Genomic DNA, 144,179 nt, shown 5'->3' with positions numbered 1-144,179 from the left:
AGAACTAGCAGGAAGTGGGGTGGAAGAATGACATGGCTACTGGGAGAAATGAGGAGCCGAAGCCAGAGCATGAGAGATTCTCATCTGCCCTTTAGATCACCCATGTGCTCCTGCTCAAAAACAGCCCTAGAGATTGAGCCAGCAAATTTCAGCGTTAGAACATGCGGGGGGGGGGTATGGAAGACAAGGTGGAGGGAATAGGAGTAGGGAGGACACGTGGGGAGCATAGAAAATAAGGTGGAGGGAATAGGAGTAGGGAGGACATGCGGGGAGCACAGAAAATAAGGTGGAGGGAATAGGAGTAGGGAGGACATGTGGGGAGCACAGAAAATAAGGTGGAGGGAATAGGAGTAGGGAGGACATGGGGGAGCACAGAAAACAAGGTGGAGGGAATAGGAGTAGGGAGGACATGCGGGGAGCACAGAAAATAAGGTGGAGGGAATAGGAGTAGGGAGAACATGTGGGGAGCACGGAAGACAAGATGGTGGGGAATAGAAGTAGGGAGGACACTGGTAGGGCTGGGCAGGATTGGAACGGTAGCTAGCACAGTGTCCATTATAAATGGAGACCAAGAGAAAAGGGCTGAATCATTAAAAAACAGGAGACGCCAGGAAACCCAAAATCACGTGAGTGAACTAAAATCTAAGCGAGTTTAGATCTCGACATGGTGTTAATTTTCTTCACTAAATCTCTCTGAATTTAGAGAATGAATGTTCTGTTTTGGTCAATGATTTTGTTTTTTAGCATTAAGCCTGGGAATGAATATGCATATCCATCACTCAATACAGTAAATGAGGTCTGTTGATGGACCTAATTGTCATCATACCCAGATGTGGGGGCTACTCCACCTACTGAGCATCTTCATTTTAAGTTTGTTTCTGTTTTAATTTTTTTAGTTTGGGCTCTGTATATATTCATTTAATAATTTTATTATTTTAATAAATAATTTTGTTAATTTAAAAAAATATTAATTTAATAAATAATTTTAACATTTGTCATTATAGCTTCGTGCCATTGGTAGGGGCAGCAAATATTTACAGAAATAGAATCACAGAACTAAAGGACATGAAGGTCTTGTGATCTGCTGTGTTCTTGAACAAATAAATAAACAGGCCCTCACAGGTAAGTTCTCTTTGTCGGGGAGCTAGCTATGGCAGGGCAACACCAGAAAACTCAGCATCCAAACTCAGTTACCCAGACATCTAGAAATGCCTGATCTATTTCTTTCTAAGTAGCAGAGCGGTTAAAGTCAAAGTTTTGCAATTAGGCAGATAGAGGCTCAAATCTAGCTGGCCCTTAGGCAAAGGACAATTTCCCACTGATCCTCCATTTCTTCCCCTACACACAGCAATGATGACACTGTAGGTGGGAATCCGAAATGACCAACTATTTTGTTGAACAGCTTGGCAGTTTCTTGAAATGCTGAGCACATCTCTACACGTGATCCGCCATTTCACTTGTAGCATTACACTAGAGACAATGAAACGTACATTCCTACAAAGATGCACACGTGAATGTTCACAGTAGCATTGTCTACGATAATTCCAAACTCAGGGTCACTAGCTGCTCACCAACAGATTGACAGAGAGAGAAATCATGGCAAATCCATACAACGGAAAAGGTGGTGGCCAACTGTGCAGCAGTATGAATGGATCCAGCAACTATGCCGAGTGAAGCAAACTCTACGAAGGATACTTTGTATGATTCTCCCTGCACAAAACTCTAGAAAATACAGTTTAATCCACAGAGACAGAAAGTAGACCATGTCTACCTGGGGATAAGAAACTTTAGAATAAACAAAATTAAAAATGAGGTGATTATATAACATTTATCCTGTTAGGAAAATACACATAAAGTATTTAGCATAATGTTTGGCATATAGTAGCCATCCAGTAAATACAAGGTATTACATGCTGATTACAATATCATCTTACTTTTCTCTTAGAAAAAATATTAGTCATGGAAGATGCTTAATGAAATGTAGTAGAGACGCACGATGCAGGGACCATCAAGCCAAGATGAGCACCTTGATGTAAAGCAAAGAGGCAAAACAGAAAGTGGGGGGAGCTACAGGAAAGAGCGGAAGAAAGAGTGCACAGAGCTGGCAGGGTAAAGGAAAGGAGCATGGGACTAGCAGGGCAAAGCAGCTGTTTTTTCTCCATCTTCACTAAAGATGTGTAGTTTTTACTTTCAAACTACACACTTCATAAATTAATAGATTTTCCTGCAGTTTTACACATAAATTTCCATTTGATTCACAGAAATGGATATTATTGTATCCAATAAAAAGTTGAAACTATCTGAAAACCACAAAGCACTTTAGAGTGTTAAGGGAATCTATTTCTTATGATTGAATAGGAAGAGGTACTCACGACCTCTTTAATATTCCAGAAAGAGAAGAGTCGGGTAACTTGATATATCTAGGTTTAAATATGTATATTTCAGAGTCGCGTAACTTGATATATCTAGGTTTAAATATGTATATTTCAAAGACAAAACAGCAAATGCTTGTACAAGCTGTTAGGGGAAACTCTCTAGTGGGCTGAGAGATCACCGATCTGAATTCCAAGAGAAGACATGCAGGGATGGCTGTGGAGGCTCGCAAATAGCATTGCAGAACACTGGGCAAATTAACTGAACCTGTAATTAAAGGGCAGGGTCACTGAAAAATATGCAAAAAGCCTACAAGGGGAAGGGACCTTAGCAGGTGAGAGAAGTTTATAGAGAAATAGCATGAGTACTTGGAGAAATAATGACCAGCAAAGGAAGAGCCAGTCGATGAATTCATGAATGAAAGACCTTCCCAACCCCGATACTCGGGAAGTGGAAGCAGGAGAGTCAAGATCATCTTTAGCTACATAGTAAATTCAAGGTCAGCCTGGGTTACATGAAACCCTGTATCAAACAAAACAAAACAAGGCCTCATATGTAGAGGTATTTCCTACTGCTAATTACGATATTTTAAAAAATATGTCATCATTGAAGTGACAATATTTAAACAATATGGAGAGGAAACTGGATTAAGAGGAAAGATATAAAGTATACAAATTAAAGAAACTTAATTTGAAGAACTATGGAAAACGGGGTTCAGCGGTCCCTCTCTGCTGGGACATGTGGATTTAAAACTTTTGCATATAATCTGAGAGACAGAAGACCAGGCACGCTGTTTAGTGCTGACTGTCAACATCTGGGTATCCCTGTGAGGACTATCTAGTTTAGGTTAACTGAGGTGGGAGGACCCACCTTAACTGTGGGTGGTGCCACTCTACTGACTGGGGTCCTGGATGAAATAATAAGGACGAAATGAGCTGAACACTGGCGTTCCTCTTCATTGGCTCCTGACTCTGGATGGGATGTGAGCAGCTGCATGCCAGGACTTCCCTGCTAGGATGGGCTACGTCCTTGGACACTGAGCAAAATAAATCCCCCCTTTCTGAACATGATCCTTGGCATGTACTTTGTCTTAGCAACAAGAAATGAAAACTAATTCACCAAGTTTACAAATGATCTTGAGTCCAAATAGAAAATGCCAGCAACAGCAACGAGAAGGGGAAATCATTGGGGCTCAGGAGGGTTGACCTCCTTTTCAGGTGAGAAGACCTCAGGAAGATGCTGTTAGCTATAGGGAAGCCATAGCAGAGTAGAAGGCTCCATGTAGTTGAAGCCTCAGTGTTCGTTCGTTTTAAACTAGGTAGCAGAGGGCTAAGGATAGAAGTGGCCCAGTTTCTCACTGGATCTACACCGGAGGGTGTTTCATCATTCTAAAGAAGCCTTCCTGTAGGAGTCGGGTGGGCAGAACTATGAATATAGACTTTCTCCTTGAGGGTAGCTGTTTTGTGAGGATTGGCTAAACATCTTAGGTGACCTAGTAAACTTAGTTTTGCGTTTTGAGAAAGGGTCTTGCTATGTAGCTCGTACTAACCACAAATTTGATAGACAGCCCAGACTAACTTTAAACTCACCGTCCACCAGCCTTTGCCCAGACTGCTGGGACTACAGGTTACCTCCTAATGTACTCTTAAGCAGCCTCTTAACCCCTGGGCGATCTTTGAAGTTAATTTTGAGTTCTGCAAAGGTCTCTGAAAGATGATACAGCTTGTGAGCGAGGAAGTGAATTCTTAACAGGCCAGGAATTTCCCTCAGCACCTACGTGATAAATAAATACAAGGTCAAGGAAATTCAGCACAGATACAAGAGGCTAGACTGTAGTGGTGTGGAGAATTCAGATTACTACTGAGCGAGAAGTGTAAATGATTTTCCACTGGGATGTTACAGGGCCTTTCGTGCTCTCCTTCTGTGCTCTGTGCAAAGCTCACAAGGCCTGGAGGCCTCAAAGGAAAAGAATGCGTTCTGGAAGCATTTAAAAAGTCTATTTCCTGCCCCTTTAACCATCCCTCTTGCTTTAGAGGTAGTGGAGCTGGAGTCTAGGTCACCTCACATGCTAGGCAAGTTCTAGACCTCTGGGCTACTCTCTCTACCCTGACAATTGTTCTAAATCAGGTGACTGAGGTAAAGCTAATAGGAGTGCATGGAGAGCTGTTTCACGTCAGTAAAAACACAAAACCGCACTGGAAAACAACAGTTAATTTTCAAATACAAAGAGTAAGTGCATAAACACCCTGGGTTTACACTTCACTTAGTGATTACAGTAAGCCCCACAGGTACCATCGTTATTAAGCACATATTAGGATCTGGGGAAGGGAGGGTCACAGATATTAAATAATGTGTTCAATGTTACCTGGCTGTACTATGTGAATCCAAACCCAAAAAATCTGCCAGTCTTCACCTTCCATGTTCAATAGTTTTTTTTCGGGTTTTTTTGTTTCTATGTATATCAGCTCTGGCTAAACTAGAACTTGCTCTGTAGATCAGGCTGGTCTCGAACCCACAGAGAGCCACCTGTCTCCCTCCCAAGTTCTAGGAAAAGGCATGGGTCACCACGGCTCAACCTCCATGCTCTTCCTGTCCCTGTATGGTGAAACCGTTCTCAGAGTTCATGATGGTATTTGATGGTGATGTTACTAACATAACAAAAGGCAGCTTCACTGAAACACCTTCTCATCTTCATCATTAATCTTCATCTCCACTTTAGAAATGCTTTTATGTTATTCTTCACACAGCACACCTTGCCTAGTTAGTACAACATCCACTATTACAGATTATAAGAATTCTTTCCTACAGGGACATGCTGCTCAATGTCGTGACTGCTCATGTGTTGGGGCTGGTGATTTCAAAGAAATTTGCTTGTGGTGCCCACTTGATTGCATTTTTGAGTAGGTTATAAATCTAGTTAAAACCAATAAAAATATAATTTAAGGATGTTTCAAGAGCAATATCTCATGCCACAGAGTCGCAAATCCTTTCTTTTCTTCTCTCTCCTTGCCCAGTACAGAAAAGATTCTGATAAAAAGTACTTTTTACCTTTGAAGATCATCGTCTTACTAATTAGAAAAGTAATATACCATCACTTGAAAAAATTTAAATATAAAGAAAAAAAATTCCAAAATTTCATTATCTCAAGATAAAATATGATGAACACTTTAACTTCCTTCCTTTAAATGTATGTAACAAAAATGTTAACTCTGGGGGCTGGAGAGATGGCTCAGTGGTTAAGAACATTGACTGCTCTTCCAGAGGACCTGAGTTCAATTCTCAGCACCCACATGGCAGCCCACAGTCAGCTCACAGTCATCTGTAACTCCAGCTTCAGGGGACCTGACACCCTCCCCAGGAGTACATCAATACACATAAAATTTAAAAACATAAAAAATGTTGACTGCTTTATTTTAAAGTGTGGTAAAGGAATTTCAATAAATTATAAATACATATTCCTATAAGATACTCATGTTAAAATTTCAAATGTGTTTTTTATTCAATTTAATGCAGTTCTCCACATAGTAATTATGAGAGGTTATGATAACAAGGAAAACTTTATTTATTGAGTTGAAAAATACACTGAGAATTATATATTAAAGTTTTAATGTTTGTATACTTAACTTGATTTTTGTTTACAATAATACTATGTAATGATCAAATTATATATGAAAAATTTAAAAATATGTGACATTCTTTGAATGCCTCCACGTGCTAGACACTATTCTAAGGATTTTGCTGCTACTTACTTACTAACTTCTTCCAACAATGGCACAAGGCAGGGACTATTATTTATCATCCCTTTAACAAATAAGAAAATGTGACCTCAAGAGGCTAATTTAATTGGAGGCTTGGTTTACCAAGGCAAAGAATAATTGTGAACTAAGATGGCTTTGTTTGTTAATTGGGTTATTTTAATGGTTATAATGGTTTAAACAAGAATGGCCCCCACAGGCTCAAATATTTGAATGCTTAGTCATCAGGAAGTGGTGCTATTTGAAAGGATTAGAAGGATTAGGAAGGTGGCCTTGTTGGAGGAAGTGTGTCACTGGAGGTGGACTTTGAGGTTTCAAAAACCCACCCAAGACCAGCATCTTTCCATAACCCCTCCCTGAACATCAGGGTGTAACTCTTGGCTATTGCTCCAGCGCCATGTGTGCCACGATGTTCCCTGTCAAGATTATGAACTAATCCTCTGAAAATGTAAGCAAACCCCTAAATGAAATGCTTTCTTTTTTTTATAAGAGTTGCCCTGGTCATGGTGTGCTTTCACAGAATTAGAACAGTGACTAAAACAGTGGGTAAATGAAGATGACTAATTAGAACTTTGTCCTGGAAAGAAGGTAGAGGGGCAAAGAATGAATAGATGCTGGTATTTCAGGGAAGAGAAGGATAGCCTCAGAAGATGTTCTTGTGGACTGAGAATGAGGACAAGCTCTTGAACTGATGGGCATGTTGGTCAATCTGCACCAGAGACATGCAGTTACGAAACAGATAGCAGAGGTGCTATCTAAGTCCAGGAAGGGTATCACCAGAGCCCACACTTTACCGCCACCTCAATCTACGCCTAGGACATGCAAAGGAAAAAGGCATTGAAAAGAAAGTAAAAGTCTCCTTGCTCTACAACCCAGTGCTAACAACTGCCATTATACTGGTAAACTAATGGAGGAAGGTCATTGGTTAATTAATAAAGAAACTGCTTGGCCCTCAAAGGTTAGAACATAGGTGGGTAGAGTAAACAGAACAGAATGCTGGGATGAAGGGAAGTGAGCTGAGACACCATAGCTCTGCTCCCCAGGGCAGACACTATGAAGCTCTGACCCAGGATGGATGTAGGCTAGAATCTTCCCGGTAAGAGCACCTCAAGGTGCTACACACATTAATAGGAATGGCCAAGCAGTGTTTCAAAGAATGCAATTTGTGTGTTGTTATTTCAGGGCATAAGCTAGCTAGGCAGCTGGGAGCTGGGTGCCAGGAATGCAGCCCGCAGCTCCTACTACAGAATGGCTGCCAAACATGTGGACAACTATATCCACAGAAAGCCTGAGAAAGCTTGGGAAAGAATAAAGTACAGCATGGCTTCTTGGTAGCAGCAATTTCTTGGGTCTGCTCTGCTTGCCAGAGGCAAGCAACTCCTCTCATCTAAGAGAGGCTTCCTAACTCAGCTTTAGTTGCAAAATCCTGCAGCTCTTTTAAGAGGTCCTGCCACGAAACACTTAAAGGGTGTTGATGAAAAGCTGAACGCATGTTTTTCGATTTTCAGCCATAGCAGGAAAAAAACTTCGCCGTTTAAAAATGCCAGCTGGAGGCAGGCCCAGGCAGCAGAGGCACCAGCACGCAGGCAAGTCCCGGCGGCAGAGGCACCGGCGTGCAGGCAGGCCCGGGTGGCGGAGACACCGTCAGTCAGGCCCGGCAGGCAGGCCTAGGCAGCGGAAGCACCGGCGCACAGACAGTTCCGGGTGGCGGAGGCACCGGCAGGCAGGCCTAGGCGGCGGAAGCACCGGCGCGCAGGCAGGCCCGGGTGGCGGAGGCACCAGCATGCAGGCAAGTCCGGGCGGCAGAGGCACCGGCGTGCAGGCAGGCCCGGGTGGCGGAGGCACCGACAGTCAGGCCCGGCAGGCCTAGGCAGCGGAAGCACCGGCGCACAGACAGTTCCGGGTGGCGGAGGCACCGGCAGGCAGGCCTAGGCGGCGGAAGCACCGGCGCGCAGGCAGGCCCGGGCGGCGGAGGCACCAGCACGCAGGCAAGTCCGGGCGGCAGAGGCACCGGCGTGCAGGCAGGCCCGGGTGGGGGAGGCACCGGCAGTCAGGCCCGGCAGGCAGGCCTAGGCGGCGGAGGCACCGGCGCGCAGGCAGGCCCAGGTGGCGGAGGCACCGGCAGGCAGGCCTAGGCGGCGGAAGCAACGGCGCGCAGGCAGGCCCGGGCAGCGGAGGCACCAGCACGCAGGCAAGTCCTGGCGGCAGAGGCACCGGCGTGCAGGCAGGACCGGGTGGCGGAGGCACCGGCAGTCAGGCCCGGCAGGCAGGCCTAGGCAGCGGAAGCACCGCCGCACAGACAGGCCCGGGCGGCGGAGGCACCAGCACGCAGGCAAGTCCGGGCGGCAGAGGCACCGGCGTGCAGGCAGGCCCGGGTGGCGGAGGCACCGACAGTCAGGCCCGGCAGGCAGGCCTAGGCGGCGGAAGCACCGGCGCGCAGGCAGGCCCAGGTGGCGGAGGCACCGGCAGGCAGGCCTGGGCGGCGGAGGCACTGGATACAGGATAGTGCGGGCAAGAAACAGTGAAGCCTGCACTGAGAACAGATTGCCCCGCTACAATTAAATCAAACCCAATAGATAGCATCGGTAAGAGGAGATGGGCAGACGCCAAGGCAAGAATTCACCCAACAATCTGAAAAACAACATGAAAACACCAGAACCCAATGACCTTACAACACAAGGACTTGAACACCCTATCACAGGAGAAGAGGAAAAAACTGACTTTTTGAAAGCAATAGAGTCCCTTAAACAACATGTAAAAAACGCCCTCATAGAAATGGATGAGAAGTATAACAAAAAGTTTGAAGAAATGAGTAAATACGTAAATGATACCCTGGGAAGCCAAGAAAAAACGATCAAACAGGTAATGGAAACAGTCCAAGAATTGAAAACTGAAATGGAAGCAAGGAAGAAAACACAAACTGAGGACCAGCTGGATATGGCAAATACAGGTCAACGAGCAGAGACTACAGAAACAAGCATAATCAACAGAATACAAGAGATAGAAGAAAGAATCTCAGACTCTGAAGACAACATAGAGAAAATAAACGGACTGATCAAAGAAAACACCAAAACCAACAAATTCTCATCACAAAACATTCAGGAAATATGGGACACAATAAAAAGACCAAACCTAAGAATAATAGGGATAGAAGAAGGAGAAGAGGCACAGCTCAAAGGTCCAGAAAACATTTTTAACAAAATTATGGAAGAAAACTTCCCCAACATAAAGAAAGATATTCCTTTGAATATTCAAGAAGCATACAGAACACCAAACAGACTGGATCAAAAAAAAAGTCCCCTCGCCATATAATAATCAAAACACAAAATATACAGATTAAAGAAAGAATATTAAGAGCTGCAAAGGAAAAAGGCCAAGTAACTTATAAAGGTAAACCGATCAGACTTACACCTGACTTCTCTATGGAAACCATGAAAGCCAGAAGGTCCTGGATAGAGGTACTACAGAAACTAAGAGACCATGGATGCAAACCCAAACTACTATACCCAGCCAAGCTATCGTTCACTATCAATGGAGAAAACAAGACATTCCAGGATAAGAACAAATTTAAACAATACGTTGCCACAAATCCAGCCCTACAGAAAGTAATAGAAGGAAAATCACAACCCAAGGAATCCAACATTGCCAACACTGCCTACAATAACCCAGGCATCTAGCGACCCTTCAACAGCACAACTCAAAGAAGGGAGACACACAAACTCTTCTACCAAAAGCAGTAAGAATAACCGGAGTTAACAACCACTGGTCATTAATATCACTTAATATTAATGGTCTCAATTCACCAATAAAAAGGCACAGGCTAAGAGATTGGATACGAAAACAGGATCCAACAGTCTGCTGTTTGCAAGAAACTCATCTCAACCACAAAGACAGGCATCTACTCAGAGTAAAGGGTTGGGAAAAGGTTTTTCAAGCAAATGGTCCTAAGAAAAAAGCAGGTGTGGCCATACTAATTTCTAACAAAACTGACTTCAAACTAAAATCAATCAGAAGAGATCGACAGGGACACTTTATACTCATAACAGGAACGATTCAGCAGGATGAAGTCTCAATCCTGAATATCTATGCCCCTAATATAAAAGCACCCACTTATGTAAAAGAAATATTGCTAAAACTCAAGGCAGACATCAAATCACACACACTAGTAGTAGGAGACTTCAACACACCTCTCTCACCAATGGACAGGTCAATCAGACAGAAAACTAATAGAGAATTAAGAGAATTGTTGGAGGTAATGAATCAAATGGACTTAACAGACATCTATAGAACACTCCACCCAAATAGGAAAGAATACACCTTCTTCTCTGCAGCTCATGGAACCTTCTCGAAAATTGACCACATACTTGGAAACAAAGGAAACCTCCACAGATACAAAAAAAATCAGTGTCCACCTGTGTCTTATCAGATCACCACGGATTAAAGTTAGAAGCCACCAACAAAGCTACCCCCAGAAAGCTGACAAACTCATGGAAACTGAACAGTCAACTACTGAACCACACCTGGGTCAAGGAAGAAATTAAGAAAGAAATTAAAGTCTTCCTTGAATTTAATGAAAACAAAGAGACAACATACTCAAACCTATGGGACACGATGAAAGCAGTGCTAAGAGGAAAGTTCATAGCACTAAGTGCCCACTTAAAGAAAACGGAGAAAGCATACATTGGGGACTTAACAGCACACCTGAAAGCTCTAGAAAAAAAAGAAGCAGACGCGCCCAGGAGGAGTAGAAGACTGGAAATAATCAAACTGAGGGCAGAAATCAACAAAATAGAAACACAGAAAACAGTCCAAAGAATCAATGAAACAAAAAGTTGGTTCTTGGAGAAAATCAACAAGATTGACAAACCCCTATCCAAACTAATTAAACGACAGAGAGAGAACACGCAAATAAATAAGATCAGAAATGAAAAGGGGGACATAACCACAGACACAGAGGAAATTCAGAGAATCATTAGATCTTACTACAAAAGCCTGTATGCCACAAAACTGGAAAATGCAAAAGAAATGGACACTTTTTTAGATAAGTACCATATACCAAACCTAAACCAAGACCAGGTGAACAATCTAAATAGACCTGTTAGTCGCGAAGAATTAGAAACAGTTATCAAAAATCTCCCTTCCAAAAAAAGCCCAGGGCCAGATGGTTTCAATGCAGAATTCTACCAGAACTTCCAAGAAGAGCTAATACCTATACTTCTTAATGTATTTCACAATATAGAGACAGAAGAGTCATTGCCAAATTCCTTTTATGAAGCTACAGTTACCCTGATACCAAAACCACACAAAGACCCAACCAAGAAAGAGAATTACAGGCCTATCTCACTCATGAACATCGACGCAAAAATTCTCAATAAAATACTGGCAAACCGAATCCAAGAACACATTAGAAAAGTTATCCATTATGATCAAGTAGGCTTCATTCCAGAGATGCAGGGCTGGTTCAACATACGCAAATCTATCAATGTAATCAACCATATAAATAAACTGAAAGAAAAAAACCATATGATCATTTCATTAGATGCTGAAAAAGCATTCGACAAAATTCAACACTCCTTTATGATAAAGGTCTTGGAGAGATTAGGGATACAAGGGGCATACCTAAATATAATAAAAGCTATTTACAGCAAGCCGACAGCTAACATTAAATTAAATGGAGAAAAACTCAAAGCCATCCCACTAAAATCAGGAACATGACAAGGATGTCCACTCTCTCCATACCTCTTCAATATAGTGCTTGAAGTTCTAGCAATAGCAATAAGACAACATAAGGGGATCAAGGGGATCCGTATTGGAAAGGAAGAAGTTAAGCTTTCATTATTTGCAGATGATATGATAGTATACATAACTGACCCCAAAAACTCTACCAAAGAACTCCTACAGCTGATAAACACCTTTGGTAATGTGGCAGGATACAAAATCAACTCCAAAAAATCAGTTGCCTTCCTATACACTAAGGATAAGGAAGCAGAGAGGGAAATCAGAGAAGCATCACCTTTCACGATAGCCACAAATAGCATAAAATACCTTGGGGTAACTCTGACCAAGGAAGTGAAAGATCTATTTGGCAAGAACTTTAAGTCTTTGAAGAAAGAAATTGAAGAGGACACCAGAAAATGGAAGGACCTCCCTTGCTCTTGGATTGGGAGGATCAACATAGTAAAAATGGCAATTCTACCAAAAGCAATCTATAGATTCAACGCAATCCCCATCAAAATCCCATCAAAATTCTTCACATATCTGGAGAAGACAATAATCAACTTTATATGGAAAAACAAAAAACCCAGGATAGCCAAAACAATCTTATACAATAAAGGATTGTCTGGAGGCATTACCATCCCTGACTTCAAACTCTATTACAGAGCTACAGTACTGAAAACGGCTTGGTACTGGCATAAAAACAGAGAAGTCGACCAATGGAATAGAATAGAAGACCCTGACTTTAGCCCACAAACCTATGAACACCTGATTTTCGATAAAGGAGCTAAAAGTATACAATGGAAAAAAGAGAGCATCTTCAACAAATTGTGCTGGCAAAACTGGAAGTCAATCTGTAGAAGAATGAAAATAGATCCATATATATCACCATGCACAAAACTCAAGTCCAAATGGATTAAAGACCTCAATATCAGTCCAAACACACTGAATCTGATAGAAGAGAAAGTGGGAAGTACTCTACAACACACGGGCACAGGAGAACACTTCCTACGTACAACCCCAGCAGCACAAACACTAAGGACATCATTGAATAAATGGGACCTCCTAAGACTGAGAAGCTTCTGTAAAGCAAAGGACACTGTCACTAAGACAGAAAGGCAACCCACTGACTGGGAGAAGATCTTCACCAACCCCGCAACTGACAAAGGTCTGATATCCAAAATATACAAAGAACTCAAGAAATTAGACCGTAAAAGGTTAATCAATCCAATTATAAAATGGGGCACTGAGCTGAACAGAGACTTTTCAACAGAAGAAGTTCAAATGGCCAAAAGTCACTTAAGATCATGCTCAACTTCCTTAGCAATCAGGGAAATGCAAATCAAGACAACATTAAGATACCATCTTACACCGGTCAGAATGGCTAAAATCAAAAACACCAATGATAGCCTCTGCTGGAGAGGTTGTGGAGAAAGGGGCACTCTCATCCATTGCTGGTGGGAATGCAAACTTGTGCAACCACTTTGGAAAGCAGTGTGGCGGTTTCTCAGGAAAGTCGGGTTCAACCTACCTCTTGACCCAGCAATACCACTATTGGGAATATACCCAAGAGATGCCCAAACATACAACAAAAGTATATGCTCAACTATGTTCATAGCAGCATTGTTTGTAATTGCCAGAACCTGGAAACAACCTAGATGTCCTTCAATGGAAGAATGGATGAAGAAAGTATGGAATATATACATATTAGAGTACTACTCAGCAGAAAAAAACAATGACTTCTTGAATTTTGCATACAAATGGACGGAAATTGAAAACACTATCCTGAGTGAAGTAAGCCAGACCCAAAAAGAGGAACATGGGATGTACTCACTCATAATTGGTTTCTAGCCATAAATAAAGGACATTGAGACTATAATTCGTGACTCTAGAGAAGCTAAATAAGAAGGTGAACCCAAAGAAAAACATATAAGCATCCCCCTGAATATTAACCTTCATCAGGCGATGAAAGAAGACAGAGACAGAGACCAACATTGGAGCACTGGACTGAAGTCTCACGATCCAAAGGAGGAGCAGAAGGAGAGTGAGCACGAGCAAGGAACTCAGGACGGCGAGGGGTGCACCCACACACTGAGGCAATGGGGATGATCTATCGGGAACTCACCAAGGCCAGCTGGCCGGGGACTGAAAAAGCATGGGACAAAACCGGTCTCGCTGAACATAATGGACAATGAGGACTACTGAGAACTGAAGAACAATGGCAATGGGTTCTTGATCCTATTGCATGTAATGGCTTTGTGGGAGCCCAGGTAGTTTGGATGCTCACCTTAATAGACCTGGATGGAGGTGGGTGGTCCTTGGACCTCCCACAGGGCAGAGAAACCTGCTTGCTCTTTGGGCTGAGGAGGAAGGAAGACTTGATTGGGGGAGGGGGAGGGAACGGGAAGTGGTGGCGGGGAAGAGGCAGAAATCTTTAATAATTAAATTAATTAATTAATAAAAAAATCAGCAAGAAAAAAAAACAAAAAAAGAGAGAGAAATAAAAAAAATAAATAAATAAAAATGCCAGCTTTCTGGTCTGTCCTGCCAGGGCAAACTCTGACTGTTTGAGGCAGGAGGGCCGACTACAGAGAGAGGACTTGAGTGTTGTCTGTGGACATAATGCTGCAGCTTGCTTGTTGGCAGGGACCTTGAAACGCCACAGAGTTGTGGTGATAAACAGGGCTACAACTGGTATCTCCACCATGAGTCTGGAAAGCTAAGGAATGGGCTGGATCCAGTCTTCAGAGCCATGGCTTTAATCCTACCTATATTTCTTGATAAATTAAAGACTCATGTGGTCAGAAAAAGAGAGATATACAGTAAAGAAAGATTCAAAGACAAAAAAAAACTTCTAAATTGTTTACAGTGTGTTAAAAATATATGCAGGCTAAAAGTTAAAGTTCTTAAAGTAAGAAACAAAAAAAAAGGAAGAAAGAGAGTAGTTGGGTGTGATAGTACACACCTTTAATCCCAACACTTGGGAGGCAGAGGGAGATTGACCTCTGTGACTTCAAGGTGTGGTAGCATACACCTTTAATCCCAGTGCCTGGAAGGCAGAGACAAAAGGATCTCTGAGAGTTCAAGGACAGCTTGGTCTACAGAGTTATTGCAGGTCAAAGATATACAGAGAACCTGTCTCAAAAAGCAAAAAATAAAAGTAAAAATAAACAAAATAGAGGTTAAAATAAAGCCGCACAAAGATGGAAAATACAATGAGAATCTTGATACTATATGCTACTATGTTCTGTTTGAATTGTTTGAAAGCTGAGGAAAGAGCAACATCTGCTAAAAGATATTTGTTTATAAATGCTGCTGAACTTATCCAAGATAGATATTTTGAAAATACCTTGACTTTAAAATTTGGATCTAAGGACATGATGCTTTGGAAAGGAGTTTCTTCTTTTGTTTTCACAGAGGATGAAACACTGTGGATTGTTTCTATCCCAGTATGGTATGATAGACCATGCCCTCCTGAAAGGTTGCTGTGAATACCTTCAAAAAATCACTTCACTTAACTGCCAACTGAGACTGAAATGAATCTAGCACACAGGTTATACCATGAAAGACCTAAATAACAGCGCCCCCATACAGCAGGAAGCAGTTTGGAGAGAAATAACTGCGCCCATATTCCCAAATATTGTTTATAAATGTTCTTTTACATTTAAAGGGGGATATGATATAGATATGAATAATTTGCATCGGTATGGATTTGACTTTATTGATATAAATTTAAGGTCAATTTTGTTATATGTATATGTATTTCTGATCTTGATTAAGGTATTGTGATTGTGTAGTTCATGTAAAAATGTAATGTATATAGGTTGTTAATAGATAATCATCTATAATAGTCAAGTTTGTAGTCATGTTAGTTAGATTTTCTAGATGTGCATGGATATATTTCAGATAGGCATTCATCATATCTTTCAAAGGCTAGAGAATATGGCATTTTAAATGCTTTAATAACTTAGGACTTTTCATGACAATGAGACACTCAGCTCCTGGCAGCACCAATCTACTTCAAGAGGAAGATGGGCATCGAAGAGGATTCTTATTGATTTGGTTAGCCATTTGGGCAAGAAACTGCTCTTGCCTGGACTATTGCATAAACTAGACACAGAGAACCTGCAGAGAGAGGACTACTGAACTTGCCTTAAAGGTGAGATGACCTTTTGGGGTTCCTGATTCATGAAGGAGTCTCTGAGACATTCTGCAGGACACAGCAGATAGTGACTGAACTGACTTTGAAATTTCCTGCTTCATGGAAATATCTCTGGATACTATGGGCCTGTAGGCCAAAGATGAAGGCCCCAATAGTACAGAGAAACTTTGGGTGACTGTCCAGGCAGTGAGATGTCTCTGTCATTTCTAGAGTTTGTAAGTTGCTTATTTCTTGTTTGCTTAGGTAACATTGTATCTTTCTGGAGTCTTTGATGGAGTTGAAGAATGGTTAGTTATAGTTATAGTTTTCCTTTGTTATGGTAAAAGATAAAGTAGATATAAATATTGTAACTGTAATTTTTACTTGATAACTGTTTTGTTATATTTAATTTTGCTATGTTAAAGTTAAAGCCTTCCTTTTTTTTTTTGTTTAAACAGAAAAAGGGGAAATGATGGAGGAAGGTCATTGGTTAATTAATAAAGAAACTGCTTGGCCCTCATAAGTTAGAACATAGGTGGGTGGAGTAAACAGAACAGAATGCTGGGAAGAAGAGAAGTGAGCTGAGACGCCATAGCTCTGCTCCCCAGGGCAGACGCTATGAAGCTCTGACCCAGGATGGACATAGGCTAGAATCTTCCCGGTAAGAGCACCTCAAGGTGCTACACACATTAATAGGAATGGGCCAAGCAGTGTTTAAAAGAATGCAATTTGTGTGTTGTTATTTCAGGGCATAAGCTAGCCAGGCGGCTGGGAGCTGGGTGGCAGGAACGCAGCCCGCAGCTCCTACTACAGTAAACACCTTTTATACCCTCTTTTAATGCAGGGTTTCCATGGAGCCAGTAAGCTTGGTGGACTGTCCTGTTATCCTCCTGGAACAGGAAACCACTGAAGACACGTGAAGAACCACCTTGATGGCATCTCTTATTTGCCTCCCAGTGTTTACAGAAAATGTATAAGACCATCTCTTGTCTCCTGGATTCTGAGGAGGTTTACTGAGGGTTTTTCTTTTCACTCTTCAAAACAAGTATTTGAACTATTCAGAATTAGGTCAAATTTCACATACTAAAGGCAGAGTCTTCTACAAGATTTCCCTCATTTCAAGTACTGGCTCCAAGATCAGAGGATCCTAGACAAAAGTCGTTTTTGACTAACTAGCTACAAATTTAAGGAGTCCTCATACTTTACAATTCACTGTAAGGAAACATCTATACTCAAGATTACAGCTTTATCTTAAAAGATACAAGTCAGGGCCAGGGAGATGTTCTACCAAAAGCACCATGTAAAGGTGGAAGGACAAAGCCAACCCAATAAAGTTGTCCCTCTAATCGTCATGTATGTGCTAAGACACACAGGTGCCAACACACACACACTTATGGAATAATAGTGAAGGTGAAAAAAATCAAACAACAGACACAAGTTAGGGTAACTGTGGTATTTCTCCATCCTAGCACATCACTGCCTGTGTTCTCCTCCCAGCACATCAACATCTACATTCTTGCAGTATTTGACACTTCAAGTACATTATTGAATAATGAATGACTAATCAAGGACGTTCACCTGAGTCTCAGTGTCTGGAGTCTTCATTAGGGATACTACATAGGGATTATTGATTGACCATATGACCCAAAAAACATTGTATCAGTTACTCTTCTTGGCACTGTGATCAAAGCAACTTAAAGGGAAATGACTACTTTAGTTCACAGTTTGTGGGGGCATATTCATTACAGCAGGGAAGGTACGGAGGCAGACAGCTCCCCGTCAGTAGGAGCGTGTAGTAGCTGTGCACTCCTATCTGGGTAGACTGTCAGGCAGAGAGAAGGCTGGAGTGCATCTGGGACATAAAACCTTATGTGCCCCTTAGTAATCCACATCCTCAAGCTGGACCTCACCTTCTAAAGTTCCATAACATCACACAACAGTGCCACTGCCTGGAATCCCAGGGTTTAAACATAAAGGACATTTCATATTCAATTAATAAGACTCCATCCTTGACCTCCATAGCCTCATGGCCATTTCACAATGTAAAATTCATTCTGTCTAACTTCAAAAGTATTACAGTCTTTCAGTGCTGATGTTGTTCCAAAGTTCCTTCTTAGACACAAATTATAGCCTTAGTTCAAAGTACCTGTAAAATCAGAGTTACATGCTTTCAATAAAAATTAGCACAGAATATTCAAATTTCAAAAGAAATGTAGATATAGCAAAGGAAAATTAGACCAAAGCAAGACCAACCTCATCAGGACAGTCATCAAACTCTGCAGCTCCAGATGTCTGACTTCTGGAGCTCATTGTGAAATATCTGTGCTCCAACAAGCTTTGGTATCCCCTCTCCAGCTGTGTTGGCTGCAGCACACGTGACCTCTCTCTTGGAATGCCTGGACGTTTTGAAATTCCCAGTGCGCTGGATCTCAGTTACAACTGGGGTTCAACCTCCACAGCTTCACACTCAGGAGCTCCTTATATGGAGTCCAACCCTGCTACATAGTTGTTGGGCTGCAGTGGTTTTCTGGGATCTTGGCAAAGACTCCATCATCTCTCTACTATTGCATCTTGCATGATTGCACAGCCAGCATATTTGGATAGTGCCAAATACCGCTGCTGGGTTATAGCCTAGCTCTACTGGATTGCAGCTATAGAGGCCTCTCTGTGCCTTTTTGCCAAAATTCCTTTCCAGGGGAAGACATAAACAGTGTCTTCCTCTTTTCCTAAGGTCACAACAACAAACCAAGACATGATTCCACCAAAGTTCACTCTGGGCTTTCTAAGTTTATTGGACCTCCCTAGAAAGCATAGTAGAGAGGTTACTTAGGGGTGTGAGTGGTCCTCCCCCTACCAGCCACATCTGAAAAGCTTTATGCAGCAGGGATAAGGAATTCCTTTTATACTGCATAGACAGAGCGTGTCTTCCCTATGCTAGTCTTCCCCAGCCTCTATATGCTCCAGCACCTCCCCCAGGCCACATGCGGAGTTGCCAGGTTGTAGGAGCAGCTGGATACTCAAGTAAAACTTGAGTAGGCCCCTCTCTCTATGTGGTGGTTTAAACTTTCAGCAAGTCCAGCTGGTATGATCTTTTGCAAGGGGCACACAGCTGAATGCTCCAAGATGGCAGTTGTTTAGCTCAGAGGATGGTCACTCATAACAGCCTACAAGGCTGAGTCTGTGAAATTACTTCCCTAGGAGGCCCATATAAATCAGAAAACACTGAGTCTGTTTTCAAATGAAAAATTTCCAAATGGATTTTTACTGTTATGTCTAGGAGTTCTCAAAGGTTAGGGTGTTGCCCTCAGCCATCTTTTCTATGGTCCAAGTGTTCAGTTTGAGGCTTCTTCTTAGTTGCACTACTCCCTTTAATAATTACTTCTGCTTTGTCTGGCCCCGTGTCCATTCTGTCTGTAACTATAACCACATTCAATCTCCTTGCCAAACTATGTTTTTCATATTTTTTCTGTTCTTTCTGCTGTTTCACTGTAAATCTGGGTAAAAGCAGTGAGCAATAACAATGCCACAGCCTGAATGTTATGCTGTTCTGAAATTTCCTCTAATAAACAATGTAGTTCATTACTCTTTAATTCAACATCACTCAGAATTTCAAGGTATCAGTAGAATTCAGCCAGCTTCTTTGCCAGCATACAATGTAAAGAGCCACCAGCTCAATTCCAGACCAAGTCCCTGCTCCTGTTTAAAATCTGAGGAGCCCAACCTTTACTGTCCACATCCCCATCAACATTCTGGTCTTCCATATCAGAATTGCCCATTAAGCTCTGCTTACGGCATGGATGCTGCACCTTCAAACTCACATCCTTCCTGCAAACCAGTTCTGGAGGCATAAAACCCCATGGTCAAGTTTATCATAGCAATGACCCTATTGTTGGCATCACATTTCTATTGTCATTACGTTTCTTTGGAAGGACCAAATACCTGGGAATGGCCAACCTGAAGGAAGAAGGATTTACTGTTGCTCACAGTTTGAAGGGTTACAATTTATGATAGGGAAGGGATGGCAACTCTGTGGCATAGGGTGTAGCAGGCTTTCTTGGACTGTCAGTCCCAAAATCATGACTTATTATTAATTATGAATGCTCAGCCTTAGTTTAGGTTTGCCCCACTAGCTCTTATAACTTAATCTAACCTCTTTCTTTTCATTTATGTTTTTCCTCAGGGTTTTTTTTTTAACCTTTCTTTCCTTCTGTATGTCCTACTTTCCTGCTTCTTCTGTGTCTGTCTGTCTGGCAGTTGTCTGGCCCCATGTGTCTCCCTTTCTTTCTCCTCATTCTCTCTCAAGCCTAGATTCCTCCTCCTACTTATTCTCTCTGCCCTGCCTATCCCTCTTCTGCCTAGCTATTGGCTGGCCATTCAGCTTTTTATTAGACCAATCAGGTGCCTTAGGCAGGCAAGGAAACAGCAACACATCTTTACATAGTTAAGCAAATGCAGCATAAACAAATGCAGCACACCTTTACATAGTTAAAGTAAAATTCCACAACAATAGGAAGCTTAAGACAGCCCCTTGTTCACATCTGGGTAGATTAGGGGTTAAAGGACAGCACATAAAGTTGGGCTACAAAGTGGCTCCATGACCTACTTACTTCAGCTAGGCTTAACTTTCTAAAGGTTCAACAAACTTCCCAAACCAGCAAGGAAATAAATGTTCAAGTAAATGAGCGTATGGGGGACAATTCACATTCAAACCATAACAATCATCAAAAATAATAAAGGCATTTCTACATCTTGGGAATTCTAGAGATTTTGTTTCCCTTACAGGAGCCAGGAACAAAGGCCAGCCAAACTCTATATTAAATGATATTTTCTCTCACTGTTAGCTACAATTGTAGTCTATTAAACTGCTCAGTTGCAGCATGGAATTGGCTCCTTAGCAACAGGGCATTGTCACTGAGTCCCTTTTGTCTCTGTACAGTCCAATAGGACAGGGGACATGACAACTTTGCTGTGCTTTCTTTTGTTAACTCTATAAATAAAAAATTGTGTGAGGCTTTAGAAGGGTTTATCGTTTCTCAATCAGCCAAATACATTGGCCTTTCTTGGCTTGTCATGTATAGAAATAAGAAAATTTCAAAAGGACAAGTGAGGGAAATTAAATCCTTCACTTTGTCTTAGAAATTTGACTTTTAGGGGCATGACAATGGAAGTTGGCATGGTGGCACACGCTTATGAATCCCAGATCTTAGGAGGATGAAACATAAGGATTACAAGTTTGAGGCCAGCTGAGGCTCCTACGGTAAGTTCTAGGCTAGCCTGGGTTACTCTGTCTCAAAAAAAACCTAAAACATAAAGTCAAGGAGATAAATAATAAACAAAAACCATGCAAATGTACTTCTTCAGCAGGCTACATATAAAACACAAACATTGAAAGTGGCAGAAGTAAGTATATTGGCTATGGCGAATAATGCTATTGGAAAGGATGATTTCTTGGAAGGATAAAATACAGAGAAGCTAATAAGAAGGGACTGTTGTGTTAGTTCAGACTTGTCACACATCTCTTAATAAAAATGATTTTAGGGGTGTTATATTCAGCTTCTTCTCTGATGAAAGTATCTCTCCTATGCCATCCCAACAAAGTCTTACTAGTTGCTGCTTCAATGAATCTAGAATGGAAGAGATAGCCAGTCATCCTGAGTCAGCCAATTCTATTAATATAATCATTTTTGCATCCTTTCTCACAATGGGTTGAAACATGCCTTCTAATAATCTTTGCTATTGATCTGTCACCATTTCATGGTGTATGTATTCACACAGCTGTTAGCTATGCTTTGTGACAGACCTTCTGCGAAGTCAACCAGTCAAACACCTGCTTTCGTCCATGCTCACATGACCTCGCCTTGGTACTCGCCACTTCATTTTGCTATCTCATCAGCATCTCTCATAAAACAGAATATACAGCTCCAATTTCATCAGTGAGGAGCACAATGAGATTATTGCTTCTAATAAAATAGGTTATTTCTTCCTTTTATAAATGTATTTTTTAAACTTACAATGTTTTCTTCAAACAATGGTATGAGGGAGAAAGGAAATTGGAATGCATATTAATGTCTCATTCTATTATAGTATAATTGAATTTTGAACATCTATTTGAGTTGGAATCTGGATTTCAGTATTCAGCATGGCCTCAAACTTGTAATCTTTCTGCCTCTCAAGTTCCGTATACGCATTTTTCTTTTTCCTGTGTGTGTGTGTGTGTGACTGTGCACTGTTGCTATTTTTACATGTGTGTAGGTCAGAGTGCATGTGTATATATATATGCATATGGAAGTCAGAAGTTGAATTTTCCCTCAATTACTTCCACCTTATTATTATTTTGTTTGTTTCTTGTTTCTTGAGACAGGGTATCATTATGTAGCCCTGTTTGCCTAGGACTCTCTATGTAGACCATGCTGGCCTTGAACTCACAGAGATCTTCCTGCATCTGCCTTGCAAGTAGTAAGGGCACATACCATCATTCCCAGTTTTCCTCCTTATTCTTTAAGACAGGGTCTTCCACTGTTCCTGGAGACTGCAGAAATCCAAAAGACCCTTCAACCTTTGCCTCCCCAGAACTGGGACCATAAGCGAAGGCCGACTTGCTCCATGTTTGATATGGATGATGGGGATTAAACAAAGGTCCCAAACTATGCACTTTACCCACAGGGCTATCTTTCCAGGCTTATATCACATGTGTCTTTAATAATATTTAAAACAACTTGGTTCCATTTTAGATTACAAAAATAATACATGCTCACTGTAAAAAAAATTCAAGCAATACAAATAGTATTAAGGAAAGAACAGAAAAACAAAACAAGAAACTTAATTTCTAACTCTCAAATCTATATTCACACAACTCAAAGGTAACCATAATTTGCTGTTCCATCCAGAATTTCCTTCTGTATTAGGCATCTTTTCATATCTGCACTCAGGATCTACCTTACTTTTTTGGATAAGTGGCATTATTTATTTTGCTAGTTCTACATAGATAAAGAAACAGTTAATCCTTTTTCATTTTAAAGCAGTACAAGAAAATCTTTGCGCACGTTGCTTTGAACACTGAAGAAAATATATCTGTAAAATAAATTCCATGAAGTAGACCCGCTGTGTCAAGCTTTACCTATCTTCAAAGGCATATCAATTTATGTTCCTACTGTGTGGATGAGCTTGTCTTCCCATGTGCTGAACTAGAAAATAACTGTTTTCTTATGACTGGCAAATGGAATATAATGTGTCTGACTGTCTTCTATCTTTCCCTCCAGATTCACCCTGTACTCTTTCTTACCCAGGATGACAATCACAGTGTTGCCTGTAGCTTCCTGCCTGCCAGCTTTAAGAGGGAACAAAGAGAGGACTGGGTAATGAGGTGGACTGATGACTTACCAGCTCGCCGTGTGATGGCTGTGACCCTTAGACACACACACAGCTGCTCAGGAAGCCTGCTTTGTCCCTGTGTCTCAGGCACTGCTTTCCTTCCCTGACCTTCCGGGCACAGAGAAGGTGGTCTGTCTTGCTGGGCCAGGTCCTGCCCTCTCTGGTTTTTTTTCCCACCTATCCCATCTTTGAAAAGGGCAGTGTTCTTGGCAAGCTGATGTAGGTGGGTCTTCTATGTGTTAATTTCATTGGTTAATAAAGAAACTGCCTTGACTTTCTGATAGGGCAGAACTTAGATAGGCGGAGTAGAGAGAACAGAATGCTGGGAAGAAGGGAAGTGAGGCAGACCCTATAGCTCTCCTCTCCAAGATGGACGCAGGTTAAGATCCTTCCCGATAAGCCACTATCTCGAGGTGCTACACAGATTATTAGAAATGGGTTAATCAAGATGTGAGAATTAGCCAAGAAGAGGCTAGATATAATGGGCCAAGCAATGTTTAAAAGAATACAATTTGTGTGTTGTTATTTCGGGTGTAAAGCTAGCCGTGCGGGAGGCGGGCAGGACGAAAAGCAGGCTTGCCCGCCTCCTCTCTACAACAAGTTCTCCTCAAAGTACCCAATTTTCGTTCTCTGATTCCTGGACTTCCATCTCCTAACTTTCCCTCAGCTATGGATGTCCACTCTTCTAACTCCTGGGCTCTAGCTACTCCAGATTCTGTTGCTTCTCTAAATGGTTGAGAGACCTGTTACAATTATGTTCTTCTTAAGGATAGCAGAAAATCATTCATTCAGCATATAAGAACATACTGAACCCCCACTATGTGCTAGACATTGTCTTGTTATAGGCTCTAAAGAGGAGATGGCAGGGTTCCTCAGAGTTAGCGGTGTGGTTAGGGTGTGTGTGTGTGTTGAATGTGTTTCTGGTGCCCATATATGTGTATGTGGAGGGCAGAGGTTGACATGAGATACCTTCTTCTATCACTCCATATTTAAAAAAATTATTAATTTTACACATATGGGTATTTTGTCTGCTGTATGTCTATGCACCATGTGTGTGCCTGCCTGGTGCCTGCGGAGGTCAGAAGAAAGGTGGATCCCCTAGAATTGGAGTTACAGACAATTATGAGCTACCACAACCAGAGAGTCCTGTGAGAAAGCAGTCAGTGCTCTGAACTCCTGAGTCATCTCTCCAGCCAACCCCATTAGTTTGTTTGTTTATTTTTAAGGCAGGGTCTCTCACTTAATCTGAAACTCAACCAACTGGATGGACTAGCTGGCCGGTGGGTCCCTGACGTATGCCTGTCTCCGCTTCCCCGTGCTAGGATTACAGGGGCACATTGCCAAGCCTGATTTACATCCATGCTGGGTATCCAAACTCAAGCCCTCAAGTTTGTGCAGTAAGCATTTTACTGCCCGAGCCATCTCTTCAGCCATGTTCTCATCTCGAGATGTCTGTTCATTTCATTTGCCAATTTACTGATTGGATCATTAGTTTCTTGGTCTATTTTTCGATGTGTCTTTCCAGATTCTAGCTATTAAGCTATCAGATGTATAGCAGGCTCTCCAGGCTGCCTCTTCGAGCGCATGCTTGTTTCCAAGTTTGTGCGATCCCATTTATCAGTTATTGCTATTGTTTCCTGAGCTGTCAGCTACCTTTGGGAAGCCCTGGCTGTGCCTGCATCCTGAGGATCCTTCCTAGCTGTACTTTCAGGCCTTGCACTAAGTCTTTAACACATCTTGAACTTATTTTTTACAGGTGAGAGATAGGAATATAACTTCATTGTTCTACATGTGGATATCGTTTTTCTAAAACCACTTGTTAAAGAGGCTGTCTTTTCTCCAATCACCGTGTGTTTTTGGCGATTCTGTCCAAAATTGGTTGGCTGTAGTTGTATAGATTTACTTTGGGGCACCCTATTCTATTCCATCAGTCTATGTGCTTTTGTTCCAATACCATGATGTTTTTGTGGCTATGGCTCTGCATTATAATTTAAAATTCATTATTTTGATACCTCCAACATTGATATTTCTCAGAAATCCTTTGACTATTTGGGGTCTTAGTGAGTGCTCTGTCATGAAACTTAGGATTGCTTTTTCTTTTTCTTTTCTTTTTTTTTTGGTTTGTCGAGACAGGGTTTCTCTGTAGCTTTGGAGCCTGTCCTGGAACTAGCTCTTGTAGATCAGGGTGGCCTCTGCTTCCCAAGTGCTGGGATTAAAGGTGTGCACCGCCACTGCCTAATGGGATTGATTCTTCCAGTTCTGTAAAGAATGTCTTTGGAATTTTGATGGGGACTGCATTGGATGTGCATTTTGGTAATAGAGCTACTTTCACAATATTAATTCTGCAACTCCACAAATGAAAGAGGTCTTTCCAGTTTTAGTATCATTTATCCATTTTTTTTCTTCAGTGTTTTGAAGTTTTCATTGTGAGACTGGAGAGGTGACTCAGTGGGTAAGAGCATTTGCTGTGAAAACAAGAAGGCCCAAGTTAAATTTCTAGGCCCCAAGTAAAAGCTGTGGATGCGATTCATGCCTGAAGTCCAGTGGTGGTTAGTAAAGACAATCAGATCCAAATGATGAGCTGCAGGTTCAGTGAGACAGTCTCCTCGCATGCACACATGTGCACTCCCAACACACACGTGTGCATACATCATGCACCTAACAAACTCATAAGAGATAACATTTTTATTCTGCAAGTTTTTCATATCATTAGCTTGCTTTATTCCTAGGTATTTCTTATAAATGTGTGATTGGCTTGTTCAACAGGCACTGACCCTCTACTTCACTGCAAGATGTGTAATTTTGTTCATACGATACACAAATCCAGTGATGAAAGAAACATATCTAACCTAGTCATAAAAATCCTGTTCCAATTTTTCAAAACAGGCAGTTCTGACTAAGAAGACATAAAAGAGAATTTGGCGGCAACACCGTGAAAGGTAATTTTCCCTCCTTTCTTTCTTTTCTTTCTTTCTTCCTCCTCCTTTCTCTCTTTATATGCTCCTTGTCTGGAAAGGAAGTCTGGAAATGCACCAATCTGACAAATATGAGATAACAAGCCAGATTTAGAAGACAGCATGGGAAGACAGCAATGTGAGGGATGGTAAAGATACCAACGACACTGTGGACCTTTCAAATCCACTGCAGGATGATCTACCCCCAGATCTCCCACTATGCAAATAAATAAAACCAAACACAATGTGTTTCTAGTGCATCACCATTATTTGGACTTTGCGTTTCTTGCAGTTGATAAGTCAGTCCACATACTGGGAAGTGGTCTTCAACTTAACAGAGGAAAACAGGGATCACAGTCATGTACTTTCTCTTCAATTAAGACATGAAATCCAGATTTCCTTCTAAGTATTAAGTGATATTAGCAGATATTTGATCAACAGAGGAAATATGCTTTAATTAAATAAAAACATGATAAAAACATAATTTATCATTAAAATAACAGATGTTGTGATGGTCACTGTTAGGTGTAAACTTGATGGGTTAAGGGACACCTAGAGAACTGGTAAATCATTATTTATGGCATATATATTAAGGCATATATATATATATATATATATATAAGGAGACTCATATTTAAATTAGTGGTCTTACTAAAACCACCAGGCACCATCCTTTTAAAAAAAATTCTTTATTGAATTTTTGGAGGTTTCCCATCATGCATCCCAATTATGTTCACCTCCCAATCCCCCATATCTCCCCTCACCCCTGGTGTACCGCCTCCCACAAAATAAAACAAAAAAGGTAACCAAGCAAGCAAACAAAAGCAGCAACAAAAAAAAAACCCAATAAACCAAAACAGAACAAAACCCATACCAGGTACAGAAAATCTCTGCATTCCTCTCCTGCCTCTCCATCACTTCTTCGTTTGTCCTGGTGGCTCTGGAGGCTTCAATGTGTCGTATAGTACACTTTTGTCCCATCAGCTTGACTGAAGGATGCTCACTGCAATGAGCCACTGGTCTGGTTCAAGGCCTCCGGTTTTTGGTACACCATCCTCACTGGGTCCTCACCAGAGCTCCTCTGGGATATCCTGTGGCCACCGGAATCTTGGAGATCTTGCAGGTATCGTTCCACAGGACCAGCCCCTTCATGACCTCCAGCAGGACCCAGATGGGGTAGATGCTAGGGTGGGTCAACCCAAGGACCAGTTGTGAGTCTGGGTGTTAGCCAGGCAGGTCAGGTAGTCACTGGGGTCACCTGCCTTGAGTGTGATGGTGCAGATAGTCACCGGGGTCACCTGTGCAGAGAGTCACTGGTGGTGGCCTCAGCTCCCCTATATGCATACCCTCAGGGTAGGTTCATCCTCTCCTGTGGTGAGGGGTGGGGCCCCACTTTCCCGAGTGTGGGGGTGGGGTGAGGAAGCTCTCTTGCTGTAGTGGCCAGCAAGACACAAGGCCAGCTTTCCCAGGACAGCGAAGGACAGGGCTGGCTCAGCATAGTCCTCTGATTTCACCTGTCATGATTCCTAAGGTCTCCTGAAGTGACATGGGCGGGCCATAGATATTAACATAGACCCCACCTGTGGCTTGACCATGGACCCAGACATGGTCCTTAGCAGCAGCCTGGGCTGGGAGGACATCCTGGCTCTGGGTGGAAGGAATGGGCACTCAGGTGGGAATGGTTCTGACAGTCGTGTGGCTGCCAAACATCACCAAGGCCTCAGCATGCAGCCCCAATCCCCAGGCATCATCCAATATGTGTATGGTCTGAGTAGAAGAAGACAGCGGGAAGAATGCTCTTCTACACTGGAGTCTGGACAATCATCCCCTGCCTGAAGACATCAGGATGACAGTTTCTCAGGAGTTTAAATCTGACCTGAGTGGCGCTATTGGTATCTCTGGTTCTCAGGTCTTTTCGGCTGAAAATGAATCATTGCGTCAGCCGCTTGGTTCTCCAATGTGCAGATTGGGACTTTATGGTTTCGATGAACTATGATCCAAATCCTATAACAAGTGTCTCTGGGTCATCCATCATCGGTCTGTATGTGTGTGTATACCCTATTGATTCCACTTCTCTAGAGAACACTGACTGCACTGTAATATTTAGAGTGATTACTATCTTAACCAGATTAAAATCAATTATTAAGACTTGAAATCTTCAAATGGAGAGAGTTTTTTGGACCATTTGTGAGGAAGAGAGCTTTTTTGTTTTGTTTTGTTTTTGTTTTTTTGAGGCAGGGTTACCTCTGTATATTTGGAGCCTGTCCAGGAACTAGCTCTTGTAGACCCAGGCTAGCCTTGAACTCACAGGGATCCGCCTGCCTCTGCCTCCCAAGTGCTGAGATTAAAGGCCTGTGCCACCACCGCCCAGCTTGAGGGAGAGAGCCTTTAACATAGCTCTAGGTATTGTTTCTGTCAGCTCCAGGCACGTCAGAGTCTTCCCCAATTCCAAGCAGCTTCAGTTTAATTTCTCTGAAAAGAAGGCAATTTCCTTTTACAAGTGTGGCTGTCCCAAATACCTTGGGTGCTGTTTTTATCCTAGCTGGCACCCACCAAGAGTCACGAAATGAGGTAGCTCATTTAGAATATTTTCTTCATGGTTGTTCTGTTTCCCCATTCAGGAAAAAGATTATTGGTTACCATGGCAATCAGCTTCCACAGCATTCCATGCTAAGTAACTACACAGGTGCAGCTTTACTCTACATTCTTTACTGTAGGTCCCTGAAGATCGGTATGGTTTCCCAGCCTGCTCTCTGTGGCTGCTGCTAAAATGTCCAACAAAACAAAGTCAAGCCTGATCATTTTTGAAAGGCACTACATTCCCATGAATGTTAAAAACAAAACAAAACAGACTGCACATCAATTTCCTGTAATTGGGGTTATTATGATCAATTCCCCTATTATAGTCAGGCACCTAACTGAAAACCTTCTGGAACCTTCCTTTTCAAGCCTAGGAATGTATTTCTCTGACCATACTTGGAAATTCAGCAATGAGATTACAATAAAATCAAAGCAAGGGGAATGCCATGAGATTATTTGCCATGCTCTACAACATAGCTTTCCGGTGGGTAATTCTTAACTCTCTCTCCCTCAACAACTCACAAACCACTCTAAAGAACAAAAACCAAGTATGGACACTCTCAGATGAATAACTGTCTGAAGACTTTGCCTTGGAGGAAAAGGGAAACACCTATATTCCCACTCTTGAGCTGCTTTATACTAATTTAATTGAGAGTCCTTTGAAAAGACTTTTCAACTACTCTAGTTCTATTGAGAACGAGACTGGTAACAATAATAAAAGATGGCTTTACACAAGCCAGTTCGGCTTAATGATGGCCTTGGTGTGCTAAATCATGGAGCATGTGGACTGAGACTTTTAGCGTCCACTAGAAAAAAATTTCCAATTTTTTATTCTTTTCTTAACATTACTGTAGCCTTTGCTGGTCACTTAGTTTCTTAATAATCATTTGTCTCGAGCTAGTGGGATTTCTATGTACTGTCTATGTATTATGTCTGCTTATGACTTTATTTGAAGTGCAGTGGTGCTTTGTGATTAAAAATAGGATACTCCAAAGGGATTTGCTATTACCTAATGTTAGTCAATTAAAAATAAATTCTGGCTTTAACTCCTTTTTCTGCAATTTTTTTCTAGCTCATGAATGACTTTTCATTAAAAAAGACCCATTTCATGACACATCTATGAACATCCCATTGGAGGCTACCATCTCCTGCTAAGGGCATGGAAGTAAACTCAGAAACTGAAACAGATGCCTTCGCCCACAGATTCTAAAATCAGAGGGTATTCATAAACCGCCCCACAAATTTGGGAGCAGAGTGGGAAACAGGAACTGTTAAAAACTGAAATGTTACTGAAGTACTTTCTTCCTCTTCCGGTGAGAGAAATGCATTCCTTTCTAGGAAGTTCAGTTCTTACTTAACAAATCCGTAAATTAGAATTGGAATTCATGGCATAACAGCTCATTTAGGGGAAAAGATAGTTAGTTATTAATAGATGAAAAGCCCTATAATGGTTCTCCAATGCCTCTCAAAAGTGTACAGGAATTGTAACAAAGGAGGGGGGAAAAGGCATTTATTTTTCTGAGGACATGTTTCATATCACATGTTTCAAGGTTTTACTTACAGCTTTGGTTACATACTATACACACACACACACACAAGTACTTCTTGGTATGTGAATCACACACAAATGGGAAAGAAAAGAATTGGCCAACTGTAGTTAGAATTGACTAGAAGAAGCTGAAATGATCACATACATTTTGAGTAATTATATCACAGTGAACCCTCAGATTTTACAAAAATGTGCTCTCTGTCAGCTGACAAGAGGCAGCTGTGAGGACTCCCTGCCCCTGTGGGAAACAGACACTGAGGAAGCGTCCCTAAGCTAAAGCACAGAAGCAGCTGACTGCCGTCTCAGCAGGTGGGCAACAATCGGTTTGGTAACGAATACAAACAGGAGGAAGTTGTGCTCATAAGCTTAAATGAGGTGCTGAAAACGGCAAAATAAGAGTTAATTAACACTGAGAGAAAGACCCAGAAAGGGAAAATTAGTTCAGAAGGAAATGGTTTTTAAAGGTTTTTGTTGTTGTTCTTTTAGCATTTTAGAGAGTAATAACAATTTGCATTCTAACTTGCAGGGATCAGTGATGACAGTATTTGAAAAATGGCAGTATCATTGCTTTAGTATTTTATCTTTAAGTAAAAAACTCAATTTGTCTGAAATGTACCAGCTTCTATCAGTATGACGACAATACATATCAGACAAACTGGCAAGCAGATATTTGTTTTTCATTAAGCTTTCATCATAATGTTTAAGAAACGAATAACCCTTTGTCACCACACAAGTGTAGGTTCAGAGTTGAGATCCCCAGCATCCACATAACTGCTGAGGTGGATGGCATCCTACCCGTAATTCCAGTACTGGAAAGGCAGAGACCGGATGCTCAGAGTATGCTGGCTACTTAGATTAGCCCTACTGATGAGCTCTGTGTTCAACTGAGAGAGACCCTCCCTCAATCAGTAAGGTGGACAGCAATTGAGGAAGACCCCTGACATTAAACCTATGGCCTCTACTCTTGTCATGCATACATGTGCTTGCACACACATACATACACTTGCACACACACACACACAACAAATATATACTTGTGTGAAAAAACAGCGTTTTTAATAATTCAAACTTAAAGCAAGATCATAATTTTATAATGTGAAGAGAAATGACCACATAGTCTGATAAGTTACAAATTGGTTCTGTTTTTGCTGGTGTTTTTAAATCTTGGGTTCCAAACTCAAGCAAGAAAATGTCAATTGTCAATGCAGAACAAACAAAACAACAACAACAACAAAAAACAAACCAAAATTGTTCCTTAATTCAGAATCATGTGTAAACATTAAAAACACGTATTAAAAACTAGATGTAGTAGGAAAGCAGTGACACACCTGTAATTGCGTTGCGCAGAGGGGATTGGGAGTTCAAGGTCAGTCTGTGCTAAATACTGAGACCCTGTCTCAATCAAAACAAAAACCCACTACTCCGGGCAGAGTTTATAGAACTTTAGCTGATTTTATTTTGAACTGCATTGGTATTGACTTATAATTTTTCTAAGCACAGCTTCATGGTTTGGAAATACGATTATGTCCTGAATTTTCCAGGTCACTTCAGGTTTTGAATATTCCTTTTAATGTCAAATGACTTTTGTTTGTAAAATATGGTCACTGAATTTATAGAGTCACTGTCATAAAAGTAAAGTAGTAAAGGTCTTTAGCAGTGTGTAGCAATTCTATTTCTGGGCCATGATTGTCGAGTTAAATCAAATAAAAGTTAAGTTTAGCCTGTGAATCTACCTAATCAAAGGGTATCTTAGGATAATGAGGGCATTTTAAAACTTTATGATTTTAAAAAACACGGTTTTCACATATATAGCTATAAAGTTATGGACGGCTAATCATCCTTGCCATATAGAAAAAGAAGACGTACTTGAGAGTTATCGTGCTAATGTATATTTCTGTTAATTAAAAAGGATTGGGTGACAGGTCTTTGTTTCCAGACTGTAATTGATATTCCTGGTAGGTCAGAACTGAAGGGATTCATTGGCATTTGCGAAACTGCAGAACGATAATTATCTGAGGGATCTAACTTGTACTTTAATGAATTGGCAGAACCATGGCTAGGTTGCGAACGGCAACATTTGGAACATTTGGGAGCTCCCCTCAGCTTTAATTACTATCCTTTGTAACAGGAGGTTTGTTCCTAACGCCACTTTTTTTTTTTTTTAGAGAAGTTCATGCCTTCAGGAGGCGGGAAGTTCAGAATGGTTATTTATGATTCCTAAAATTAACGGTGATGTTCCCCAAGTCTACCAGTAGTGATCACTCTCCGTCCCACGTTTCCCTGCAGGTTGGGATGTGAGCAGCCCGGGGATGCTGCGGCGAACCCACTGGGAGAAGGAGACAGGACATTACCGGCGACACTTCGGCACGGTTGCTATGAGTGATTCACTCGCGTTTGGCACATTTGTGCCAAGGAAACCTCCTTCCGCCGCCTTCTCTGAGCTCTCCTCCGACTTTCTCCAGCGCGTTAGCCTTTAAGGAAAAGCTAGAGCAGGTGGGCACACAGCCGCTCGCCCAGCCCTCCACCCGCTGCTCCTTTCCCTAATTTAGCAGTACTTCCGGCCGCGTGACATCATCCCCCGCACAGGGTGACGTGAGCGGAGGGTGACGTGTGTGCGGCGAGGAGCGCGCTGACGTTGCTATTTAAAGGTCCTCCTGCGGGGAGGATGGAGACACAGCGCGAGCACCCGGCGTGCGGAGCGGAAGAGGCCGTGGCGCTCCCGAGCCAGCGCTGGAGCCGAGCGCGCTGCCTGTCCGCCGCTGGCCGCTAGGGGAGGGGAAGGAATAAGGGACGGACCGACGGACCGGCCGGCTAATCCCCTCCGGGCTTGTCCCTCCCAGCCCTGCTCCGAGCCCGGGCCCCGCCTCCGCCGCGCCCCACCTCCTCCGCCGGCCTGCGGCGGCGGCGGCGCTCCGCCCCTCGAGCCGGGAGGGCCGCGCTCCCGGCCCCGCCCCGCCCCGCCCCCTCTCCCGCTCGCCCGCCGTGCTCGCCTCACGCCGGCGGCGCGGACCGGGAAGCAGCGCCCTGGGCTGCGCTCGGTTCGGAGGCGCTCTGTGGAGGCTGTGGCAGCGACGGGCGCCAGGCCGCCCCGGGGCCGGCGGAGGCGGCCGCTGAGGGGAGCGTGAAGAGGCAGCGGCGGCCCGGGGAATGTGAGGCGGCACGGAGCGGGAGAGACGAGCCGGGGTGGGAGCGCGAGCCGCGGCTGCCGTGCCTCGGACGAGCCGCGTGCCTCTCTCGCCTCAGCGCGCGGCCGCCAGGAGCTGGGGGCTGGGTGCCGGGGACCGCGCGGGGCTGGGTTCTCTGATTCATTCATTCTCCGCCGTCTGGAGCCCGAGGCCGCCGGTGCTGCGAGGAGAGGCGGGAAGAGGGGGCGGCCGCGAGCGGGGCTCCATTGTGCTCGGCGGGGGCCGGGAAGCCGAGGGAGGTGGGCTTGGGCCCCCTGCGCTGCTCCCCGGCGGCCGCTGCGCCCCCAGCTAAGCGCCAGCCTGGAAATGGCTCCGCTGATGCTCTTCGAGAGAACGAATCGATCCTTCCCAGCCTTCTCTGCCTGCTCTCCACCTCCTCTCTGCTCCGAGTCTTAGGAGGACGAACAGTGAAAGGACGGATTCCGATGTGGTGTGCCGTGCACATCGCGAGCGGCCGGGCTTTGCACTTCGAGATTTTTTCTATATAATTTTTTTTTTAATGTCAGCGAAGGGAGACAGGGGCATTGCTGCCTGTAGGATTTTTTATTAAAGTGTACGTCGCGTTGGGTTGCACGCTCCACCCCTAGGGACCTGGTGTGGTGAAATTTGAACCCACCGCCTTAGCCCTGAGAAGGCCGAGTTACCTGGCTCCCTGGAGTGGCGAGGGGGACGTGAGCGAAATGACCAGCGAACTCATTTTTTATAAGACTCGGTGAAGCTGGGTTTTGCGTTTTCCTTTATGCACACACGGATTTTGTGGAATAGTTGAGTGCCGTATTCTCCGCGCAACCTTTTCAAATTCCAAATAAGCAAATGTTTGAACGTTTTGGTATCGGCGCGAGTGAAATCTTTTTGCCGACAAGAACTAACTGAACAGCCAGCATCGTTGAGTTACCTCCGGAAAAGATCTCGGGGGTTGAAAAGCAACTGCAAAATAACAGACGGAGAAAATTCCTTGGAAGTTATTTTTGTAGAAACTTCAGAGCAAGTTTTCATTGGGCAAAATGGGGTAAGAATTTTGTGCTTATCACAGCTTTAAATCTGTTTGTGCGTGTGTGCTGCTGAGCGGTGGGGGTGGCTGCTTTTAAATACTCCCCCTTGCTCAACGGGTACTACTTTAAAATGGAGATTATATTTATGTTGTTGTAGAGCGACACCAGAGGTCCTAATTAGAACGTGTAATTTGTTACAGTCTTATTAATGATTTGTATGAAGAGAATGCGCTGGTCTACCCTGTACCTCTTCATTGGTCAAACCGCTGTGTAGGTTACCAAAATCTTGCCATCTTAGGTTTGGTTGACCTGGTATCGTTCGAAGAGAAGAGTTGCATTCCTCCAGGACTTTGTAGAAATGATCAGTTGCACAAAGGGACGATTGTAATGAGTAGTTAGACTACAGTCCTTGAAACGGATCCCTCGTAAGTTGTTGCCCTCGCTGTGCCCGGTGTTTTATCCTTGAACACCCGAAGCTGAGTGTACAGCGTTAGCTTACTGGGCATTTAAACGAAAATCTCCGCGTCTCACTATTGCGGTCTCCACGGTGCGGTCGCTGGAGAGAGCAAGCTTTTGCTTAAAGGGACTTGTTCACTTTTTCTGCTTTTCTCTTTTAAGCTCAGACCTTTAGCTGGTGTCAGCAGTGTCAGATTTACATCCTCAACATAAGCCAGTCGAGAGTGCCTTTTCCAAACTTTCAGTTCTAAATACTGCAGCTTAATAAACTGCGAGGAGCTCCTCTTTATTTAAGCTGGAAACCCGTTTTACGGGAGTGGTGATCTATTCATTTCTTTAGGGAATTGTTAGTGCTGTCTCTGAATTCTTCCCGTGGTCGAATTAATACCGATAAATATGTAGTTGAGGGACAAGGTTTGGAATGATGGATTTTTGGAATGATGGCTTATTAGGAGCACACACTTTAAAGTTCTTGTAGTTTCTTTTTGTTCTGGCAATTGAGATTTGAAGTTTATTAGCTTATACAACTTTGAAAATGTAGAACATGTGTCACAGGAGTCCTTCCTCAGATATTAATTATAGGTTGGTAATTACGTTTAATACTTAAATGACAAGGATAAGAATGTAATTAAAATACCTTACTCTATTTCTGGTGCTGTTAATAGCTTAAATTGCTTAACCTTTATGTACTGTATTCTTATCTGTAAAATAAGGAGTATAAATCAACCTGTAAAAATGATTTTTTTCTCCTTTCCTTATTTAATAGTCAGTTGTTGACTTTTTTCTTCTAAACTGTTGAAGCACTTAAGCTAGAAAATAATGGTGTTTGAAAATGTTTTGAATCATTTGCACCAGTTTTAAATGAGAGAATACTAAAAAGAATATTAATATTGGCTTCCCTTGATTATATGTAGCGCCACGTTTAAAATGTGTTGTAAAGTCATGTTGGAGTGTCACGTGCACTCGCAGCTACACACAAAATCAAGTGGCAGTTTTTCATCCAGAAGACTGAATTCTCCAGACTGGAGTGGCAGCGGTGTGAAGAGAATCAGTTTCCTGTGTCTCTCATATTACGTGAATGTCCACTGTTTTATCAAGTGAAGACTGAGATTAATTTAATACTAAAGGAGATTAGTGTTTGGAATATGAATCTAAGCTACTTACATGAAACACATTTGGACACTTAGCATAATTTGTTTATAAACAACTCACTAGCCTTTTTGTTAGAAGTATTTTAAGGGGCTGGAGGGATGGCTCAGGGGTTAAGAGCACTTGTGCTCTTTCAGAGGACCTGGGTTTAATTCCCAGCACCCACATGGTGGTTCACAACCCTCTGTAACTCCAGTTCCCAGATCTGATACCGTTTTTTGACTACTGCAGGTGCCAGACTTGCAAGTGGTGCACATACATACATACAGGCAGACAAAACACTGAAACACTTGAAGTAAAATTTAAAAAAGGAGTAAAATAAAATTTTAAAAATGACTGTAATAGAGTTCTGATTGGTGAGTAATATAATTTGAGTTTGTGCCTCCAAAATTTTGGTGCCAAAACTTCATGGCCAATGTGATGATAACTAGTATTACGAGGTCTAGAAAGAAGGGATGGAGATACGGCTCAGCAGTTAAGAGCACATACTTTTATTTTCCCAACAACCTGTTTTGGGGATGTGGCCCTTTCTTATTGAGGGTGATTTGGCTTATCTGCACTGTTGAAAGAGAAAGGGTTGATGGCAGTAGACAAGAATGTCCTCCAGCAAAGGCATCTGCCGAAGTGTCTACCCTTTGTAAGCGAATAAGCATAGCCATCTGGGCCTTTTTGAAACAGAAGTTCGTATTATATGACCTTTAAAGTTTTCCCAGGCAGTCCTAAATTACCTTACTAAAACGAATATCCAAAATTTCATGTGGTTAAGGAAGCTTATGTATTGCAGATGGATTTTTGATGAATGTTATAATATGATTTACATAAGCTTTAATTGTGGGTTACAATTAAGGCGTAAAGGAATTATTTTCTTAAACTAAAATAAATGATTAGGCAGGAAAAATGACTCCTGGAATGCTAGTTTATGAACTGTGGAAAAGGAAAAGAACAGCTGAAACCAACAGTTGGCAGAGTCTGTCAAAGTTGCACGCACTGTTTTTAATTGGAGTGAGGTCAGCTCAAGGATGGCTGTGTAAAAATAGGTATGGCAGACACCTTACAAATAAAGACAATTGTATGTGTGAAATGAAGCCCATGAGAAGCTTGAGTCTCAATGAGGAATACCTGTAAGTTTGTGCACCCCAGGAGCATACCATAATGTTCTTGGTGAGTCTGGAACTCTTTCAGAATACTGGAGAAGGCAACCGATAGCAAGCCACTCCAGCCAGTTATTTTGAGCTACCTTTTGTTTTTACTTACTGCAGTAATGCCTGACTTTATTAAGAGATAGTTATGTACAGAATGGGGGTTTCCCATTCCCTACTAATGGGTGAGGAGATTTTTGTTTGTTTTTCCGATATCTACCCTACTTTGCAAACTTTGAGCCTTTTCTTTTTGCCTTGAACTCTTAAAGAAAAAGAATGGAAGTGGGTGCTGCTACATTGTTACCTGGAGTCTTTGCTGAAGGATGAAAAACTGCCTCTTGTTTTACTTAAGGCTCTAGGGGTGGTAGCAGACATGTGGAAATGTTCATCTGCCTGTCACGATCGCAGTGCACTTTGTAAAGACAACCATCTGACCTGTCCTAACAATTTAAGTCCTTAGTTTTTGTTAATTTTTCCAAACGTTCAGCACCAATTATATGGCATGAATCAGCTGAGTACTGTTGAAGAGTCAGTGAAGTGTGCTGAAGCCTGGTTAAAGTAGATGTGAGGTGATGAAGGAGCAGTTAAGCAGTATGTGTGTGAGGGGACATTTGCGCTGTAGGAAGGATAACACGACTTTGGAGCCGGTGATGTTAAATATTAAATACTAAAAGGTGAGTTCAGGTAGGCCTTTAGATAAATGAGAGAGCATTTAGACAGAACAGTGGTGGACAGAACCACTGCATAAAAGCCTTGCTCGCATGGACTCCTTTGGATATAGAGTGAATCTCCAGAACTGTATCCAGAATCAAGTGAGCCAATGAAAGCTGGGCTGTGCAATAGACTGGGCTTGAAAACTCAAGAGATGTGACCCAGCCTGATGTGGCATGCTGTACATATCTAGTCCTTGGAAAGCTGAGGCAGGAGGATCTGGAGTTGGAGGCCAGCCTGGGTTATAGGAAGAACCTGCCTAAAAAACAAATAAACAAAACAAAAAAACAGACAAATGTAAAAATATACCCTGGCAGCATACATTTTTATACTGTGATGTAGTACTCTCACATTTAAAATGATAAAAAACACAAAATAACATTCTTACTTTATTTGATACAGTCTGATAGTTTCTATTCAATTATATTCCATTTAATTTTCAAGAAGTAATAGTGAAGATCAACACTATCAACACAGGATTTAACAAGCCTGTGATAGTGACTGGCAATTTGAAAAAAAAAAAATTGTTCTTGGTGGTCTGATAGGAACCATTTCGGGACTGTAGAAACACTAAGGTAAAACAATGAACTCTGCTGGGTAAAGGAAGTGAATAATGAACAGCCCGGAAAGTTCCAGCGTAGAGAGGGAGTGGTTGAGTAATGTGTCACGGCCGAAAGAATCAGGCTGTGGAACTGGGAGTTTTCAAGAACGGAGGTAGTAATGTGGGAACCTGCATGGTGTGCTCAGAGAGGAGTAGGCACTCATACTCGGGGGAGCTGTGAATGAATGAACTGGAGCGTCAACAAGAGAACTGTCCTTGTTCTTACCTTGCTGGCTGATGTTCCTGCAGTCAAGATTAAAAGGCATTAACTTGTCAAAAGATCAGATCTCTGTTCTGCCATTTGAGTTTTCTCTTTGTCTTGGATATTGCTAATGGAATAGAAGAACAGGAAAATGAATTCCAGATATTTCGAATTATCTGGATTCATCAGTTTAAGTGACGTTTTAAGTAGCCCTCGTATGTTTGGTTAGGACCTGTCTAGTCAGATGTAATGTGCGGGCTTCTGTTTGTGTCGCTTGTTTTTAATATCTTACGATTTGCTCACACACTTTGTGGTGAGAGTGCAATTTACAAGATACATTATGTTGTTGAAGAAACAAGATTTCCTGGAGGTCAGAAAGACTTTTTTTTTTTTAATGAGTGATTTTAAGGTATTGTAAGAGTTCAAGTTAATTACAGAAGAATTTGTATGTAATAAGGTAATTTTAGGTAGGCTTAATCTGTGTACAAGAATTGAGAACGAAACAAAAAAAATGAGATCTGTTTTTCCTTGAGACATAGGACCTTGCTAAGTAGCTGTGATTGGCTATCCCAGGGTATTGGCATTACAGGTGTGTAAAACCACATCCCATAAAGCCTTTAACCCTTCCTGAACGGTATTATAGGAGTATAGATGAAACTCAACAGCAAAAACCCAGTCAACAGTATATGAATAAAATTGTGTATCTAGAATCTTTCTTTTAGGTCAAAAAAATCTTAAAATTTACAGAACATTTTCTCCTTACTTCAACACCCTCCTCCTTTCCTTCCTCTTCCCTCCCTCTCTCTTCTCAAGCCTCCTTCTGTATGAGAGAGGTTTATCACGTGGCCTGGAACTCATGATCCCTACCTTGAGTGTCAGGAGCGTGCTACTGCCCCCACTTGACTTTATGTTCTTAATTTAGCAGTTCATACTTATCGATAGCCTTCCCTGTCCTTGTAAATCACGCGTGGTGGTCGATTCTGTGTTCCCAAGTGTCCAAGGAAGGAGGGGGGAGGGCACGGGACTAACTCTTGTTCCTTGTTTTTGTTTCTTAAATAGTTTTGAGAAAAGAGGATCAAGTAATTGGCATATATATCTTTTTAATACTTTGACTTTTTCTTTTACTTTCATTTTATTTTTTTATCTTGTTTTTAAACTTTCCAGACATCTATAAGAATGGATCTTAAATCCATTATGGCCTTTGTTTAGCAAAAATAATTTTTAACTCATAAAACTGAATTTTATTTATACTTTTCTCTTTAATGTAGGCTGATCAATTTTTTCTCATTGTTTTTTATTAGAGATTAAAATTGTGAAATCTAGAAAATGTCTAATCATTGTTTTATCCTTACAATGTGGTCAACCCTTGCAGTTTTTCCAGCTTTTGAAAAATCATCTTAATCTCTGTGAAAACTAATATTACTATAAAATTAACTCTGCCCAAGGAGTATCTTTTTGTGAATGTGTGTGTGTTTGTATGTATGTATGTTTGCACATATTCAGGAAAGGTGTATGTCTGGGTGCAGGTAGTTGTGTGCTAGTGTGTTTGTGGAGGCCTGAGATTGATATCAGTGTCTTCCTTGATAGCTCTCCACCTTAGACCACAGCAGGGTCTCTTGCTGAACCCGGAGCTTATAGTCTAGTTAGCCCGCTTGCTTTGAGGATTCCCTGTCTACTTGTTCCTTCCCAGGTTCTGGGATTATCCCACCCACCTGGTTTTTACGTGGGTTTTGGGGACTCAACATCACACTGGGCCTTACATTTGCTAGGCAAGCCTTTAACCCCCCGGAGCCATCTTCCTAGCTCTGGATATTTTCTTTTTTTTTTTTTTTTTTTTTTTTTTGGTTTTTCAAGACAGGGTTTCTCTGTGGTTTTGGAGCCTGTCCTGGAACTAGCTCTTGTAGACCAGGCTGGTCTCGAACTCACAGAGATCCGCCTGCCTCTGCCTCCCGAGTGCTGGGATTAAAGGCGTGCGCCACCACCGCCCGGCTGGATATTTTCTTTCAGTATTCTGTAGAACATGAAGAGCTCTCTCACATTCTTTGAAATGAAAGGGTTAGTACCAAGTCCTAAAATAGAAAGGTTGTGAGAATTGACAGCTTTTTGTAAAACTGCCAAACAAGAATTAGAATGGAAGTGAAATCAAAAAGCTGTGTTTTCATTACTGTATAGAAAAAAGCAGATTTCATTACTGTATAGAGTTAAAGTCATTGTTACCATGTCTTCAGTCTAATGGCATATCTGGATCCACGTGGTCACACTGCAGAGTCCAAAAGACCGTGAAAGAGATTGTCCTTGATTTTATCATAGAAGGACTTGTTCCTAGTTCCACATTGTTTTTGGTTGTTGAGTCTTAATAAAGTAGTGCTCAAATGTCCTGGGAGTATAGCTCAGTGTTGGAGCATCTTGCCCGGCAAGCTGAGTCCTGGACTCAGGAGATAGGGCGACGGAAGCCTTAACTCTGACAGGTATTTTCATGACTAAAAGTGCTTTGTGCTTCACAATGAGTTTGTGACACCGCACCATACTGTAAAATCAGCTGAAAGAATTGAGTGAATTAAGTCCCATTTTTAGTATACAGGAAAATCCTGATTTCTAGTAATTTGGTTATGTTAGTTACTTTTTTTAATGTAGGTAGATTGTTAGATTCTGTTTTGTGCTTAAGTATGCCTCAGGTTTACTTGAGAACTTATTATTGCTTTCCTGTTTTTCTTTAATGTTTGTGAGAAGTCTCAGTTATTCTGTAAGGTACCTCTGTGATTTGGAATTTTCATCTCTGGTACTTTCAGTTTTTCCTATTAGGCTCTTAATGATGATCACTAGTAAATTATCTTGAATGGAATTAACTATCAAAGATCTCAATATTTCTACTTAGAAAATGTTACCGTGCCCTCCAATATTCCTAAACTTAGGACAGTTACTTTGACCTACCATTCCTTTAGCTTTTTGTGTGCTGCTTTCTTGTGTGTTCTCTTGTAAAGTGCTGTTGTTTCCTATCTGACTCTGCTGTTTCAAATGTCTGTCTTTTGAATTTTAACATTGAAATGTGTGTGGTTTGCTTAATTGTCCTGCCAGCTTCTATCATACTTAATAAGGACTCTACCTACTCTCGGTATTACCAGGGATCACTGTATAGGTTCAACTGAGAAGAGGTTACACACCTTTAGCCCCAACACTAAAGAGGCAGATCTCTGAGTTCAAGGCCAGCCTGGTCTATAGAGCAAGTTCCAAGAGTACAAAGAGAAACTTTTACTCAAAACAATAACGAAAAACTGAGTGAAAAGACTCTCGTTACTTTTTAACCCAACTTTCTTAAGATGTTTTGTTGATTAAAAAAGCAAAAATAGTTCTAGATCTTGCAGGATGCCCATTTATATTCTCTGCTGATAATAATAATAGATATTATTTTGTTAAATCTCTGACAAGTTCGTGCATGTATGCTATGTATTCTGAATATATTCGCCCCATTGCCCTCTCCTGTATCCTTCCTTCCCAACTAATTTCCTCCTGCTTTCATGTGTTATTTGTGTGTGTGGTGTCCTGCAACCATAAAATTATTTTTGTTGCTATTTCATAATTTTAATTTTGCTGCTGTTATGAATCATAATACCAATAGTTTTGGAGATAAAGGTTTGTCAAAGGTGTCGCGACTCATAGGTTGAGAACCACCTTTCTAGCACTGACCACAGTTTTTGCTTCTCTGTCCTCGATGTCTTCTGAGTCTTGGAGGGGATGATATAGATGTCCAGTTAAGCGTTGAACATTCAACAGTCACTTATTTTCAGCATTTGACCAGTTAAGAGTCTCTGTGTTGAAAGCCAGCCGCTGTAAAAGGAAGCTTCTCTAGCCAAGGCGGATTGCAGTGTTAATCTAAGGCTGTAACTACAAACATTTAGAATGCAGTTTGGTTACGTATCTATTTAGCTTAATCTACAGAATTGTAATTGTGGTTTTTCATTTCTTATTTTGTTAAATATTTGTGTATACATTACTATTTCAATGTTAATGTAGGGTAAAGATATTAATGACAGTGTTACTGTCTAATTTTATTTTGTAACAAATTAGAGTATTCTGAGTAATCAGTATTTAATCTGTAGGTGAAGTTACAGACTTTTAATGTGGCAGGAAGCTAGTCCAAGAATATTTTTAAAGATGGTAGAGTTTGCCATGATGCAAAAGTATATAATGGAGCTGGAGAGGTGACTCAGTGATCAAGAGCATTAACTTTTCTTCCAAGAGGGTCTGGGTTCTATTCCCAGCACCTACATGGCAGCTCATAGCCACCTATAACTCCAGTTCAGGGGATCTGATGTTTTCTTCTGGCCTCTGGGCACCAGGCATGCACGTAGTACACAAACAGGCATGCAGGCAAACACATAACAAAATACAAAATATACAAGTTTATTTTGGGGATCACATACATAAAGTGTGTGTGTGTGTGTGTGTGTGTACAAAAAAAGAAAAAGATGAGAAAGAGACTTTAAAGCGCTGCCATGTTTCTGGGAAGACCAATTGTGAAAGTTGTTGTCTTTCTGAATTGCTTAGTTTCTCTAAAATGAGTACATTTAAGTTTTAATGTTTTCTCTTAAGATTTAAGAATGAAGGTATTTAAACAATGTTAATGGCTATAGTATAATACTACCACACCCAGTAACTGTTCATACATAAAGTTTTATAGGCATTTGTATCAGTTTTAGCTTCTACATATAAAATCTTAGTTCATTATTTTCAAGATTGACTAAAGAAGTAGTTACTATACTTGTCCAGCAAAAACTGTTTTAAATGTAAGGATTATTGGCAGTTATCAGAATCTTAATGCTATCTGCATCTTTATGGGGAAAAGCTCTAAAGGAATATCTGACTAATGAAACGTTCTACAACTGTGAAATGATAAAGCATGTGTTGAACTTGGAGCCGCTGAGAACTCTTAGTTCAGGGAACCTAAGTGGATGCTCAGTGATTACTTGGAAAACTGTTTTTAATCCTTCATAGTTTTTTTTTAAAGCATTCAAATTTAGTACAAGCTTGGTTATTGGTGGATTCCTTATGCATGTCTTTTGTCTTCCTTTAAGATGATGAAAACCCTGCATTTTACTTTAATGTATTTAAATCTGATAAGTTTTGACATCATTACATGTTTGCTATAGTATTTACACTGTTAACTTTTAATTGAAATTTTTATAAGCTAACCCTCCTTTTAGTTATTGGGCACTTCAGTCTCTGGAATACTTAGGCAGAAGATCTGTGTCTCTGAAGATCTCAGTCTGGTGGGGAGAGGAGGGACACTTGTGATGTCATTTTGGAACATTTCCCCTGTGCTTAAAAGTACAGACCTACAGAGAAACCCTGTCTCGAAAAACCAAAAAAAAAAAAAAAAAAAAAAAAAATATATATAGCATATTGCCGCTCCTGAAAGAAGTGGTCTCTGTGTTACTTGATTTTCTAGCTTGTAAGGAAAAGATGGCCTATACTGTACCAGGTTAAAATTTGTCATTATTCTTAAAAAAAAAAAAAAAAAACCTTTTATTTCATGTGTATGAATGCCTGGCTTCATGTATGCATGCACACCACACACTTAACCTGGTGCCTGTGGAGGCCAGAAGAGGGATCCCTTGGTACAGACTGTTGTGAGCTGCTTGTGGGTTTTGGTAAACAAATCCTCAGGTCTTCTAAGAGCAACACATGTTCTTAAGTGCTGAGCCTTCTCTCTAGCCCCCAGGTTTGTTTTGGAATTACCTCCCAAACTCTAATACAGTCATTAGTTCTTCAGAACAACATGTGATGGTGTAACGTAAAAGGAGTAGAGATTAGCAAGGACTGTGAGAAAGTGAAGAGAACATATACTTCCTAAACACATTGTTTTTAAAATCTTCTAGTCAGGGAAAGATATCTATAGCCTGATTTTTAATTTATTCTGCAAGCTCCCCCCCTTTTATTAAAGCAATTGTAATATGTTAGCTAGGTCATACACAGTTTTGAAATGCATTGCCTCTTGGCTACAACAGGAAGAAGACTAGATCATAGTATGATGCTGGGAGGAATTAATAAAGATTAGTTGTTCTCAATTGTAAGCTCTTATCAGCACCACCTAGAGAGCTTGTTAAAAAGAAAACACAGATTGCTGGGTTTCCTTTACCCTCAGAATTTTATTCAGTGGGTCTGAGTGGCTCACTAATTGTTTTAATGAGTTTGCAGTGAGGCTGCTGCTGGTGTAGGGAACCTTACTGAGGGATGCTGCATTGCACCAGTGAAACTCACAAAAGTGAAAACTTTTGTCTATTCAGAAAGCTTACCTGATTCCTAAAGTGCCTCTGTCTCCCAGTCCCTCCCAGGCTCCTTCCTTAGGCATGACCCACACACTTTAAAGTTAGAAAAACCATGATACAAACTGGGGGCAGGAACACCTAGTTTAGCTGCCGACCTATTCTTTATAAGCTAGAAGATCCAGGACAGCCGGAAACTGATCCCTATGAACCTGATTGTTTTTAGCCACCCTAACCAGGTATGACAATTTCCTATTCAAGGTTTCTGCTTTCTGGCATTTTTAATGTATTGTTTTTAAAACTACTTGAGATGGCATTGACTTCTGAAGTTTTCTGCTTTAGGAGGAAATATGATTTCATTATAAATTACTGATTTTGCTTAGTTTTAAGTCATGTGTCATAAATATTAGGCTTATTGTTGTGTGATTAATAGCAAGATTTTACTGGCTTAAAACAACACCTATTTGTTATCTAGAATTTCTGTGGGCCAAGAGTCTAGGCATTGGCAATTAACTGAATCTTCCTCATAAGGCAATCCAGGTGGAAGCTAGGCTTGGGATTATAGACATTTTCTTTGTATTCCTGTAGTTTTCTTTCTTTTTTTTTTTTTTTAAATGAGCCAAAATTTTTATTTATTCATTTCTTGCACTTGAAGTACTCTTCGATGACATCCTTGGCCTGAGATTCTTTGCCATAGTCCTTAACCACTACACAACTGCAGCCAACTACTTTCCGTGGCTTTCCCTCGCGATCAATCTTACAGAGGCCTACCCACTCCCCGAGTTTCTTGTTGTCATCAACCTTAATTAGGTTGATTTGGTGCTCAGCACAAAGGGCCTCCACCAACTTGACATACATAGGCTCATCACAGTTGGATGCAAGCACACAGAGATGGGCTTGGCGCTTGTCTAAGGCTTTGGCAGCTTCGCGGATGCCACGTGCGAGGCCATCGTGGATGAGGGCGGTCTTCAGCACCTCTTGAAGAGCAGTGTTGACGTCCATTACACCTCCAGCAGCAATGCCTTCCTCGGCCATGGCGGTGGATTACGGGTGAGGCCGAATCTTGAACGCACCCGTGGCTCCGCCTCCGCGCAACTCGGCGGCGGCAGGGGAAAAGTATTCCTGTAGTTTTCAACAGAGTTAATTTCTTTGCTTGCTCTGTCTTTCAGACCAGTCAAGGAGAATCTTTTGATTGGCCATTTACCTGCATAGATCTAGACCACTTAGGATAATAATCTTCTTTTTAATTAATTCATGGTCAGCAAATTTGTGTTTATTATTTGTGTGCATCCCCTACTCAGGTTCACCGACTCTCTAAAGCAGTGGTTCTCAACCTTCCCTTTAATACAGTTCTTCGTGTTGTGGAGACCCCCCCCCCCCGCCCCAGGTTTATGGAGAAAGTGTTCATCAGGGAATGGCCTTGGAGACCATCTTAAAATTGGCACATCATACCAAGTACCCATGGTTCCTTTTTTCCAAGTCTTTAACATTTAAGAATAGCCTTCTGTATTTCTACTCCTATATGGACTGGTACTCTATGCATCCCAGATCTTCCCTTACAATTTTATTTCATTTACCGGGTACTATGCCTTTTGTATTTTAACAACACATCCTTCTCCAATATAATTTCCTGTGAAGGGCTAGATAGAATATAATTTTTTTCAGATGCTATATTATATGTGTGAAATTGTTCTCTCCTAGTTGTTGAGGGTTTTGTAGAAAAACAACTTCCTCTTTTCTCAAGTCCCGCACTTAACTCCGTTTTATCCAGTTTTCAGTGCTGTTGAAACTTGATTGTTTCTCTTCTTGTTTCTTGATGTGTGGTGCTGATGCTCGGGGCTTTCGTGATGATATTTCATGGGGCGTTTTTCCTGAATGCTGTTGTTTATTCATCCGTTTTTTTTTGTTTGTTTGTTTTTGTTTTTTGTTTTTTTTTTTAAGTGCTGTGGATTAACCGAGGGCCTCCCACAGGCTAGGCAAGTGCTCTGCCCCTGAGCTGTATGCCCAGCTCTGCTGTTTGGTTTTACTTTTTAATCACCTGTTCTTCAGTATTTTAGTGGGCAACTCACCTCCCTAAATTTGCAGAGTTCCTTATATTTTTAAGGAATAATTTCCCTCCCTTTCTCCCTACTTCCCAAGCCAAGGTCTTACTCTGTAGCCAATGCTTTAAACTATCCTGCCTCAACTTTCTGAGTGCTGGGATTGTAGCTATGTGCTGCCATGCCTGACTAGAAATATTTTCTTGCCCATTTTCTCTCTGCTCTTTATGAACTGCCTGTTTGCTGGATGATAGACTTTATTCTTGCATGCTATTTTAATTTCTTTAAAGAAGATTAATTGCACACACATAACGCTTAGCATTCTGAGATAAGGTAAGTGTATTTCCCTTTACATTCATGGGGAGAGGGTTTTTGTATTGTTTTTAGGGGACCTGGTTCCATGTGTAGCCTTTTTTCTTAATGCACCCGTTTCAAGTACTGCTCCTGTTTGTGGGAAAGGTAGTTGATGTTAGGGCTGATGTAGAGGTCCCATTGCTCTCCATTAAAATTTCAGCCAACCCCCAGTTTTAAGTCCCACGCCTTTCACTCTTTGCATTCACCTTGCTTCTGCTCTGACCAGCGGTTGCACACTTAACTCTCTCTTTGCTGATACTTTCACACTTCCTTGTTTTGCCAACTCATGTACTAAATAATTTGTTTTCCATACTTGAAAAATTTACTTTCTGTTCTTTGATATTATAGACTTATACCTTCTTTTTCCTTCACTTTGACTTGAATGGATTTTTAAAAAAGGAAGATAAATGTGTGTCATTAATTTACCATCTTTGATCAGCCTTTGGGTCTTGAATATATATAAGGCATCTTTCAGAATGTATTGATAGTATTAATTGTCTGGAGTTTGATAGATGACAAAAATACTTCCTAAAAATCTCTGACTAACATTTGAAAACTCAAGCCTAATTTAAGTACATTTTAAAATTAAAAACTTAAAATTGGGGGGTGGAGTGATGGCTTCGTGGTTAAAAGCACTTGTTGATCTTTCAAAGATTCTCTTTCAGTGGACCTGGGTTCAATTCACAGCACCCACATGGTGGCTCACAACCAGCTACAACTCCTCAGCAGATTCAGGGGATCCAGTGCCCTCTTCTGGCCTCCTTGAGTACCAGACACACATGGTGCATGGACATATTTGAAGACAAAACACTCATACATATAAGTAAAATAAAAATAATTTAGAAAGAGAAAGAACATACACCACCATGCTTGACTATTTAAAACAAAACAAAAAACTAAAAACAGCCCTCAGCATACTTGTTCTCCTTACTGTGCTAGACAAACCGAAGTTCAGGTTGCCCTCTACACTGTGCTCCCTGAGCACTTGGCTTTTTTTTTTTTAAAGCTTTATTTATTATGTATGCAGTTTCTGTCTGCATGTATTCCTGCAGGCCAGAAGAGGGCACCAGATCTCATTATAGATGGTTGTAAGTCACCATGTGGTTGCTGGGAATTGAACTCAGGACCTATGGAAAAGCAGTCAGTGCTCTTAACCTCTGAGCCATCTCTCTAGCTCCTCCCTGAGCACTTGTTAAAAAAACAAAAAGCACTTAGTTTATGTCATGAGCCATGCTAGGCACTGGCAATACAAAAAGAAGTAGATAGGCATGTAAACAAGAAGCTCTTATTTCTGTGATTTAAAAGCAGTAAGAGGTATACACTGAGTTTGGGCATGCAGAACAGGAAGTTTCTTGGATGGTCAGGTGATTCATATAGCCAGCTAAGTTTGAGTTGAGACTTATAACACAAACGTAAATTGGAGGAAGATGTGAGTAAGATGGTTAGGACATTTCAGGTGGGAAGAAGTGTGGGTAGTTTCAGAGTATAAGGATGTTTGTTAGAGAGGAAAGGTGGGTAAGAGAGATGTGAGCAGCAGGCTATCTGGGGCCACTTCCTGACTGTCATGTTAGAAGATTGTACATTTCCCTTAGGCTAGTGGTTTTCATGTATTTTTATGTGCCCATATCCATAAAAGATTTGAAACATTTTTCTTCATATATATTTATAAATTATATGTCCTATGTGTGTGTATATTTATATAAGCACATTTTGTGTAATAGGCACATAACTTTTGTAATAGGCATATTTATATATAATAAAATACAAAAGTAGACATGAAAGAAGAGGAAAACTAAAGCTATTGCTCTGAGTAATGGTGACCAGTAGAACAATTTCCAACTAGTTATTACCAGCCTTGCATTTTAGATTTGCCATTCAGACTACATTGTGGGGAAGTGTTATATTTGAGGGAGGGTGTGTGTATAAGAAGTAACTGGGATAAAATTTAATACCAAAGTAGGTTCATTGCCACAGTTTAGTCAGGAATAATTGTTTGAATTAAAACACTACCCTAGGGCATGGACTCAAGAGATTTAAGTAGTTATTGTCTTTTAGAGTTGACATAAACTAGATAGATTTGGAGGATAGGGTAATAAAGAAGTTGACATTTGTAACCATGAATTGAGGAGTGAGGCAAGTTTACATTGGAAAGAGGTGGTGATTGACTGAAAGTTGATGTATTATGGTCATCTGCATTGGGGGATATCTTATAATTGGGTATTCAGGTCTGATATTTATTAAGAGCAGAACTTGGCTAGGGACTGAGTTTTGGGAATCATTAGAATATATAAGTATTGGTTGATGCTATGAATGTGGATGAGCTCATTCAGGGTATTTATAGAAAAGAACAGGCTAGGCTTCTCTGGGAATTATTTTAGGAGTAGGCAGAAGAGCTGAGAGAACGTCAGGTAAAAGCACATGTCACACAGATTAAGAAAATGAGCTAGAAGAAAGGAGTACCTGGGACCAGATGAGTAGAATTGACCAGGTGAGGTGAATTTGGTCTGGTAGGTTTTTAAAGGCTTTACCTTTTCACTCTGGGCAGCCTACATTGGAAACCAAACTGTTGCAGAGTGAGGGAGCAGGATGAAGCAGATTAGAAACGTAGACGTCTACTTGAAGGGAATGTATTTTGGGGGTAGTAACATAGTTGTGATAAGGGCACTCACACAAGGGCCCGAGTTCAGAACCACAACATCATGTGAAAAACCCGGAATGGTTAGAAACTTGTAACCTCACTAGGTTACAGCTGAAGTTAGGAGGGTCCCTGGGCTTGCAGGCTAACAGCTGGTTCCAGGTTCAGTGAGAGACCCTTCTCAAATAAAGCAGAACATGAAAGAGGAGAACACATGCCAAACACACATTCTCTCTCCCTCACAAGAATATCTGTGAAATACGTAGCTTCAAAATTCTCTAAGTTCAGGAAGTTGAATTTTGTCCACAAAAATATGAACAAACATTCTGTGAGGAGGAATAACTAACAGGAGATATTTTTAAAATAATAAACGGATAATTGTTGAAGAAAGGTGGGGCAGGATGTGATGTGTCACATAGGTGAAGTGGTTAGCAGTAAGAGAGATGGAAGGCATGGCTGTATTGTTTGTACCCTGAAGGACAGGAGACACTTGGGAGCTTTTTAGTTGATCGACTCCTTTTTTTCAATTTGTTTACTGGTTCATCTAACATATAATGTGTCAGGTACTGTTCTAAATATATGAGATCCATCTATAAACAGAGCTTGGCCTTTTTGACTGTTATATTCTAGTCACTAGGGTCTAGTGAATGATCACTCAGCCATCTTCTGAGTGTAGAGAATGTGGTTACTTAAAGAGCCCTGGAAAGGAGGAAACCTGGAGCGATTGCTCACCGTGACCAAGTGACCTGTGAAGTTTTGGTGGTCTTTGAAAGCAGTCTAAATGGAGGTAACTCTGTGCCAAGTAGGTGGAAGAACTTCCATGGTTTCCGTTCTATTAAAACACGAAAGGACTCCGTCTAATTTTTTTAGTGTTCTGTTCAGGTTTTTGTTTTGATTTGTGTTTTGAGACAGGGTCTCGCCTTGTAACTGGGTTGTTTTTTTTTTTTTTTTTGGTTTTTCGAGACAGGGTTTCTCTGTGGTTTTGGAGCCTGTCCTGGAACTAGCTCTTGTAGACCAGGCTGGTCTCGAACTCACAGAGATCCGCCTGCCTCTGCCTCCCGAGTGCTGGGATTAAAGGCGTGCGCCACCATCGCCCGGCTCGCCTTGTAACTGGGTGGCCTGAAATTTGCTATGTAGGTGAGGCTGGTCTCAAACTCAATAGAAATCTGCCTGCCTCTCTCCCCCAGTTTCTGGGTTAAAGGTATGGGCTACCACCCCTGGCCTCAATTCTATCTTAATATTTTCCCTTTAGTTGCCTGTTTTCTTCTTGGAGGCATTCTGTGATCTTGGAAGATAAACTTCATAAAAAATAGAGTCTGGGGGCTGGAGAGATGGCTCAGAGGTTAAGAGCATTGCCTGCTCTTTCAAAGGTCCTGAGTTCAATTCCCGGCAACCACATGGTGGCTCACAACCATCTGTAATGAGGTCTGGTGCCCTCTTCTGGCCTGCAGGCATACACACAGACAGAATATTGTATACATAATAAATAAATAAATATTTAAAAAAAAATAGAGTCTGCTGAGAAAAAGCATCAATCCCCTCTTTTCCTCCCTTCCTCTCCTATTCTCCCTGTAACTGCAGACAGGCTCTTATTGGATAGTTGAAGCTGCCCCCACTCTGTGGTCCAGGCTGACCTTGAATTCATAATCCTCCTGCCTCAACCTTCTAGAAGCTGGGATTATTGGTGTGCATCAGCATGCCTGACTCAGATAGCTGACTCTACTTGCCCTTTCCATACTTTTCAGACATCAAACTTATAGTCCGTTTTCTACTTCTGTAGTGTTCTGTTCATGACAGGACAATTTGAGCCACTTCTTTAAATGTTTATGTTAAGAAGCATGATAGAAAAGAAATACTCAATTGCTTTTTAAAACTCTAAATAATGATGACATTGTAATATAGAAACCAAAAATAATGTAAAGTAAAAGTTACCACACATTTTGAGATTTAAAAAAAAATTTTTTTTTTCCTTTGGTTTTTTGAGACAGGGTTTCTCTGTGTAACAGCCCCAGAGCTGCCCTGGAACTAGCTCTGTAGACCAGGCTGGCCTTGAACTCACTGAGATCCACCTGCCTCTGCCTCCCAAGTGTTGGGATTAAAGGTGTGCACCACCACTATTTGATGATTTTAAAAGAAAAATTTTAAAAATAATTACACACAATCTGCATAGACACAGGGGAAACAAAAATGCATATGGCCCTACCCTTATGGAGTTTATGGTCTAGGGGTGAAGGCAGGCATTTTGATTAATGTTTGCAAGATATATTTCTATTACTTTTTTTACTTAAATGTGTCTTTATATTTTAAATGGTTTTATCATAAGTGTCATAGTTTTATTTAGGTAATAAATAATTACAATATAACCATTTGATAATCTCTGCCTTTTTATTGGAACATTTAGATTGTTTACATTTAATTTGATTGGGATTTACTTTACAATCTTTAGGTTTTTTTGTTTCCTCTCTGCTTTATTTTAGATTTCTTAAATTATTGTTTTCACCTTTTCTGTTATTATTTGTTAGTTATTTAGTTTTTTATCAGTTTTATTTTTATTTATATGTATATGGGGGGGTGTGCAGGTGTGTGGAGACCAGAAGAGGACATTGGAGCCTCTGAAGCTAGAGCTATATGTGGATGAGGGCCACCTATCTTGAGTGGTAGGATCCATACTCTAGTCTTCTGGAAGAGCAGGAAGTGTCCATGCATATGGAGGCAGAGGTTAACATCAAGTTGACATCAGTTGCTGTCCACATTTCTTGAGATAGGATCTCTTACCGAACCTGGAGCTTACCAGTTGGCTAGAATGGCTGGGCCAGCAAGTCCAAGAGTTCTTTCTGGCTCTGCGCTCTCAGTGCTGCTGTTACAGGTGCACACTGCTGTACTCAGCTGTTTTTAAATGTGGGAACTTTGAACTTAGGTCCTCATGACTGTGGTGGTTTGAATGAGAATAGCCCTCATACACTCAAATATTTAAATACTCTATCCTCAGTTGGTATAACTGTTTGGGAAGAATTAGGTGTGGCCTTTGTGTTACTAGAGATGGCATTTGAAATTTCAAAAGTTCGAGAGTGTCTCAGTTTCTCTCTCTTTCTCTGCCTTATGCATGTAGATCAGAATCAAAGTCTATGTGTCTGCCTGCCTCCTGCCATGCTCCCCACCATGATGATCATGCACTCCCCTCTGGAACTGTCAAGCATCAAATTAAATGCTTGTTTTATAAGTTACACTTGCTATGGTATCTCTCTACAGCCTTAGGAAAGTAACTAAGGCATGTGGCATGTTCTTAGTTACTTAGTCACCAAACCATTTTCTCAAACTCTACAGTTTTTTTTAAATCTGGAAAAAAGTTAAATGTGTTATTTAACTGGTACATAAGACACCAAAGTTACACATTATTAAAATAAATTCTTAAAAATGTTTAATATTAAAATACTAAAATGATATCTTAGTGTATTTCTTGTATGATTAGGTTAATGAGAAGGGGAAATGCATTTGCATGTAAGGTTTTAATAGCATATCTGTTTATGATTGGTTGAAATCATGATGAGAAACCTGTGGATATGGAAGGCCTACTTCATAACACCATTCTTCCTTTGTGCTAATGTTGTATGTTTTATCTCTGTTAGTGTTATGAGCCCTACATTAACATTGTTATTTTTACTTCAGCAGTTATCTTTTAAAGAGATTTTTAAAATGAAAAATTTCACATATCTTAGTTACTTTTCTTTTGCTGTGAAGCAACATAACTTACAAAAGAGTTTATCTGGGTTTGTTTACAGTTTCAGAGTTAGTCCATGACTGTCATGGTGGAAAGCATGGTGGCCAACAGGCAGGCACTGGAGCAGTAGCAGTAGCTGAGAGCTTCCATGTTGAGATAACGACCATGAGACAGAGAGAAGAAAAGCCAACTGGAAAGAAACCTCAAAGCCTTCCACCAGTGACACACCTCCTCCAACAAAGCCATACCTTTTAATCTTTCCCAAATCATTCACCAACTAGGAAGTAAACATTTGAACATATATGCCTATGGGACATTTTCATTCAAACCACCACATTCCATTCCCTGGCCCTCATAGGCTTGTAGCCATATCATAATACAAAATGCATTTAGTCTAACTTCAAAAGTCCATGTAGTCTTTCCCAATCTCAATACTGTTTAAAAGTTTCAACTTCTCAACTGGACATGGTGATGCACAACTTAATCCCAGTACTTGGAGGCAGAGGCAGGTGGATCTCTGTGAGTTTGAGGCCAGCCTGGTCTACAGAGTGTTCAGGACAGCCAGGGCTACACAGAGAAACCCTGTCTTGAAAAACCAAAAAATAAAAATAGGTCCAAACTTTCACTGAGAATCAAGGCAATCTCTCAACTGTAGCCCCCTGTAAATGCAAAAGAAAAATATATACTTCTGACATACAGTGGCACATATATATCATCATGCCAAAATAAAGAAATGAGGGCATAATGAGGAAATACCAGACTAAAGCAAGATGAAAACCCAACAGGGCAAACTCCAATTCCTTTAATTTCATGTTTAATGGCAAATGCCCTTCTAGTTTTGCTGACTGCAACACACTTCTTTCTCTTGGGCAACAAATGATGGACAACTGCAGCCACATAAAGCCAGAGAGAGCTTGGGAGGTAATTCTAGACAGAAAAGCTTGTCATTAGAACTAACAGTACTAGCAATAGTAGATGTTAATAAATGTGTATGGAGGAATAAATAAGATGCTTCCATGTTTCATATTTAAAGATTATCACCTAGGAAAGTTCATTCTCATTGGGATGGTTGAAACTGCTGGGAAAGGGCCTCATAAAGAAGATTTACTTACTCAGTTTATAATTGTCTTTGCTGGAATGTTGTTGGTAGACATGTGATCGCCCAATAATATAACTTCAGTTACTGTGTAGGCTTTTAAAAAGTTACTTAAGTTTCATAAGATCTGTGTTAAGAACAGGAGTCTTATCTTACTGAGATTTCTATATGTTGATCTTTGAAATGTAAAGTTTGATATTTAGTCCAAAGTGTCCCATATCTGCTTCAGCTGTTGGTTGGATTTCATAACATGACAGGAGGAATATGCATATTTGACTAAAAATAAGCTTTATATATGCGGTAATACTTTCTAATTTTCCCATCACCTTTTCCTTATTTCTTCCTGGCAAAAACACCAACAATTTACCCTTCCAGCATTTGTTGACCACCACCGCCTCCCCCCTGAGCAAGGCATAGGTTTGGTGATAGCAGTGAGCTCAGGATTCTACTATAATTCTTCCACTCAGTGATTCAGTATGCCCAGCTAATTACATACCCTCTTCATCCATAGGTTCCTCATCTTCAAATGGGGGGGGGGGAATCGTAGCTGTTCACAAAGGTTGAGAAGATTATTGCAAATGGTGTTCAGAATCATGTGTGTTCAGGGGGCAGACTCTGGAAATTGTTCATTGTGACCACAGATTTTATCACATCTTGTAAATATAGGCTTTTGTCTTTAGGCTTCAGAGCAGCATATTGAAATGTTTCAGCTTGCATTATCTGGTTTGTGACTTCCCTCTGGCCTAAATGATTGAAGCTACTGAACAGTGTCTTGTGTGCACCGTGATTTATAAGATGAATAGTGTTGAGAGGCCACTTAATTCCAACTGCAAAAGGTTAAAACTATCAAGGTTTTCCTGTAACTATTAACCTTTTTTTTCACTGTCTGGTACTTAAGCCCTTCAGTTTTTGTTATATTAGGTCTTTGACCTTTATCACACAGAATTAGTTTCTGCAGAAAATTTTTGATGTTTTTTAAACAAGTACCACAAAACTGGAGAGTTGAAAGCAGGGTGTTGAGTCTGGGAGTTGGGAAGTAGAGGCAAGATGATGGGGAGTTCTAGGTCATCTTCAGTATAACCCTGGGACATGGCAGCATACTAGTGGCTGCATCCATGGTGGAAGTTTATGAGTCCTTTCTTATGCAAGTACCCATAGATAACTGCTGTGATTTCATGATGGCATGAAATGCATGGCAGTGTCCTCCAAAAGACATTTTATAGCATCTCTTCCCTGTCCTGGGGCTCTTCACATTCTTTCCACTTTGGTAAGTCGGCGTTCAATAGTCACTCATTCTTGGCATGGCTACTATTTCATTAACTCCTACCCCCTGGAAAAAGAAGCTACAATACTGACTTTTCAGACAGGATGTACCCCCTGGTGTAATAGTGGCATGACTATTGATGGGGGTAACAACTATTTTTTTATGGATTTGAGGCCTGCTCAGCAAAATGAATTAATGTCTGGCCCTGCAAACCTGGTCGAAAGTCCATGGCTAGCAGGTCATAGGCTTTAAGATGGAACTTACCATTGCTGTGCTGCTAAACAGATGTGTTATCAAACTGTCTTCTAAATGGTATTGTTTATACTCAAAAATTAGTGCTGTTCTCGGCCTTGGTCAGAGAAGCTTCCATAGCACCTTCCTGGACAATGAAAGCTAGCCCGCAGGAATGAAGCTTTATTTCTCTGTGTCCTGCAGCCTAAAGGTGTGCTCTTCAGCTGTAGGGTCATACCACTCAGTTCTAGTTGGCAGTCAGGTGCAGTGTCATACAATACAATAGTGTGTATTGTTGGGGTCCCTGGGGTCCTTGGCCTACCACTTATGGGGGGATATTCTATACTTGGCACTTGAATTTTTTCTTTAATAATATATGTCTTCTGGGAACAACATTATTCATCTGTGCATGATAATTAAATCCATAATCTTAATTTTTTTCACTAGCTTACAGAATATTAGGTTTCCATGTGGCTTTTTCATATATCTTTAGTTAGGTTAACTCACACACACACACTCACACACACACACACTTACTTTACTCCCTTCTTTCCCCAAGCCCATTCCCACTTAAACCTTCCTAACTTAGTATTTCCTACTTTGCTTCCATATCGCTGTATTCTACTATTTTCCTGTTTAACCTCCTTCTTGTGGCCCCTTTCTGGAACTTTCTTATATTAAGTATAGGTCTTGTTTGTAACCTCAGAATGGCCTTAAATATTCAGGAGGCTGCCTTAGCCCTTTGAGTGCTGGATTTATAGGCCAGTACTCCCATGCCCTCCTGAGAACTAAAAGTCTTAATTTAGTGAATGGTTCTTATCCATTTCTATTCTGTAGTGGTAAAGAACTTAAGTTTTCAAAAACTTTTTAACAGTTTGCATGCTATTAAATAAACACTTCAAAATTCTGCATCTGATAATCAAGAATGAATTAAAAACATTTGTAAAAAGAAAGTTTGTACTGAATATGTATAGTTCTTGTCAGAATGATAACTATTCAACATTTTAATTATGTTTCATTTGTAGGTCAAATTATAAGCAATCTAAAGATAAGGTATTTGGGAGAGTTGTTTTGGGGCTGGATGCAAATATTATACCACTTTATATACAGGACTTTGGGTTTTTCACCCACGAGGGTTCTGGAGTCAATCTTCTATGGATACAGAGAGACAACTTTAATACAGAAGAGTGAATACATTTAATACTAGAAATAGCATGGTGTCATTTTGTAGACTGCGTTCTTCACCATATTCTGTCCCCTTTATAACGAAACAGTCTTTAGTGTGCCGCAGTGTGATTGTTGTAGCATGCTGTGATGTTGTGCTGTTGTTCATCGCACCTTCATTGTTTAATTACACCTTCCTCATTTTAATAATTTACTCTTCTCAAGTGTTCCAAAAGGACACTGAGCTGAGACTTAAGAGTTCTTTTTGAATAATTTTGTCACAAGGTAATTTAAGTGTAGATATTGCCACTTTATTTAGTCTCCAGAGTATGGCTTTTATGTATCTAAAAATAACTTTTTTAAATGGTTGGATGAGATAACATCAATTGGGGTTTGGATAATATTTATTTAAATGTTCTAGAGTACCTGCCAGGCACAGAGGCTTTAGTAGAATTGATGCTTTTCCTTATAAATTGGTTAAACAAGTGTCTGCACTTAGTTAAATCATCATCTTCTACACTGTGTTCACTTGAGAGCTAGTCTGAAAACCCTCTCTGGTTATACATGATTGTCTTGCTTTCTTTCTTCCTAGGTGGTTTTCTTGCTGCTTATGGCATCTTTTAGGGTGAGCTTGCAGGTTTATAGTTAGCTACAAAAGTAGCTGTAGACTTATTGTGGGGTAGTTTAGTGCTAGCTTTGTTATACACGATGAATATAATTCTGAGCTGATAAAATTGATTGGAAAGGCTTACATCAATGGAAATTTGGGGGCTGGTTTCTTTTGAAAAGAAAGAAGCATTTTATAGGTAAGAGTGTCTTCAAGTCTATTTCCTTGATGAATCAAATATCCTAGAGCTATATAGTATTTTTAACTGGTACTAATTTTAAAAATTAAGGCATTTCATATTCTGTCAAGCCTAAAGTCTCATAGCTCAGATTTACTTTTATGTTTGTGTGAATGTATATACGTGTATATATGTACATGTGTATGAATATATATGCATGTGTATACATATACATGATCACAAAACCAGCATTTACAGTTTTTAAACACAGATAAATAAATTGGATTGAAATTGTTTGAACCATGTTTTGATTTGATGAGTCAAATTACTTGTAATCTCACCACCAAGAAGTCTTAAGCATTTGGACTTATTTTATTCACTTACTAAGTATTTTCCATATGCCTGATATATCAGTATTTAAGTTGCTGGGAGCACAGTAATTAAAACAAACAAAATCCTCTTATTTGAGAAAGACGAAGGAGTTATGATTTTTTAATATAGATATTGAAAGGTCATATCTTAGCAAAGACCTTGAGGAGACATAAGAAGATGCTCGGAGGATCTGAGGGAAAAGAGCACTTTAAAGAAAGTCCTTTAGATAGGTGGGTGGTATGTATGTGTATGCATTGAAGGATGGGGTTGGTGTGTCTAAAACATCAAGAGGGCAAATGCTACTGAAGCCAGAGAGGACCAGGAGCAAATGAAGTTGAAGGGTATGGTAGTTTCGGAAGGCCTGGGAGGTATGACCTTGGAGGAGATGTGTCATTTGAGGTGGGCTTTGAGCTTTGAAAAGAAAGCAAGCTCTCTCTGCCTGTTTCTTATGAGTCAGATGCAAGCTCTTCGCTACTGCTTCAGTGCCGTGCCTGCCTGCCTGGCTATTGCTGTGCTTTTCACTATGATGGAAGCTCACCCTCTGAAACTGTAAGCATCCCAATTAAATGTTTTCTTTTATATGTTGTCTTCGTTCTGATGTTTCTTTACAACAATAGAACAGTAACCAAGACAAAGTAGGAGCTGGAGCCACATCCAGTGAGGGTTCTTCTTCCTAGCAGCATATGAGAATCACCTTGAGAACTTACAAATCATTCACTGGTGCTGTACTGAAGGGAGGCTGGTTTCTATTGTGCAGTCAGAGTTGAGAAATAGTAACAAAACATCAGTAGGCTACATTAAGGAAGGAGATCTTAAAGCTGATGAAAAGTTTGGAGGAATTTTCCTTCTGTCTCTGATTTTCTTGTTTTAAAACCATATGTATTAGGAAATTTCCCAGACATAGAAAAGTAGCTACTAACTCTCTTTCAGTAGCCAGCTGCATGTTACCATATTTGCTGACTTTATTTTGTCCCTTCTCCCAACCTTTTTTCTCTAAAATATATATATATATTTTTTTTTTTTCGAGACAGGGTTTCTCTGTAGCTTTGGTGCCCGTCCCGGAACTAGCTCTTGTAGACCAGGCTGGCCTTGAACTCTCTATAATATTTTAATGCTAGTTTGGTTTTTAGAAGGAACATTCTGGTTTCTGGGCTAAGAGAAATAAGAGACAGACAAGGCTTAAAAAGTCCTCCCTCCTCCCTCTCTCCCTTCCTTCCTTTCGGTCATGCAGACACAAAATGCTATATCCACGCATTATGACCTACTTTTATTTATTATATTGAACATTGATATCATTGACTACTCTGAACCTCATTTTTTATAGTTAAGTACTACTCCATTAGAATATGCCCTAAGTTATTCTTAAACTATGAAACATTTTTAACTCATACCCTTTTGTATTAAGCCATGGTGATAGACCATGTCTTAGGGTTTCTATTGCTGTATTTTTTTTTTATTTTTTATTTTATTTTTTCATTTCTTATAGTCTTTTTTTTTCTTGCTGATTTTTTTATTAATTAATTAATTTAATTATTAAAGATTTCTGCCTCTTCCCCGCCACCACCTCCCATTCCCTCCCCCAATCAAGTCTTCCTTCCTCCTCAGCCCAAAGAGCAAGCAGGTTTCTCTGCCCTGTGGGAGGTCCAAGGACCACCCACCTCCATCCAGGTCTATTAAGGTGAGCATTTGGATGCTGTATTTTATTAACTTGGGGAAGAAGTAGTTTATTTCATGTTAGAGCTTGTAGTCCATTATCCAGGGAAGTTAGGGCAGGAATCTGGAGGCAAGAAATGAAGCAGGGCTTCCTTTCAATTACTTAATCAGCTTGATTGCTTAAAGCACACAGGACTACCAGCCCAGGGGGTGGGGAGCACCACCTACAGTGAGCTGAGCCTTCCACATCCCTCATCAAAGTCTACCATAGGCTTGCCCATAGGCCTGTCTGGCGGACATTTTCTCAGTTGAGGTTTTCTTTTCTCAAATGACTAACATGTGTCAAGTTGACATAAAACTAACTTCCACAGATCTCTTAAATAAGTCTGTGCATATCTCTGTGATTAGTTACATAACATAAACTACCTGAATAAAATTACTTTGTCAAAGGGTGCATACAGAAATCTTTGTAGACCAGGTTGGCCTTGAACTCACAGAGCTCTGCTTGTCTCTGCCTCCTGAGTACTGGGTTTAAAGGCATGCGCCACTACCGCCTGAGAATCTAAAGGCTTTGAAATATATAGACTCTATGCCCACTGACTGCTTCTGAAAGTGTCAGTTTCCCTTAGCTCTCATGGACATTGACTTTTGTCCTGTGTTTATTTGTTTTTAAATCCTGTTTTGATAGGTGTAAAGGTAACTTGAGACTTCACTTGTTTTTTGATTGCTAATGAGATAGACTTGAATTTTCTGGTAACTGAAATGAATATCAGAGTTTAAATTTATTCCCCTCAGTAGTTCTGTTCTTCAGATGCTCAGTAGTAATGTGACTAGTGTCTACCATGTTAGATAGTGCAGTTCTGATCATAGTAGGTCTACTGTTATATGACAGTTAAATTGTGTATGCATAAAATAAAATATAATCAGATTTACAGTATAAATAAAACTAGAGAAATGGAATTTTATTATTTGAGAAATTTTAAAATACCTTTTATTTGAATGTATGTACACAACACCTGTGTCTCCATTGATCAATTTAACATTATTGAGAATTATCTTGTTCTTTGAAGGCGCTTTTAAGCCTTAAATGACCTTTTAATGTTTCAGTCATTTTTAAAGTTTAAAGGACTGGATGTTTACTGAAAACTCTTCCTCAGATTTCTCTAGTGCATACCGTTAATTCTTTGAATTTAGCTTTATTTAGAGGAAATCATTAGGCCAGAAAATAATACATAAAGTATAATAAAACTGATAGTACAAATTTTATACATAGCTCTAAATGTTATAACTCCTTATGTATCCTAAACCCATGGTATTTTAATTGTGTTTCTAAGTAGAGAAGATTTTAAGAAAGTGGAGTAGCAGAGACATCAGTTGGCAGTGCCACATTTTAAGTGTGTATATCTCCCTCTTTCATAGCAAGGTCATGTTATAATTTTGTATTTGCCACAAAGTGACTTGCAGGTTTTATAATGCACCACCTGCTGTGTGTTTGGTTCATCACTAGATGAAAATGAAATTCTTAGAGTGTAACTATGTGTTGGGTATGCATTGGTAGAATTGCTTTCCTCTAAGTAGAATTTTTTTTTAAGAGAATATTCTTTAAATAAACCACAGTTAAATGCATAACATAGTAATAGGAGTTTTTAGGTGGTACTTTTTTCTTGATTTGTACAAGAAACACCAAATATTTTAGTCAATATTTTGGTTAGGTGTGTTGGGGTAGGGGAGGGGAAGGAATTGAGATTTAGTGCTATAGCTAAGCAGTTTATATTATGAAATTTGGAAAGATAAATCTTTTTAGAAATGTCAGTGCTTGTGCTCCTGCTTGACGAGGCATGCAGTGCTATTTCGGTGGTACACAGTTTGTTCTTCAGACCTGCAAGCAAATAATGCACATTAGCATCTGCCCACTCCTTGATGTACCCTGCACGTGTTCTAAGTTTTATTCTCACCAAGTACCATTCTTCTCTTGCCACATCAGATGAAGTTCAAACTAGAAATTTTGTTTTGTTATTTTACGCTAATCAAGTGGGGTATTTTTGCCAGGAGTTGTGTGTACCTTCTGTGCTTCAGTCATGCTGTCAGTTGCTCTAAATGTCTGCTCCTTTACTCTTCCTTTATCTTCTCTGTGAATAATAGAAACATCTTTGTGTCACATCCTCTAAGTCCATCAAACTCTAAGGTCCTAAAAATTGTCAGTCACTCGCTCTTTGGGAGTCTTTGAAAATGTTCCCTAAAGCAGCATTTTCTCAAGTTACATAAATGTAGCTTTTCTACAATGACATTTTAAAAGTACTTCTGCAAGGTTAAAAAAAAAATTCAGTAGTAGTTAAAGGATTATAAATAAAAATCGTCAGTGCTCTGTGCCACACCCTCCTCATCCAGCCCCATTGCAAGGGACAGCTGCTTTTGCACAGCTCTTATTTGACTGTGTTCTGGTTAATAGTTTTGAATATTAAATCACTGTGATAGAAAATGAACTGGGAGTAGACTGTGGCAGCACTCCACATTCTCCTTTCTACTCCTTCCTCCTTCCTCTCCACTAATCTCAGTACAGTTATAACTTGAGCTATCGAGTTCTACTACAATTTTAAACAGGGCAAATCGTGTGCACTGTGGAGTGCTTAAGAAGATAATGAACAACTGTTAGTCTGTAGCTAGCTAGGCTGGAGTTGTGCAGGACCAGTAATCATATTGGGGCAGACAGGTGAAAACAAGTTCCGGTAGCTCATTTGTACATTAACCTCTTCCATTCCTATTTGTGTGGTATTTTAAGTAGCAGCTATTTCACTTAGGAAACCTATTTGATCACAGCAGAAGCCTGCAGCTAGGCTGACTCATTTCTTTAGTTCACAATCAAGGAACTAGATTCTTTGATTTCCCATGTAATATTAACTAAGAATGTTGCCCCTATGTTCAGTTGTATCTCCATTAGAGTGTTAGGATGGCTTCTTCAGGTATAGTTGTTATGTGCAGTGTTTAAAACAAGATTCTTTCTTATATGTTATTTCTTGGTGCATACTCATAGAAATCTCTAGCAAATTACTGAGCAATTTTATTGACCAGAGTCATTGCTTCAGAGATCCATTTATAGAGCAATTTATGGCAAGAATGGAATTGTAGAGGTAGGTAATGTCAGGTCTGTTAGGGAGGGTCTAGACGGATAGATAGTGGATAGTCAGCCAGTAGTGTCTTCAGGGTCAGATTCTCAGGGGAAAGTATTAGCAACGGTATTTCCAGTAACCAGGCCACTTTCTTTTGAAAAACATAGTAGAAAGGGAGTTATTTGAAGTTAAAAGTCATTATATCTTTGAGTGTCCATTAGTACTTAAATATCTGAAAAGGATGTTTGTAATGTAGGCACTAAAGGTGGACTACGAAACACTATTTCTCTTCAGTTTAGTTGTAATTATTGAGCCTACACTTTTGTACTTCCTTGGAGCAAAGCTTTATTGAGTAAGTACAATATTTGCAAAAGTATAGATTTCAGTAGTCATCTTAAAGAGCATTACATTGGTTCATTCTAAAATAAGGCTAGTCAAATGAAAAATGTGGACTTTTTCTAAATCTAAATTACAGTAGCACCTGGAGAGTGCTGTTTCGTTCATTCTTTTATGTACTCGTTTCTTATTGCACAGATGTTTGAGATCTAGATGTAATTGTCAACTCTAGTGAATTTGAGTAAGACTCGTTTTTCTAGCAGAATTCCGATTTTTTAAAAACTTTCTCCCCTCAGTTGTCTTCTACTTCCAGGTTCCCATGTTTGTATTTAAAGTTTGAGAATCTATCACTGAATATAGAAGTGTAACTAGTGGCTAAGAGCACTGACTGCTCTTCCAGAGGACCCAGGTTCCGTTCCCCGCACCCACATGGCAGCTCACAACTGTCTGTAACTCTAGTTCCAGAGGATCTTATGCCCTCATACAGACATACAGGCAAGCACCAATGCATAAGAAATAAAAATAAATCATAAAATTACATTAAAAAAGAAGTGTAACAGAATTTTAGCTCTGTAAAAATATTGTATAGAATTTTAAAATTATACTAGTTTCCTAAAGTAATTTAGTGAACCAACAGAAAAACAGTGAGCTGTTCTTATTAATATAAGTATAACATACACAGTGCTTTCAACCCCTTGCTGTCTGATTACAGAGTATAGAAAATTATCAAGAACCCTAGGCTTATCTCTAGGATTGACATTTTGTGTATGTATGTGTGTGAATCTGTGTGTGTGTATATATAGTTTTGCTTTTCTAAGCTAGTTTAAAACATTTCATAGTGAGTCTGTTTGCTATATAATTTGAGGTTGATGCTGGTTGCTTTGAGTTTTCTTAACAATTAAGAAATAATACTGTAGTCATTATTAAGTAAACCCTGAATTTTGTATTTTCTGTATATATACATATTTTCTAGTGATCATTGTTATAAGTATAACATTAATAGCAATGTCAAATACCAAGGCCAATTTTCAATGAGGTAATATATAACTCAAAATTTGTGGTTTGTTTTTTATGATGTATATATAAATACAATTCCTAGCATGAAGACAAGATCAGAGCTAAAATAATTATCTATTACTGTATTATTTAAAGTTATATGCATTTCTTTATTACAGAACTTGTTAGGATCTTTATTCTTCAAATGTTCATAGTAGATACTTTAGAACTGGATATGACACAGTATTTGCAAAACGTATTTTAAGATGGAGCTCCTGCTTCTCAGTCTCATAAAATAGTTAGAAAAACACTATTTAATTCAGTAAGTATTTTTGTGAATTATTGTGGAGCAAGTAAAATGATGAACTTTTACTAAGAAAAAGTATTGTGTTTATCAATTGGATACTTGTCAGTTTGAGATGCATTTTAAGTCTTCCTAAAGAAGAGACATAATATTTTGTTTGTACCCTCTCTGCTGCTTCTTCCATAGTTTTTCTGTAAAGAAACTTATTAACATGGATAATGTTCAAACATTTTAAATTGCATGATTATAAAACTGATGATTTCCCTAAACTTTGGGTTCCTCATAGTTTTCTCTTCTGAGGTCTAAACAGATGTTGATTTTCTAATCTGACAGATCCTGCGTGCCAATTCTTAGTCATCTGAATTTGGTCAAGATTGAGTTCTCTTTCTAATCCTCCAGTCTCAAATCCCATGTTCTATTTACTGTCCTGGCTAACAACACTTGTATCTTTTCAGTCGCCCAAAATTTAAAAATCCAGGAAACTCGGGTTTCTCCTTCATCAGAATTCAAATCACATCATAAGTCTTTGCTGTCTCATACATTGTCGGTGTTCAATAGCATCCTGCCTGTTGCCCATTACATGGCAGCAGCATTCTTCCCCTCCCTCACCCCAGCTCTAAGAACTAAACCTAAAGTTTTATGCATTTCCTGCCTGATAGGCAAGCATACTACTATCAACTTTATCTTCCTAAACTGCACAATTATTTCCTGCCTGATTTCACTTGCTTCCAATGGAGATCCCCAAGAACTGGCTTTTCTATTTCTTCATTCTTGTATTTTGTATACTCACTAAAATTCTTTTTTTTTCTTCCCGGGGGCAGGGATGAGTTCTGAGACAGGATTTCTCTGTGTAGCCCTGGCTGTCCTGGAACCAGCTCTTGTAGTCCAGGGTGGCCTTGAACTCACAGAGATCTGCTTGCCTCTGCCTCCTGAGTACTGGGGTTAAAGGCTTGCGCCACCACCACTTGGCTTGAATGTTTTATTTTTAAAGAATCTATGCCACAGCTATATCTCCAGCCTCCAGCCCAGTTCTTGGCATGTAGTAGATATTTTTTTAATCTTGTGTTCATATGTTGTATCAGATGTTGTAGTGGTCTCATTACTGATATTATGCCCCTAATCTTTATCATCCAGACTTTGGAACAGTTGACTTTTGACCACAGAAATCTTAAATTCAACTTTAATCAAGAAGCTATTTGTTCATTGAACAAAGCTGTATACTTAGTTGATATTCATACGTCATTTGTTTATGAAATAACTAGTTAGCGGATGTTACTGAAGGAATTGATATAAATTGAGGAAGTTAATGTGTGGAGAGTATTTAAGACATGTTGAAGTCATGGGAGACATGCTGTCCCATCCATGAGGCTTAATCTGAAGAGCCATTCACCACAGAGCAGGTTTACTGTCCCTTCTCTGGTCACTTCTTCGTGTTGGTTTTCTTTTTCCTGTACTGTTTTTTCAAAACTTACTCTTGTAAAGATGTTTTAAATTATTTAAAATAAATTTGATTTATTTAAACATTAAATATCCCCAGTTAAAAGGTTAACATTCTGACCAAGCTTAGTGGCTTACCTCCTGCAATCTCAACACTCAGGAGGCAGGGGCAGGAGGATATTGACTTCAAGAATAGCCTGGGCTACATAGCAAGACTTTCTCTTTAAGTAAATAAATAAATACTGTTGTTTAAACTAACTGGGGTGGAGAGCAAAGACAACCTGGTGAATGATGTTTCCAAAGCAAGTTTATTCAAAACTTGGAAACTTTGGACTATAGTGCTCCTGTTATGTGCAGATTGCCTTGTGCCTTCTTTTCCAACGTGTAATATTGTTTTGAGTATTGATTAGTTTTGTTCTTTCTATTTGTAAAACCTTCTGGTACATTTTTCAGATCCTACTTGATTCAAGAAAATATTGTTTATGGTTTTGAGTACCTCCTCCATATACTTTTCGATATAGCTCATGGAAGGATGGTATATTGGATGGAATCTTTCAGTTACTACAGATTGATGTAGTTGTAAGTTCATAAAATGTCTGAGTCAGGGTCTTTTATTTTTATAGTCTGTTCTATAGTATATCCTACTTGTCACCTAGGACCAAAGTTCTAGGAATAGTTAATTAAGAAGCACTGAAGCTTTGCTCCTAGGGAATATAATATCATGTTCCTAAAGCCTCTGGTCACATGTTTATAAAGCAATTAGGACATACCATTGTTTCATGTGCATTTCTTTCATGTGTTTATTTATTTATAGACATGGTCTCATAATGTTTGCAGCTCAGTTTGGCCTTGAATTTACAAGAAAATCCATGCTTCCCAAATGCTAGATTGTAGGTATACCACACTATACCCAGTTAATGTGTGATTCTATTATCAGTGTCTTAACATTGAACATGTGACCAATTATAGTATGACTTGTGCCTGAGTTAAGTTTATCTAACACATTTTTCTTCATAAGGCACATTTACTTGTATCTATGAGTATATAATACTTAGGAACACTTCAGCATTATGCTGAGAGGCCATTTTAAGCGGTGAATCTATAATAGCACAGCAGTGCAAAAACCGTGGTACTAAACAGACACTGAAAGACTCCTGCTTGTATCGTCTGAGTGTTGAAACAAGACAACAGTATTGTCTTGTTCATCTTCAGGTGGAAAAGTACATGTTAGGTGACTCATTTTTCCACAGCTCTGTAAGATGGGGTTAGGGGAAGTCACAAGTACTTAATTGAAAGACTATTAATTTGGTTCTCTATTGCTGTGATAAAACAATAACCAAAAGCTTGAGGGAGAAAATTGTTTATTTGGTTACAGCTTCCAGTCCATTATTGAGGAAAGCCAGGGCAGGAACTGAAGCAGAATTCACAGAGGAATACTGCTTACTGGCTTGCCCAGCTCGCTCTCTTATACAACCCAGGATCACTCTGGAGCTGAGCGCCCCTCCCCGCACCCCATCAGTCATTAATCAGTTCCTCAGAGACAGTCCAAAGGCCATTCTGATGGATGCAATTCCTCAGTTGAGGTTCTCTCAGATGACTCTAGTGTGTCAAGTTGGCAAAACCTCGCAGAGTTACTGATGTCTTTTAGTGAGTAGCTGAATTCATGTGTACAGAGTCTCTGAGTAGCAAGAATTGGCGTTTTTAAAAATTTTGTTATTTTATTTTATTTTTTGGAGACAGGATTTCTCTGTAGCTTTGGAGACTGTCCTGGAACTACCTCTGTAGATCAGGCTGGCCTTGAACTCACAGAGATCCACCTGCCTCTGCCTCCCAAGTGCTGAGATTAAAGGCATGCGCCACCACTGCCCGGCGGCTGTAATTGTTTTAAAGAAGTTTATAATGGAATACTTGCACTTTTCATATTGGAAAGAAAGATTCTTTTATTTGTGGGTATGTGTAAGTTCCTAGTAATGCAGCCAGTCACCTTTATGGTTTTCTGTCTTCTCTGTCTTCTTCCCTCAGGGAACAACCTATCTTCAGCACTCGAGCTCATGTCTTCCAGATTGACCCAAACACAAAGAAGAACTGGGTTCCCACCAGCAAGCATGCAGTCACTGTATCTTATTTCTATGACAGCACAAGAAATGTCTATAGGATAATCAGTTTAGATGGCTCAAAGGTAGGTCACAGTTACTTCAAATAATCGTACTCTCTTGCTCTCCTCAACAAAGAACTTCAATTTCATTCATATTTTAATTTTTATTAAAATACTCCTTTTTGAATTATTAAAGCCTGACTTTAAGAAACAAAAAGTGGTCATTCTTAGAGTAGCAACATTTTTTGTCCGTCAAGTTTTTTGAATAAGCTTACTCTCTTATTATATTTTTATGAGAAAACATACTTTTCAGATTTATGGTAGATTAGTTTGTTTAATGAGCATTTCTTGTATCTCTGTTTTGTATCGATGTTGAATGGTAAGAAAATACTTGTGAGCTGTGAATTTCCATATTAGTCACATCATTCTTACAACACCAGCTTTTGACTACCTGCGGAGAAAAGGCTTTAGTTTACAGTTTTGAAGCTAATCCAAGGGGGACTAGCCCTTTCTCCTTGGTTATAGTGTGTTGCTGGGTCCTAACGTCTTCCTCAGGGGAGGGAGTAAAAAGGCGCAATGACAACAAACTCAGATGCCAGGAGTCACATAGAAGGCTTATAGCAGGTTTGTTTATTTAACAATGGGGAAAAACTTATATAACATCCTCCAGCACCCAGGCATTCTAATCCATTGACAGTTAATATCTCATGCTCGCCTCTCATTGGCTGAACACGATCAGGACCTCTGACAGCGCCTGTTCCTAGGCACTCGGAAAACACCGCTTGGCATCTCTTTATTGGCTAGGCACAAACAGGACCTTTGATAGCTCCAGGCATACTCCAGGTTGGCTCCTTCCTACAACAGTGCTCTATAATTTGGTAATTATGGTTCTCTATGGATGATCAAGTGATTGATTACATTTTGAGCCACGGTGGAGCTTAATGGGGCCGGCCGGGCATGATCCCTTTATGATAGCCCATTCAGGAGAATTGAAGTTCTTAAAATTATTTTTCTAGAGCACATTCTCAGTGACCTGATGATGACCTACCTCTAGAACACTTGAATGCTTAACAATACCTCCTTCAAATCACTTTTTGTGATGGCATATAGGGCTGAGAATCTGGGTTTGGGTCCCAACACCCATACAGAGGCTCATAGCTATCTGTAACTAGTTCTGGAGGATCTGACACCCATTCTGACTTCTCCAGGCACACACGTGGTGTACATACATACAAGCAGGCAAAATACTCACAAACATTAAATTAAATAAAACAGCAGCAACCAAGATCCTTTAGGAGAACACAGTTAATGCTTAACTAACCCTAACAACTTCTGTACACTTGAACCATGAAGCCTGCCGACTTCAAAACTAAAGTAACAGAAGTGTTAAGACAGAAATCTTAAAATCTTTGCTTTTAGGAGAGGTAGATGGTGTAACATTTATGATCAAGGACCATTGGGTTCCACCCTCAACTCTGTCATTTACTGTTTTGACGTTGAAGAAAATGCTTTCCTTTTTTCATACCAGCATAAATAGTCGTAAGGATTAAGTAAGTTTATATCGGCAAAACACATTTCATCCTTTGTGGATAGTATGCTGTTCATAAGGGAGAATTTTGTATAACTATCAGGTTCCAAACATCAGATTCTGAGGTTTCCTTCAAGTTTTCTTGAAAAGTCTTTCCAAATTTCCATCAGTTCAGTGTAGAAGTTAGGAACACAGAATAGAAGCCACCTCGTTGGAATTTGCTACCCTGTGACCTTGACAAGGTGTTCGAGTTCTGGGCACCTGTTTTCTCGTGTGTAGAAAAGATCTTAGTAGTAGTAATGCACTGTCCCACCAGAGCATTGCTGTGAAGAGTAAATACTTCTAAAACGCACAGCATGCAGCAGTGTGTTGACTGGGTGAAGGTGCTTGTCACCTTCCTGACAGCAGTGAGACCACACATTGTCCCCAGACCTACAGGGCATACATGTGCAAATGCACATAATATAAACACATTTTTAGAGTAGCAACACCACCACAGTGTACAATGTTTATGTTAATATTACTGGGATAATAATTTTGCATATGACCTGGTATGGTTTGAGGACTAAAAAATCATTTAATTTAATGCTAAACTTGGAGTCTGATTTTTTTTCATTATACTCGCTCCTTGTCTTTTTAACTGTCTTACAGGGAGGGCTGGAGGTATGTATGTATAAAGCCTTTGGTTCAGTGTTAGTCACTACCATTCTCACAAAGAAAAAAGAAGGCAGGCAGGGATAGTAGATTTATTTCAGGAGCAGACCTTGTATTGAAGTCTTATTAGATTATAGGACCTCAGGGCTATATAGACTTTGTGTCTTACATAAGTGATTAAACTGTGTTTCTCCAGATAAGTTCGTCGTCTTTCCGCTTTCACTTGAATGACTTAAAGTTGAGATGATAGTAAATTTCTGTGAAATGTTAATGAGTAACTGCTCATAACTGTTTGGTTTAGTGAAGTAGAACAGATATTAAATACTATCTCAGGCTTTAGACTGTTAATTTATTTTTCCTATTTGAACTCTCAGTTTCTGTAATCTCTTATGTCACTTGACCTAAACTACAAGTATATTGTGCTTTTATTAAATGGGGTTTAAAAGGGGTTAAATGGAAATAAAGGTCAGCTGAAGTAGTCCATGTCTAGGAAGGAAAATTACACTGAAATACATTTCAGTTCTTTCAATATTTTTTCTACTGTCTTATCTCCATCTCTCTGTTTCATGATTGCCTTAAAAGCCCAGAGTATCCTAAGTAGAAAATGTTCATTTGTTCTTGGTGCTTGAACTGAACATATGAAACAGTTCATTTTCTTTTGTTTTTGCTTTTTTCTTTCTTTCTTTTTTCTTTTTGAGACAGGCTTTCACTCTTTAGCTCTGGTGTCGGGGACCAGCCTCAACAAAAATACTAATTGCCAGGGTAAGGGTGTGAGGATTAGAAATAGAAGTAAAGAGTACAAAGGATGCTCATCCGTGCCACAAGTCATGTGCTCAGCTTTGTTCATAGCAGCTTTGTTTGTCATAGCCAGAACCCGGAAACAACCTAAATGCCCTTGACCAAGGAATGGATAAGGAAAATGTGGTACATTTATACAATGGCATACTACACAGTAGAACAAAATAACAACATCTTGAATTTTTCAGGAAAATGGATGGAGCTAGAAAACATCATTTTGAGTGAGGTAACCCAGACTCAGAAAGACAATTATCACATGTACTCACTCATAAGTGGTTTTTAAACATAAAGCAAAGAAAACCACCCTACAAACCACAATCCCAGTGACTAGACAACAGTGAGAACCCTAAGAGAGACATACATGGATCTAATCTACATGGGAAGTAGAAAAAGACAAGATCTCCTGAGTAAATTGGAAGCATGGGAACCTTGGGAGAGGAATGAAGGGGAGGGGAGAGGCAGGGAGGGGAGCAGAGAAAAATGTAGAGCTCAATAAAAATCGATAAATTTTTTTTAAAAAGAGTACAAAAACGCCAAAATAATAGTAGAAACTATAGAATAGTATCGGGAGGGAGTTTCAGTGAATACTGAAATCTCCCGCGTTTAATTTCCCAGTGCTTAAAATACCCCGACCCTAAGAGGTAGGAGTAAGATAAAAAACTGCATTAACATGATACAAGGAAATGAATAGAACCAGTTGAAGAGTGTGGGCTACAGCCATAGTTAAACATTCTGTTGCTAGGACAAACTAAGTCATGCTGACACCCTAGACCAAAACATTTTGTAGGCAAATCAATCCCTGGGTGAAATCCAGTGTTATCTCCTTAAGGGAACTGGAGCCTTAATTGGATCCTTAGACTTTTGTTTGAGGTAGAAACATATCTACTTCTCTATTCCTGGAGTTTAAGGTCTGACTATTAATCACACCTGTTGACAGTAACTTGAGAGAGGTACTCTCTGGTCGCCTAAATCTAAGTGAGACCTTTGTTTGAGGTAGAAACACAATAACCGTGAAGGAATAGAGCCAATTCTCTGACCCCTGGTCAAGGTGGGAATAGGCTCACATTTTTGGGCCTCTATACACTGACTGGCCTGGAACTCAAAAGTTCACCTGTCTCTGCCTCCCAAATGCCAGGATTAAAGGTTTATAGCAACATCATATTGCTTTAGTTATCTGATCATGGTCTAGAGACCCTAGCTCACCCTAGCCAGGTTCAAAGTATTCCTGGTGTGAAATGACACACTTTTCTACATGTTCACCTTAAAAGGACAAAAACTTGAGGTTTGAGAATTGTTTATTTTAAAACACTAGATTTTTTTTTTTAATTTCTTAATTCTACTCAAGAAAGAGAAACTGTATGTATGTGGTGTACACGCTTTTAATCTCAGCACTTGGCAGGCAGAGGCAGACCGATCTCTAAATTTGACGCTAGCATGGTTTACAGTGTGTATTCCAGGACAACCAGGAATACACAGAGAAACCTTATTTCAAAAAACCAAAAAATTTTTTTAATTGTGTTCTAGTAAAAAAAAAATCTAAGAAATAGATTTTCAAGCATAGGTTTATTTAAAGTTTTGCTTCCATGATTCAAGGACTAGAAATACAGAAACAAGGAGAAGTTCAGGATGGAGATTAGAATGAACCCCTTTAACAAGACATAATGAAGTTAATTTGAAATGGTTGAAATGAACCCTGGTGTCCAACCAGCACATTGGTCAGTTTTTCTTGTTGCTTATTAAGTGTATTATCACCCTGCCTTTTAGAGTTATTGGGGTCTGATTCCAAAATGTTCTTTTGATCTTGGTTAACACTTAGGTTCCTCCTTAACCATTTCATGGAGAACACTGAAGGACCACCAAATCTAGACAATGCTTGCTGGTCTTTATCTGCTTGTCTTTACTCTCTGTCATATCCTTTCAGGGATTTCACAGCTATTGCAGGCGTTGAAATTCCATTGTTACTGTTTTTTGCTCTAACCAACTCTTATAGTATTAAATTCATAACTGCATTGCTCTCTTGTTGTGTTTCAAATTTCTAGAATTGTACTTGGTAGCTAATAGGTACTCAGAGAACATCAAACAAATCAATCATCTTTTGTTGCTTGTTTATAGTCTTCTTTCTAGTTAGTCCTTTAAGCTTTTTTTTTAGGTTATTTTAATTTATAGGTATGAGTGTTTGGTCTGCATCTGTGTATGTGCACCATGTGCCTGGTGTCTGAAGAGAACAGAAAAGAGCATCAGATCCCCTGTAACTGGAGTTACAGGTGGTTGTAAGCTACCATGTGGGTGCTGGGTATCAAACTTGGGTCCTCTGCAAGAGCAACAAATGCTCCAAATTGCATACCAACCTCTCTAGCCCCTAGACTTTTATTTGATGACTGCTCCACAAGTTAAAATAATTGTCAGCGTGTTTTACATTCCTGAAATGGTGTACTAGTGGAAGCTGTTTTGAACTAAATGGTGAGGAAGCTTTATATATAAATATAGAAATTTTGTACGAAGATAAATAAAGCTTTCATAACAATAAATAACATTTTCTTTGAGAAAGGAGGGATCCAGTTTCTATTGTGCCATCTTCCTTTTCTTTAGGAGAATAACTATGTCTGTATATCCTCACTACAACTTCATCAGTTCCTAATAGCACATAAACATTTACATTTGTAGTGTTTTACTTGGTAAACAAATTTCAATTTTTTTTAGAAAATGCTGGATTTTCATTGCACATTTACTAGTTTGCTAGATGCCAATTCAAATCTGACAACATAAATGTTTTTGTTGTTAGTGCAATTATATTTCTTAATTTTAGGGAGCACTAAACTACCCACCTATAATGGGACCTATAAATGTCCCTTTCCTTTCCAGCACTGGCAGAGAACATGAATTAATGTTATAATACATGAAATGTGTTAGTATCTCCAGAGTTAATCTTTATTAACATGCTAAAAATGCTGTTTTCTAAGAAATTATGTGTGAAATCAAAATATTGCCACCGACCTGTTTTTTTCAATAAGAAAAGTTGTAAACATTTTTTTTTGGAGTTTTTCCCTTGAATAGAGAAAATGTCTTCTAAATGATTGAAATTCTTTTTTGTATGAAAATATATTTTGTGTAAATTAGATTGCATAAAGCTTGACTATGCATTAAAATATCAAAATATCATACATTATTTTATGTATGTGGGTGTTATGCCTGCGTGCATGCCAGTGCATCCTATTCATGCTGGTTGCTTGATGTCAGGAACTGGAGTTACAGATGGCTGTAAACTGCTGTGTAAGTGCTAGAAATTGAACTCAGGTCTTTGGAAGAGTAGCCAGTTCTCTTTACCCTCTTAACCACTGAGATATTTCTCCAGCCCCTTATACATTTATTTTTGAATGATTCTGTTACAACTAAAGCATATTTGTTTCTAGAGAATAGCATCTAGAATTAGTGAATATTGATCCTCAACATTCCTAGGGAAGAAGTTTCAAAACTGAAGGCTCAGTGGTTGAACACTTGCCTTGTATATGCAAGATCCTGAGTTTGATGGCCACTCTACCCAAAAGGGGTAATTGCTCTAAAACCAAGATTAAAGAAACTGCTTACATTTGTCCATTATCAACTTGTAAAAGTTGATTTACAAGGTACATCATTGGAGCTTGGGTGCTATCTCAGTCAGTAAAGTGTTTACTTGTGCAAAGGGTGAGGATCTGAGTTGTAAAAAAGCTGGACTACATGGGATATGTTTGTAATCTTGCTCTGGGGAGGTTAAGACAGGTGAATTCCTTGGCCTTCGAGTCAACCAATTTAGCCTAATCAGCAAGTCCCAAGTCCTAGTGGGAAACCCTATCTCAAAAACCAAGTTGGACAGCTTTTGAGGAACGACATTTGAGGTTGTTTGGCCTACACAGGCATATGTGTGCATGCATCTGTGTGCATGCCCTTCCCCTCACACATACACACAAAACTTTAAAGTTTTTCTGATCATTAAAAATATATCTGTAGTTTTACTAGTTGCATATTTCCACATCGCCACCACTACAATTATCTTTATACATTTAACTTTGTGAGCTACAAGTGAGCCTATTTTTATGTAGCTGAAATGGTCTTATATTTAAAAACCTATTTGCTTATTTTTGGCTGGCTACTCTTATTTTATTTTTCAGGCAATAATAAATAGCACCATCACTCCAAACATGACATTTACTAAAACATCTCAGAAGTTCGGCCAGTGGGCTGATAGCCGGGCAAACACTGTTTATGGATTGGGATTCTCCTCCGAGCATCATCTTTCAAAAGTAAGTATTTAAGTAGATTTCTGAGAAAATCATCATAATTTACATGTCCTAACATACAATCCTCACTCCTTGCAACACAATAGTAAGTGGAGAATACAAAATACAGGTGAAATTTGTTTAATTTCTGTAGTGAGACAACTATAGTGACTTTAAAATAAGAATATTAATATATTAAATATTATATAAATATAAACATATAAAAATATAATTGGATCTTCATAATTTTACATGAAGATTTATAATACACATTTAGAATAGTCACCACTGGTTATTAGGGCTTCTTGTAGTGAATTAGCTTTGTGGCAGGAAATAAAAGGTGGGAATACCTCTTCAGCAGGGATTTTGATAAAAAAATTAACATCCTTTGTTTGGAGATGGTCTTAAAGATAAGCAAACACAAACTCTTCCAAATTATGAAAATTACAGTTGACAGGAATATAGATTTCATGTGAATTTTCTTGTTTGTTCCCTAATATGACAGCCGTCATATATGTTATTGTTTGTTGAGAAAACTCTTGATTTGCTTGAATATAGAGTCTTTGAACTGTCTGCAGTACAGACTGAGATCCAATCAGCCCCAAGAGGAATTTCTTGGATAATGTTGATTAAATGAATTACAGTGGCATGAAAGACTTATAAAATACAGTGTCACCAGACTGAATGCTGGGAACAAGCAGTTGTCCTGCCTGTAAAGAAAGCCACCCCATGCTTACATTGGGCATCTCGAGTTCTTGTGCAAATTACACAGAAAGAATGAAAATAGAGAATGGAAAAGTGCATAGGGAAGAATAGCCACAAGATACTAGGAGGGTAGGATGAATAGTACTCACCTTGCTCTCCAGATTCTGTGCCCACAAGACATAAAGATTTATGCCGAAACTATTCTGTTTAAAGGGTTTGCCCTTATGTAGGAGTCAGTTCAGAAACTAAAAGAAACCCAAGGAAAAATGAGTTGTGTGGCATACTACTACTTGGTTAACACATATAGTCTCTGCGTTCAGTTTGCAGAAAAGTTTCAGGAATTTAAAGAAGCTGCTCGACTTGCAAAGGAGAAGTCACAGGAGAAGATGGAACTGACCAGTACACCTTCACAGGTATGTGTCATGGATCTGTTTTCATGTGTGAGCTTGCTCTTAAGATCATCATACCCTTTGTGCCAGAGTGAAATTTGGAAGAATAATGGCAAAATTGATTGCCAAAGTATATATAGAAGTGTGCTGTTCAATTAATTTCTACTACAAAGAATATATCAGTGTCTACAAGAATATTTTTAATAATTATTTTAATCCATATAACTTTTATGTACCTATCTATCTTAGTTTGAGTTTTTATTGCTGTGAAAAGACCATGACTGCAGCAACTCTTAAAAAGTAAAACATTTAATTGAATGGACTCCCTTATAGTTTTAAAGGTTCAGGCCATTCTCATCCTGGTGGGGAATATGGTGCTGGAGCTGAGAGCCCTACATCTTGCAGGCAAAAGGAAGTTGACTGAACACTACACTGTGGGAAGCTTGTGCAAAGGAGATCTCAAAGCCTGCCCCCATAGTGACTCACTTCCTCCAACAAGGCCACACGTTCTAATAGTGCCACTCCCTTTGGGGGTCATTTTCTTTCAGACAACCACATTCCAATCCCTGGCCCCCAAAGGCTTATAGCCATATCATAATGAAAAAAAAAAAAAAAGCATTTAGTTCAACTTCAAAAGTCCCCATAATCTATAATAGTCTCAAACTTATTTACTAGTCTAAAATTCAAAGTCTCTTCAGAGATTCATGTAATCTCTTAACTGTAATCCCTTATAAAATCAAAATCAGCTGGGCAATGTTGGTACATGCCTTTAATCCCAGCATTCGGGAGGCAGGTGGATCTCTGTGAGTTCGAGGCCAGCCTGGTCTACATACAGAATGAGTTCCAGGACAGGCACCAAAGCTACACATATAAACCCTGTCTTGAAAAATAAAACAAACAAAAATCAAAAAGCAGATCAAATACTTCCAACATATAATGGCACAGGATATGCATTGCTGTTCTAAAACATAGGGAAAGAAACATAGTGAGAAAATACTGGAGCAAAGCAAGACCGAGAACCAGCTGGGCAAACTCCAAACTCTGCATCTCCATGTCTCATGTCAGAACCCTTCACATGTCTAGCTCCTTTCAGCTTTGTTGACTGCAACACTTTTTTCTTTTTCATTGGTTTCACTCCCTGTTAGTAGCTCTCCTCAGCAGGTATCCCATGGCTCTGGCATCTCTAACATCTTGGGGTCTCCAAAGCAACCCAGGTTTCAACAGCTTCATGCAATGGCCTGTCTACTAGACCTCCATGCAGGGACACCTATGACACGTGCCTGGCCTCAGCAGCTTTATTTCATAACTTTTCTTCTATTCTTAACTCAAAAGCCAGTACCACAGGACCAAAGTTTTCAACTTGTGTTGTTGCTGATACTGGAACATGGCCCTCTTGTTTAATTACATCTTTACCAGCTTTCTGCCCTTCACTGCCTAAGCTTGGCTGACCTCAGACTCAGAGATCCACCAGCCTATACCTTCCCAGTTCTGGGATTAAAGGCTTGCCTCACCACATGGCTTTAAGCTTTTCTTTTTTTTTTTTTGTTTTTTTTTTTTTTTTGGTTTTTCGAGACAAGGTTTCTCTGTGGTTTTGGAGCCTGTCCTGGAACTAGCTCTTGTAGACCAGGCTGGTCTCGAACTCACAGAGATCCGCCTGCCTCTGCCTCCCGAGTGCTGGGATTAAAGGCGTGCGCCACCTTTAGTTCCTTTTCACAAATTGGAAATTTAGCTGGTTGGGATCTTACCCTGGGGTCACCACTCCCTTTATTCTATTCCTTAATCTGTTTATCTCCTTGAACACAGAATTTAGACTGTTACACTTTCTGGTGTTCTTTTTCTCTTCAAAGTTTTTATTTTCTAATTGACCCCGCTCAACTTGCTCCTTTTCATTATAAGTCTTCCATTAGAGTTACCACTAAAAACCACATGGCAGAGTCTGGACTAGGCTGTTTTGAGATTTCTTCTGCTAATGAAATTAATACAAAATTCTTCACTTTAGCTTTAAGCAGACTTTTAAGACAAGGGCAAAAAGCAACCACTTTTTTTCACCAAAATATTACAAGATCGGTGTCTGGACAACATACTAAAATTCTTCTCTGAAACCTTTCGAGTGAGCTCCCAACAGTTTAAATACTCTTAGTGCCACTGTCTTCTTTGCTCCTATTAGTATGGCCCATTATGCAGTGCTTAAAGCATTCCACTGCTTTCCTAGCCCAAAGTACCAAAGTCCAAATTCCCCCTAATAAACACATGGTCAGGACTATCAAGCCACTCTTGATACCAACTTTTGTATTGGTTTAAGTTTTTCTTACTATGAAGACACCATGACCATGGCAACTCTTAAAAGTAAGACATTGAATTGAGGGAGCTCACTTACAGTTTCAGAGATTCAGTCCATTATCAGCATGGTAGCGTGCAGGCAGACCTGGTGCTGGAGCTGAGAGCGCTATATCTTGCAGGCATCTGGAAGTTGACTTAAAGTCATACTGAGGGTAGCTTGAGCAAGATAGACCTTAAGCCCACCCCCAAAGTGACACACTTCCTCCAAGAAGGCTACATCTCCTAATAATGTGATTCCCTTTGGGGCCATTTTCTTTCAAACCACTATGATACCTAACAACACAAGAGCAAAAGTCCAAGATGATCAACCTTTGTTTTTGACCATGGTCTTTTGTACAGGCAATGGTAAGACAAATTTGCTCACTTAGTGGAACTAAAGGAGAGCACTCATTCCTAGAAGCTAGCTGTGACACACCATGCAGAGCCACTTGGGAAAGCCCAAAGGAAGTAGTTAAGAGCCAGAAACAACAATGGAACTCTATGCCAGACTTTGTCTTGGGACTTCATGGAAAAGTGGAGAAACGATAAAATAATTTAGGGTTGGTTAGTTTGAGCTATTTTATTGGCTCTCAGTTTCTGTTGGCTCTAATCTGGCTCTGGAGTGATTAAGACAAAGGAATATGTTTCTGCAGTACTAGGCCAGATAAAGAAACTGGTTTGTTTGATACTAGCATGGTTAGTTTGGCATCAGAGTTGTGTTCCTCACTAGGCTCCTACTTTCTCAAAGTATTGACTAGTTCTAGGGGAGAGGAGTAATTTATCTAGTCAAAATATTGCAAGATATTGGATAATTGTGGTGAGTAGAATTGCTTATGTGCAAGCTTGACAACCTGAGTTCTCCCCCGAGAACTCACAAGACGGCAGGAGAGAACCAACTGTAGCGGCGTAAATGAAGGCAAACAGAAATTATAATAAAATATTTAGCTTTAATTAGGAAAGACTTACAGAACCCGAGGTTCCCGCAGAGAACAGAAAAGCAGAAGGGGTGGTGGTGGGGGAGGGGGGAAGCACACCAGCAATATTTATTAGTAAAAAATATCCTCAGGGGACCCCACCCTACAAGCAAGGTGATTGGCTGGGGCTTCCCCTACAACCAACATCCATGCCTTCTGTACACCACATGCCTGCCATAGCTTGTGCATCTCCCCAGCCTAATAATCATTTTAAAAATAAAAAATTGCAAAATATAAAACATTGTAAAATATAAGGCATATGGTTGGTTCTTCCTGATGTTAGAATTGCTTACATCTATTTGGCAAGCCTCACTAAGTATCAAGAGTTCATTTTTATTTTAATTAGGAGAGTTCTGCAAAATGTGCTTTCCTCACAGACTAAACATTTACTGCGAATTGAAAACAAAGTCCATTCTTCCATACTTGCAGCAACCTGGAATAATTGGGTTATCTTTGTGAAACTCTGTTGAATTTCTTTTTCAAATGCTTTGCTACTCCAGTGATTCCTTTAAGCATAAAAGCCATTTAAAATTATGTGCCACTATGTATCGGGAGTTCTGATTCTTTTAGGTGAATGATTTTGTTGTTACCAAAAGCTGCAACAAAAAGCACATTCAGTTAGTAAATACAGAAAAATATTAGTAAAGCTGTAGTGGTTGATACATTGTCATTGTATTTAGTTACTGTTTCTCCAGTTATAACTTACCGTGTTATAATTGATTGTAAACTATTACAGGTTAGTAAGCTAATTTCTTGTCTTTGGTGGAAGAAATGTCTTGAAGCTTTTGCTTTGGCCAAACATATGTAGAAAAGATGATCATATTTGAAAAAAAGTCATGATATAAAAAGAATGAGCCGGACAGTGGTAGCGCATGCCTTTATTTCCAGCACTTTGGAGGCAGGTGAATCTCTGTGAGTTCTAGGCCAGCCTGGTCTACAGAATTGAGTTCCAGGACAGGCTTCAAAGCTACACAGAGAAACCCTGTCTCAAAAAAAAAAAAAAAAAAAAAGTAAAGAAAAAAAATGAATAATATGTTAATTTGTTCAGCATTTGAGATATAGGCCTTAATTTATCAAATATTAGAAGTCTGTTAACTTACTGTGTAGGAGCCAGAGAAAAAGTAGAAATTTTTTTTCCTCCTCCTCTTCCTTGCATTTATGACAATCTGATGCTTCTGTTTTGTTTGAATGGAATAATTTTAATGCAATAACTGGTGATAGTAGATGGTCAAAACTCTTATTTTTATTTGAGGAGGTACACCATTAGTTAAGAATAGAGTGTGTGGGATGGGATATAGCTCAGTGATATATATATATATAGAGAGAGTCCCCTTGCTTACCAGACTCTAGAATGGATGCCCAGCACTTCAAAGAAAGACGAAATGAGATGGGAAGCTCAAGCATGTACAGTCTCTTGCTGCGCAAGCCTGATAACCTAGTTTGTGTGATCCCTAGAGCTACAAGGTAGAAGGAGAGACCCAACTCCTGACTCTAATGCCTCATGCTGTAACACTCAAGTGCCCCTTCTCTTCCTTTTCCCTCCCCCTGCTTCTCTGTCCCTCTCTCTCCCTCCGAACTTTCATTCCCCGTTTATCCCAACAAATACACAACAAACACAAACAGTAAAACACAAAAGAAAGCATACACATTTTCAAGTCAGATGAACTTAAGAGTTTTTTTTTGTTGTTGTTGTTGTTGTTGTTGTTTTTGTGACTGGAGAAGTTGCTTAACCTAAGAGTGTTTGTACATTTTAGCCTGAGTTTTATATCACTATGACTTTATTGAGAGAGTTGAGTATGATAAGAATAATGACAACTCATGGTTAGTGAATGATGTGTACTCCAGAGCCAGGCTTGAATTTTGGCACTATTCTTTATTAACTTTATGAATTAGACCAGAAGGTGGGTGTGGGAGGGCTGTGAATGAAAATTAGGAATAAGACCAACTAAGTCTTTAAAAGGTACCTGGCACATAATAGTTGTTAGGAAAACATAGATGCTGTGTGTTTTAGGATTTCTATTGCTTTGATAAAACCATGACTAAAAACAACTTGGGGAGGTAAAGGTTTATTTAGTTTTTATATCCTATGTCACAGACCCTTGAGGGAAGCCAAAGTTGGAACCTGGAGTTAGGAACTGAAGCAGAAGCCATGGAAGAACTCTGCTTTTTGGTTTGCTCAGACGTGCTTCTTACATAACCCAGGACCACCTGCTTAGAGGTGGCACTGCCCACAGAGGGTTGGGTCCTCCCACATCATTTATTAGTCAAGAAAATGCCTCACAGGCTTGCCTACAGGCCGATCTAACAGAGGTGATTTGTTAATTGAGATCTCTTCTCAGATGACTAGTTTGTGTTGAGTTGACAAAAAACAACCAACACAACATGCGTCAGAATTCTCTTGAAGACTTATTACAGCACAGTATAGTTTTCATACTTAATAGGTATAAGATGGAGCCCAGAAATTTGTATTTCTGATCCCTTTTCAAGAGCTACTGGTGAAATTGGTTGTAGTTAAGGGATGCTATAAATAAACAAGTCATTCCATCCACCTTCAATTCCTGAAATGAAAGGAGTCTGGCCTTTAGACAGAAGTTAGCCATTTCATAGTCTTATCCTCTTGAGCTAAGGCTGTATATACTCCTGGCTTAGTAGGGAGAGAGTTAAAGCTAGCATGAGCACTGTAGTTGTTAAGTCTGTATGGGCTGCAGGGAGTTAGGTGAAGTCTAGAACAGTAGAAAGGGAGTGGAACAGATCAGGAGAGCTGGAGACTGGGGTACAGACTCTTCGTCTGTTGGGATCAAAACCAATAGTTGATGAATTAATCAAGAAAGAACTAAGGCTTGAAGAACAGATCTGTAATCCCAAATATTCTGGAGGTTGAGGCAGGAGGATAGTAAAGAATGCCGGGGCTACACACTGATAAGATTCTGTCTTAACATAACAGTAAGTGAAAAACAGGGTTGAGCTCATTGATACAGTACTTGCTTAATGTGCGGAAGACCCTAGATTCAATCTTCTTAGTGGTGGAAAATGTGAGGGAAATGTTTTAAAACATTTTTAAAATTGTTATATTAACATTCAATAATTTTATTCTTCAATATTTTAATCTCAAACCTTAAAATAGGTTGTTGACTTGAATCCTACCTTTATCTTCTGTGATTTGATTCTAACAGATTTACTATACCAAGAGTTAGTTGTTATGGGAGGTCTCTGCAGGATGTGAAACCAGCAGGGAAATGGTGAGGAAAGAGTGAAACTCGACTCACCGATTTAGGTGGCTGGTGCTGGGCCAAGACTCTGAGAGTCTGACGTCAGCTCATATATTTTTTGCCATATTTAAGCACGGCACAATTTTGCAAAAAGTTTTCAGATAACAATTAACTCATCCCCTTGAGTACAGCAAACCTTGAGAAATGTTACAAAGTGTGTATGACTTCATCCCTAAAATGGATTCTGTTGACTTAGAAACAGTACTCAAAAGAAGGTCTAGGGAGGACAACTAACGTAAACATAATGCCTGTGGGAGTCAGGGTTTGGCCTGGCCCTAAGATAACATAGAAGTCAGTTAGGCTGCTGTAAAATACAAATGACCTCTCCCAAGGATGAGTTTTATGGTCTAGAAGCAGTGCTCAAGGTTTTAGTGGGAAAAGGTCTGGGATTAACAAACACAATATTTTGAATGATATGGACAGAGTCTAGTTCAACAGGTAGTAAAGGATTACCAAGTTGTAAGCTACATTTTCCCCCCAACATTCTAGGAGAACGGCCAAATATCTTCTCCCTTTGGAGAGATTAGCAGTGTGTTTAATTTTCCTGCCTTCTCCAGTGCTTCTCTGTGCACAACAAACGACCTTTTTGCCCTTTACACATTTTTTGAATTTTTTTTCTTTTTTTTTTCTTTTTTCGAGACAGGGTTTCTCTGTGGTTTTGGAGCCTGTCCTGGAACTAGCTCTTGTAGACCAGGCTGGTCTTGAACTCGCAGAGATCCACCTGCCTCTGCCTCTCAAGTGCTGGGATTAAAGGCGTGCGCCACCACCGCCCGGCCATTTTCTTGAATTTTGAGGTTGTTTTTTTGCTTTGTTTTGTTGTTTTTGAGAATAGGTTTATTTTGACTTGTAGTTTGAAGGGATATATATTCATTATGGCAGAGAAGATGAAGCTGCTGGTCACATTGCATCTGAAGACAGGAAGCAGAGAGAGATGAATTTAAAGTTGTTAAGTAGAGCTAAACCTTGGCACTTGCAAACATACCTGAATATTCTATTTTTATATCATTTCTCTGATATATGGTATGATAAATATATTGTATTATATATGATTAATTCATTTGTGAGTTTTATTTTACTTTATAGCCATTTATTTTTCAGACATTTTAAAGCATTGCATTTGGTTTTAATTAAAATAACTTCTAGCTTTGCATTCAGATTTCATTAATTTGTATAATATTTAATCCTGTTATTAATATTGTAAGTATAGTTGGCATAAACAATCTTGAAGGCAAATACAGCTGGCTCCCATTAGACAGTTACTGTCTAATGCAGTTACTGGGTACAAAATATGTAAGAATAGTGAAGAGTGACCTGTTAGTCATGAACCTCAATCAGTTAGTGCATTTTACAGTATTACTTAGGGGTTGTTCTTACAGAGGACCAGAGTTCAGTTCCCAGCACCTATGTCAGGGAGCTTACAACCCCAAGTCACTTCAGCTCTGGAGGATCTAACACTCTCTTCTGTCTTCTGTGGCTGCATGCATACACTCACACAAACACACACTAGCACATAAAAATATAATAGTATGGGTTGGATCAGACTCAGATTTTCTTTTCTTTTCCTTTCCTTTCTTTTTTTTTTTTTTTTTTTTTTTTTTTTGGTTTTTTGAGACAGGGTTTCTCTGTGGCTTTGGAGCCTGTCCTGGAACTAGCTCTGTAGACCAGGCTGGTCTCGAACTCACAGAGATCCGCCTGCCTCTGCCTCCCAAGTGCTGGGATTAAAGGCGTGCGCCACCACCACCCGGCTTTCCTTTCCTTTCTATTCCTCTTTTTTCCAATTTTTTTTTTTTGTGTGTAGGGAGGTTCTAAATGTTTACTATTTTTCTAATCCTTAGTATTGACATTAAATTGTAAAATGCCTTTAACATAATTAAAAGTCTGTTAATATGCTTGACTTTATATTTAGAACTCTGAAAAACTTCCATGAAAAGTCTTTGACTTTCAGCAGTCACAGAAGCAGTATCTTTAAAGTCAGATAGGAGCAGAGGAAACCCATGGCCTTGCTACATGCTGGGCCCACACTGTGCCTGTCTAAGAATGTTAAGTTGTCAGAAGCTGGGATTTCAGCGATGGTGGCTCTGAATGGTGACAGACTATAGGGACTAATTCACACCGGAAGATGACAGGATACTTGCCCCAACTCCATCTTCTTTATGTATCAGAATCATGAAGTTTCTCCCCAGATTTTCCCTTCAAACTTCTGCACAGAAAAGTAGGTATTTACAGTTTTGCAAAAGTATGAAAGAATGAGGTGGGTGAGTCTTTAGTGGATAATAATAATAAAGGGCCTGTTTTAGTTCAGCTGAAAAGGATGAAACTAAGGAACTCTTCGGGCCTTATTAGAATTAGTACAGAGTCTGGTGAGGAAGGATGGAGCTGGTAGAGCCCCCACCCTGCTTTCCCCTCTGTAGGTGGTAATAGTCTTCTGTTTTTCTGAGACAGTGTCTCATTGTGCTGCTCAGGTTGGCCTTGAAGCACACTCTTCTCCTGCCTTGTCTTCTTGAGTGCTGGGATTGTAGGCAAACACTATCCTGCCCAGCTGCTATTTTTCATTCTGAAGTAATTTTGTGAATACCATTTATTCTATTTGGTTTCTTTTATTAACACAAATATCTTTAGGTTTTTATAATTACATTCCTAAATTATTATCTTGATAATTTTAAATTATTATATTTTATTAATTTTCTTATGAGTTGCTTTCTTGAAAAAATATTTTTAATCTAATTCAAATTTCAGTTGCTATTTGATTTATCACAAGGAATTAATTTAGATGACATTGTGTGACTGAACAAAAGTAAAACACTTTTTAAAAAAATCTCTTACTCTCTTTTCTCTCTTTCTTCTTCTTTTTTTAAAGGAGTCAGCAGGAGGAGATCTTCAGTCTCCTTTAACACCAGAAAGCATCAATGGGACAGATGATGAAAGAACACCTGATGTGACACAGAACTCAGAGCCAAGGGCTGAGCCAGCTCAGAATGCATTGCCATTTTCACATAGGTACACATTCAATTCAGCAATCATGATTAAATAAGATGTACAAATGTGGAAGCTTATTTGGTTTCAGAAACAACCTTTGAGTGAAAATCTCAGGTCAGACTTCTTTAATTAATTTATTGTTTTTGGTTGCTTAAATTGACTGAATGAATATTTTTGCCATTATCTATGTGGAAAAGGAGGTATTGAGTTACTTATTAGGAGAAACTTTTTCAGTAGAACAAAACATAAATCCCTTCTGTTTTTTAAGGACCCCTTTTGTTAACCAGTTTGCCATTTTCATGTATGTAACCTAAGACTTACACATTGTAATTAGAAGCAATAGGATTCCTACTCTGAAGTCAAGCTTTTCCATTGTCCTAGAGGTCTCATAGCTTGATTTCACAGAAGACAGTAGAATCCAGGCATAAGCCTGTGAATAATAATAGCAGGTTGCTTTGTCTGCCAACAAGAGAAAAAGCTTGAATTGCTTTTGAATTTTTAAAAGAATTCTGTATTCTAAAAGATACAATATGTTCTAAATGTATTATAAAATAGTTACATTAATTATTGACCACGTGGTATTATTAGACTGTAATGAAGAATGTGAAAAGGCACTATTGAAATTATTTTTTATCAAAGCCTATCTGTAATCTGCCTTAACATTAATTTTTACCCTTATTTGAATGCTTTTTACTAAATAGCTTATGTAAAATTAAGAAAATAGTTTTGTTTTGTTTTTTTACTGCACATTGTTTTGGAGGCACCAAGCTTTAAAAAATTAAATTCTTTGACAGATTAAAAGTTGCAAAGTGAGATATTTCAAGCTGTCTTAAGTGAATTCTAATTTTGATTGAGCTGAATTAAGTAATAGGGCATAGGACTAAATATACTAGGCAAGTAGTAAGGAATCTCATTAGGCTGAGGAGGAAGTCAGGAATGATGTTTTAGAAAAAATGGGAAATGTTGAATGTAAGGTTGCTCTAATACTAATTCTATATAAGATAGTAAGACTTTTTGAAGTAAGTTGTTCCTGATTTGAGTTACTGGAGTATACAGAGAGCTGAACTCAGGAAAACCTTCATTCCCTCAATCTGACTTCTAGACATTCATGTTGATTTAGTGAGCAGTCTTTAAAAAAGACTGCAGTTCTTTGATAGCATTACAAAAATTACATTATTTAATTATAAAATGGTATTGTAGGATAGAATTTAAAATATTTTAACTATATTAAGGAAAGGAAATTTTCCTATTAAGTTATATTTAACATTTGCATTTAAAAGACTGAACTGTAGCGATCGTAATTATATACTTAACTCCGAAATTGAGTCATCTGTCCTGAATATTGTGGCATTTAGAAATAACAACTTTTAAATTTAACATCTATAGAAGCTACCTCTAGTTTATACACTTAAAATTTTCAGAATGTCCACTGTTTTGCTAATCCTTAATATTGCTATTGCTTCCCTAGAATTGGTCCTCGCTAATGATTTTTTTTTTTCTGTTTTTACTTTTACCTTAAAGATACTGCTTCTGTGACTTCCATGGTTTGTCATGGAGGATTTGACAGTGTTCTAAATAGGAAACCTGGGAGATTAATTTAATCTTAGTCTATGCTGAAGGCATTTTATAATCAGACAGTTTTTCTTAATATGTTAAGGATTCTCAGTATAGGATTTTATAAAAAAGTATTCCTTTGAATTCAATGGTATATGATTCAGCATTCATCTACTTCCTTGACTGAAATAAAGATTTTCATGGGAGATGGATTATTTACAGGTACTGCAAGAATTCCTACTTTTCAAAAAGATAGAAGTTGGTATTATTCAAGATTTCCTAAACTATGGTAGTTTCAGATCAACTTAGTAGGTTTTCCATGGCTTCTGAAAAAGAAGGCAAGCAGAAAACATCAGTTAAATTCATTGTAGTGTCAGTGTTATGCATATATATGTGCATGCTGAATTACAGTGTAAAGCATCACAGTTTGAAAGCACATGCCTTTGACTTAGAGAAAACTAAATCCTAAAATTTAGTTTATGTGTCCTAGGTCCAATTGCTCATTAAGAATTACTTTGATTCGATGGCTCAGTTCTTCTGACTCTGCCCTAGTATATATGTGTATGTATGTATGTATGTATATACACACACACACACACACACATATCATAATACATACATAATAATTTTTAAATTTTTTTATGTGTATGAGTGTTTTAAATGCAGGCATGTCCATGCCTGGTACCCATGGAAGCCAGAAGAGGTTGTAAGATGCCCTAGAATTGGAGTTCTAGATGGTTGTGAGCCACCATGCAGGTGCTGGTATCTCAACCTTGGTCTTTCTTCTACAAGAGCAGCAAGTGCTCTTAAGCACTGAGCCAACTCTCAAGCCTTCCTTTATTGTGTTATTTTAAAAGCAAATTTTAGATACATAATTTCATCTACAATAGTTTCTTGAACTTTTAAGGGAATATGACTAAGCTAAGACAGTTTTTATTTTACCTAATTCAGTGGCATAATGCCGTACCTTGAATTATTTACTACTTTCTTTGGTTTTTAGAAAGTATACTGCTAAATGGGCTCTTAAGTACTCTTTAGTTAAGTGCTATAGTACTGTTTTATGTTCTTGACATAAACTATGCAATAATAGTCTAATCAAATATGTTTTGAGGAATGAAGACTCTTTGGTCCACTTCCATAAGTGCTTTCAAAAAACTTCAGATATGTAAAACAGGAAGACCACAAGGGTAAATGTTGGCTAATTGCTGTGAGGATATGTTATTAAATCTTTTCTAAATTACTGTTTTCTTTAAAATTATTTTTAACTTTATTGTTTATCCTTTTGGGGTTGAACAAAAATGCATTGACAAACTGAAGTGACTTTTTAGGGTGTAATTTGAGACCATAGTCTTAAACTAGCTAAGTAAAATGTAGTTATACCCTAATAGACTAACCTGTATGTATGTGTGTAAAAATGTTTTCCTATCTCATACAAGGTAATTGTTTGCTTCCTGGTGTCATTTGTGTGGAATTTTGGAATGTGTTATCTCTTACAATAAGTGGTTGGATTTTTTTAAATTAAGATTTAAGACAACCTAATTCTCTCAGAAGTAGTTTTATATTATTGTAGTGCTGCTGGAATGTGATACTGAAATATACTACTGAAAATTAAGAAATTTTATTTTGTTAATTATAACTTTGATTCTCAGATGCAGTATTTATATTGATAAATAACTGCTATCATCTTTTTAAGAGTTCAGAACATAGATCACCAGTTTGTGAAGCTATTTTTGTACTGACATTTTAATAGGTTTGGCTACCATAATGGGAAATAGGTTCTTTTAAGGACTGATTATATTTGGATTCTTCTAATGTTTGGATAGTACATTCTTATGGTGCTGCTGGACTTTATGCATTTTGGAGGTACTGCATGTATTTTCTATTCTGTTAGAGATTTTTTTTGCCACTTCTTGTGTGTTTGCAATAACCCATTAAAAGGTATATACAGAAATATTTTCTAGTATATTGCTTTTTACTATAAAACAGTATAATAGTAAACACCTGGGTTGATCCGCTCCATTTTTATTGGTTATCTAAGCTTCAGAAAGGGACTAGATTGAAGTTACATGTAGAGGTTTTTGTGCAGTTTTAAAAACTAAATTTCATTGTCTATCTTAAGGAACATTTTAACCAATTTTTTAAAAATTAAAGTATTTATATTTAAATGAGCTAAAGTATACCAAAATGTACTTTTTATAAATTAAATACAGTTTGTAGTTATTTGCAGATGTTACAAATCAGAAAAAAAGTGAGTACTGTTAACAGGCCTAAGTTCTGCCTATTGTGCTGGCACCTGCCATTAACCCTAGCTCTCTGGAGGCAAGGGCGAGTAGATTTCATGAGTTCCAGGTCAGCCAGGATTATACAGTGGGACCTTGTCTCAAAAATGGGTCTAATTTACCACTTACTGTGTATATCCAGGCATGTATCTCTCTCCTTTTTTAGTAGTAAAGAGAACCTAGATTATATGTATGGACTAAAGTAAAAGTAATTGCTGTAGGTAATTTTTGTTTGGATAAATCTATAAAGCTGGAGTTTAATTTTATAAGAAGTGATTTTTATCACTGATAAAATTATAGGCAAAAATTTTACATTGTACAATTCCCTTATCTGCTACAGTTTGACTTTGCATTGTCAAATTTCAAAAATTATACTAGATTTTTTAAGGTTAATATGAAAGCTAAGATAACTTGAGATCATAACTCAGCAATTTAGAGATACAGAATTTACTTCACCATAATTGTGAAAGGGTAGCATTTTATAACAAGTGCTGTCTTGTTAATTTGCTACTTAATACTAAGCTGCATTCTCTGCGAACTGAGAAGAGATTTATGTCTTTTAAAATAAAATGCAGCAAAGAATATAGTTTTTATCACCAAGATTGTTAAGTAGTTTTCTGAGTGGATACACTTAATTTTCTGTCTTAAATTTTTGGAAAACTACTTTTCATTTTCTTCTGAAGTCATCCAAGATTTTGTGGAAATGTTAAAATTTGCTAAAGCCTTTTGTAAGGCATCACCACTCTGTATAGGTTATTTATCAGAAATGTTTCTATGAGATCCAGACATTTCTAAGCTACTTTCAGTGTATGATTAGTTCCTTCATCTTCCCTTCCCTGCTGTTACTGCTAGTTCATCTCTAATGCTGTCAGCTTCTTTTTGCAGCTGTCTGATTGGAGTTAGCTATGTGGTAACTGGCCATGGGTGAGATTGATGTAGATTATGATCCCTTTCCTTGGAGGACTTTTAAAAATTCCTCCTTTCTCTTTCTGTTCTTAGCAGACCATTGCATGGATTCCACTGGAGAGAGGTCTGCTCTGGCACATAAGGGAAAATGCTTTTATTTCTATTTGACTTTACTTTTTAGAGAATTAAAGATTAAAACCAAGATATAACAAACCTAGGGAGAAGCAGGCATGTTGCATACATAGGTGAAATTTGTGATATGGGTGATGGTAAAGAATGATGAGCTCTGGTTAAGTGGAGTGTGTAAGATATTGAAGGTTTTAGAAGTGAAGTGAAGGCAGGGGGATGTTATCTAGTGATCAGCTGATCTCTCTTCTAGACCTTTGAAACCAACCTGTAACAGACAAATGCTTGTTTCTTCCATTAGACTCGCACTTCCCATGAAAATACTATGACAGTTTGCTAAAGTATGTTGAAAGTATGCTCCAGTGACTTCCTTTCTTATGGAATATAGGAAGTATAGATACAAAAGCTATTGAAATGACCATACATTGTATTTGTTTATATCACTTTGCCATTTTTCTGTTTACAATTTAGCTTGTTGACCAGTAGAAGGAACTTTGGCCATTATGTAGTTCAGAAACCACTTCATTTTACAAATGTGGAAACGGAATCAGAGTAACCTTATCTGCTAAGTTCATCAGAGAGATCTTCAGAAATTTGATCCATTAGAGTCTAACATAAGAAAGTGTCTCATTTCAAACACTCACCCTCCTCATTTTTGTTATCGCTTAACATGCTTGCCTCTTCATGTGTAACTCCCTGTTCAGAAATTCTCAGCTTTCCAAGTAGGCCTCATTGACTTGAATTTCTAACTATCTGTCATATATTTCTACTTATTTCAGACAAACAGTAAATAATGAATAGTTTTTTTTTTTAACAACTAAATAGCTCTTTGCTGTTCCTGTTGATAACTGAGGTAATAGAACAAGGTACATCAAATTGATTCAACTTGTTCATTAACAAACACACACATATTTAGTATAACTAGCAAAGATACATATTTGAGGATATCAGCTTAATGTCATAATTCCAGCAAAAACTGTTAATAGTTCCGTTACTATTCATTTGTTTGTTTGTTTGCCCATTTGTTTACTTGTTTGTTTGTTTTTTTGAGGCAGAGTTTCCTGTGTAGCACTGGCTGTTCTGGAACTTACTCTGTAGACCTGGCTGGCCTTGAAATCAAAGAAATCCACCTGCCTCTGCCTTCCAAGTGCTGGGATTAAAGGTGTGTGCCACCACTGCTAGACTCCCTTTACTATTTTTATTGGCAACTTTTTATAGCAATAATTGACATGCTAAACAATGTTTAATGTGCTATTTAATATTTACATATTAAAATGTACAATTCAGCAGTTTTAATATATTTACACAATTTTACAGCCTTAACTATAATGAATTTTTACCACTCTCCTGTCCCTTGTCCAAGATGAGAACTAATCTCTACCCATCAGAAATTACCCCATTTGCCTATGCTCACATACTCTCATCTCCAACACTAAACAGTCATGAATCTACTCTGCCTATATGGGTTTCTCTATTACTTACATTTCATGTATAAGAACTCTATAATATGCACTGAGCCATATGTTCATTCAGTGGTAACTATTTAAAGGAATCGCCAGACTGTTGTGGCAAGCAGCTGCACCAATTTGCACTTCCTTCACCAGAGTATAAGTAGCACCAGGACTTCTTTTTGTTTGTCTCCTTCAACCTTCCTGGTACTGGCTTTGAACCTAGAGCCCCAAGTGTGTTGAGTCAACATTCTGCACTGAGCAACACCCTTCTCCCTCCCCTCATCTTTCCTATGAGTGACATCTTCTTGGATGAATTGTATTTTATTGTGATTTTGATTTTCCTAATGGAAATCTTTAGATATGCCTGTAGACCACTTGTATATCTTCAGAGAAATGCTCAGATCCCTTACCCACTTTCAGTTAAGATTTGTCTCTTTATTTTTGATTTGTGAGAGTCCTTTATATACTCTAGATATTAAACATTTATCATATAAATGAATTGCAAGTGGTTTCTCTAATTTAGTAGGTTGTCTCTTATTTTGATGTGCTTTACAGTTTTAGCATCATTGACTAGTCTGAGGTCAAAAGACTTGCAGCACATTTTCTTCTAAGTTTCAGCTCTTCAATTTTAATCTCTGATCCATTTTTTTTGCATGTAGATATGAAGTAGAGACTTGCCTTCATTCTTTTATATGATTATCTAGTTTTTCTAGCACTATTTTTTTCAAGGCTATTCCTTCTCCATTGAAAATACCTTAACATTCTAAACAAAGACCATAAAAATGGAATTTTCTTCTTGCCTATTGATGAGTCCTGTCCTTTACCAGTACTACATTGCCTTCATAGTTTTAGCTTTTTAATCTTTAAAGATTTTAATCTTTAAAATTGGGATATATGTTTGTATAGTCTTTTTCCTCCCTTCCTCCTTCCCTCCTTCCCTTCTTCCCTTCCTTCCTTCCTTCCTTCCTTCCTTCCTTCCTTCCTTCCTTCCTTCCTTCCTTCCTTCCTTCCTTCCGTCTGTCCTCCCTTCCTCCCTTCTTCCCTCCCTCCTTCCCTCCCTCCCTCCTTCCTTTTTTCCTTTCATTTATTTATTTATTTATTTATTTATTTATTTTCAAGACAGGGTTTCTCTGTAGCTTTGGAGCCTATCCTGGAACTAGCTCTTGTAGATCAGGCTGGCCCTAAACACAGAGATCCACCTGCCCTCTGCATCGCGAGTGCTGAGGTTAAAGGTGTGTGCCACCACTGCCCGGCCCTTTGGTTTGATTTTTGAGTCTCTAAAATTTCTAAGCAAAGTTTATCCTACAGAAAATCCCATTAGATTCCTACAGCGAAACTGTTTGGAATTCTGATAAGGATTTATTAAAATTAATAAATGTGTTAATTTTAGTAGTTTTAAAGTGGATTCCTTAGGATTTTCTGTGGATAAAATTTAATTTTCTGAAAATTGAAATAACTTTACTGTATTACTTTTCATCTAGGTGCCTTACATTTCACTTTTCTGCCTAATAGCCCTAGCTTACAGTAGTACTTATAGTAGTAAGTACTAAGAACATGCAAGCCCTTACCTTGCTTCTGATCTTAGGCAAAACATTCAGGGTCTTTCCATCAAATGTCAACTGTGCAGGTTTTGTAGATAAATACAAGTTCTCTTGTATCCCTAGATTTTTTAGCATTTTTTTCATCATACTAATTCCTGTTAGTGATTTCTTCTCTTATGCCTCCACAGTGTGATAGATTTACTATTTTATGTATTTTCAAATTCAACAATATTTATAGATTATTTCAAAGGAAAAAAAGAAACTTGATAAGATAAAAATCTTATAAAAATAATAATATTGTTAAAGAATATAACACTGGTCATCACTTTTACTATATTCAAATGTGAAGATTTTTGTTTTCTTTTTCTCTCTCCATCATATAGGAAGTAGTTCTTATACAGGAGAATATGAATAAAGTTCACTTGCTACCTGATCTTTAAGGTCTATTGTTATTTTGAATATTAAAGTTATTGATTTGTCATATAATTAATGCTCTACAAATGGCTTTTTTTTGTTATTGCAGTATGTCAGCTGGTTGTTTTAAATGATCACTTATATGATCAGTACTTTTTCCTTATGGTACGACATCAGCTGGTTATTTTAAATGATCACTTAAATGATTACTTATTTTGACAGTGTTCCACCAGGTTTGCTTTGGAGGGTTTTGTGTTTTGGAACATAGGCATTTTAAGAGTTTAGTAAAGTTCTGCATTTATTTTCAAGGAATGCAAGAATGTTGTGGTTATCTCAGGACATTTTTAAAACTTTGCATGCATAGTAGAAGTCCCAAAGAAATTAATGTTAAAAACTTTTACTTCCGTATACCTGAGACACCAAAGGCATTTGTTTAAACTTTCAACATAAAAGTAGTCCATGACACTCTTTAAAAAAAAAAAAAAAGATTAATTTATTGTGTATACTGTGTTCTGTCTGCATGTATACCTGCAGGCCAGAAGAGGGCGCCAGATCTCACTTCTGATGCTTGTGAGCCACCATGTGGTTGCTGGGAACAGAACTCAGAATCTCTAGAAGAGCAGTCAGTGCTCTTAACCTCTGAGCCATCTCTCCAGCCCCCAATGACATTCTTGAACTGTAACCTTGGACAGTTCTGCAAGATGCTTTCTTTCTTAATCCAAAGTCACAGCGTTAGTGTCTATAAATGTGAAGTTAATGACATGGCCTGTTAGAAAATATGTTTTTAAAAAACTTATTTGATCCTGCGGCTTAATACATTTTTGTAACTAAGTTTTTCTAGGATATGCTTATTTGTAAGCTAAATTACTATTAAAGACACCACCTTAGGACTTTCTTATGTTCTTCAAAATACAGCACTCCCCATCCATTACAGAGAATGAGTAGTCCTAATTTTTTAAATTATGCAGTGAAATAGATGATGTGTGATGTCTAATTCCAAGTGCACTGCTGGTGTATATGCCCTTTGCTTTGCTTTGCTTTGCCTTGTTTTGTTTTGTTTTGTTTTGTGAGGTGGGATCTGGTTCTGTAGCTCAGACTGGCCTTGAACTTTCTTCTTGTCTTAGCAGAATTACAGGTGTTTACCACCATACCCAGCTGGTAATCATACCTCTTTCAAGAGGTATTAACTGTTTTGTCACCATTACAAGTGGCCACAAAGTCTTAGGTTCCATGACAAAGAAAGAGAAAGATCTTTAATGGGATTTTAGGAACCTTATCACATATAGGGCCTGCTAGTAGTCAAACCCTGAACTCAGACTAGACAGAGGAGATTATCTGAGTTTTGCTGGAGAAAGATATATTGGGTAGAGAGAAATAAATACAAAACATCACATACCTAAAGAGATTCCTATCCTTTCCCCACTACCACTTTTTTTTTTAATTCTACTTGAAGATTTTTTTCTTTTTATGGAAAAGTTGAACTCTTTATTCCCTTTTATCCTATACTTATTGGATAGTGATTTTTCTCAACTTAAAAAAAAAAATCAGTTCTCCAAGATGGATTTTTCCCCCTACTGTGAAGACAGCCAGTTTTCCTTGCTGGAGAACTTCTCTGGCCTTGGTTATTTTTTTAACTGAGTGGAGTCACTATTTCCCTTGGAAGAAGAGGATCTGCAGTTTATTCTAGTGGAAAAGATATAAATGATCCCTGACTGGGAGAAGCTCCTCGAAGAAACATGACATTTAAAAGGCCCAGTCATGCAATGTTAGCCTTGAAGAATGAAAAGAAAGTAGTTCTGTTAAAGAAGACACCTGCCTGGATCCTGTGTTGGGAGAACAGCTGAACTCTTGCCATCTAGAGAAAGAAGAGAGACACTTGAGAAAACATTTCCTATTTTAGAACTTTGGGAAATGACATAATATTTGCTTCACTAATTTGCAGAAGACCGAAAAGCCCTTGATGGAGGAGGAAAAAAGAAATGTTTGTTGAAAATCAAAATAACTTCCTGATGAAGATGGTAAAAACAAAAAGAACCAAGCAACCTGATTTTCTTGGACTTCTAAATAGAACTGGTGTACAGATGTTATTTCTTTTGAAATTTAGCTAATATAGCAACTTTTTACATGTAATCTTGGCACATGTAACATTGCTCAAGCACATATCATATGTTGTCATGCATCCACCTCCCTACCTCACAGGGATGTTGTGAGGCAAATTTTAAATCTTCCCCCCAAAATGCTATAAATAGTAATTCATGCCTATTTCTTTGTTGATAGTTTCTGTTTGTTTAAAAATTTATTAAGTGCCTTATTATATCTATAAATGAATATTAGGTAACCTTTTGAAAGATAATTGCACTGTATTTGATTCATCAGTGAGCATCCTGTACAAAGAATAATTTGGTTATATAAGGTGTTAAAATGATTCTTTTACTAATGAGCTTTTAGACAATAATAATAAAAGCTATGGTAAAAATGTCTGGATTTCCCTTTTATTTAATTGCTCTTACTATACAAATAAAGATTTGATGAATACTTCATAATATATTGAAAGAAAATTTGTATCTGTTAATCAGAAAATAAGGAAGTAAATTGAAGGATTCAAGCTTATACACTGATACTTACAAACAAATAAAAATTCTTTCCTGTACAGTTATATCGTTGAAATATTATTTGATGACTAAAACCTATGTACTATAAAAAAGGGGAAAAGGCAGTGATTCTCAACCTGTGGGTCATTACTCCTTGGGGTCCAATGACCCTTTCATAGGAGTAGCCTAAGACCATTGGATTTACATTACAATTATAACAATAGCAAAATTATAGTTATGAAATAGCAACAAAAATAATTTTATGGTTGGGGATCACCACAGCATGAGGAGCTGTATTAAAGGGTAACAGCACAAGGGGATTGAGAACCACTGCTTCTAGTTGCAGGTGTTGGTCTGGTTGTTGGTTGGTTGTGCAGTGCTGGGGACGTAGGATCCAGTAGGTCGCATGTGCTAGGCAGGCACTCCTACACTGAGACACACCCTTGTACATAAGACCTTTTAACAAACTTCACAAACTTCACTAGATTCCCACCACCTCACTATCCTATATACCCTGGATTACTCAGAGGATAAAGGTGTAGGAATGGGAGCTAAAGAAGGCATCTTTAATAAATACTATAATGAATTTCCTTCCCTCCTGTTCCATTCTCTCCCACAACCTGTGTGTGCATGTGCGTGTTTCTTTGTTTGCTTTGTTTTTGCAGTGCTGAGAATGAAACTAGGATCTTTACATAGTAAGCAAGCTTGTTACTAGTGAGCGTTATTCACAACCTGATTGCTCATTTAATAGCTTTGTGATCCACAGTCATTTAAGCCTGTTGCTCTAAGTAGGCGGAAGTGGTCCATACTGTAGTTTTCCAATTCCACACTTGAATACTCAACAAGCATATTTGGGGGAATTTTTTTCTCTTACTAAAAGTTATATCAACAGTGAGCAATGCAATGAATTTGATAGCAATCATTAAATAATAAAGAAAACTATAAGAATTAATAAAGCTCCTCAAAATTAATCTGAACCTTTTTATATACCAAAAATGTAATTTTAATTTTAAGACATCAGTTATTGCTTTAAAGTACTTATTTAAAAAGTATCCCAGTGCTGGAGAGATGGCTCAGAGGTTAAGAGCACTGCTTGCACTTCCAAAGGTTCTGAGTTCAATTCTCAGCAACCTCACGGTGGCTCACAATCATCTATGATGAGTTCTGATGCCTTCTTCTTTTGTGCAGGCAAACACGCAGGCAGAACACGGAATATATAATAAATAAATAAATCTTTTTCTTTTTAAAGAAAACTGTATTTGAAAAAAAAAGTATCCCCCATATTACATCTAATATATGCTTGCTTTTCTAGCTGAGGTATTATGGAAACAAGTGTGAAAAGCTTATGAACATGTGCTTCAGAAACAGTGGAGACATACAATGGTACCTTAGCAGTGTTGATTTCTCTAATATTTAAAACTATGCTTTCTTCAACCAGTTTTCTTATGGGAATAATTTATAGGATTCATCTTGAACCTAATTTAATTCAAGAAATTAATTTTATGGGAGATATGAATTTGATTAAGAATTTTGCAATATAAAATACTTCGAAATCTGAAACTGCAATATGCTGCCACAAATGGAAAATTATTCATCTGACCACAGGTGGTAACTCATAGTCAACGTTACTTCAGGCAAACCGAAAATCCTGTATAAAATAATCTTCAGACTGTATATGTGAGATGTATATAAAACATACATGAATTTCACACCCAAGATACCTCATTATGATATGAAAAATTTTTAAATCTGGAACACTTCTAGTTCCATGTATTTTAAATAAGGATAATATAATCTGTAGTGAAATGGTTTTGTCATCATTTTGGTCTCTAAAAGTACAGAATGTTCTTAGCAAGAATATAGGGATTGCATTTGGGTTCTTCTGCCTTCAGTACTATCACTTCAGCAAATGTTGTCTGCAGCTGTTAGGAAAAGAGAAAGGTTAGGATGTGATTTCTAAGTAAGCAAGATTTGATTTCCTTAATGTGACCCTATCTTTAGTCAAGAAATGAGTAAATAGGGCTGGAGAGATGGCTCAGAGGTTAAGAGCACTGATTACCCTTCCAGAGGTCCTGAGTTCAATTCCCAGCAACCACATGGTGGCTCACAACCATCTGTTAGGACATCTGATACCCTCTTCCGGCCTGCAGGCATACATGCAGACAGAATACTGTATACATAATAAATAAATCTTTAAAGAAAAAAAGATGAGTAAATATATCCTCTGTCTTCGGTGGCTGCATCTGAGAGTCAGAATTGGCTTTGTAATTGCTAAGACATGTAATGTTACTGTGCTATATAAAGGAACCCTTTTCATACAGCAAATTAGCTAGCTCTGCCTTTAAATAGAACACTAGGAAAAGGAGTATCCTATGCTTTGGCATAATGTGCACACATAATTGAAATTACTTAAATTCCTTCCAGATGGCACTACAGATTCAAAGTTTATATCAGTTACTACTTTTCGATAATAAACTCATGTAAAATTAGAGCACTCTCCTAAGATATCAGATGAATTCATAAGCTCTTGGAATGGATTATTATAATGAGATAAGTTTCAGAAGCATTGTTATCTGGTAACTAGACTTAAAGATTGAAAAAAGGTTGATAAATAGGTTATAGGTTGAATTAAATCTCTTATACTTGAAAATTTGGAGTTTAGCAGTATTTTAAAAAATGATTTATTTTTTTTTACTTTGTGTGCATTAGTGTTTTGCCCACATGTCTGTGGGGTGTCGGATCCCCAGGAGTTATAGATAGCTTAAAGTTAGAGTTTTGAGCTCATGTGGGTGCTGGGAATTGAACCCAGGTCTTCTGTAAGAGCGGCCAGTGCTCTTACCCACTGAGCCATCTCTCCAGCTCAAGTTTAGCAGTATTAATAATAGCCTGGGAATATAGTTCAGTGAAGTCCTGACTAGGTGGGCTCAATCCTACGCATGTTCACACACACAAACACATACACACACACTTGCGCACGTGTATACACACAAATATTAACTGGCCAGCTGAAAATAAATTTTTTTCTCTAAAGTGGCTTTCTTAACATCATTTTACCCATTTATGGAAAATGATAGTATCAAATTCTTTGGGCAAGCAAGTTGTGAACCTTTGATGAATAATAGAATACTGTATCTGGAAAAGCAGTATGGACATCTAGCACCCTAAATAGTGCTAATTGATGCTTTACATGTGAGCCACACCTACCTGTCCAGCACAAGTTCTAAACTAGTTTAGAGAAGTAAAGTATTTTATACAGGGGCCAAAAAGGTCACCCTTTGTGTTTAATTTGCTGAAATTCAATAATATCAAATGAAATGCATTTTTGTTGTTTTTAAGTTTTATTTCCTGGGGAGATATTTTGTAATGATTTATTTATGAATGTTAGTTTCAGAGTCTGAATACCAAATCACATGCACTATCCTTAGTTCTTTTAAAGAATTAAAGTAATAGTGGGGTGTGTGGAAGTCTGCTCATTAAAGGGTAGCCAGGTTTATATTTATCCCATTTTTATAAATTTTTGTTTTCTGTTGTCTCATGAGAAATAGAACAGACACCATTACCTATTTTTTCCCCCCAGAGGGGGAAAATCTGAAGCATAGAAGTATTAGGGATTAAAAAAAAAACAAAACTTTTTTATTCTTAGAAAATTCCATAAACGTATACAATATATCTTAGTCTTATCAATCCACAGTTCCCCCTTCATACCTTCTATCTCCCTCCCTCCCTCCCCACCTCTCTCCCAACCCATTAAGCTCAGTTCACACAGTCTCCCTGAGTATGGCTGCAGGGCCATTCATAGCAGCTTGGGCAAACTACTAGTAGCCATACCCAGGTTAAGGAACTTTTACAAATCCGTAGGAATAAGAATTAGAACTTGGCTGATCCTCTGCAGTCTTTTTCTTTCTCTGTTGTGAAGAAATTTTAAGTCTCTAAAGGACACCAAACTTGAAAAACAAATAATTAACAGAATTTAGTCATTATGTAGGACAAAAATAGGAGTGCCTCAAAGGTACAATTGAAATGCAGTGAGTACTGAGCCTGTAGACATTTATTCGTTTGAGAACATGATATGAATCTAGATTAAACCCATATGATCATGTTCATTTATTTAGTCTTTTTTTTTTTTATTTTTGACAATGTATGTGATCATGTTCACCTTCATCCCTTTCTCTTAAGAGCCCTATCCCCAGTCTCTCTGGAGCACTCTTTCCCAGTACTGTCCCGCTGCTTTTAGGGGTTTGTCTTTCCCCCAGTAACCTACAAAATTTAATAAAGAGTATCTGCACATGGGTATAGTGTTATTTATTGTATCATGGGCAGCTTACCAGTGGCTGCACCCCTGAGGAAAAATGTCTCGTCCTTCCCTGGCGGCCATTGACTCATTACCTGGGGGCTGCCTCATATGGCTCTTCCCCATCCATCCTGGAATTTGACAAACTCGATTTGTGCAGATAACCCATAACTGCCATTGAACTTACAAGGCAGTGGCCATGCCATGTCCAGAAGACACAATATTCCTCTCCATCTTCTGTCTCTTGAATTGTTTCTATTGCCTTCTTTAATGTTAACTGACCCTTAGTGGAAGGGTGGTGCAAAGAGGTCCCATTTTGAGCTGAACACTCAGCAGTCACCTTCGGCACCATGACCAGATAGAAGTTTCTGCCTTAACCACTGCCCACTGCAAAAAGAAATTGGTCTAGTATCAGGTTGAGAACACCATTAATCTCTGGGTATAAATAAATATTTTAGAAGATGGCCTGGCCGGGCGGTGGTGGCGCACGCCTTTAATCCCAGCACTCGGGAGGCAGAGGCAGGCAGATCTCTGTGAGTTCGAGACCAGCCTGGTCTACAAGAGCTAGTTCCAGGACAGGCTCCAAAACCACAGAGAAACCCTGTCTCGAAAAACAAAAACAAAAAACAAACAAACAAACCAAAAAAACAACAAAAAAAGAAGATGGCCTGCCTTTGTGTTCATGTTATAATTGACATATGTCATAGAGTCTAGTGCATATGCTTATGTCTTTGTAGTCATAAAAGTCTTGAGTATCTAATAGATTATATTTTCAAAGAATTATAGGGGATCCTTGTTTGCATAATACATGAGTGTAGGCCACAGTATAATGTCCTTATACATGATTTCTTTGCTCTATGATTAGGTAATGTAATACTGAGATTACATTCTGTATATTTACCAAGTAGCTAGCTGTTGATCTTAGATCTTAGCTTAGAACTAAGCAATTCATACCTTAAGTCATAGGATCAGCAAACATTGGCACTCATGTCCTGAGAGTGCTCAGATTTTTGTGTAAGCATATTGCAACCCATGTGCATCTAGAGAAACATCATAAGAAATTGAATCTTCCAACATACCTGCAAAGGTATTATGCAAAATGAGCATTTCTAGAAGTTAGGGGTATTTGGAAGGCACAGTTATGTCTGTGTGGTTGGTAGGTAGGTAGGTAGGTAGGTAGGTAGGTAGGTAGGTAGATAGATAGATAGATAGATAGATAGATAGATAGATAGATAGATAGATAGACAGACAGACAGATTGTGTGTGTGTGTGTGTGTGCGTGTGTGCATGTTCACTTGCATATATAACCTCATGCATTGGATGTCATTTGACACATTGTAAGTGCAAAGTCGTCATCTGTATGGCTTACATATTCTTCCCTCATGGTGCTCCTAAGAACAATCTCATCCACCTTTATAGATGCTTGATACATGATTTCTATCAAATGAGTACTGAGATGGGCTGATGAATGCATACTGCCAGACTGGACTTGACCAGTGTATGATATTTGTGTAGGTTCAAGGTAGTTTTGCCCTCATCTTGAGATCATAGAAATGACATCTGGAAAGCTAAAACTTGGAAGAAGTGAGAATTCTTTCTTACTTAGCTTTAAGAGTAAAAGAATAGGAGGAAAGATGTATTTTTAAGTTTTCTATCGTCTTAAGTGTTTTGAGGATTTGCCATGCTTATTCATCCTTGAATCTCACTGTTACAGTGCATGAAACACTGTCGAGGCTTAATAAACATCTGCTGAGCAGGTGGCCAGTTATTTCTTCATTATTAGACCTCTTTTCCCTCCCCTGTTGTTAAGGTAGACAGTCCTTAAGGATGATGGAAATACCTCCACCTGAAAAATGTTAGAAAATCCTATTGACTTACCACATTTAATACATTGATGGCTTGATTTAAATTTGTAAAATATATGTACTGGTAGACTGACTACATAGTAATCATCAAAACGTAACATCATAGATCAGTAAAATAAAACGTAAGTCGATGTGTGACAATGGCACTCAAATGCATATTGAGTAGTTGCAGTTATCTAAACTTTAAATCATTAGTTTTAATCCTTACAGCATAAGTAGGAATTGTAGTTTGTAATAAGTCTTGTTTCCACTTTACAAACAGGAGAACTTGCAGAACAGAGTATAAGTCATTTACCCAGAGTCGTCCTGGAAATTGCAATCAGAAACTTCCATTTTAATCCATCTTTTTAACTGAATTATACATGCTAAGGAAATGTACTTGCAGGGATAAAAGCATTCATTTTGCCTTTTGTTTTCAGGTACAGAGTAATATAATCTGTTGTATGATTCATTTTTATTTTCCTCCCATACTTGTTTTTTGTATTTACAAGTCTAAGTCTAAATCAGTATACACCTTCAACTTGCATTGCCATTATCAAAGTGTGGGGCAGGAAAGGGAGGAAAGAGATGAAAGGAGTCGGGTAGGAGGAAAGGAAAGGCAGGCTGCTTGGCTGACATACCCTTCTCGTGGCTACATGAAAATAACTGAAAGGAAAAGCATTTGTGATTACTCAGCATGTGAAAGTGTACAGCCTATCATGGCAGAGACAGCATGACTGCAGAAGCAGCTCAGGACACTGGCAGTGGGAGGGAACCTAAGGGCTGCTGGCGGAGGTGAGGTGGAGGGAGCACAGGCTCAAAGTATAGCCTGGCTCTAACCCCAGATGTGCCTTTCCCAGCAATCTGCTTTCTCCTCTTAAAGGTCCCCAAAGCAGAAAACCAGCTGGAGTATTCGAATACATGAGCCCATGGGGAGCAGTGCAAGTTCAAGCCATAGCATTCCACACCTGGCTCAGGATCATCTCCTAATGCAAAATGCATTCAGTTCAACTTGTGAAGTTTCTGTACTCTTACAGTTCCAACATGTGCCATAGTCCACACAATCTCTGCTGAGATTTAAAGCAGACTCTTAGCTGTGAGCTCCTGTAAAATAAAAAACAAGTTACCTGCTAGGCTCCTACAGTGGCATAGAGTAAACGTTCCTATTCGCATACCCAGTCAGACCAAAATCAGCAGGGCAAACATCAAACTCTGCAGTTCCCCATCAAACTGTTGCAACTTCTGATAATAGCATCTTGGCTCCCACCAGACTTTGGCAGCATGCTCTTTTCCTTCTAAGATGCAAATCTTAAATGTAGATAATAACTGAGCTAAACCCCTTTAGATAGTGTGCATCTTCATATAAAACTCAGAAGCCAAAATACATAAATGCCCAAATTTCATCAAATTTGTCAGACAATTCTAAGTTTCTGAAACTTTGTGAAGGAGAGGCACTTCTGATTACATTAAGCATGAAAATCATTTAGCACTACTGAGGTCTTCTGTGGGTATTCTATAAGTAGTATCAGTAAGTACAATCTAAAATAAGTTTATCTTCTTTCATTTCTTTATTTTCTTTTATAAAAAATGTATCTGAAAGTGTCGTTTTACTTTCAAAAGATAAATGCTTTTATGGTGTGGGAGTAGAGTTCAGTGCCAGAGCATCTGCCCAGTACACATGACCCTGGGTTCAGTCCCCAGCAAACTTAAGATTAATGATGTTCAGTTGCATGATTCTTGAAGAACCAGCATGGCAGTTAGACATGGCAGGTCTCTGTTCACATAGTTCCCCCTGAAGTCTTCTCCAAATCACTGACAATTAGAGAGGTACAGTTAACCTGCTGGAGAAGTAGGTAGTCAGCTATCACAGGGTGTTTGTTCCAGCAGGCGTTTATATGGGTGAATATAAAGAAAGAATATATATGGGCGTATGAAGAAAGCTCTCATAGGCTTGTAATGTGTATGGCTTTGGGGGCTGCACTTGTGTTTTGCCTGCATGTTTGTCTGTGTAAGAGTGTTGGATTTTATGGAATTAAGTTGCAGACAGTTGTAAGTTGCCTTGTGGGTGCTGGAACTTGAGCTCAGGTCCTCTGTAAGAGCAGCCAATGCTGTTAACTCTCCAGTTAATCTCTGTTAATCTTTCCAGTCCCACCAAGCAGTTTTTACAGTGGATTTTTCTTAAGGACTTGCTTTGCAAGGATATTTATTTTCATGTCCTTCGGAAGCTAAGTCAGCATATAGTTAAACTATTTTATCTTGAATAAGTTATAAATATAAGTTATAGTCTGGCAAATGGAGGACAAGCTTGAATTTAGTAGATAGACCTCACTTTTGCAAAAGGTAAACACATGTTCAAAAGAGTTGGAAGAAGCATCATTTTTCATTTAATAAATAAAGCTCATGTCCTGGAGACCTCCTCAGTAGAGAATTCTGGGGGAAAGTTCCTAAAGAAAGCTCTTAGTTATTTTTGTTGTTTTCAAAAGATAAATCAACATAATACTGACTTGTATTAATATAATAGACTTGTAATTTCTAGTACCAGCTTGGGCCAAATCTCTCTTAGGTTTTGTTACAAGTGAGTAGTTGCCTTCTTTTGCATGAGTCTTCAGTCCTCTAAATTCACTGATACAGAAAAGCTATTTTTATGTGAAGGTATTTAAAATGCTTAATTAAAAAGTGGGTCTTTTACAAGTAAATATGGTTGAGAAAGAGTTTAGTGTTCTCATCTAGCTCCAGACAGAACATAGGCTGTTGTAAATTTTCAGTAGGAATCTCTGTGGATTTTAACGCCTCATATTAGGAGCCAGCAGTGAGACTAGAGAGACCATAAAATTGGGACTTCCTGTGGTCCTTTAGCTTAATGTCTTCCCTCAACCACAGCTACATTAGGACAGAAAGCTCCAATCACAGGCCAGGCCGGGAGTGTACAGATGTGGCAAACATCTGAAGTACATGTCTCAAGAGAGCTATGTGAAAACATTGTTTACACTACACAGAGCACAATAGGATCCAGGGCATTTCTGAGAGCCAACATGAGTCTATCCATCTTAGTCAAAGTGGAGCAAGAACTAGATATTTTTGTGTTCTCCAAAAGCTAGTGGGAAGCAGCATGAGCTGAACACATGTGATTCAGATCAGGTTTCACTGTGTCAATCCCAGGCAGCACTTTCCACAATGAGTTCTGTTTACTGATTTTCTTCTTCATTAACTTGCTGAAGTTACTGAGTTCTGCACCAAAGGCTTAGACTTGTCATAAATAATATATCTTCAGTGCCAAGGAAGAAAGCTTAAATATTTCAGTGAGTGCCTGCTGTTGATTTGACTTAAATTATGTCTATTTTAGTCATTTACATCACTGATCAAAAAGAGTCCCTTTAAAATGTTTAACATGATAGCTCTTTTAGACAAAGACATTAAATCAAGCACCTTTTAAAAATTAAATTTGTGCCGGGCGGTGGCGCACGCCTTTAATCCCAGCACTTGGGAGGCAGAGGCAGGCGGATCTCTGTGAGTTCAAGACCAGCCTGGTCTACAAGAGCTAGTTTCAGGACAGGCTCCAAAACCACAGAGAAACCCTGTCTCGAAAAACCAAAAAAAAAAAAAAAAAAAAAAAAAAAAATTAAATTTGTGTGTGGTTTATGCATACCTGTGGTGGTGGAGGTACATGCATTTGTGTGAGTACAGAGGCCAGACATTTATATTGTTTGTCTTCCTGTTTTGCTTTCCAGCTCAATTTTTGACAGGGTCTTTTACTGAACCAGGAACTCCCCATTTTGGCTAGACTAGTCCCCAAAGATCTGCTTCCTCAACTTAGGGATTGCAGGCTTGCATATGCTACTAAGGATCCAAATTTAGGTCCTCATGTCAAGCACTGAGCAATATCCCCAGCACATGCTAGCTACTTCTGTACACATGTGAGATATATTAAATGGTTTTAGGAATTCTTAGGACTTTATCATGTGCAGAGTCCTGCTCTTCTGTCTTCTGATTCACTTTTTGATGTCATCATTCATTCATTCATTCATTTTTTATTTCTTTCTTTCCATCCATCCATCATCTGTCCACCTACATACCTACCTATCAATTACCTACCTACCTACCTGTTTATTTGGAGGCAGCTCATTACATAGCTTAAGCAGGCTGGAAACTCACTCTGTAGCCTAGGCCAGCTTCAGGCTTGTGGGGATCTTTCTGATTCAGCCTTCGTGTACTAGGATTGGGGCAGAGGATCACAGGCTTAATGTCAGTTGGGGCTACATAGCAAGAGTCTGACACCCCTGCCCTGAGGTTAGAGGAAGAGCCTCCAAAGAAGTACCCTGCTTAATAATAGTAAACAGTAAGAGACGGGTTACTGGGTTTAAAGTAGTAGGGAATTCCCTTCACATCTCAGCCTATTGACCTGTCAAACCCCAAAACCCTTGCTCGTGCACTTCCTTTTGGCAGATGTTATTACTTACTTATAAAGAAGATCACTATGCTTTCATTAAGTAGGATTTTCTGTCCTTTTTTCAAAAAGCCAAGTTTTATTAAGAAACAAAAATTTGCTGGGCAGTGGTGGCCCACACCGTTAGTCCCAGCACTTGGAAGGCAGAGGCAGGTGGATCTCTGAGTTCGAGGCCAGCCTGGTCTAAAGCGCAAGTTCCAGGAGACACCAAAGCTACACAGAGAAACCCTGTCTCCAAACAAACAAACAAAAAGAAACAAAAATTTGCTGGGCAGTGGTGGCACACACCTTTAGTCCCAGCACTTGGAAGACAGAGGCAGGTGGATCTCTGAGGCTAGCCTGGTCTACGGAGCAAGTTCCAGGACAGACACCAAAGCTACACAGAGAAACCCTGTTTCAAAACAAACAAAAATTTACTGGGCTGTGGTGGTGCATGCCTTTAATTCCAGCACTCAGAAGGCTTAGGAAGGCGGATTTCTGTGAGTTCAGGCCAGCCTGATCTACAGAGTTCCAGGACAGCCAGGACTACACAGAGAAGCCCTGTCTTGAAAAGAAAAAGAAGAGAGGGAGGGAAAGAAGGAAGAGAGGGAGGGAGAGAGGGAGGAAAGGAGGTAAAGGGGGAAACAATAATTTGCCATGCATGCACACACCTTTAATCCCAACACTCAGGAGACAGAGGCTGGCAGAGCTCTTTTAAGTTCAAGGCCAGCCTGGTTTACTAGGGCTATGTAGAGAGTCTTTGCCTTAAAATAAAGAAAGGAAGAAAGGAACGAAGAATGAATAAAATGAAAATCCTAACCCTAAACTGTTGAATGCATTTTTGTTGTTTATAAGTGGAACTAGCTTGCACCAATAACCTAACAAACCTAACTGAGAAAGAACACAAGCATGTTTGGATCAGTATTGGTCACTTCTATTCCCGTTTGGGGTGGGATGTGAAACAGGCAGACTTAAAATCAGGTAGTGCTATGGATTGTTTCCACTTGGGGATTGGCTTCATTCTTGATACAAAGAAACATTAAAAAAAAAACCAAAACTGTTTTTACCCTATTTTTAAGTATTTGAAGAAAGGGTATCTAAATGTTTTTCTTAGTGCTACATATTTAACATGTATAGAGTATAAACAAGGGGTGACCATTTTAGAGACTCTGATAGCAGACTCAGAGCCTGGCAACCTATCTTAGAGCATGCAAGTAACCATTCATGGTGGCTTCTCATGCATCTGGCTCTCATTTTGAATATGTTAAGAGAGTGTAATACTTTCCTTACAAAACTTTGAGTTGAAATAAAGGGAAACTGAATTTGAAATCCAGCATAAGGAAACTCTCTGGTGATGGTTTTGAAGTGCTCTGAATGCCTTGTAGATTAGAAGCCAAGAGAAAACGAACTGGTCCTTTCTGAGGGGAGACTTTACTGAACACTCAAACAGAAGAACAAGAATGAAGGATTATTTTACCTTCTCCCAGCACTCATAGTGTTTCAGTTGTCTCTGAATCACTGAACACATTGGCTTTCTTCCTGAGTAGTTAAGGTGTAACCTTCAAAGCTGTGTTGATGATAAAAGATTCACCCTCAAGAACACCCACAGTGTTTTTATATGGTGGAAATCAGACTCAGGGCCCTGCACATGCAAGTAGGGAGCAACCTCTCCAATACTTTTTTAACAGATATTTCTAAAATGAAAAATGCCAACTTAAAATTACAGTATGAAAGTTAATCCAAAGATATCAATTACTACTAAATATCAATATAATAGGTAGGAAACCAGTATCTTAGGGTTGAAGATAAAGGAACATACTTTTTTTCAAAATTGGAAAGAATATTAAAACATAAACGCATTTAAGAATCTGAGATAACTTAACTTGTAGAACTTCCTTTGGTAGGACAATCTTTGGCATTTATAGAAGTTGAAATTATGTAAGTCATTATAATAGAGGCATTTACATACTTGGTAGCCAAAGGAATATGCGCATAGCCACAAGAGGAAAACAAAGAAGATCGATAAGCACACACTAAATTGTATTTCACTGTTCTTTAGAAATGCAGTGACCAAAGGAGCAGCTCGGAGGAAATAGGAATGATCTCTGAACAACTAAGGTTTACCGTGTGATAAATTTTGGTTAGTAGGCAAATAACTTATAGATCATACATTCATTTACCTTTTGATCAGCATAAGAAAATGTCACTGGGGGCTGGAGCAATGGCTCGACACTTAAGAGCACTGACTGCTCTTCAGAGGACCCTAGTTTGATTCTTAGCATCACTGTTCTTCAGGTCCATGGGATCCTGTACCTCCTCTGGCTTCCTTGGGGACTTCCTGTAAGTGGTGCACAGATATACATGTATTATACACATAAGACAGTAAGGAAGAAAATGTAAAAACAAAAACTAAATACTGAACTGTTCCCCTGTAGTGCTCATTCCAGGCGGTGGTCTGGTGGTCTGTGTTCTTGTGCACTGTGCAGTGTTTGGGGGCTCTGAAGGGTGAGAAAAGATTAATGAAAATTCCCGAGACAGCGCGACTGTGTCGCGGCTCACCACTCATTACATTGGAACACACTCTTGGAAATAGAAGCACATTAAGAGACTGGGTGCCTTTAACTTTTTCTCTCCTATTTCTATGACTTAACTTCAGTATCTTCCCACCCCAGCCACTTGCTCCTTGTGCCTTGTCTGTGTCACTTTCCTTTTGCATATCCCTGCCGCTTGAATCCTTCTCCCCCTTCTATTTCTTACCACCATCTCCAGTGGTCCGTACACACCCTTTTCTTATCCGGTAGCACCGCTGGTCTGCTTCCTACCCACCCAGTCTCTTCCCGCCAGGAAAGCAGAGCTTGCAGAACAGTTCTGAGACAGGTCTACCAAGCTGAAGAAAGTCCTTCCAGCTCCTCCAATTATATCATCGTACGGTCACAGAAAGGACATACAAAAGCACATAGAAAACTTCATTCTACTTTTGGTAGTAGCATAACTTCGTTAAAGGAGCTACATACAGTGGCATTTCCCCTTTCTAATGTATAAATTTGTATATATTTTAGTAGTTTATACATTTGTAAACAAACACTAGGTTCTCTTTTCTATAGTTGTCTGTGCTCTTTTGTAATCAACCCCACTGGCTTTTTGTAATTCATTTTTTATTTTGCAAATCTGATAAACAATACTTACTAAAAAGTAACTCCATACTCCCTGACAGCATTTGGTTTTGGCTATGTGCCTCAGATATGAGTGGAGACATACAGTATTTGTCTTTGGGGGGTTGGCCTTTTGTATGTAACATGATGTCCTTGCAGTTCATCTGTTGCAGTACATTCAGAATTTCCTTCCGTTACATGTACCTACATACTTCATTTTGTTGGTCAGCCAACCACTGAAGGATACAGGGCTGCTTCTGCTGTTTGGCTCCCATGACTAACCCTGTTGTGAGAGTGGCATTTTATTTTTCAGCCTTTATATCTTAAAATACTTCTTTAACCCTGTTTTACTAGTACGGTAGCACATTTTGTTTTATTTATTTATTTATTTATTTTGATTTTCGAGACAGGGTTTCTCTGTAGCTTTTTTTGGTTCCTGTCCTGGAACTAGCTCTTCTAGACCAGGCTGGCCTCAAACTCACAGAGATCTGCCTGCCTCTGCCTCCCGAGCGCTGGGATTAAAGGCGCAGTAGCACATTTTGTTAGGTAGTTCAATATTAACCTTCATGTTTTGTGGTTTCCTTTTTCTACTTGTGTTTCAGTAAAACTGGTTTCTAAAATTTCTACAGTTATGTCAAATTCCCTGACTCTGTCAGAACCATTCTTTATTTCTATTTTATTTGACACTGTCACTTGATTCTTGCCTGTAGTTTTCATTTCTCTGCTGAAATTCACAATCTGATCTAGCTTGATGTCTCCTTTTCAAGTAAAGCCTCTAGAGGGCTATTCGCCATCCTTGCTTAGTGTGCCCTGCATCTCTGAGTAAGAATCCCTGAGTTGCTTTCTCTTTTGACATTGGCTTCATTTATTGCACTTTGGTACACATATTGTATTGAATGTCAATTATTACATAAAAAACAGCAATTTAGAGTAGTTGTCCCTTAATCCATAGGGGATTGGTTCTAGGATCCCTTGTCAAGACTGTGGGTCAAGTCCTTTATGTCAGGTGGCGTGGTGTTTACATATACTATACTCTTAACTTGTAGGTGAAGTAGACTGTTGCAGTATATATGCTATATAAATAGTTAACACTTTGTTATTTAGGAAGTAATTAATGATAATAAAAAGTATGTTTATGTTCAGTATAGACAAAATAAGTTTTCCTAATATTTCCAGCCAGTAGTTGATTGAGTGCATAGATATGGAAAGCCAGCCTCTGTATTTCCTCCTATGCTTGGGCATGACTCTTTCTTATGTTAGCATAGGAGTTGGGTCATTTTGCTTAGGGATTAAACTAGAGTTTGATTTTGTTTATCCTTTCACCCACTTCTGGTATCTTGTGCTTAGGCCTCCCTCTTTTCTCCTTCTATTTATGCTCTCTGCCTGCCAGCCCCACCTATCCTTTGTCCTGCCTCATTATTGGCCGTTTGTTCAGCCCTTTATTAGACCAGCGGGTATTTCAGACAGGCTAAGAATCACAGCCTCACCAAGTTAAACAAACACAGCATAAACAAAAGCAATACATCTTTACATTGCTAACCAAATGTTCCACAGCATAAAAAAAAAAAACCTTAAAATAATTTTCTACAGCGTTCACCTATGCAGCCGAAAATTGTAAAGAGCTTGCAGGAGAGTGTGTGTGTGCCTTCCAAGGATCTTAGAAATACTTTTTAATAGCTTTCTTGCTCACAAACAAGTATCATTCCATGTGTGAAATTTTATAATTACTTTGTTGACATAGAGAATAAATACATTTACCTGGATTTAACCATAGTATACCAAATGTTTATGGTTATATATTAAACCCAAGCCTCCTTAATCTAAACAGTCAGCAAATTTGAAGATACTGGATGTGCTGAATAGTTTTATGTCAGCTGGATGCATACTGGAGTCATCTGAAGGGAGGAACCTCAATTGAGAAAATGCATCTATGAGATCAGACTATAGGCAAGCTTGTAGAGCATTTTTCTTAATTAATAAGTAAAGGTGGGGCAGCATTGTGGGTGATGCCATCCCTGGGCTGGTGGTCCTGGGTTCTATAAGAAAGCAGACTGAGCAAGCCAATAAGCAGCACTCCTCCATGGCCTCTGCATCAGCTCCCACCTCCAGGTTACAACCCTGCTTGAGTTCCTGCCCTGACTTCCTTCACTGATGGACTATGACATAAAAGTGTAAGCCAAATAAACCTTTTCCTTCCCAACTTGCTTTTGGTTATGGTTCTTCATTGTAGCAATAGAAACCATAACTAAGACACTGGAAAATCCTAGGGTAAGTTGGAAAATGTTGCTAACCTACTTTAAATATATACTTAGATGATCCTGTCTTTTCTAATAAGTACTTTGGTCATATGAATTAGGTTCACCCTAAAGAACTCATTTAACCCTGCTTCTCTAAACGCCTATCTCTAAATACAGTCATACTGTGATACTCTTACAAGTTAGGACTTCAGTATATAAATTTAGGTTGTTGGGCTACCATTGAACCTGTAATAAAAGACACTGAAAACCTAGTTCAAATGTACATATCTTGCAGGATGACAATGTCCAGCAGAGCCTTCTGGTACAATTAAATGTTCTGTGTCTTTGATAAACAATAGTCATATGAAGCTTGTGGCTACTGACTGTATGTATTTTGTGCCTAATGAGACTGAAAAGCGAATTTTTTAATTTTATGAATATTAAGCAGTGTAAATAACCGTATGCAACAGTGGCTAACATTTGCATAATGCTTGACCAATCTATTTAACATGCAAAGACTGGAGGAACAATATAGTTAAAATATGGGTTCAGTACCACAGTCATAATAATTGAAATAAATAGACATAGATTGAGTTACCAAATTTTGTTGTTGTTGTTTTGTTTTGTTATGATTTTTGAGACAGGGTTTCTCTGTATCTTTGGAGCCTGTCTTGGAACTAGCTCTTGTAGACCAGGCTGGCCTCCAACTCACAGAGATCCGCCTGCCTCTGTCTCTCGAGTGCTGGGATTAAAGACATATGCCACCACTGCCCAGTAAATTACCAAATTCTTAATGGAGTTTCTACCAATAGAATATAAAATAAAATTGAGATAATAATGCACTAAAATGTCCTCATTCTTTCTCTATAAAGATGTAGTTCATCTTTAGAATGGTATTGATTTTTGACAGGTAGATTTGAGAATAAGTCTTTAAAGTCATTTTCATTTTTAATTTAAAGAGTTTTGATAATTGCATATAACAGATATTCAAATTAGTTCAGTAAGTTTTCAGTTACCAGATTGGAGTCCATTTAAATGAAACACTTCTGGGCGAAAACTGTTAGAGTTTTAATAAAAACTAATTCATTTAGAGCAGGTGAATAGTTTAACGTTTTTCTTAGAAGTCTAAATCTAAAAAGTCATTCCACAAAAGAAGAATTTGAAAAACGTTTTTTTTTTTTTTTTTTTTAAGAATAAAAATAGTTTGTTAAACTATTGCTTCATTCTGTCATTTAGTGTTTTGATGAAATGCTGTTCGCTGGGAAACTTTAGGAACTCTTGGAACTAATTTTAAATTTACAGCAAAGTTATAAAAACTGCAGTGCCCTATACCCCTTTCCTGATATCTCTTAATTAATGTCTTATATGATTGCAGTATGATTGTCAAACCTTGGGAATCGGCACTATGAGTAATACCAACTAAGTCTCGGTCTTTCACTAATGATCCTTCTTTTTGTTGTTTCTCTGGCAGTGCTGGGGATCGAACCCAGGGCCTCTCCCATGCGAGGCAAGTGCTTTACCTCTAAACTATACCTGCGACCTCAGTGTTTTTTTTCTGTTTTGGGAACCTATTCAAGGATTCTTCAGTGTATTTCATTGTTATCTCCAGTCTCTGTTCTGGTCCTTGGTCTTTTCTTCATATTTTAAAAGTATTTTGATTAATTATTTTTAAGAATGTCCTTAAATTTGGGTTTATATGATTTTGACTTTTTTTCTTATTTGTTTGATTAAAATTTTGAATTTGTTTGCTTCTCTTAAAACTGTCATTGGAAATGATCTGCTACCTTTCTCTGTATTCCTGCCAGGGGGTTATAGTATGGATGTATCTTTTTTTTTTTTAAAAAAAAAAAAGGGTCTGTTTATTTTATGTGTATGGGTCCTCTCGCTGCATGAACAACTTTATGCCAGCAGAGGGCATCATCCCACTAGAGATGGCTGTGAGCCACCATGTGGGTGCTGGAATTGAACTCAGGACCTCCAGAAGAACAGCCAGTGCTCTTAACTGCTGAGCCATCTCTCCAACCCCAATGTGGATATATTTTAAAACTGGTATAAAGGGGCTAGAGAGATGGCTCAGTGGTTAAGAGCACCGGCTGCTCTTCCAGAGGTCCTGAGTTCAATTCCCAGCAACCATATGGTGGCTCACAACCATCTGTAATGAGATCTGGCGCCCTCTTCCAGCATGTGGGCATACATGCAGGCAGAATGTTGTATACATAATAAATAAATAAATCTTTAAAAAATAAATAAATAAAACTGGTATTAAGCTTTAGAAATTTTGATGATGGAAACTGCCTTGTTTAATATAATTACTATAAAATATCAGTCTATAAAAACATGCCTTGTGATACAAACTGATACTACATATGCAACCATTGATGAAAGAAAGCTATAGGCATCACTGTTTAATGGGGCAGAATTAGTAGAATTTCATTAATTGAAATAAAGTTCAGTAATGAAAAAGAGAAACCATAGTTTTCTTTGCAACCAGACAATTCTCCATTGGAAAGTTAACAAAGTAATTATCAAGAGAAGGGTCTTCTCAGAGAGTAGAATTTATTTTGTAATAGAAGTTATTAGAATCAATTTCTTAATCTAGCATATCATATAAAATCATTTTATTATAGTTAACTGTAATAAATACTTATTGGAGCATTGGAAAATTCTGAATATAAAGATAAAAATAGTAATTAAAAAAATACTACACCACCCGTTACACAACTTTACTGTCATGTAAGCATCCTCATATGTTCCCACTTGGGAATGAAACTATAATAGACTTTGGTGTCCTTAAACAATATACTACATTGTTATTACTTTTGACGGGTATATTATATGTACATAATATATATTAATATATATGTGTATCACACTTTCCTGTAAACAAGTATTCCATTCTCTTTTTTTTTTTTTTTTTTTTTTTTTTTTGGTTTTTCGAGACAGGGTTTCTCTGTGGTTTTGGAGCCTGTCCTGGAACTAGCTCTTGTAGACCAGGCTGGTCTCGAACTCACAGAGATCTGCCTGCCTCTGCCTCTGCCTCTGCCTCCCAAGTGCTGGGATTAAAGGTGTGCGCCACCACCGCCTGGCAAGTATTCCATTCTAAACATACTTTTTTTTTTATTGTTTGTGGTTGTCTTTGAAAACATTTTTAGACTATACGTCTGATAATAGAATTAAATATTGTTGTCCATTCAGAAACAGTACTCAGTGAAATGATAAAATTTTCTCCTTATTTTGTTTTAGTTCAGCAATCAGCAAACACTGGGAGGCTGAACTAGCTACTCTCAAAGGAAATAATGCCAAACTCACCGCAGCCCTGCTGGAGTCCACTGCCAACGTGAAACAATGGAAGCAACAACTTGCTGCATATCAGGAAGAAGCAGAGCGGCTGCACAAGCGGGTAAGGACAGGGCTGTGCCAGCACTGGGAATAAAGGTTTCTGTGGGGAGGGAAACTCGCGTGTAGTAGATCTTCTGGGATATTCTTTAGTTTTCAGGAATGTATATGAGCTAAGTTTCTTATTATACTGGCTTAAGGAAATACTGGCAATGAAGACTATATAGCTTTTGAAAACAAATGAACTGATTGTAGTTTCAGCTGTGCTAATTAGCTGTGTGCCAAAATGGCAAAGATGTGAATAGGAAAGGAAGAGAAAAGGGGACAAGGCTAGAACAGAGCAGATGCTATTCTCTCCTGTTTATAAAAGGTAACTTTCAATTTGAAAGGTGAAAAATTGTGGAGCTCCATTTATAATATATGAATATACTTAATTATTAGTAAGATAATTTTTATTTTTTATCACAATAGAAACCTAACTTATGACTCACTGGTGTTAAATATCCATTGACAATCTATTTTGTTTCTTACTGTGTAATCTGGTTCCTTTAAGATTGTTTACGCTGTGGGGATGCTAGCAACAAGTTAGCTCTGCTTTATCTGACTACTGGTTCCATTTCCTGTCTTCCACTTTCATGGCCATTTTTAGATACATATTGGACATTATAAGTGAGATTTTGTAAAGTCTTCTAGTTCCTTTGAAGAGTGATCATTATTTGCTGTGGGATAATGCTTTGCACACTGTAAAGATTTATCACTTGTATTGGTTCAATAAAATGCTGTTTGGCCAGTAGCCAGGCAGGAAGTATAGGTGGGGCAACCAGACTAAGAGAATTCTGGGAAGAGGAAAGGCAGAGAAAGCAAGATGAGAATGCCTCACTGAGAATAGGCACCAAACCATGTGGCTAAACATAGATAAGAATGGGTTAATTTAAGTTATAAGAACTAGTTAAGGGGGCTGGAGAGATGGCTCAGCGGTTAAGAGCATTGTGTGCTCTTCTAAAGGACCCGAGTTCTATTCCCAGCAACCACATGGTGGCTCACAACCATCTGTTATGAGGTCTGCTGTCCTCTTCTAGCCTGCAGGCATATATGTAAACAGAATATTGTATCCATAATAAATAAATATTTAAAAAAAAACTAGTTAATAATAAGCTTGAGCTAATAGGTCCAACAGTTTATAATTAATATAAACCCCTGTGTATTTCTTTGGAACTGAATGGCTGTGGAACCGGGTGGGACAGAAACTTCTGTCTATAATTTTTATTATTATTATCATCATCATCATCATCATCATCATCATCATCATCATCATCATCTGTCACTTATTATTATTATTATTATCAGCAGCAATAGGCAATAAATCTCTTGAATTTATATACTGGTAGATTTGGTTTATTTCAATTTTTACTTATCCTTGGGAAAAATCATTTAGTTTAGTCCCAGGCAGTCTTTTCCCCTAAGATGTAACCCTCTTGAGGTGTCACTGAAAAGCCTGAAGTGTTTTTATGGTTTTGTTCATCTGAGAAGATTTCACAATGTCTTCTCTATGGCCAGTACCACCACAGCTCAGTCCTTCCAGGGTCCGCTTTTTCCGTACCTGCTGCTACTCCCCCCCTCCCTATCTCCCTGACCATTTAAATGTGTACACTAAGCTATGGAGTCCACTAAAGACCTGTGGGAGGTCTGTTTGCCTTTCATTTAATTATCCCAGTTTCTAGCTCTTCCATCTATTCTGAGGAATCCAAAAGTTCTTGAACTCTTCAGGAAAATAAAGCTAAATGTTTCACCTTGAATCCATCAAGCTGTCCAACTATATCAGCAGGTACCTTTAGACAGAGATGTGTGAGTCACTGACACCTAATGTGACTGATTTTCCTTTTTTTTTTTTTTTTTTTTTTTTTTTTTTTTTTTTTTTTTTTTGGTTTGGTTTTTCGAGACAGGGTTTCTCTGTGTTGATTTGAAGCCAGTCCTGGAACTAATTCTTGTAGACCCCAGGCTGGCCTCGAACTCACAGAGCTCTGCCTCCCGAGTGCTGGGATTAAAGGCATGCGCCACCACCCGGCTAGTGACTGCTTTTCTACAGTTGGTTGTTTTGGGGTTTTGTTGTTTTTGTTTGTTATTTTTTGTTCATTTTGCTACAGTCTATTTATTGTTTTTTGATCTGTGAGAAAGTAGTCCAATAAACCCATTGCATTGTTATCAACACTTAAATTCCCTTTAGAACATTTTTAGTTAATCAAACAAAGACAACTGGTGTATATTAAACAATGATTCCGAAGATTTTTTTAATGTGTCTATGTGCATTTGCAGGAGCGTGTGCATGTGTTTGTGTAAAATATCTGCATGTGATTGTGGGCGAATGTGTGCCGTGACTTCCCTTGTTGAGGTTTTGGGAACTGAACTCAGATTGTCATATTTGTGTGGTACTTGCTTTTCCTGCTGAGCTATCTCCCGTTCCCAGTAATTTTTATTAGATGCTCCACATTATGAACAAGGGAGAAGAAAGCTTTGAGGGTTCCAGCAGAGGGGATCGGCTTTCAGAAGATAGGTGCTGAGTTTACTACCCGTTAAGATCAGAATGATCTTCAAAGGGACATTCTAGTTCAGTTAAGGAAACCAAAAAAAAAAAAAAAAAAAAAAGTTGGACATGAACACCATTTATTCTTAGGTTACAGTTAGAAGTGTACAACCTAGCCAAATAGGTGATTTATATAGGTTGCAGCCAGTAACTGAAAGACGCTAGGATTGACTTTACCAGTGCGGTCTGGGGTGGCAGCCCAGTGGTACAGTGCTTGTTTCACACTCAGGCCCTGGATTCATCCTCATTAGTGGAAAGAAGAAGAAAAAGGATTTAATATTATAAAAAACAGTTGGAAGACTTTGAGCGTCATACAATGAAAGACTCATTTGTTAGCGGTTCCAAAATACATAAGAAGAGAGACCACAGTTGTGATTAAATCTTCTATAGGAGAATTGTATTCTTCAGACCTAAGTAATAAAGGTCTGTGTAAAGAAGCATATTAGTACCTAAGTAGAAACGAAGCTAGGGTGTGGAAGAAACACTTGCAGAACAGAGGGTGATTTGCTATTGAAAGTTCAAGCAAGTTTGCTTTATCCTTACTTTGTTAGCAGGACTTTGAGAGTGTGGCGTATGGAAAGTTGTGGTAGGGTGTCTGTAAATGTTTGCATGATTTCTTCTTGGATTAACTGGGGTGGGTAACTTTTAAGGACACTGAACTTTCCCATTATCTTTAAAAGGTGTCAGGCACTCATTAAAAAATAATATTATTTGTTGGCTCTTGGTAAATTATTAGTGACTGAAAAACTATTGTCCTTCCCATAAAAGGCACAGTTGACATGAAGCCATTGTAATCTCTTAAGTTTTTAAGGTGTTCTTAAGCATATCTTTTATTTCAGATTTTCTTGTATTTGTTGGGGGGAATCCTTACTTATGGAAGGTCAGTTTTCAGAACCCATATTTACCTGAATGCTACAAATGGGGGAAGCAGACATTCATTAGCTATACCTGTATGAATTTTAAGGAACTCTCCTTATTGGAATTCTTTGTAGTGATGAATCACTTGTTTTCCATAACCCGACTCTGACCAGCATTTGAAAATTCATTGTCCCCAAACTATCTAGTAATCTTTTGGTTTTTGCCATTGCCTAAAATATTTATGTTTAAAGAATTTATTTTATGCCAAGAATCTTAATAACCTTTCATATAGTAATTCAAAATTCATTAACTTCTCAGGGGCTTACTATGACTTCAAGAAACTCTTTGAAACTGCCTCTTAATTTAACCTGTGTTCTCATTTAATTGCAGGTCACTGAGCTTGAATGTGTTAGTAGTCAAGCAAATGCTGTGCACACCCATAAGGCTGAGCTAAATCAGACAGTACAAGAACTGGAAGAGACACTGAAAGTGAAGGAAGAGGTAGGCCCCACTCTACAACCCTCTACGATTCCGATAGCATTATGTACAGCATAGGAGGTCTGGAGTACCGTCTGCGGTAAAGTGAGATTTTGGGCTTCTGTTTTAAAGATAAAACTTTTATTGAATATTATAAAGCTTGTTCATGTTTTCCCTCTCATTTTTCTGTTATTATTAACTTTGTTCCACTATGGCTGCCTTTTGTGTGAGAGTTGTACTTATATAAGCAATAGGAAACCGTTAGAGATTAAATGAATTTTTGCAAGTTGTTGCTTTCTTTGATTTTTTTAGTCAAAAAGGGCTATTTCATATACCAAGGGAAGAACTGTATCTCAAACTTGAAGCTATTTAGTGCTATGCTGAAGCCATCAGATTATACTTTTGATAGAAATCATTCTGAATTGGCATGTGCTATTGTGCTTGTAGTCCCAGGACTAGGGGCCGAGGCAGGAAGATTCTGCGTTGAAGCCAACTTTGCTATATAATGAATTAAAGGAATGGAGTAAAAGACCCTGCCCCACCTCCAGGAAAGAAAGAAGGAAACCTGACTCTTCCAGGGAGCAGTCCTCTACAGGACACATATCCCTCTGAAAGTCAATAAAGGATGCTTTTAATTACTGTTTCCTCAGAACTAGGAAATAGTTTCAGAGGAAAATTAGTTCTTCCCTCTCCTTATTATAAGTTAAATGTTGTTAAAGACATTACTTTACCTTTTCTAGGAAATAGAAAGATTGAAACAAGAAATCGATAATGCCAGAGAACTCCAAGAACAGAGGGATTCTCTGACTCAAAAACTACAGGTGAGCTAAGTAAGAACTTCACTGGTTCTATACAGAAAGTGCTAGTCATTCTTTCACATCATAGTGACTTTTCAAGCTTTCACTTTTATTTTTTTTCTTTTTTTCTAGTACTTCTGATTCATGCCTAATGCCCAGTGTTGTAGACATTCCTTGATGACTTCCTTTAGGTAGTTTGTAATCCTTGATGGCCATTTAGAAAGGCTTGTTGCACAGTAATTTGGAAATTTCTGCTTTTATCATTAAAGGGTACCCTAAACTTCAGGGAAAACATCTCAAATGGATTTCATTTAGTGTAGGGACCTGCTGGTGTTTTGTGTGCCAAGTTACTGTTTGAAATCTGGCATTCCTTGTGCCCTAGCGGAACAAGGTTAATGCCTTTTCCCTTTTGTCAGTCTTAAGCAAATTTATCAACTTTTTCCTGCATAGCTAACATACTTCCTGATTCTAGTTGACATACATACATCCTGTGTTGCTGGGAGTCAAATGTGAAAAGATTTTTCAAAATGTATTACTAAGTTGCTTTTTGCCAGCTTAAGCTAGCTGTCTCAAGAAGGGAAACAAGAATGTTCATAAAGTGAGGAATCTGCAGAGGCTTCTGAAGAGGAGCCTGGGAGCCAGGGAGTAGAAGGAGGATAAGAAGACTCAGCACTGCTTATTCAGTGCTTGCTGTGCACAGACACTGTGCCAAAGCACTCTTCATATTCTATCAGAATATCACAGTACAATGCAGAGGAACCTAGAGCTTGAAGAAAAGTAACTTGATCAACCTATATTTAGATCAAGACAAACTCTAATGTGTTGAAGGAGCTGTGGGCTATGTTCCACTGGCTAGCTTTACCCGAAATAACAACACACAAATTGTATTCATTTAAACACTGCCTGGCCCATTAGTTCCAGCCTCTTATTGGCTTGCTCTTATATATTGATCTAACCCATTTCTAATATTCTGTGTAGCATCACGAGCTGGCTTACCAGGCAAGATCTTAACCTGTATCTGTCTGGAGTGGGAGAATCATGGCGACTGCCCGACTCTGCTTCTTTCTCCCAGCATTCTGTTCTGTTTACTCCGCCTGTCTAAATTCTACCCTATCAGAGGGCCAAGCAGTTTATTTATTAATTAACCAATGAAATTAACAGATAGATACAAGACCCACCTCCATCACTAATGCCTCTGTCCTTGACCACAAAACTCTGCAACTGTGGTGATTCTTCAGAAAGAAAACAGCCTTTTGGCCAGGCGTAGTTTTGTACAACTGTGGTCCCAGCACTCAGGAGGCAGGGCAGAAGGATTTCTGTGAGCTTGAGGCCAGCTTCAAACTCTACATATGAGTTTCCAAGATAGCTGGAACACAGAGAGACCTTGTCTCAAGGAAAAGGAGAACAAGAAAACAGGTTCCTTACATGGAATAGCTACATCCCTGCCTCCTTGCTTCACTTGTTACATCCCTCGTCAGTCTGAGAGGCGAGATTACTTGTTTTGGTCTATCCTGGTAAATGTTATTTTTAGATTTTAACTCTCTGTGTAGAGTACTGGTTCTCAGCTGGCAGTTCTGTATCGTAAAGATCACTTACTAATGTGTGAAGGCATTTTATATCTTCATCACTAGGAGAGTGTCACCATCTCCTAGTAGTCAAGGCAGTGACGCTTCTTAATGGGCTTGGTCATCTGACCCTAAATGTCAGGCTGGTACAGCTGTGTGTGATACATGTAATTGGGACTAGAGGGAAGAAAATGGGTGGTTCAAGCTAGTTTCCCTCTGTTTATTTTGGTTTTGAGTACTTTGTGGTACCTTAACACCATGCTGGCTAAGCTACCCACTGACACACATTCATGTTGACAGGTTGGGTAGGTTGGGTAGCCATTCTAAGTTCAGAAGTGTTAACATGTTTAATCAAGACACATAGCTACCAAGTACTAAAGCCTCACTTTGTTTGATTCTAGTTTGCTCTTTATGTGTGTTGTAGTTGCTCTATGACCAATGCAGTTTACAAAAGGAGGCATTTAATTGAGGGCTTACTTACAGTTTCAGGGGGTGAGTCCATGACCATCACAGTAAGGAATGTGGGCAGCCAGCAAGCAAAATGCTGGAACTTTTATCTTATTCACAGGCAGTGGAACCCCACCCTCAGTGGTGAACTACGTCCAGCAAGGCCACACCTCCTAACCCCTCCCAAAACAGTTCCACCAACTGGGACCAGCAGTCACAGAAATTATCCTGTGGCCATTCTCATTCAGACTGTCACAGTGCTTACAGTACCTCCATAATGATTCTTTTCAAAATGTTTGTCAGTGTAAATTTTTCTCATATTGACATTGATCCACTTCCAAATAAAAGTGGAGATGTTTCTTTAGTCTTCTTAGCATATTGAACTCACATTAAACATCTATGTCGATAGTTCTAATTGTATTTTATTACTATTGGGTAATAGTTTAATTTTACAGCAGGCCCCTAAAATTGTATCAGCTGTTAATACCTCTTTAGTTTAATTTCAAATATTGTGGTGGAAACACTCTACATAGGACATCTATTATCAAAAGTATCAGTACTCTTGAATCTTTCATTCAGCATTTCTGTTCTTAGTGAAGATGCCTCTCGTGTTTTTCACTTATTTTTAATTTTTATTTTCTTGAGGGTATTTTGTTTGTTTATTTTGTTTTTATGAGGAGTAAATGTTGAATTTTGTTAATGGCCTTTTAGTGACTATGGAGCTAATAATATCCCTAAATTCCTCCCCTCATCCATCGCCCTTTTTTCTCTTTATTTTAAAGATGTGTGTATGTGTGTTTTTGTGTGTTTGTGTGTACACATCACATATGTGCAGATTCCCATGGAATCCAAAAGAGGAATTCAGGTCCTCTGGAGCTTGAGTTATAGGAGATTTTGAGCCACCTGATGTGGGTACTGGGAATGGAACTTTGCTCTCTCCAGCTCTTCTTTCTAGATCTCTAAATACTCAGCTATCATCACATTGACTGTAAAGCTTTGGTACCTGAATTTTAGAGAAGCAAATTCAAACCATAGTACTCACCAGCCTTGACTCTATTACGGCTTTTTATGCCGCTTTAAAATTTTTATTTCTTTATTTTTTTACATTTTAATGTAGATATGTTGGTGTTTGCCTGTGTATATATCTGTGCACCACATGTACACACCTGGTGTCCGTGGGGTCCATAAAGGGGGCTGGAGTTAGAATGGTTGTGAGCCACTGAGTGTGCGCTGGAATCAAACCTATGTCCTTGGAAGAGCAGCCTGTGCTTTTAACTGCTTAGCTGTTCCGGTCCCTAGATGTCACTTTTGAGACGTCTTGTTCTAATTCTAATTCTCTTGCCTTAATAAGTTTTGGGCTTGGTTTACTCAAGTGCTATGAGGATTTTTGTTTTATTTTCAAAAAACAATGTTTATCAAGATATTTCACAAAGTGATTGTTGGAAGTCATTTTTCTCAAGTATTAGTGGGCCATTTTAATTTCCTTATCCAGCTGGGCATGACATATACCCTTAATCCCGAGTCCAGCATATTTCTGTGAGTTCAAGTCTAGCCTGATCTATGTCACAAATTACAGGCCGTCTAGGGCTACATACTGAGACCCTGCGTCAAATAATATCAACAGCAATACTAGTGTATGTCCAAGTACTTTGTCTCTTGGTTCTTGTATGTCTGAGCTCAGCAGCAGAGAGAGCCGCACGTCGATTTCTCTAGACATCTCCAGGGCCAAAAAGGTTAATGAAATGCTTCACGTATAAAATTTAAATAATTGTCTTTATATGTTATTTTTCTTCTGCAGCATATCTAATATGTAATTGAATTTTCTTGTCTTCTATTCCAATCTTTTTCTGGTTTTCCTTACTTAATTTGCTTTTATTCTCTTTAATTTTTTTATATAATTAAGGAATAATGAATGAATTTATAAGTGTTCATAAAAGCTGTTTTTGTTTTGTTTTTTATTTTTATAAGGACCTTATACTTCATTTCTTATGGGTTTTTTTGTTGTTGTTTCCTGTTTCTTTCAACAATTTAATCGACTCTCCTTTTTTCAGTGTAGCATGCTTAGTTTTCTGGGACTTTCTGTTGTGTCTTTTGATTCGTTTGTTTTTATTTTATTTATGGATGTTTTGCCTGTATGTTCCGCCTGTGTATTGCATGTTTGCAGTACTCTCAGAGGGCATTGAATACTCTGGAACTGGAGTTGCAGACTGTTGTCCGCTGCTCTGTGGGTATTGGGAGCCAAACCCAGGTCTTCTGGAAGAGCAGCCAGTGCTCTTAATCACTGAGCTGTCTCTAGCCCAGTATCCTTAGTATGGGGGCCTAATTCAAGCTCCTTTTTGCATACTTTTATGTAACCCTTAACTCAGCATGGGATATCATGTTAAAAAAAATTCTGCTTTGTAATTGGTTGGGGGAATTTTTTGTTGTTGTTGTTTTTTAACTGAATTCTTTTTAGTATTTTCTATTGATTGTTTTATAAATGAGTTTATTTATTTAAAAATACCTCCTCTGCGGTTTTGTGGACAAAAGGGCATTTAAGGTGATTAAATTCATAGTTCAAACACCCTCTTTTGAAGGACAATAGTAGACAGGTTGTGTATGCTTCAGTGTTTTAATTTTTCTTTATATAACAAGAGCTTAAAGCTTTTTGTCTTGATTTCCCCTTTGCTGTTCCTAAAGGCTCCTTGCCCCTTGCTCTTTTCTGAAACGGTGTTGCCTTGCCAAGACTGCCTCTTCAGGTTTCACATGCAGTCAAGTCCCTCAAATGTACAGTCTGTTCTCTTCTACCAAGCTATTGTTCCCAGGTGTGGGCTTCCATGGAGGTCTTCCTCTCTCACGGTGTTGTCTGCTGGAAAGGTTAAAGTGACAGTTTGAGAAACCGGCCTGTAGAGATTGTACTTTCAGGTTTTGGCCATTACAGTACTCTGAAAGGAATTTGAAATTCTGACCTATAAAGTGCTTTTTTTTTTTTTTTTAAATCTGCACCATGAGATGGGTGCCCCTCACGTGTCTTAAAAGACTAGGAATTTAATAGACAGCAATGGTGGTTGAAGACATGCTTGCAGAGAGAAGCAAAGGCCAGAAAGGGAACCGGCAAGCATGTGCCCAGGCCGGGAGCGGTGCTGGCTGAGGCTCTGGGCACACCTAGTCGGCCCCGGTTGTCTAGGTCGTCTATTCTCCCCACCTGAAAATAGACCAGTGCTGCTTGGTTATTTAACTAGTAAAAGTCTTACAGAGACACATGTTGGAGCTGGACATTCATTCTAAAGAATATGATGCTGTTTTCACAACCGAGGAATAGTGGTTTGTGTGGCTCCCTTAAAATGTTTGGGTGCTTCATTAGTTGGCGAGAAGAACAAGGGAGCCTTTCATGTCTGAGGAAGACTGTAGAGGGCAGACTGGGCTACGGCTGTGAAGTGGGCATGATGCTGAAAGACACTTGGTTTATTTCTGTAGCTGGAAACATTCTGTCCTTAAGCTTGTTGCCCAAGTGCAAGAGAGCTCTGTGCAGTCATGAGTGGGATTGTTACATTTGACCACAGGATCTGTTCCTCCCTAATAGTTTACAGCCTCCGTGGATTTACCTTCTGAATTTATAAATACTAATTTCTGATTATTTTATTAGTTATCTTCACTTCACAAATTATTCAAAGAATAATTAAAAACATATGTGGCTAACGTAGAAGTGGCCAATACCAATTAGAAAATGCTTTGAGATTAGATGTGGTCTTTTTTTTTTTCTGCACCTATTCCATTTTTTATTAGCTTTTTTTCCTTTCAGTAAAAGGGTCCATTGTGGACTAGTGAGATAGCTTCTATATGTTCGCCTTCTTGTTCACGCGTGATCGAGTTTATTGTAGAGAAAGGTAACAGAGATTGGGGTTGTGTAAGAACAGTCAGACACAGAACTAATGTGGGCCTTAGCAGCCCAGCCATGGATCTGCCCAGTTCTTCCTCATCAAGAAGTTAATCTTTCGAGCCATTTCCATGTTGTAGATCCTCCGGCATGTTTCATAGCTCTCCCGCTGGCAGCGGCCCATCGGTAGCGAGGATTCTGTTCAGGGTCCTGTATGCACCTTCCACGTTCCCCTCCTGAACCATCACAGTCCTGGCAATGAACTTCAGGTGTTTAGCCATGGCCTTGCTTTCAAATCTTCATTCTTCAGGACCTACAGGCTGCGGCCGTAGCACTCGGACTCCTAGATGTGGTCTTTACACTCTTCATTTATGAATTGTACTGTTTCTCTTAGTCCTCCCACACATTGCAGCTTATCTGGGTGTATTATAATGTGGCTTCAGTCTTGTTCAGAATTATCACTGTCAAATCATGTGATGATGTTCAGAATTATAAACAGTTACTTTCTTTCATCTTCTCAAGTAAATTAACCCACGTCTTTTTCTCAGAACTTCAGTGTTTTTATTAGATTTATGTATTTATTATGTGTATGTGCCACAGATGTGTGGATGTCGGAGGATAACTTTTGGGAGTCTGTCCTCTCCTTCTACCATGTGTGTCCCAGGGATTGAACTCAGGTTGTGAATCGTTATTGTTGTTGTTGTGACAGGGTCTCACTATGTAGCTCTGGCTGTCCTGAAATGCACTATGTAGACCAGGCTGGCCATGAACTCACAGTGATCTGCCTGTCTTGACCTCCGTAGACTGGGATTAAAGGAGTGCACCATTATACCAGCTTAAGTTGTGAGTTTTGGAAGCAAGTGTCTTTACCTCTTGAGCTATCTTTTTGACCCTAAGAACTTCTATTCTTGAGGAAAAATATTCATAATTCAAAAACCAAAATTCTTTTTTTAAAAAATAGATCTTTATTTTTATGTGTATGGATGTTTTGTCTGCATGTATGTCTGTGCAATACATGCACGCAGTGCCGGTGGAAACCAGAAGAGGGCATCAGATCCCATAGAACTGGAGTTGAGATGGACTGAGCTGCCTTGTTGGTGCTGAGAATTGGATTGAATCTAGGTCCTCTAGAAGAGCAGCCAGCTTTCTTAACCACAGAACCATCTTTCCAGCTTTAAATTTGACCTTTAAAACTAAATTTAAATCATTAGTCATGTAATTTTGGGTTTTTGCACTTGCTTCATTATATAATGTTTAGAAACATTTGTCATCCTTAGAAACATTGTTAAAAGCCGTAATCCTTAGAGTGCTGGCATTTAGACCACATAAAAAATTGTTAAATATTTTTGTATTGTCATAAAGTTTTGTTTTCTTTCTTTCTTTCTTTCTTTCTTTCTTTTTTTTTTTGTTTTTTGTTTTTTGTTCCTTCCTGGATTTTCAGCCTGAATTTGTCATCTTTATTCTTCTGATACACGCAGTTACTGTATCTTCATTATAAGTTTCTAGAGCTGAGCAATTGTATGTCTTTATACACATGTTCCTTCAATCCCGAATACAGTCAGTATCAGACAGTCTTACAGTCTCATTTTAGGGAGTTGTTGCTTTTCTTTGAACTCTTTCTTTAGAGTTACCGGGTCAGGGGAATGGCCTACTGTCAGTTACAAAGAAGCAGCAATAAAAGTGAGGTGTAAATAACGTGTAGGTGGGTGTTCTGCCTGCCCTGAGAAGTCCGGAAGCCTTGCCTGGAGTGAAGCAGTGACTAGCGGCCCTTTCTTGTTGGAAGGACAAATCTGTTCTTAGTCAAGCCTGGCTATCTGGGCTGGCTGACTCCAAATCTCCGTAAGTTGTGTGAACTTGAACGTCAGACTTTCTAGAAGATAGGAGGGACAGCAGGAAGTTGTATTGTTATCTAAAAATGAACTGACATGGAAGTGTGTGTTAACTTTTGTTTCTGAAGGAAGTTGAAATTCGGAATAAAGACCTGGAGGGGCAGCTGTCTGACCTGGAGCAGCGCCTGGAGAAGAGCCAGAGTGAACAGGAAGCTTTCCGCAGTAACCTGAAGACACTCTTAGAAATCCTGGATGGAAAGATATTTGAACTAACAGAATTACGAGATAATCTGGCCAAACTACTAGAATGCAGCTAAGGAGAGTAAATTTCAGTGCCAATTGAGGAAAAGATACTGTCTTTGTAGGACTGTTTGGGCTTTGCACCAAGATTGCACAAAATTTTTTGAATATCATCCCTCCAGGAGGAGGTGTTTTGAAAATTGGAATTGTATATTTCAGTATAAATTTTAGAATTTAGCTTGTAGCTAGTTGGGAAAAAAAAGACATGAAAAACTTGAACTACAAATTACCTCCATGTATATTGGCCATAGTTAACTGGAAAGTTCTAAGTAGACACTTAATGCAATCTTTCACCCCTGATATTAGCTAATGGGAGAATTAACAATGTCTGGGTCCTTTCTTCTTTTTTTTGTTCAACACAGTGAAGATTATCTGCTTTTTTAAATTAATTTATTTATGATATCTATAGCTGTGTTTTGTGCAAAAATTTAGTAGTGAAAGCCCTGTCTTTTGTTGTTATCTGAATAATTTCTCAGGATATTTTTGCACTGCTGAGAAGCAGGGCCATTACCAATTAATTCTTGCCAGGTGTGGGAGAGAGGTACATCTTCAATTGAAAATCACCAGGTGTGGGAGAGAGGTACATCTTCAATTGAAAATCACCAGGTGTGGGAGAGAGGTACATCTTCAATTGAAAATCACCAGGTGTGGGAGAGAGGTACATCTTCAATTGAAACTCACCAGGTGTGGGAGAGAGGTACATCTTCAATTGAAACTCACCAGGTGTGGGAGAGAGGTACATCTTCAATTGAAACTCACCAGGTGTGGGAGAGAGGTACATCTTCAATTGAAACTCACCAGGTGTGGGTGTCTGGAGTTTTCCTTTTTTACTGGGAGTGTTTTCACTCTCGTGACTACTCTGGTACACTCTACTGTTCTCCAATCTTGTCTGCTGTATAGTTTACTTTTTCATATTGATTCGTGTATTTATGAGAAGATACTGTCTCCCATTTTATTACACACTTTAAAGCCAATTAAACAAAGGCAGCTGAGTCCCTCGGATATTTTTCTTTTTAAATTTATAGTAAATTTGACACACAGAACTGAAATACAGCAGTTCGTCCTTGGCGGTTTAGGCTAGCAATGTTAAGTATCTTTACAGAAAATATGCAGTTACACTTATTTATATATTTGGCAAGAAATCTTTTCTGAGTGATCAATGAATTTCAATTTATGAGAAATGATGGCTATGGGGGCACTGTTTATTATAGATAACTTTAAGGTAAATAGCTGATTTCAAGGAGGTCCACTTCCACCTAGCAGCCAATCAGAGGACTGTGTCTACATTGTGACCGTGGCAGATGGGTCTTCACCGAAACCATGTCTTTATTCAAACTTCACAAGGCAATATTTTGAACTGTTAACTAGGCATTTCAAAACGGGAAATACCTTCAACAGTCTCTTCTCGGAGAGCTAGTTTTAGTGTTGTTTTGATGTAATTTTAAGACATTTAGCAAACATACATTTCTTTATATGATACATTTCTTTTACAGAGCTATTTTAATAGCAAGCCAAGTGCTGTCTGCTCTGCCCGAGTAGGGATTGCATCAGAATACATATATTCTTGCTGTACAATGCCTGTGATTTTGAAGAGAGTTCTTTTCAGTGGATGCTTGAGTACCTGACTCCGGAGTCAATAAATGCACTGGGTTTTGTTTGTACCCCCAAATGATTGAATTGTTAAGTACAAATCAAGCAGATTAACCCATTTTTTCACTCATAAACAGATTCTTAGTACTAGTTTTGTTTTATACTTATGTGTATGTATGTAAATACATGCATATATATCAATTTATATTAGAGTGAAAAATAAATGATTTATTTCTAAAGTTAGTTTCTACAGTGAGGTATCTCTGAAAAATCTGTATCAGACACACATATAATCATCATGTATTATATGTCCTATAACATCACATCAGTCACCCCCATCTATTTTAGGGTATTTTCCTTATCTGTTTATTATAGAGAGAATAATTTAGGTACACATGCTCAGAGCTGAGATATTTCTCGGATAAATCAGGTAATAAAATTTATTTGATGGACAGAATTTTGAAAACAGATATGATTTTATCTATGAGTTTCTGAATATCAAAGAATACCAGGTTTTAATTTAAGTAGAGGCTTAACACTAGGGATCAGGGAATTTAGTTATGAATAGTTTAAAAAAAATCTTAAAAAAAAGAAAAAAAACAGTGTAAGCTGTTAATATGGTAAGGGAATTATTTTAATGATGTAATAAAAATATTTTTAAATTTTGGCATAGTGATCATTTAATGGGAAAATAACTCACCAAAATGTCTCCACTTGAATTGTACTGATAATGTGAGGCATATGTGTAATTCAATATATACATATACCTATATGTATATACAGAAATTATTTTTAATATTTTCCTACTGCTGTGAAATTTAAAATTGGAAATTTTGTGAGTGTTTTCCATGTCCAATAGAGCCTAATTGTTTCTTTTTTTAGTAACTTAACACTTTCTTGAGGGCTGCACCTATAACTTCCCAGCTTGTCGGTAGACATGTACAGTACTTGGGATGAGGTGGACACAAGTGCACATATAAATAAGCCTTCTTATTGACTATTTTAAACATTCACTACACTAGAGGAGCATCTAGAACTCATCGCCTCTAAGTCATAGATTGTGTGCCTACTGTAGCTTTTTCCATTGCTGTATTATATAAACATTTGCATATTAAAATTTGATTTTTTCCCAGAGATAAATATTATATAATGTATCTATATTTAGATCAGACTGTGGTAATATATTGATCAGAACTAATGTTGGGGACGATAGCCTGAACATGTGGACTTGCAGCGACCCAGGAGGAGAGCAGAGGTCTATCCCATTTGTGTGTAAGTTATTACAACTATGAAATCTTGTACAAAAGCAAAAACTGGAAAAAAAATACAGTTTTTATTTTGAAATACAGTTGTTCTCTGGAGAATGTACTTCCTCTTTTTTTCTCAGTCTTTTAAGGATATTTAAAGCATTTAAGCAATGGCAGCATTTCCTTCAATCCTACAGGTGCTACTGGATTTTGCATTAGTATGTGATGTTTTAAAATCCTAACTTTGACATAAAAGGTTTTGTAAGTATTTCCCTGCCTGGAAAATTAGTTTTTATTCTTCTGTCCTCATTCCCTCCTCTCGCTCTGCCTCTCTAGACTAAAAACAAACATTCATGATATTGCATTACTGCTTGTCCCTAAATGAAGTTTGCAGCACCATCCAAACTCTGATGCTCTGTGGTCTTTGAACTGTTGGAGCAGTTAGAGAAGAACTTGTCCCTTATCTTTTCAGGTGGCACTGAAATGGTAAGCTACCACACACCTTTAAAAAGCCATGTCTTTGCTCTGTTCACATTAAATGTATCCTTTAGCAGGTGTGTCTCTGCGTCTATGTCTTCGTCTGCCTCTGGAGTGTGGGCTTGGGTTGCTGCCTCCCGACCCCACTGTCTCTGGAACAGAAGGCAGGACCTGGGGAAAACCCATGGGTCATTGTCTTGAGCCTTTCATTTATTTGATACCAAATAATTTTAGCATTTGAAATTTTGTTCTTAAAGACTTAAAATAGACTTCATTGAACCTTTTAGCATAATCTTTTAGCATTCATGAGGTAAATTGACATAATTTCTTTTTCTTTCATGGTGCTGGGGGTCAACCCCAGGACTTAGCACACGCTAGGCAAGTTCTGTGTCACTGAGCTACTTCCAGCCCTGTATAAAATCACAAAGAAGAAAACTCCAGGTAAGAAGTAGTTGACTTTGACACATTTTTTTAAATCTTTAATAGAATACCACACCATATGGTATATATATTGCTAAGAATATATATTTTTTATTTTAGACTCACTCATTCCATTGTCCTAAAGACAGCAAAAACTTTTAAACTGGGAATCATCGTTCTTTTAATCCCAGCATTGAGAAGGCTGAGACAGGAGGATTGAGAGCTGGAGATTATCCTGGGCTATATATATAGTAAGACTTTGTCTCAAAAATAAAGAAAAATAAGTTTAAACCTAATAAGCAGAGGGAGTTCAAATCACTGACAGTTTCACCCAAGAAATTTCGAGTCAGCACCACACTGCCTGACAATCTGTTAGGCCACCAGGTAAAGGGGTGGCTTTAAAACAAACAAACAAACAAAAGGTATACATATAAGTGTTTTGCATACATATATGTATCTACCAAGTGTATGTCGGGTGCTCTCAGAGATCCAAAGAGGGCATCGGATTTTCTGCAACTGGAGTTACAGAGCTGCCATGTGGGTGCTGGGAACTGAACGCAGGGCCTCTACAAAAGCAACAACTGTTCTTAACCACTGAGCATCTCTGCAGCCCTAATTCTCTGAGAATTTCATTCATGTTCCCCAACGCCTCCCAGATCTTCCCCCTCCCTAGCTACCCTACCTCATGTTCTTTGTTTTGAATGAGAGAAAAGAATGGGGGAGACAGAAGAAGAGGAGAAGCCACCGAAAACATGGAATCTGATTTGTGTTAGCCAGTTAAGTTACTCCGGAGCACGAGGCCTGCCTTGCACTGGAGCTGATGTCCTCTGTCACTCCAATGGAGAATCGTCCCTCTCCCCGCAGCTGTCAGTTGCAATAGCTTCTCGGTTAGTGGTGAGACTTTGTGTCCACTTCTCCTTCCCAGTATTTGGACTCTGTCTTGCTTGAGCTTGTGCAGGTCTTACTGGACTGTACGGTCTTTGTGAGTTCATATGGTCATCAGCCCTGTTGTGTCTAGGATGTGTCTTCCTTCTCCTTAAAATCATCCACCACCCCTGACTCTTAAAATCTTTCACATAGATCCTGAGTCTAGAGGGGAGAGGTGTAATAAAGACACCCAATCAGGGCTGAGATAGTATTAATGAAAGCAAGAACCTGGGACTGGCTAGGTCATGGGCCCTAGGGGAAAGCCTACTCCTGTTATTCTGCTAGATGAATGTGGCAGTAAAGTGACTTCTGATGACACAGCACTGTACCCATAGGGGAGTGCATTGCTGCTCACCTTCATTGGAGAAGCTTCTCCTTGCAGGAGGTAGTGATTAATGCAGAGACCCACACACAGCCCGACAGCATGCACCATAAGAGACTCTGGAGAAGGCACCTTTCAAGGTAGCCACAGGTGCTGTGTACAGATAGAATGCATGCGTAAGCACATGCTAAGACATGCATGAAATCCTTAGCAAAATAAGAAATGGAAAAATAAAGAAGAGAAAAATTTTTCTGTAGGTCATTGTTAGTAAAGACATGTGAACCATGAAGAAAACTGCATCTGGATTAGGATAAAAGACCAAAAATACCCAAAGACTTCCTGTGGATTTTCTCTTCTGTTGGTCACTTGTACTTCAAGTCAAGAGCATAGCTCTCCATGCTCCCAGTCCCAGCTGTCCAGATGACTGAAGCTGGAGAATAATTTGAGACAGGAATTGGGAACCACTTAGGCCAATACAGATCCTGTCTCTATAAAAATAAATAAAAGGGGATGGAGAATTGTCCCTATCATGAATCCTGATCTAACAAACAGGAGTATCAGAACCAGTGTTTACCTGAGGCATATCAGAATGGCCAGACACAAAGTCCTCCCCCAACCTTAATCCCTGCTACTTTGATTTAGTTTTTGTTGGGGTTTTTCTGTTGTTGTTGTTGTTGTTGTTGTTTGTTTGTTTGTTTTGAGACAGGGTCTCTCTGTGTAGCCCTGACTAGCCTGGCACTCACTGCATGACCAGGCAGGCTGCCCCCAGAACTCAACAGAGCTCCGCCTGCCTCTGCCTTCCAAGTGCTGGGATTAAAGGTGTGCGCCACCACACTTTGCTGCTGCTTTTAACCAAATCATGATTGCTCTGAAGAGTCTCAAAGTCCCTGAGAACATCCTTCTAGTCATTAGGATTTATAACCTGCTCCAAGACATAAGCTTCTGCACTCACCATTCTTTGGGATTCTGACCTACTTTTGTCAGATACACACAGATAGAAATATTACTCTGCTTCTTCACAATAGCATTAAATGAAAATGCTAGGTGACTTCATAAATGCACCTCCTAGGCAGTTTCTGTAGTATGACAAAGTCTTCAGCATCTTTGTGTCAGCATGTTTTCTGTTGTTCATGTCTGTTGGGATTGTCTTACTGAGTATTCACTCAGTAAGTACCCTTTGTGTGACTTGTAAATGAGATGTTTTGTTCTTCCTGGCTTTTTGCTGAGTGACATCTCAGAAAGCATGGCTAGAAATGAGATATGTTTGACGTCGACACTTCTCAACAGCTTGCATTTGGAGAGGCGGGCAAGGAGCAAGGTTCAGATGATGGGCCCTGCTGTGTTCACAGCCACAGGTCGGTGTCTACACATCTGTCAGGAGGTAGAGTTCTTGATCATGTTTCTGCTGCAGATTTTTCTTCTAAATCATCTGCCCTGCTTCTCTAAAATATTTTTTAAAACTCATTTTTTGTTTGCTTGGGTTTTTTTTTTGTTTGTTATTTTTGTTGTTTTGAAAAAAGTCTTATGTAGCCTAGGATAGTCTCAAAGTTGATAGCTAAAGACTGTCTGCCGAGTTCTGTAGTTCCAGGCCTGTGCTGTCCTGTCAGTGTCTGTGTGGCCCTAGGGCTTCGCCCATGCTAGAGGAGCATTCTGTCAGCTGAGCTACAGTTCTACCCTGTTAGGATGCTTCATGGCCCATTCTGATGCTTACAACTCCTGTTGCCATTGTGAGTTACATCATGCTTTTGCAGGTGTCTTATTCATGGACTGTTTTAGTCTCAATTTAAAGAAAAAAACTTACAGATTTCCAATGATTTAATGAATAATTGTTCATGTGTAGAATTTAAGTCCCTTTAATTTAAATAACATCTTAGTTTGAAAGCACATACTAGTAGTCCCAGCACTTGAGAGGCTGAAGCAGGATTGCAAATTTTTGGCCCGCCTAGGATACATAGCAAAACCTGTCATAAAACAAAGTAGTACAAGCTGGGCTTGATGGGCCACGCCTTTGATCCCAGCACTCAGGATACAAAAACACGTGGATCTCTGCGAGTTGGAGGCTAACCTGATCTAACAGAGAGACCCTGTCTCAAAAAATGAAACAAACAAGCAAACTGTAGGGACTCAGTTCAGAGCAATAGTTTTTGCAGAGGACCCAGGTTCAATTCCCGGCACCCACATGACTGCTCACTACCATGCATCACCTAGTTTCAGGAAATCCAACATTCTCTTCTGATTGCCACAGACACCAGACATGCACATAGTGCACAGACACCAGACATGCACATAGTGTACAGACAAAGCGTGCAAAACACTCATACACGTGAAATATGTAAATCTTTAAGAAACAAAAGCAAGGCCAGCCTGGTCTTCAGGAGTAGATTCAGGACAGCCAGGACTACACAGAGAAAACCCAACAGCAATAATCAAGGCCTTAGGAAGACAATTCCACTCCTGGAAACTCATTCCTTGCACTGAGGGAGATCACTGGGATATACCATGCTGTTCATTCTGGATGACTAGTCAGTGCTAGCTCTGTAGAAGCTAAGGCTTCTCCTAGTCGATCTAACCAATAAACAATGAGTGCAAGTTAAACCTTGAAGAAGGCTGAAAGCACTGAACAAAGTCCCAGTCAGACCACAGCCATGATTATTAAATAGAGAACCTGCATTGTGCTGGGTATGGGGCTATAAGGACCTCCTGGCTCATGTGACTTTTTCTCTTATATCAAATTAGATTTAAATAGAAATAACATAAGCATAACATTCAACATTTGAGCTTCCCCTCTCCCTCAACCCCAAGACAAGTTTTTCTGTGTCTCTGTGTAGCCCTGGCTGTCCTAGAACTCACTCTGTAGACCAGGTTGGTCTCAAACTCAGAGATCTACCTGCCACTGCCTCCCATGTGGTGGCATTAAAAATGTCAGCCACCATCACCTGGCAAAGTGGAGGAGACAAGACAGAACTCTGAGTTGATGTGTCACATCCTCTGCTATAGGCCTCCCAACTCATTTATTTGTTTATTTACTTATTTATTTTTGAGGCAGTTTCTTTATATAGCCCTGACCATCCTGGAACTCACTCTGTAGACCAAATTGGCCTTGAACTCGACAGAGGTTCTGCTTCTGCCTCCCCAATGCTGGGATTTAAGGCATGCACCACTAAACCCAGCTCATTTAAACCATTTCTGAGAGTGATTTTTAGATACTTTCATGGTGTTATTATCACCACTGTCTGTTTACCTTTCTGTCATCTCTGATGATGTACCTTATACCTCTATTCTTGGATACATGTCATACAGTGTTTGTCTTTTGGGGTCTGACTCGTTTCACTTAGCCTGATATTCTCAAGGCCCATTCATGTTGTGGCTTGTCTGGGCATTCTGTTGCTTCTTGAGGCTGATAAGATTCTGTTGTGTGGACCCTAGCTTTACTTCACCTATCCAGTCATTTGTGGATGAACGTTGGGTTGTTTCTGTCATTGTGAATATGCTGCTGTGAACGCTTGTGTACATGAATCTGAGTCTGTGTGTCACGTTTTGGGGGGCTATAAACCTAGGATATAAGTAGGAATTTCATGTGATAATTCTAGGTTTAACTTTTTGAGGAACAAGCAGAAGATTGGGTTTGAATTGGGTAAATGCAAAAAGACTAGAATAAGGTGTGAGCTGGCAGGGAAATTCCAGTCTCCAGGCTGGTGTTTTGTAATAGGTTCATATGTGACCCACGTGCCTTGTTTTAAAGTATGTGTGCATGTCATACAGAGGTCAGGGAACAACTTTTGTGAGTTGGTTCTCTGCTTTCATGTTGAGTTGTTGGGATTAAATGCAAGCTGTCAGGCTTGGCATTGCACGCACTTTTACCTCCGGAGCCGTCTCACCAGCCAGTCCATATGCCTTTTACACATTCTTTCCTAAGACAGTTACTGAGCACCAGCTACGGCCCAGGCTCTGTACTGGGATAGAAACTACAGAAAGGGGGCCATAGTTGCGTGCTAGGTCAAGTTATTTATACTATACATGCTGTGGCAAAAGGCGACTCTGGCAGGGGACATCATCCCAGGGAAGGGGAGTGGGAAGGTCTTTTCCAAAGGAAGGGAACCCTCCCAAATTCTTGCTGGAGGAACTAGAACTAGTCAGTAATAGGCATAAAAGAATTACTGAGAGTGTTTCATATGCAAAGACTCAGACAGAAAAACTTTGGGGCCATTTAGATTAGAGTGGGTCAGTGCAGATGAAGCATAGAACATGGGAAAGGGCATGACAACAAGGGGGCAAAAGGTACATTGGAAGTTGGTAGTTTATTTAGAAGGTTTGATTGGGGCATTATTCATTCTGAGGGTAATGGAGAGATAAGGGGATTTTGTTGCAAAGAAGTAATGCAATAAAATATGTTTTATAAGACCAGGCAGTTACATGAATGGCAATAATCACTGCTGAGAGACTATTGACAGCTATGGCACTGGGGATAGGAACTATGCAGTGATGTGTTTGAGTAGGATTTAGGAGGTAGGATTTCCTAACTCGGGTAGGTGGCTTGGGAGAATACGTCTTGAACTGCAGGCTGAGTTCAACACGAGGAAGTGCTGGAAAGCAGAGATCAGATGCGTGGATTAGGCTCTGTTCCTCTTGTGTGAATAGATGGAGTAGGGCTGGAGTAAATGAGTTTCCTTTTGAATGGATTTAGTGTGCATGGAAAAATACCCAAATGAAACTTTTAAGTCTAGGTATGAAACTTGGGGGAAAACAAGAGCTGAAAATAGCTGCTTAGGAGTCATCGCTGTGTGGTAGCAATTCAGGGCCTGAATGTGAACTGAAAGAATCTAGGCTAGATGCAGCTTGAAGAAGAGTTACAAGGGGGTCAGCCAGAGTAGTGGGCCTTCTGAGAGCCTAGCATGGAGTTCTAGAAAGCCATAATTCACATGAAAATACAGCCACAAATCAACTCATGTCTCAGGGTGATGGCTTAAAATACATTCTGTTGAGATCCTTTATTTGATATTTTAGGCTTAAAGGAATAAAAAAAAAAACCCAACAAACTGAAATATGTACTTTAGCAAACTCAGATTCTTTATGTATAACCTTTAAAAACATGAAAGAAATTTGGGCTAACAGTTTTTTCCTGGAATAACACGGCAAGCTGGTAAAGGATTGCCGCTGGTCTCTGCAGGAATTAGGACTTCCTGACTGCGCCAGCTGAACTAAACCCCAGAAATGGCGTCTGTGGGTGATGTCTTCTAGAGACCCATTTTAACACTTAACGAAAACAGCTTTATTTTCTCTAGTGGCATGTTGACTAAATGCTCTGAACCACTGTTTGTGTATTATTGGACTTCATGTTGTTATAGGGAGTGGGGTGCTGAGGCTACAGCCACAAGAAGCTTAACTACTCCTTTCTGTAGCTCCTCAGCCTCATCAGGGTTAAGTTCTTGGGACTTGAGTCTGAGGTTCTTTGTCTTTCGGTTTGTGAATTTGATACTGAATTCATGACCAAGTATTTGTATATTTTCAATGCTTTAGAAAGTTTGTTTCTGTCATTCTAAGTACTCCTCTTTCTTATTAATTCATAAGCATAACTACTTACAAATTATTCTCTTATAAAAGTAATCTCAAATGGTATCAACAAAAACTATTCTTTGTACTTGGTTTTAGTCTGCTGTGGTATTTAAGTTTTATTTCTAGTTTGAGTTACATTTAAAATTAGTTGGAATTCCTTGAGTAGACATTATTTGTCACTTGGGCAATAGATTGAGCATGTTTGACATTACAGGAAGGAAAAAGGAGCCACCAGTGTTCACAGTTTGCTCAAAATATCCTATAAAATTTTCAAGTCAACTTGGGAATTGTCAAATAAACAATAACTTTGAAGTTACTCGTGTTCATCTTTTTCTGTCTCATTAATTTTGGTCTCCCATAGAAGCTTTACTTTACAGTCTGCCCGTGCAGTGACATCCCAGTGCTGTGTGTATGTGGTAAACAGGCAGCTGCTGCTTCACGGTGTGTGGCCAGCTCTACCACAGCAATTTCGTGCTAAAGCATTTTTGTCACCTCCACTTCTAAGATGGGGAGCTGGGGACTGGTGAGGCAACCGGGGAAACACAGGCCTTCTACTGGCAGTGCTTGAACCGTGCCATGCAAATCCGAGTTTAAAAGGCAATAAGTATAAAAATGTATCAATGTGTAACGCTTATCAGCCTGTTAAGAGGAATCAGATGGCTTGTTTTCCATCCCTTGTGCTGTTGTGTCTCTGACCTCCCTAACCTCTTTCCTTTTCTAAAAAAAAGAAATTTGTCCTAATTACACAGTGGTTCATGTGTGCTTTCAAGGAAACTCAACTTTTATTATTGTATGGGGGCATGTGGGCCTCGGTGCTTGTGTGAAGTCAGTTCTGCCTATATGGATTCTGGAGAGCAGATGCAGGTGAAACACTGTTAACCCGTGGACCATCTCACCTAACCATGTGCTTTCTCTCTATTTGTAAAATAATACAGATAAAGCAAAAGTCACTAGGACGCTCCTTTTGTCTTTTGACATCATTGCTATGACGCATTGAATGTCATTCTTTCAGTGTGTCATATGCATGTATATACTATATGTATATAGCTGTTGAGACCTCTAGTTTGTGGGGCAAATTGATCATAAGGTCTGGATTATCTCCTGCATCAGTTTCCTTGTTTGAGGCTATTAGATATGTCTAAGTTGGTACATATAAATCTGTCTTATTCTTTTTCTCATAGAGTTCTCTATTTTGAGAATCAGGATATATGTTTTCATATTTTTTTTCCTTACCCAGAGATTGCTTGTTAAATTTTAGGAGTATTCATGGTTAGTTAGTACCTAGTTACCAAAAATCCCTCAGTGCATCTAACACCCCAAATCATTAGAAAGCATGAACTCTGGAAAGAACATTGCTGAAAGCTAAAAAATAAATGTTTGACTTCCACTGATGAAACTCCAGAATTATAGCACTGTCCAGCAACATGTGTTGGACAGAGTACCCAGTGACTCGACGCACTGGACATATTGCCTGCCTTAGAAGAAAGGCCTGTCCCTCTTCTTTACCTGGTGATTAGGTCTGGGAATCATGATCCAGTGCCACCATTGCCCTCCGCCTTGGTTTACGGGGAAAGCACTGTTCCCAGCGAACCACATTTTGCAAGATTGGAAGATGGGACAAGACGGAATAGCCCTGTGACAGATCAGGACAGTGTCTGCCTCTTGGGTCAGGAGCCTCTGGTAGGATCTAATGCCGGTTGCCTGGTAACCATCATTTCATGAACACCTATGAGATGTGCATCAGAAGAGCACACACACTGGTGAGAGAGCTGCACAGCCGTCTAACATCAGCGTTGCAAGGCAAGGGATACACGTGGGGCAGGAGCTGGTGTCCTGGAGGAGGCAGCATTTGAGCTGATGTCAAAGAGGAGTAATCGCTCCCTGAAAACCCAAGCGATGAGGGGGAAGAGAGAACATGTTCAGTTCTGAGACCCTGGCTGCACAGATCAGTGGTCCAGCACAAGATCTAGACTGCAGGCTGTCTCACGTCCCAAGTGGAGATTCAGTGGAACCCTGACTATCATGATCGTAATCGCACTAAGGAGAAACTGAGCAGTCATTGGACTACGCAATCAAGAAAGGCTCAGAACTTCTGCAAGGCCAGATCCACGAAGGTTCTTAACTGTAGCAGTCTAGAAAGACCTGGAAATAGCAAACAGCTGAGCAAAACATGGGGATCGATCACGAGGTAAGTGACAGGGAGACACTTGTTCCTTACTCTCCTTAACACCCACCCCAGTCTAGTACCCACAAGAGCTGTTTAGTTTGGAGGTTCTCTACATTGGAGTTTTCATGTCAGCTGAGATTTTTTTTTTTTAAACTGACACCATTGTGATGAAGAACAGCAGAAGGGAAGTCTGTTGGGGTTGGGAGGTCACTAGGAAGGAGGCCCAGCCACAGGCTTCCTCCCAAAGGATAAATAGTGAAGCAGAGAGCCTTGGGTCACAGTAACTGTCCATGAAGGGGAGACGGCAGTGCAGTGTTCCAGCAGCAGCAGGGGCAGAGAGGTCAGGACACGGCACACACCGTCACTAGAGTGGGTCCAGGACACGAAGAGGGACCTCTTGGTGAGGTCTGCACATGGCAGCATGGATGGGGCCCACCACATGCCAAGCCTCCCACCAGGAACCTTCACCCTAATGTGGAACTTAAAGGTCAGAGAAGGTAAAGAAAGCATAAATATTGAGCTGACAGAAGCCATGTTTTTCTAGGCTAGGCAGAATAAACGTTTAAAATAGATTTGTTGCTGTTGTTGTTGGGGTAAGGAAAGCTTGTATTTTATGAAGGTCAGAGGAAAATTTGTGTTCTCTCCTTCCATCTTCATGTGGATTCCAGGGTTAAGGTCGGGGGTCCACTTGTGTGCAGCCAACTCGAGTCCATGAGTACATGTTTAGATGTTCATGTTTCCTAGCTGGAGCTTGAGGAAGTGTACCTGCTACCGTGAGCCTGTAGGGAGCGCACTGCTGGGCAGACGTCTCCAGGCCTGGCCCACTCTGAAGGCGAGTTCTGGGCCACATGAATTTGGCCAAATTGTGACTATGTGTAGATGCCAGGATTCTGAAACCCCCAGGACTAATGTTTGCTTACTGTGTGACATGTGTAGCTCCACTCCACGTCAAGGAAGAGTGTGGTTCATGTCAGGGAATGTTGCTGCTGGCTTTGTGGATCTGCTGTGCTGTGGGAAATATTTTAATGCAATGCCTAATTGCTCTCGTAAGGAAAGATCCTCATCTCATTATTTTCTAAGGTAAGGACGAGGTAAGCTTGCTCTTCTGAGGCAAGGACTAGGTAAGCTTGCTCTTCTGCGGTAAGGGCTGAATAAGCTTTCTCTTCTGAGCCATTGCCCCTTCTAGGCAGTGAGAATTCCATAAACATACCGTATATCACATCATTTGTCCTGATCAAAATTCAAGACTAGGTTTTGAAACCTGGCAGTGGTGGAAACATTTGGGAGGCAGAGACAGGCAGATCTCTGAATTCAGGGCCGTTCTGATCTACGTAGCCAGGCCTATATAGCAATTTAGAAAAAAACACCAAGCCGGGTGGTGGTGGCGGCGCACGCCTTTAATCCCAGCACTTGGGAGGCAGAGGCAGGCGGATCTCTGTGAGTTCGAGACCAGCCTGGTCTACAAGAGCTAATTCCAGGACAGGCTCCAAAACCACAGAGAAACCCTGTCTCAAAAAACCGAAAAAAACACCAAGAATAGTAACATGGGGGAGAAACAGGTTTTGAGCTTAATTGCTGTAGTACAGTTGACAGTTCTGGTTGTTTTTGTTTGTTTCTACATTTTTTTCCTCTTGACCCTTGTTTTTCTATTTCTGTAACATTTTTATAATTAAAAAGCAAATTATTAAATCTGTTATCCATTTTCTTTCATTCCAGTTTTTCCCCATCCAACTTCATAAGGTTCGGTTTTGGTTTTTGGCTTTTTACACACAGAGTCTGTCCCCTTCGTGCTGCCACTGTGTAGATGGGTGTGGCGTTGTCTGCTGGAGCATGGGTACCTTCTCAGGAACAACATGCCAAAGAGCACCGACTGCCCAGCAGCCATCCGTTACCAATAGCACTCAGGCCCTGGTAGGATGTCATGACTCCTCCTACTCCATGCTGGTTCTGGGTCTAGCTTGACTTGTGTGGGTCTTGTGCATGCAGTCAGTCACAGCCTCTTTGAGTTCATGAATACAGCCGTCTCCTTTTTGT

The 144,179-nt window shown here is 39.2% G+C and overlaps 2 protein-coding genes and 1 pseudogene across 3 annotated transcripts; 1 reads left to right on the top strand and 2 right to left on the bottom strand.

Moving 5' to 3' along the window:
- Window positions 1-33,111: 33,111 nt before the first annotated feature.
- Window positions 33,112-140,260, top strand: Homer1 (homer scaffold protein 1). Of its 2 annotated transcripts, XM_057789887.1 has the most exons (10): window positions 33,112-34,632; window positions 68,650-68,806; window positions 75,848-75,979; window positions 76,981-77,073; window positions 86,469-86,608; window positions 114,868-114,903; window positions 116,640-116,796; window positions 120,562-120,672; window positions 121,389-121,469; window positions 129,271-140,260. In XM_057789887.1, the coding sequence occupies exons 1-10, from the start codon at window positions 34,628-34,630 to the stop codon at window positions 129,457-129,459; spliced, it is 1,101 nt and encodes a 366-aa protein (XP_057645870.1). In that variant the 5' UTR covers window positions 33,112-34,627; the 3' UTR covers window positions 129,460-140,260. The 2 variants fall into 2 exon arrangements, with proteins under 2 accessions (XP_057645870.1, XP_057645871.1); XM_057789888.1 differs by lacking the exon at window positions 114,868-114,903.
- On the bottom strand, window positions 45,749-46,241 carry LOC130887435 (40S ribosomal protein S12). Its single transcript, XM_057789889.1, has one exon. The coding sequence runs from the start codon at window positions 46,169-46,171 to the stop codon at window positions 45,773-45,775; it is 399 nt and encodes a 132-aa protein (XP_057645872.1). The 5' UTR covers window positions 46,172-46,241; the 3' UTR covers window positions 45,749-45,772.
- Window positions 127,378-127,627, bottom strand: LOC130887436 (28S ribosomal protein S21, mitochondrial-like; annotated as a pseudogene).
- Window positions 140,261-144,179: the final 3,919 nt, after the last annotated feature.

Source organism: Chionomys nivalis, chromosome 15 (assembly GCF_950005125.1).
Source record: "Chionomys nivalis chromosome 15, mChiNiv1.1, whole genome shotgun sequence".
NCBI classification, from domain to species: Eukaryota; Metazoa; Chordata; class Mammalia; order Rodentia; family Cricetidae; genus Chionomys; species Chionomys nivalis.
The sequence above is the reverse complement of the archived record's forward strand: the minus strand, read 5'-3'. Positions and strand labels throughout refer to the sequence as shown.

Excerpts from the sequence above, each read along its gene's own strand:
- LOC130887435 (XM_057789889.1), bottom strand. The coding sequence starts at position 46,171 with ATGGCCGAGGAAGGCATTGCTGCTGGAGGTGTAATGGACGTCAACACT.
- Homer1 (XM_057789887.1), top strand. Across the intron at positions 75,980-76,980 it reads CCGAGCATCATCTTTCAAAA|TTTGCAGAAAAGTTTCAGGA; the intron begins GTAAGTATTTAA and ends CTCTGCGTTCAG. Across the intron at positions 116,797-120,561 it reads CAGAGCGGCTGCACAAGCGG|GTCACTGAGCTTGAATGTGT; the intron begins GTAAGGACAGGG and ends ATTTAATTGCAG.